Raw genomic sequence first — 141,412 nt, forward strand, 5'->3', positions numbered from 1 at the left:
TGGAAACCCGTCATCTTTGTGGAAGAATGTGGTCGGAATAAAATCTTGGGTGATGGTAAATGGCGCTTATATGCAAAAACAAAATCAGCTATGTTCAGTAATGAAAGTAAGAGCGTTTCTGCAAGCATAATGCGAACGGGACTGAAGGTGTTGGAACTAAATAATGGTGTGGCCTTAAAGAAAACACTGACTAGTGAGGCTAATCTGAAATAAAGGCTTCAATTTGCTGGGGAGTTGAAAGATTGAACACTGGAGTGATGGAACAAAGTCTTTTGGACTGATGACTTCCAGAGTGATGGGCGCATCAGGAGAGGAGGCTCATAAAGTGTTGCACCCATCAAGTCTAGTGCTATAGTGCCTACTATACAACCATGTGGAGGCAGCGCTTTAAACTGTTGCTCAGGTCTTAGTTGTGCAACATCATCTGCCCAAAGAATGAGGTCAACTGAATATCCTGAATGATCCCGGTTATTCCATCTATGAATTGCGTATTCCAAGGTGACAATGCCAGGATTTATCGGGCTCAAATAGTGCAAGAGCGGTTTAAGGAGTAAGCGACATCATTTTCACATGGGATTGCCCATCATCTCTACAAAAATGCAACTCAGGACATAAATAATTAGTGAATGGGTGCCGCAATTAAAGTCAAAGGCTGTCCAACAAAACATAGAGTATGTGACTTTTGTTTTGGATGGGCAGTGTAATAGTGGTGGTAGTCCCACAAACGTTTATCAGTCACTTTCTATTAGGTTCAGTGCTAATTTGGTAGAAACCGGGAAAAAATGACCAAAACTAGATATGTCCTCAAGATACAAACTCCTCAGCCTTGGCACAGCTTTGGCATTACAATACAGCCTGTAATGAAGAAAGACTTACGCCGTGTTGAATTTGCTACAGTACTGACTATTGTTACAACCATTTTATTGCTGTGTAAATTTGTGAAATTCCAAAATTATGAGAAATTTAAATTGATTTAATTAAGTTGTGAGTTGGGGTTGAGTGGCGATTTGCTTCCTTAAGAGCTATTCTAGTACATCTGGATAAATTCTCTATTCATACACTTGTTTATGAATAGAAAAAGGGGCGGGGGGGAGGGAGGGGGATATACTGAGAGGAAGAGGAGAACAGCGCGCGTTCAGGCGGGACAGGAGGGCGCGCAGGACATCAGCACACCGGCCGGGTCAAGGAGCTGCAAGGATGGAGATCCGACCGGATAGGTTCAAGGCGGTGGCGGGTAAAACCTTGGGGAAAATTAACAGGTATGCAATCTAGATCCATTTCGCATATTTTCATCTCAGACTCTAACTTGTGCGTTTTTGCGCGTGATTTCTGTCGAACGCAGCAACACCCTGTTCTATGTGTTTGTCCACTTGATCCATTTAATTTACAGTTTAACAAGTTTATCAAATATAACTAAAGAGAAAATGCAGTTTGCGATTTTGTATGCCAGATAAGTGTAGTTTTGTAGAGTTCTAGGACTGACAGAAGTGCATAAAAATGGGTCACCTGATAGAAACTCAAACTATGCTTTTTGCTTTGTTAGGTTTTTGGTTCTTTTTGTTTGGTTGTTTTTTGTTGTTTTTTGTTGTTTTTTTGGCTTTTTATTTACATCTGCATAGTTGTGCTGTTTCAGACCAGAAGAAATTCTGGTTACATAATACTTTCGTGCGCACGAAAGTGTCTATCTATCTATCTATCTATCTATCTATCTATCTATCTATCTATCTATCTATCTATCTATCTATCTATCTATCTATCTATCTATCTATCTATCTATCTATCTATCTATCTATCTATCTATCTATCTATCTATCTATCTATCTATCTATCTATCTATCTATCTATCTATCTATCTATCTATCTAAGCGTTTCTTGTTATAGCAAAAACAAATGTATAAATGAAAATATTAAAAATGATAAATTACAAAACATAAATTCATTATGAAATAGTTTGTGAAAAAGAAAGAAGGCAGAAAAAAAATTGACTTCACACTGTGAATGTACGTTAATTTATGCAAAGGATTTACCTCAGAGAGTTAGTTTATGCATAATTATAATGTCCTATTTTAATATTTATTATGACAGAAAATAGCAGCTAACAAAATGATTTTTGGCATTTACCTGAACAAAACATTTTTGCATTTTGACATCTAAATAATGTTTCTGTTGCAACCAAGAAAAAAACAGTATATTTCCTATAAATAAAAATATTTCTTTGAAGGTGATGTTAAACAGAATACATAATCTACAGCCTCTAAATGATGCATTCAGATCCCTCTACAGTTTCTACAGAAACAGACCTTTAATTTTTTTTTATTGTCAAATTTTAAATATCTAAATAAGAATGCATATAGTGTGAAACTGTAGCTGTATTTGCAGAAAGTAAGTGAAGTGTTGCAAATATGTTTCATATAATATCAGTCCAGGAGTTGCATCAAGAACTGGTCTACTGAAAATATGTCATTGGAAAAAAGAGAGGTTAAAGACACTTATAGAACCTCATGCAATAACCACTGCTTAAAGCTTCCGCTCTCTCAGGATTTGAGGTAGCAACCAAACGTACAAATCCCGTCCTGAAATAGCCTGTTTTTCAGTCCAGATGTTGAGCCATGCAAATCCCTGAACTCTCCCCTCCTACTCGCTCCATCCTGGCTCCATGTCATTTCCTCTTACCGTTGTCTCCTCCTCTTCCTCATCACACATCCATTGAACAACCATCCCAGGCAACTCTTCAGCCTGCTGAGGCTCACCCGGTTTAAACAACATTAAAGATCCCAGGCTCAGTTTTAGATGAATTTTACTTAAGGTTTTTGTGACTTTTGGTATCAAACTGATTAATGTTTCCCTTTAAAACTATGAATCTGTGGTCATATACATGTTGAAAACGTGTTCAAACACAGGGCATTTCTGATGTGTTGTACTAGCTGAATGCAATCTCTCCTCTGCACCGACAAAACCGTGATCTCCCCAGATGAAAGCAGTCAGGAGTTAATCTATTATTTAAACATTCTCTCCTTCAGAATGCAACTACTGTTTCTATATTAAACTGCACTAGGTAAGCACAAACTTCAGCACTGTACGGTCAAGTTTCCACAGCAGCTAAATTTTCCATGTGCCAGGGAAACTACCCAAAAATATAATAATGCAGAGGTTAGGTGTGTTTTCAGAAAAAAAGGGTTACTAAAAGAAACTTTAAAAAATGACAACTGAATGCATCTACACCATTGCTTGAAAGCTTATGGTTCTCACTACATACCAGGCAATACAGAAAATAACTGGTAATCCATATTTAATCCACTTGACTTGGAGCGGAGTGCATTTTTCTGTTACTACCTTTCATTTTTCATTGTAGAAGTGACTAGGATGAAATATTCAAACGAGAGCAAGATGAACAGTGCAAATAATTTTATCCACTCCTGTTTGGATATCAGCAATTGTTTTTTTTTTTTTTGTAGATGCATGTGACTATTCTTAGTCATTTCGGCACAGTTACGTGGATCATTCTTGCATTTAATGATGTGTGTGGAAGTGTTTAAGTAAAAAGGTTTTTGCAATATAGATGAGCAGTTCGAAGAGTCAGCTGCATCCACCCAGCACGCTGTATTTATTTGGCTGCAATGTTTTTTATGCATGCATGCATAATGCCAGTCCAGCACCACTGTATTGTTCAGTGGACTGCTTTGATTGTGTTTTAACCACAGCCCACATCAACAATTGATAGTTATTGTTAAGGTACCTTGAAGACAATATGTCTATGAAGGTCACACGTGTAGGTATTTAAACTCTGGGTGTGTTTGAGTGTGTGAGCATGAGTCTGCAGGAGAGTGGGGGGAAAAAGTGCTGTGACAGGATGGGGAGGAGGGTGTCTCCCTGGGTGACACAGTCCCACCGAGACCCAATCTGTTCACTTCAGGGAGAGTGAGCAGCTCACAAAGGAAGGGCGAAAAACTCCACTTTCAAAATTACTAACAAAACACATGCCTTTAGAATATATTTGCTGTAAATTCTCAAAATGTTGATATCAGGGAACAAGGAGGATCAATTTCTTAACATAAATGTGAATAGAAGCTGTCCAGAGCACGTACCGTTACATAATATTTTGACCTCCCTCGATAGCTTTCGCTCTATCTCTGTCATCCTCATAAGAGAGGATTATGCAGAACACAGTGAAATGGTGAATTTGATGGACAAACACAAGACCTTAGTCACTGTGGAGGTATGCCCAGGCATTGTTATCAAATTATTGCTCAAACTCAAAATATAAAATCAATTTCAATCACAAATTTCAAATCTAAACAACAAAATACCGGTAAATCTGGTAAATCTTACATTGTAACTTATTTAGTATATATATTTAGTGGCAAATGGTTAAAATATCACTTTTTATCTCTGTGCTCCTACAGGGGAAGCAGGCGCAATGCCTTGTAGTATTCACTTCATTGTATTTTACTGGGATTTTTTGTGATTGACCTGCACAAAGTAATCCAACATTGTAAAATGGAAAGAAAGGATGCACGGTTTTCCTTTTTTGTGCAAGTAAAAAACTTAAAAGTGTGGTCTGCAACTGTATTCTGCTCCCAGGAGTCAATACTTTGTAGAACCATCTTTTGTTACAGCGCAAGTTTTTTGGGGGCATTTCTCTACCAGCTTTTTAAAGGTAGAGACTGACTTGAGAATAGCAAACACCGTTTTTTATGTGTGAGGCTTCTGCTTTTAGTGTGGCCTTAACATAAAATGACCCTCTTTTTAACTTGAACTGCCATGCAAAATAAGGGCACTCTAAAGATTTTTTATACTTTATCTTTCATACAGGGTCTCTGTTCTGTGGAAATGGTTTTAAAGAATGTAAGAAGGCTTGAGGTCAGTATACCTTCTCTGTGAGAAAACAACAATTATCCAGCAGCTCTTCCAGGTTCATTGTCTTTAGGACTTTCTATGGCTTCCTTTCAACATAGCCTTCTACTTGCTACTCTTCCAAAAAAGGCCAGATTAGACCTGTCTGGTGTTTTGATGTTCATCTTCTCAAACCTCTGTTCTGCCCTCAAAGAACAGCGACATTTATGAGGATTTAAATTGCACATCTGGGGACTCTGATTGCTGAAGGCAGTTGGTTTTACTGGATTTTATTTTGCGGTTTTACAGTAAAGGTGAGACAAATTAAATTACAGGATTTAAAGTGTTTAAAGTTTATGAATAAATCAGTGTAAATACATCTAGAGTCCATATGGGCTCAGTTCTGATTCCTGAGGTCCATCATCAGATCAGCTGCAGATATGAGCCTTTACCGAGCTCGTTCCTGTTCTAATTATGATATTTCAGAAAGCCTGAGGTCACGGGGCTTCTGCCTGCTCATGCTCTCCTGCTCATTAATTGTTGCCAGCTGAGATCAGCCAGGTTCTTTTTACGCTACGCTGATGGGAGTAGCTGAGAGGAAGTTCAGCTGATGGAGTTTCCTACTCCATTGTATTAGCAAGCCTCAAATAAGGGCAAAATAACCCGGGAGACCTGCTTTCTCTGTGTCTCTAACCTTTTATTTTCACAAACTTGCACAGGTGCAGAAATGTTCCCTGAAATGTTGCTGCCTGTGGACCCTGATCTGCTCTGTTATGTTGGGACACTTCAACACTCAAAGGGCAGAGCTAGAGTGGCCTTTGGTGGGAGACACACGTAATTAACAACCATTTTTCCTGTGGGCTGCCCTCGTTAGTTAGCAACATATGCGTGAATGTCAAGCTGCAATCTGTTTTTGATGTTTAATGAGGATCCTCCTGCAGCTTCCACTAACTGTAAAGGAAAATCAGCTTGGACTCCACTCAGGGGTGTCGAGTCAGCACATTTGTTTAGCGCACAGAGGATCATGGTGTGAGAGCAGCCAACTGGCTCAACCCAAAATATGTAAACAACTTAGCAGAGTGACCTCAGTTTGCAGGGGTTTAAAGAATACAATTTATTTCTAAACAGTTTGAAAAGGTCAAAGTGAGGAATTTTATTTAAGTATTTTCTAGGTCGGAATAAGCATGGAAAAAAGAAAACAGTGAGCAAATATTTGTATTAACAAATTTTACTGTTTGCATCCATCTCCATCAGTCTGATCAATGTAGAAATATCTTCCCTGATTTCATGTCGAAGTTTTTGTATTTAGACTTAAGTTAAAATGGTTAAAAGGGCTGTGATTTTGGGAGTTTGAGACTGGAGACATGTATTTTGACATAAAAATATGTAGGATTAACAGTAGTGGCTTTATTAGTTTTTATTGTACATGTTAATACACGTCCTGTAGCTAGTTCAAACAAACTACCTGCTTTAGCTCCTGTCGTCATAACTACAGACATCTAATTGCCACATTAGTTTCCATTGTAAGGCAGGCAAAATCTCAATAATTTGCTCAACTGTACACGTTTACTTCAACAAATGTACAATATGAGATTGAGTTTAAACTACATTTATCTTTACAAAATGTCAGAAACAGATGAATCATGTGTCAGCACCGCCTCAAATATTTATCGTGCCAAAGGTAGAACATGCTGAAGCATGTCCACTGCCTGCCTGTCTCTCTATATTCATTTCCGGAAGTAAATCATTTTTGTAATCCTAATCTGAATGTGGTGACAGATTAAGAGAGAGAGAGAGAGAGACTGCATCCGCTCTAATCTTTGCCAGAGTCAACACAAATGCTGCTTTACAAATTATTTCTTTTACGTTTTCAATTATTTTTAACGAATACAATCAAAGATTTTAAGTTGAATTTCTCAGTCTACTGCAGTGGGTTGTGTATATGTGTGTTCTGAATGTGTTCTGTACAAATATACTGGTTTGCATGGACGGGCAAGGAGATTACAGAGTATGAAAAGAGAGTGCAATCTGCAAGGATAACTAAGAAATATAAACACACCATGGTAGAAACCGACTGTACATTCAAAGAACCACAAGCCGATGGATGGATGGATGGATGGATGGATGGATGGATGGATGGATGGATGGATGGATGGATGGATAGATGGATAGATGGATAGATAGATAGATAGATAGATAGATAGATAGATAGATAGATAGATAGATAGATAGATAGATAGATAGATAGATAGATAGATAGATAGATAGATAGATAGATAGATAGATAGATAGATAGATAGATAGATAGATAGATAGATAGATAGATAGATAGTGGCAGATTATGGTATAAAATAGTTATGCAACTCAAAAACATATTAATAATTAACTAGCACCATATTCAGTTTTCCCCTCTGTTAGAGTTTGTGTAGAGGTTTTGCTGGAGTTTAATCAGGCTGAAGACGTTTTGTTATTGCAGCCCAGACACTATGGTTTCTTTTTTTTTTTAAACCAACCACTTCAACTCCAAACCTTCTGGTTGTCTTGTCTGTTGGACTAAATTATTCTCCAGCTCACTGGCTAACTGGATTTACACATTGTAACGCAGGGATCTGGCCTATGAGCGCATGTTTCTGTGAATGGAAGCATAATAAAACAAACCTACTCTCAAAGTAAAATAGAAAAATACAGAGGAAGCTGTGTTTGATTTCAGGTGGATCAGAGGTCTGCTAGCTTCGTGCTTGTCTATTAGTGGGGGGAGAACTGTAGCGAGGGGTTGACATACACAGATGGCCACTCCTCTGGCTTCTCTGTTTGAATCTTGTGGAAAAAAGTGACTCTAGAACAAGCTGTTTGGTAAAAAATAGTCCCATACATTAAACAATTCATACTAGTCTAGAGTTATGGATATTTCTTTAAAAAAAAACTAAATGTACTTGTTTTCCTGACATGAAGACATCACCTTCAGAGTAAATCTGATTAAATCTGTTTATGTGAAGGTTGGAAGCTTAAAATATATATTAAACTTTTATGCCTTTGCCTTTTTACAGATGTTTCCTTACCTCATAATTTAGAAAATACAAAATATTTCTATTTGAGGATTTGCAGTCAAATGATGCTCACAATTTTCCAAACCTGCTGATCATCAGTCAAATACTGAAAAGTCAGGGTTTTTTCCTGTCCATATGCATCAAAACTCAATCTACAGCATCAACTACCAGCATGACCTGTGTTATGAAAACTGTTTTCCTTTGCAGATTTCTTTGTTTTTGTTTTTGAAGGTCAGAAAAAAAAAATAACCAGAGTAAACACAAAAAGCAGTTTTCAAATGATAACTTCATTTATTAAGGGGGAAAAGCAATCCAAACCAGCTTGAACCTACACAAAAAGCTTATCTGATTTACTACTTACTTTGGTAAGCTATATTAAGATTTTCTAGCCACACACAGGCCTGATTAAAGCAAGACCTGTAGAATCACAAAACCTGTCTGACAACATGAAGTGGGCTGAAAAATATCAAAAGTAACACATCATGCCCCGATCTAAAGACATTCAAGAACAGATGATAAACAAGGTGACTATCAGTCTGGGAAGGTCTAAAAACCCATTTCTAAGGTTCTGTGACTTGAACCACAGTGAGGACCATAATTCACAAATGGAGAAAACATGGAATAGTGGTGAACCTTCACACAATTGGCCAGCTTACAAAAAATACTCCAAGAGTGCATTGACAACCAATCCAGTATTACACAAAATAACCCAGAACAATATCTAAAGGAAAGCAGGTCTCACTTGCCTCAGTTAAGGTCAGAGTTCATAAAGTCAATGAAAGAGGCCAGCATAGAACAGTGAGAACCAGTGAGCATCATATACTGAGGCAGGGAAGGAGAAATGGCAAGCAAACCAGAAGAGCAATTATAGGAGATGTGGAGCAGCTGTGGCAGAGGGAAGGCAGAGCAGCTGAAGGAGGGGGAGTAATTCACCAGAGCAGAGGAAAACAAGAAATACAAGAAAACCCAGAGAAAATACAGTGCCTTACGAATGTACTCGGCCACAGTGCAGTGCCTTCAACCTCTTGCCACATTTCAGGATTCAAATATAAAGACATAAAATAAAAAAGTTTTGTGAAGAATCAACAACAAGTGGGACACAATCATGAAGTGGAATGAAATTTATTGGAGGTGTCACACCTGTTTAACATATAAAAAACTGAAAAGTGGGGCGTGCAATATTATTCGGACCCTTTACTTTCAGTGCAGCAAACTCACTCCAGAAGTTCAGTGAGGATCTCTGAATGATCCAACGTTGTCCCAAATGACTGATGATGATAAATAGAATCCACCTGTGTGTAATCAAGTCTCCGTATAAATGCACCTGCTCTGTGATAGTCTCAGGGTTCTGTTCAAAGCGCAGAGAGCATCATGAAGCCCAAGGAACACACCAGGCAGGTCCAAGATACTGTTGTGGAGACGTTTAAAGCCGGATTTGGATACAAAAAGATTTCCCAAGATTTAAACATCCCAAGGAGCACTGTGCAAGCAATCATATTGAAATGGAAGGAGTATCAGACCACTGCAAATCTACCAAGACCCGGCTGTCCCTCTAAACATTCCTCTTGAACAAGGAGAAGACTGATCAGAGATGCAGCCAAGAGGCCCATGATCACTCTGGATGAACTGCAGAGATCTACAGCTGAGGTGGGAGAGTCTGTTCATAGGACAACAATCAGTCGTACACTGCACAAATCTGGCCTTTATGGAAGAGTGGCAAGAAGAAAGCAATTTCTCACAGATATCCATAAAAAGTCTTGTTTAAAGTTTGCCACAAGCCACCTGGGAGACACACCAAACATGTGGAAGAAGATGCTCTGGTCAGATGAAACCAAAATCGAACTATTTGGCCACAATGCAAAACGATATGTTTGGCGTAAAAGCAACACAGCTCATCACCCTGGACACACCATCCCCACTGTTAAACATGGTGGTGGCAGCATCATGGTTTGGGCCTGCTTTTCGTCAGCAGGGACAGGGAAGATGGTCAAAATTGATGGGAAAATGGATGGGGCCAAATACAGGACCATTCTGGAAGAAAACCTGTTGGAGTCTGCAAGAGATCTGAGACTGGGACGGAGATTTATCTTCCAACAAGACAATGATCCAAAACATAAAGCCAAATCTACAATGCAGCTGTAATTGCAGCAAATGGTGGCGCTACAAAGTATTAATGCAAGGGGGCCGAATAATATTGTTCGCCCCACTTTTCAGTTTTTTATTTGTTAAACAAGTTTGACACATCCAATAAATTTCATTCCACTTCACGATTGTGTCCCACTTGTTGTTGATTCTTCACAAAAAATTGGAATTTTATATCTTTATGTTTGAAGCCTGAAATGTGGCAAGAGGTTGACCAGTTCAAGGGGGCCGAGTACTTTCGCAAGGCACTGTATCTAACAGAAATCTAACAGAAAACAATTGGTGATTGGGGTTTTTTTATTTACTCAGGTTATCTTTGTCTGGTGTTACAGTTTGTTTAATGAGCCGAAATATTTAATATTTTAGTGACAAAAAACTATAGAGAAGAAATTTGTTATTGGGCAAATATATTTTAACAGCCCAACACCTTATTATTTTTTCAGTTCAATAAAAATCAGGTAAAGGTTAGAGATGTATATTTTGATGCATAAATATGGTTAATATTGTCATTTCCAAATTTCCTGTTGTATTTAAACTAACAAAACAACATTGTTTTATTTTATGTTATACAGTCCTTAGAAACAAAAAATGGGAATCAGTCGAAATCAGAATAAATTGATCAGATCTCAAAGAAAAACCGATTCAAAATATATAGCGTGCACATGAAATACTAATTCGTTCCTACGAAATATTAATTTGTTCCCACGAAATACCAATTTGTGTGCACAAAATACTAATTTGTTCCCACAAAGTACTTATTTGTGACCACAACATAGGTATAACGTGCACACGAAATACTAAAACATAATCTTCCTATACAGCGCACTTTCTAAACAACAAACAAAACAACAGTCCCGGCCTAGTGCCCTAGGCCAAGACTATATGTCTAAGCTACGAATATATAAAATTTTTTATCAATGCTTACAAGAACAAAGTCCGAAAAGCAGACTTAGATCGAAAGACAAAAAGAATAACTTCAAAAGAAACTCCCATATGGAGAAGAAACATTTTAGGTGATCCACACTGCACTGTGTTTGACTCACTGGAGTTTCCAATTTATTTTTGCCTGCTTGCTTTAGGCTCATTGAGAAACGACAGGCAAATGGAGAAACCATTGAGTTATCAGCTGAAGGTCGCCCAGAGCTGGTAGAGGAGAAGGAACTGCCTGTGGTGGACTGTACCTGCTTCGGCCTCCCCAGGCGGTACATCATCGCCATCCTGTGTGGTCTGGGCTTCTGCATCTCGTTTGGTATTCGCTGCAACCTGGGTGTTGCTATTGTTAGCATGGTCAATGACCATACTGTCTACAAAGGCAATAAGGAGGTGCTTGTGGTAAGTAGTGAAACATACTTTAAAGGACATACTTTGCAAATATATGATTGCTTACATTTGTTGCTGTCCTGTTTAATTAATGCTAATCTAAGGCCAGTTCTACAATCTATGGCCTTTGTTAAAATAATACCAGTTTCATAAACCATGATTTCAATTATTAAGTGAAAAACCCATCCAAAACAACTTAGCCCTAGGTGAAAATGTAATTGCCCCCAAACCCAGTAAGTGGGTGTGCCTCCATCAGGTGTTTGTTAAAACCAGTTAATGAGTCATTTAAATTGTTTGAAAAGATTTTCGACCAATCAGTGTATTGATATACATACAGCCACACTGGAGGGTTTTTAAGAATAACTAGCCTGTTTAAAAGTCATGCCTTAGCACCTCAAATGTATTTATGTCCTAAATTGGACTAGGCCACTGCAAAACCTTCTTTTTTATTTTTTGCCCCAGTTAGATGCAGACTTGCTAGTGTGTTTTAGATCACTGTCATGCTTGTTTGGGCCCTAAACTAGAGATCAGACATTCTCCTGCAGGACTTTCTAGAGAGGATAATTCATGGTTTCATAATGTATGGCAAGTCATCCTTGTCCTGAAGCAGCAGATTATCACACTACTATCACCATGTATGATTGTCGGTATTATGAACAGAGTAGCAAAAGACATGCAGTAAATATCCAGGGTCAAGAATCGAACCCAGGACAGCTGAAACAAGGACTATAGCCTCCATATATGGCATGCCTGCTGTACCACTGAGCCTTGCAGTTGCCGATGATGTTTGTTTTCTAAAAAGCTGTGCTGTCAGACAAGCTCAGTTTGAGGGATTTCTTGATTCAACAGATCTGGCTGCAATCAGGCCTGGGTTTGGCTAGTAAAATTGATCTAAAACAATGGTTAAATGGGGTGTATAATATTGTCATATGACCCAGATTGGTTTGGATAGTTTTTTTCCTTTAATAAATTACTTCATTTGAAAACTACATGTTGTATTTGCTCAAGTTATGTTTGTCTGATTTTAAAATAAGCTTGGTGCTCTAAAACAATTTAGTGGGACAATAAAAGTCAAAAGAAATCTGTTAAAGGGGGAAAAAATCATAACACTATGCATGTAAACTTTATATAGAAATCCCCTTGCCAGGCTGAGGAAACCTTCTTGCTTTGAGGCGGTTTTGAAAACTACCTATCTGTGCATCTTGGTTAAAAATGACCTTTTTAGAGATTTGACAAATATTTTGGCTCTTTTACAGCAAATACCTAGAGGTGTGTTCATAGTTCATATTTGGGCAGTAAAGCAAATACAACTGCAATTTGACACAAAAAGAGCAAACTGCTCACACCTGTACAGACAAATCATTATCGCTTTTTGCTTTGTTAATCTGACACTGAGACAGAGCAGTTAGCAGGCACAACTGATGTGCAATATTTTAAGTTAATTGTTGGTGCAGGTAGAGGAAGTAAATAAGAGTAGATGAATGAAAAGAACTGCATTTGTTATTTTTGAAACTAATACAATGTAATTCTTCCTTTCAGGCTGCCCAATTCACCTGGGACCCAGAGACAGTGGGGATGATCCATGGCTCCTTCTTCTGGGGCTACATAGTTACACAGATCCCGGGTGGCTTTATATGTCAAAAATTTGCAGCCAACAGGTTAATATTCCCACATATAGCTGATCTGCAATCTACACATAAATGTCTGCTGGTTCTTTTTGAGTTTTTGTTTTGTTTTTCATGTGATGCTGATTTTGCTGTTGACTTTTTTACCCTGCTTGTGTTTTGTGTGTTTTAAGAGTGTTTGGCTTTGCCATAGTGGCCACGTCTGTCCTCAACATGCTAATCCCATCTGCAGCTCGCTGCCATTACAGCTGCGTCATACTAGTGAGGATATGTCAAGGCCTTGTCGAGGTGCAGTATGTGTCTCTGTGCAGATCTTCACGCTGGACTTTATGCACCAGCATTTGCTGACTGTGCTTCATCCTTCAGGGTGTATCGTACCCAGCCTGCCACGGGATCTGGGCCAAGTGGGCACCTCCTCTTGAGAGAAGTCGATTAGCCACCACAGCCTTTTGTGGTAAAAGTTTTTATCGTCTTGCTGTCAAATCCCCCCTGGAAATTGTTTGAACATCTGAATTTTAGGAGGAAACTTAATGATAATTATAAAACATTAGAAGACCAAAAATATCTGTTAATTTTATAAGGGAGAAAATTATTTACGTGTTGTTTTTCTTTATATTTGCTTCCTTCTCAGGATCCTATGCAGGGGCAGTGGTGGCCATGCCCTTAGCAGGGATACTGGTGCAATACACTGGGTGGCCTTCTGTATTTTATGTCTATGGTTAGTATCCTTATACTCCTTATACAGTGTCTTGCAAAAGTATTCATATCTGTTGATTGTTTCTGCATTTTGCCACATTACAAGCAGTTACCTAAAAATGTATTTAAATGTAATTTGATTGGGGATTTTTATTGTGACAGACAAACACAGAGAAGAGCATGATTGTGAAGCTGAAGGAAAATGATTCATGGGTTTTCAGATTTTCTTGGACTTGGATTATTCTTCTTGGCAAAATATACAAGCTCAGACAGATTCGATGGGGAGCATCTAGTGCGCTTAAATTTTCAAGCTTTGCTAGAGATTTAACTCTGGACTTTGACTGGGCCATTCTTCCACATGAACATGCTTTGATCTAAATCATTCTATTGTAGCTCTAGATGTATGTTTAGGGTTGTTGTCCTGCTGGAAGGTCACCCTCAACCCCAGTCTCATGTTTTGAAGGCCTTAGTCATTTTTCTAACTGGGCTGGCCTGGCTTTATCCAACTTTCCATTAATGCTGACCAGCTTCCATGTCCCAGCTGAAAAAAGACATCCCAACAGCATGATGCTGCCACCACTATATTTCTTTATGGTGATGTTCAGTTTGTTCAGGTTTAAGTGTTCAGGTGGACTTTGTTTACTAATTGGGTGACTTATGAAATGGTGTGTGGCACTGGATATTTTTTCAGGGTATCAGAGAAACATTTTACAAAACATGTATTATTTTCCTTCCTCTTTGTAATGCTCTTCTTTTTGTTGAACATTAGAAGAAGTTGAGGTGGCTGCTTTTAAACTTCTCTTTCTTTCTTTCTTTCTTTCTTTCTTTATTTTTCTATCTCTCTCTCTCTCTCTCTCTCTCTGCTGCTCCCAATGTCTGCATCTCTTCCTCTCCCAGGCAGTTTTGGGATATTCTGGTATTTGTTCTGGATTCTAGTGTCATACGAGAGCCCTGCTGTTCATCCTACTATCACTCCAGAGGAGAGAAAATACATTGAAGATGCAATTGGGGAATCCGCAGCTTTTCTCAATCCTCTTCATGTATGCCGCTATATGACATTCAGGCATATTGATTCATAGATTTACAAACATCCCAGATTAAAACAATAAGCACATGTGAATGCTTGATGGACGGTGAATTTATTTACTCCCATTTTCCATTTGATGACAGAAATTTAAAACCCCATGGAAACATTTCTTCACTTCCATGCCAGTCTATGCCATCATTGTGGCCAATTTCTGCAGAAGCTGGACCTTCTACCTGCTGCTCATCAGCCAGCCTGCTTATTTTGAAGAAGTTTTTGGCTTTGAGATAAGCAAGGTGAGTTTATAGAATGCCTCATATTCAGTGGTGGTTTTTGATATGGGAGATATGGTTCTCTGCGTACGCTGGCAAAACGTTATATCAATTGCACAGTTGTACCACAAACGTTTTATTTTGCTTAGTTGCATGTCCAGTTAGTGGGGAACAGCCTATGGTGTTTTGCATTGTGTAAGCACTGATCTGCAGCCTCTAAGTCAGGTTATTTTACTGCTTTTAAAAAATCTGGGCCACATGTGATCATCACTTTTTTAAAATCCAAAAAACCTAAAGATATAGTAAGGTATTTATAAAAAATATGTTTTTAAAGCAAGCAACTAGTATCAAACCCCTTAACATTTTTTTAGTTCGTAATCTTTCTGATAAGTTAGATCATAAATTTTATTTTTTTCAGAATGGTTTTTATTTAGGGAGTAAGTGTTTTTTAAGGCCATTTTTACCAAAATGGGCTCTTTTGGGTGTTTTACATATTTCTTTAGCAGTCTTAACACTTTAGGAAAACTTGAATTGTGCAAATTTCTTGCCAAATGTTCAAGGATTTTATTGCACGTTCTTCTATTTAAAACCCTCCACAACATTCCATACAACCTCTGGTTATATTTGCTTTCTCTGTAAAGTGGGGTGCTCAGTTATACCTCCAGTTTAGATGAAGTTGCTCCATTGTTTCCTTAACATGAATAAAGTTTATTTTGCATGACAAGATGCAGGTTATTTAAGTTTGCAAATAAAGGTGCATTGTTCTTTGCTTGTGAAAATATCTGAATATTCCATGTAGAGGTCGCTTTATCAGACTATAAAGCAGGAAGTTCATTTATACATAGGAAATGCTTGGCGATTCATTGACAATAGTTACATTACATTTAACTTTCTGAGTTCATAGAAAATTGTCTATTCAGTTGGTTGTTATTTTTATGATAGGGTCAAGGGTCATTTTTCTTTAAGATAGCAGTTTTGACTGGAAATGTTGCATGCTCTAGTCCTGCAAAATACAAAGAGGCTGAACAGTCATGTCTGCCTTCATGATACAAGTGTATCTCAAAAAACATGATTTTTTTTTTTTTAGCAAATGTGCAAACTTTAAGTTTGATTGTTGGTGCTCCTCTTAATGATGAAAAAGGGATGTTTTTTTGTGATCTCCTGTCATGAACACCCTTTACCAGCGTTGGTTAATGATGTCCTTCACTTTTTTCATAGAATTATGAAATAATCACATTTTTGAAGAAAGAAAATACCGACACCACTCCTAGTTGCACCACATTCCATGGTATAAAAGCATTAAATTTCAATAACTCCTACGTGTTGAATACTCACACCCTTCTCTTCCCCTCTCACCCCATTTAGTCATTAATTTACATTGGTTTCTAGAGTTGGTTCAGGCTTTACCAGCTTATATCGAGAGCCACCCTGTACTCCAGTTAAAAATCGTCAATTTCCTCCCTTTTCTCTTCTCCATTATTTGGCATGGTCTGTATTAATAAAGTGGCCCTATAACATTGTATCATTTACTCTTAAAGTAAACAGTTAATACTTTTTAAAGCCTATTATTTTCAGATGCAATGACCACATACCCACCAACATTTTAAATATCTGATTCATAATGAGATGCAGTACACAAGGCAAGAACATCTGCTGTAAATATAAGCAGTTGAGAGACGTTCCTGTGCAGCTTTGGAGAAGTTTTTGTTTTAGACTGAATTTCTGTCTCATCAGGACTCTGACAAACCTTTCAACTGTCCAAACAAAAAAGAATGAAGGAGAAATAATAATCTTAGATTTTGCATTGAAAGATTAAATCAGTGTGGTATCAGTATTGCCTAAGTTTCTAGGTCATACCAACTGACTCATTCTTACTCACCTCTAAATATTTTTTTCCTTTCAGGTGGGCATTGTGTCAGCTTTGCCCCATTTGGTGATGACAATTATAGTGCCTATCGGAGGCCAACTGGCCGACTACCTGAGAACCCACAACCTGATGTCCACCACCAACGTCAGAAAGCTCATGAACTGCGGAGGTGAGATCATCAGACATGAATGGAGGATTTGCTAAAAAGCACGGGGAATGCTGAACGTGAGGGAACAAACCAGATGAAAGCAGCAGAGCAGAGAGTCTAATCAATGAAAGACAACAACACTACTGTTGAAGCTGATTTGTGATGTTATGGGGAGCTGCAAAGTTGTAAAAAATCAAAAATGTAACTTCTAAGTTCAGAAAACATGCATCTCAGAATCTAAGGACATTTAAAAAAACGAAATTAAATTAAGGAAAAAACTTGCAGAAACTTCAGATCAGTGTGATGAAAATAACATTCCCCATCTTCTGTGGTAACATGAATGCGCAATAATGTTAAATAACATAAAAAATTAACGACGTTATAAACATCGGTGACTCATTTATTAACACCAGCATCCATTAGAAGTCCTTAAAGTGCAGCAGTATGCAGAGTTAGAATCATATTAATATTTCAGCACAGCTTAAAGGTCATACCACCATGTGTTAAAAAGCACGTTTGGCATTTCAGACATATTTATGATGCTCTGCTTGTTAATCAAGAGCAGTGCTAAGAGTTTGTTAACTGTGGATTTGTTTCCCTGTTCCAGGTTTTGGGATGGAGGCCACCCTACTTCTGGTAGTTGGATTCTCTCACACAAAAGTTATTGCCATTTCCTTCCTGGTCCTCGCTGTGGGGTTCAGTGGCTTTGCAATCTCAGGTAAGAGACATGTTATACACAATGTAACCCACTCCCTTCAGAAGTCCACTAAGTTCTAAACGTCTAAACATCAGCTATTCTTTGAAGGTCTAAGGGGTTTGTTAGAGAACATGAGTAAATCAGCATAATGGAGAGCAAGGAACATAGCAGACAGGTAAGGGAGAAGGTTGTTGGGAAGTTGTTTGCTTAAGCAGAGTTAGGTCATAGAATTATACCCCAAGCTTTGAACTACAAATTACCAATACATGACCCTCCACCTATACTGCCGGCAAAGAAAAAATATTTAGAGAGGCAGCCAAGAGGCAGATGGTAACTCTGGAGGAGCTGCAGAGATCTAAAGCTCAGCTGGGTTTACGCGACAACTATTGGCTCAGCAGTTCACAGATCTGGCATTCACCGAGTGACAGGATGAAAGGCGTTGTTAAAAGAAAACTATAAAAACTCCCATGCCACAAGCTATGTTGAGGATACAGGAAACAGGTGGAAGAATATGCTCTGGTATTATAAGACTAAGTTTGACCTCTGTGCAAAATGCTTTTTGTTGAAAATTAACACTCCACATGACCTTGAACACACTGCCCATCATGCTGGGTGGATATTGTTCTTCAGCAGGATAGGCAAGCTTGTCAGAACTGATAGGGAGGTGGGTGGAGCTGAATACAGGGCAATCAAAGAAGATAACCTGATAAAGGCTGCAGATGACTTAAGACCGGGCCCAGAGGTTCACCTTCCACCTGGACAATGACTCTAAACATGAAGCCAGAGCAACAATTGAATGGTTTAGTTCAAAGCCTTTGCATGTGTTTGCATGGCCCAGTCAAAGTCTATACCTAAATACAATTGTAAATCTGTTGCAAGACATTAAAAAATAAAGTTCACAGATGCTCTTCATCTCAACTTACTGAGCTTGAGCTATTTTGTGAAGAATGTGCAGCTGTAAGGTTGTTCTACTAAGTTTTGACTCAGGAGGGCTGAACAAAAGCACATCACACTTTGCTGATTTGCAGTTTTTGGTTGTACCATGACAAAATATCAAGGGGTATGAATACTTTTAAAGTATGAAAGACCCATTCAGGTCACAGCGATCTTTAAGGGATATTTACATTAGAGAATATTGAAAGTCCCAAGTCTTTTATTGACCAACCTGTCCACCCTGGTTGTCCCTGTCACTAGGAAAGTTTATATCTATGTGACTAGTAGGTCAGTTTAGTTGTTGTACCCAAAACAGCTTATTAATCTGAAACTCCTCATTGAGAGTTGAAACATGTTTAAGCACAAATAAATCGATTTTATGTTGGGATGGGTTTGTGAGAAGACTCTTAGTAAATCTGTCCAAACAAAACCTACAGAATATCGAGCTCAGACTTGAACACTAAAAAAACACACATTTGTTCTGAAATACCATAAGCCATGTCTGCAGAATAATCTGAATGGGTTCTTACCACTGCTGCGTTTGTGAACACTATTGTTGCAAGTCATCCATTGCATCAGCCGAGAATAATAAAACACCACACCGCTGATCCAGACGCTGAAGAAACATTCTTTTGTTTGCACACCAGCTAATGCCACATGTTGATTTCTCCATCATTAGGTTCAGTAACCTAATGGGCTTCTCTTTGGGTCTATCACTGTTTTGTTAAAGTTTGTATAGGTCTATATTAAGAACTGTGGCTTCAATGGACTCATTTAAATTATTACATTTGTTTTTCTTTCTTTAATGTACTGATGGTCCATTAAGAAGAAAAAACTAAAAAAGGCAACTTCCACTGAGGCACAGTGAATAATCAGAATATAAAACAGTAGACAACGTGCTATTATACCAGTAGGAGCTAAATTCTTTCTGATGTTAACTGAAATACATGTCAGAATTTACTCTTGACAACAAATTAAAAAAGCAAACGCAAAATTGTTTTGACTTCCTACTTCCAAGGTACCATGAGATCGAGATGTGGAGAGATAACTTCCTCTCTGAACTGGGAGTTCAGTGTTCATTGCAAATCCTGACGCCACAGTAAAAAGAAGATTTTCAAACCTACTGGACACAAAGAAGTGACCAAGTAGTTTTCTTTTAGATCTGAGTTGTGACTTTCGGCATCAAAATTATCATACTTAAACAGGGATATGGTGATTTGTTTAGAATATTTTCCCTTTCGGGGTATCAACCTATGTGGAAATTAAGATTGCAAGGGTGATGAACATTGGTAGCATTTATGTGAGGAAACTGCTGGGCAGCCTACTGCCTTACTTAAAGTGCAGTCTGGACAGGTATGATGAGTCAAAAAAAGGAAAAGAAACCTTAGTCATCAATAAAATAACAAGTTTGCCTGTGGAGAACTGCAAGTTTAGTGGAACCCATATAGTTTTCTTTTTTTTTTTAGAAAGCTGCAGTTTTAGCAGAAAGTTTATATTTGATGGAGCTCCTGTGAGACACAGTCCAGCTCCAATGCAGTTGGAGTTTCTCACTGATCAGACTCCAAAAGTCAATGTGGAGAATAGTGGAAGCTTTCCATTCATAATTTATGAATTATCTAAGCCCTTAGTTCTCAAAGGCTCCGCAAGTCAGCAAACAAATGTCAATAAATATCAGTCTTATTAGGATATATCAGTCTGTTTCACACTCCGTAAGCTGTTTCTTTTTTATTTCCCTTCACTACAGTAGTGCACAGAAGCTATATTTCATCCCCTTATTCTTCCTATTTTGCTTCCAAGGGGCCAGACTTTCCTGTAGGGTTGATTTCTTGTCTGGTGAAACCTTTCTGTGTTTATTTCACCAATTTTTTTAAGATCATTATATCGTCGAAAGACCCTGTCGAAAGATTTAGATTTCAATTTTTGTAGTATTTCCATGATTTCATGATGCTATGCACACTAACAAGGTTCTCAAGGCCTTCAGTAGAGAAACAGACACACTGCATCACAGATCCTCTACTGTGCTTAAGAGTGGGCATAGGATAATTTTCTACATACTAATCCAAACCAACCTGGAAGGTATCCCTGAATAAATGTACTCAAATTAAAGGTTAGATTTTCATAAATTCTACTATGTGAGTTTATGCAACTGCAAAAAAAGACACATTTATTCTAAGGCTTTTTAAATATCCTTACCACTGTTTTGGACTTTTGAACCTAAAAAACCTTGATGTTGTGATGTTTGTTTTTGTTCTTGAAGGGTTTAATGTCAATCACTTGGATATTGCTCCTCGATATGCTAGCATACTGATGGGAATTTCCAACGGAGTGGGAACATTATCAGGAATGGTGTGTCCTCTCATCGTGGGGGCAATGACCAAACACAAGGTGACTGTTTTACTTGTATCAAGTTAACCACGATGATTTAGGTCAAATTTGGCACTGAGCTGGATGTTTTTATGATTTTAGACACGTGAGGAGTGGCAGTATGTCTTTCTCATAGCGTCCCTCGTTCACTACGGAGGAGTCGTTTTCTATGGTAGGTGTGATTCTCTGCAAGAAGTGGTCATTTGTTTCCAACTGAAAACTGACTGAACTTCCTCTCCTGCTCAGGAATCTTTGCATCCGGGGAGAAGCAGTGGTGGGCTGACATTGAAGACACAAGCGAGGAGAAATGCGGTATAATCAATGAGGATGAACTGGCCAATGAGACAGAGGAGCTCTACCATGGAGGTGGCCAGTACGGGGCCATGGGACAGCCGGTGGTTGGTTCAAATGGAGGAGGAGGTGGCGGAGGAGGCGGGGGAGCAGGATGGGTTACAGACTGGGATAAGTCTGAGGAGTATGTGCAACCACCGGGATACAACTCTTACATGTGTACTGGAGGGAAGGAGAAAGAGCTGACATAGAAGACTGGAGTGATTCAGGTTTTTAAAAATAATAAAATAAATGAGAAGATTGCTTATGGAAAGAAATTGTAGGACAGTTGTTGGGGTACTGAAAGGACATTTACAACTGCACATGTCTAGAGTCTGGATTTGCTGTGTTGCAAGTGTTAGTGTGTGTGTGCGTGTGGGGTGTGTGTGTGTGTGTGTGTGTGTGTGTGTGTGTGTAGGCATGCAGCAGCCAACACAGTGAATTTGCAGAAACAGTTTTCATTTGCAAAATCTGGACTCTTCTCCTACACTTTCTTCCTGCTCCTGAAGGTTAGGGTTAGGCATGCACTGGTAATAGTTAGGTTTACGGTTATTGTCAGGGTTAGGGCATAGAAAGGGTTGAAAATGACTGAAAATCAATGGAAGTCAATGGGAGTCAACAGATGGTCCTCACTACATATAGCAAAACAAGAGTGTGTGTGTGTGTGTGTGTGTGTTCCACTGTAAGGCCCATTTTTCCAACATACAGTTCAGACCAAACGTTTGGACACACCTTCTCATTCAAAGAGTTGTCTTTATTTTCATGACTATGAATATTGTAGCTTCACACTGAAGGCATCAAAACTATGAATTAACACATGTGGAATTATATACTGAACAAAAAAGTGTGAAACAACTGAAAATATGTCTTATATTCTAGGTTCTTCAAAGTAGACACCTTTTGCTTTGATTACTGCTACGCACATTCCTGGCATTCTGTTGATGAGCTTCAAGAGGTAGTCACCTGAAATGGTTTTCCAACAGTCTTGAAGGAGTTCCCAGAGATGCTTAGCACTTGTTGGACCTTTTGCCTTCACTCTGCGGTCCAGCTCACCCCAAACCATCTCGATTGGGTTCAGGTCCGGTGACTGTGGAGGCCAGGTCATCTGGCGCAGCACCCCATCACTCTCCTTCTTGGTCAAATAGCCCTTACACAGCCGGAGGTGTGTTTGGGGTCATTGTCCTGTTGAAAAATAAATGATGGTCTAACTAAACGCAAACCAGATGGAATAGCATGCTGCTGCAAGATGCTGTGGTAGCCATGCTGATTCAGTATGTCTTCAATTTTGAATAAATCCCCAACAGTGTCACCAGCAAAGCACCCCCACACCATCACACCTCCTTCTCCATGCTTCACGGTGGGAACCAGGCATGTAGAGTCCATCCGTTCACCTCTTCTGCGCCGCACAGACACGGTGGTTGGAACCAAAGATCTCAAACTTGGACTCATCAGACCAAAGCACATATTTCCACTGGTCTAATGTCCATTCCTTGTGTTCTTTCGCCCAAACAAGTCTCTTCTGCTTGTTGCCTGTCCTCAGCAGTGGTTTCCTAGCAGCTATTTTACCATGAAGGCCTGATTCACACAGTCTCCTCTTAACAGTTGTTCTAGGAATGTGTCTGGTGCTAGAACTCTGTGTGGCATTGACCTGTTCTCTAATCTGAGCTGCTGTTAACCTGCGATTTCTGAGGCTGGTGACTCGGATGAACTTATCGTCCGCAGCAGAGGTGACTCTTGTTCTTCCTTTCCTAGGGCGGTCCTCATGTGAGCCAGTTTCTTTGTAGCGCTTGATGGTTTTTGCGACTGCACTTGGGGACACTTTCAAAGTTTTCCCAATTGTTCGGACTGACTGACCTTCATTTCTTAAAGTAATGATGCCACTCGTTTTTCTTTACTTAGCTGTATTTTCTTGCCATAATACAAATTCTAACAGTCTATTCTGTAGGACTATCCGCTGTGTACTGTATCCATCTCCTGCACAACACAACTGATGATCCCAACCCCATTTATAAGGCTTGAAATCCCACTTATTAAACCTGACAGGGCACACCTGTGAAGTGAAAACCATTTCAGGTGACTACCTCTTGAAGATCATCAACAGAATGCCAAGAGTGTGCGGAGCAGTAATCAAAGCAAAAGGTGTCTACTTTGAAGAACCTAGAATATGAGACATATTTTCAGTTGTTTCACACTTTTTTGTTCAGTATATAATTCCACATGTGTTAATTCATAGTTTTGATGCCTTCAGTGTGAAGCTACAATATTCATAGTCATGAAAATAAAGAAAACTCTTTGAATGAGAAGGTGTGTCCAAACTGTTGGTCTGTACTGTACACTACATTGTCAAGACCCACTGTTAGAGTTTCGGACGAAAGTGTGAATTGAGTTTACGTTAGGTTAGGTGTTAGGTATGTACTGGTAATGGTTGGGCTTAGAGTTAGGGTCCGGGTTAGGCCATAGAAATGAATGGAAAATGAATGGAAGTCAATGCAAAGTCCTTGTAAAGATAGAAAGACATACTATTTGTGTATGGGTGTTTGTGTGTGCATGTGTGTGAAGGTGTAACTGGTTTTAAAAATATGCCTGTTGCGTTTAACAGTGTCTCATCTAGGTCAGGGATAACTACAAAGCACAGTTCTGCACTTAATGATGTATTTGCACTGTTCGTTTTCCAGGGTGGATGATTGTACAACAAACCACTTTAATTATTTTGAAAAATAAGAACTAAGAGCATGAATTTTAATTCACTGTGAATTTCCTCCAATCCACACATGGTGAAATTTAGACATTCAGACTCAAATGTATGCGTACAGCAGATAAAGTACTGCATATGTCCTACAACGTTTTTTTTCAATAAATATATTTTTTATATTTCTATTGACAAAACATTAACTCCAGATGTTGGAAAAGACCAGATAAGCCACACGCACAAAGATGTCACAGAAAATTTGTCCACATATGCATTACTCAGGTGTGGTTTTGGCACAGTCTCCCACACAGACTGTCTTCAAATCTTCAAAGGTTCTGGGTGTCTTTTCTATACGATCTGATCGTCTGTTCCTTCCGTAAATGTTCAGCAAATATTTTAGCTCCAGACAGTTGGGCCATTTTAGTAGTTTAACTTTCTTTTCTGAAACCAAGAGTTTCCTTGGCTGTCCGTTTGGGAGTATTGTTTTGCCAGGAAACTACACTGGTCTCATCTTCAGAGGCTTATCAAGAATGTCCCACTTTCATCCTTCCTTCAGTAATATGAAGACTGCCAGTACCAGTCAGCCTTGACCTCGATGTTCCCACGTGCAAACTTCACCTTTGGCATTGGTGTTTTTGATAGGTAGAACCATTCTTTCTCTAAACTTGGTGTGTGTAATGACATTTAAAAAGTACAACTTTGACATCATCTGACCAGAGTATATTCTCCAAGTATTTCACTGGCTTGTCCAGATCTACCACAGCAAACTTTAAACAAGTTTCAACATGCTTTTTCTTCAGCAGTGGAGTCTTGCACAGTGAGTGTGTATTGAGGCCATTGCGGCTGAATGCATTAAATATTGTTTTCATAGGAAAAACTGACCCTGCTTCTTCCAGGTCTTTCTGGAGTTCTCTGCAAGTGCTCCTTGGGTCTTTCCACAGTATAGACAGTTTAACAATGCCATGGACTGAGGGGACGCCAAACAAAAGCACAAGTTTTTCAACTTCACCTCAAGCCAACATTTAGTTGCTTGAATCTTGGACACAATTAGGCTTTCGAGCAAGACAGTAATCCCAAACAAATATCAAAAAAAGTTTTGGAAAGCATAATGTTGGCTGACATTAACCTTTTGGAATGGCAGAAACTTCAGCTCTATTGAAAAATTTGTGGAATGTGTTTAAAATTACATCCGTGCCTGGAACCAAACTAATTTAACAGAACTCTGGTGAAAGAAGTGAGCAGAATTATAATGGAAACCTACCTGATGGCAAATGTGTGGCATCTCTGCAAATTGCTAAGGGACATTTTAATTAAGTTTTTTGTTGTCTAATGACTCTACCCTGGAGAGAGATCTATTCAAATGAATAAAAAAAATTCCCAAAATATTATGACATCCACAAGAAGATGATGGGGGTATGTAAACCTCTAAGCTGAACTGCACATCAGGTCAAAAGTTTATTCCCTCACATCAGAGATTTGGCAGAGAAAAATAAAAAAATTGTGATACTGGCTTTATTGCTTCTTTGCCAGCATAGAACAGATGTAGTAAACCCTGACCTGAAGTTCAAGGGGTCGTGCCTTTCCTACTGTCTCTCTAGCTCCCTTTCTTCTGTCCTCTCCTCACCTTTCATTTCATGTCTCTGTCCTTTCTAATATATTTTTTGTCGTGTTTGTGTCGTTGGGTCAGGTGTTGCGTGTGCATGTGTGGCAGTAAGTGGGCAGTTGTGTCAGGTGCCGGTGCTGAAACATTGTGCAGTGAGCATGTTTTAATTTGCACAGTTATTTCGCAACTTTCCAGCCAGCTCTTTGGTTTTACTCATAAAGCACAACAACAAACATAGTTGATTTCAAACATGCACAGCGAGGTGCATACATGCAGAAGGAATGGCGACACACTGATTTCTATTGTAAGAGAGAACCCACAACGGCCGAATGATAGGATAAGCAAGCACCTACAGGAAAATTTGATCAGCAATTGTGTAAAATGCAGCCAATCAGATGTTTTTTTGGTTGTTTTTTTTTTTTGCACATTCTGTTATAGTATCTATCTCTGTATTGGTGCGGTGAACACTGGGTTTTTCTTGCAGAGGAGCTATTGAACTGTATAACCTGCTCAGTACATTGCATCAAATTCATAAAAAGGTGTATTTATGCAAATACACACACGTAACTCCTGATTTAATCTGATGTAACATCGTTCAAGTGAAAATAAGTAATTACGAGTCCTTTTCAGATCCCGTTTGTGATCAACAATGAATGTTAAAAGGATGTGAAGGCATAACAGTAACATGTTGTTAGCCTCTGTTGACATAGCATCAAAAGTGGGTAAATCCGATTTTGTTTTGATTGTAATGTATTTAAGACATGAATAATCATCTCCTGTGTAAAATTGTATTTCCATGTGTCGTATCAGTGTATCTTTAATGGATTTTCTTCTTTGTCAAACTTTATGGCTGTTCAAATGTTCTCTCCTCTCTTGATGAAAAGTGTGGTTGCCGGATGAGAATAGTTGTAAGAAGAGGAAAAAAAAATATCATATTTAAACTTGCAGAAATGTGGAAAATATTTTATGTATAAAAATGTACATGTGAGATAAACCTTGTGTAAAGTAAAGATTGAAGCGACGTCAGATTTCAGCACAATCGTGTCATCGGGATTCATTATTTCCACTGAAGGTCCTGTCACACTGTGACACACTGGATCAGTGTTTTACATGCAGAGCACAATTCCTCTCTCTCTCTGTCTCTATCAGGACAGATGGATCCTGGATTATTGCTGTGATTTTAGGCAAAGATTAGATCGGAGAGCAGATGCACTCAGTGGGAAGCATGAGGCAGAAACATGGACGTCAAAGACAAGGGAAGTGAGGATGATGAGGCAGAGGGCGGGGCACGCTGTGTGTGTCTATGTCTACTGCAGTGCAGCCCACTGATGGATATAAATTGGGTGTGGGACTAAGAGGAACATGTATCTACTGTTCTGTTGGGTCAAAACTGTCTTTTTTTGGGGGGGAGGGTTTGTTTGTTTTTTGTTTGTTTTTCTTAATCAATATATTCTGTTACAACCTTTTTGAGTGTGATTTAAGTTTATCTTTCTTTAAGATGGATTTCATAAAAATCCATCTTAATTAATTTCATGATTTAAGAATCAATTCTATTACTGATCAGGGTGGTCATTACTCTCATTAAACCTATTTTCTGTATCTGCCACAACTCTATTAACGTTTAGTTCTTTTTTATTACCACTAGAGGGTGCTGAAACTGCTGAACAATCTTACAAAGCTTTTGTATAAATCAGAGGTCTCCAACCTGCGGCTCCGGGGCCACATGCGGCTCATGAAGCTCTTCAGAGTGACTGTCAATACCAATATAGATATAGAACTAAGCAGTTTTTTATTTAAAAGTTATTATTAAAAGCTCATTTAGCAGGTTTTCTATGTTCATGCAATATCTACACAGAAATTCCACAAAAGAAAGACAGTAATAGTACAAGAAATCAATTTATTTGTTTAGTCTATTTTTATTATTAAACAAAACATTACATGCTTTTTTCAGTTTTGTCTATAAAGAGTGACTTTGTTCATAGTATGGTTGTTTGTGACAGATGGAATGGTCTGGGTTTTCAGACACCGCTGATCCACTGGGAATTTCACTCGCAGTCATCTTTCAGTTTTACAGCTGAGAATAAGAGAAAATATCCACTGAATGGTAGCTGTGTGGACAAAAAGGTTTTGTTGATATCAAAATCAGAGAATGGGCAGAATGGTTCAAAATGACAGAAAGGCAACACTACCTCAATTAACCACTTATTACAACCAAAGGTAACAGGAAAAACATTTCTTAACACAAAACTCTATAAACCCTGAAGCAGATAGACTCCGGCAGCAGAAAAGAACTGGATGCCATTTCTGCTGCTAAGAGCAAGAAACTGAGGCCACAGTTCAAAAAGGCTCACCAAAATTGGAAAATATTCCATGATCCGATGAGTCTCCATTTCATACGAAACGTTAAGAAGAAAGGCATCCATGCTGCTTTGTATCAAGGTTCATGCTGGTGGTGGTGTTATAATGGTGTGTGGGTACATGGCCACCCCTTCTGGAGGCTACATTCAACAGAACAATGAACCACGTCACAAAGTTCAAATCATCCCAAGCTGTTTTTTTAACAAGAGAATGTGAGTGATTACTTTCTCGTCCATATTTGTCTATACAGGTGTTTGTTTTGTGTAATGATGTAATAATGGAGTTCCAGTTATTAAGAGCAACCATCAGAGTGCAGAAAACATTCAATCATCTCAGCATACATGTTCTAAGTCAAGGGAGCCATAAGATCACGGTAAATATTCCGGGTAAAGCTTTCAAAATAAACCATTAGAAGACAGCGGCGTTTAAATACAGACATTTTAATGGTTTGAAATAGTTCATACAGTAAGTCTAAAAAGGTGTTACGCAACAAGTACTGCTCATCAGCATGTTACGTTTGTGACGCGAAATTAAAGAGAAGGATGTGCAAGAAAGGAAAACCTATCCGGGAAGCCGCGCCCCAGTGAAGATATAACTGTTGATGATTGGGGCTTTTTGCTATCTTTGGGCGGAGCTATGAACTAAAGCCTTGTTGTGATTGGACAGAAGGGACGTCATTCTTTAAAATCTTCTTTTGATTGGTTGCATTACAAGGGGATTAACGCTTAATTTACAATGAACCGCAACTGAGAAGAAGTAGGAATTACAACGTTTTCTTGCTTATAAATCTTTGTGTAAAGTCGAATATTTTTCCTCACACTTTTACGATTGTCCGGCTCGAAAACTCTTATCTTTGTCTAGTCTGGCAGATCAGTTGTCCGTTAGTGGAAGTGTTTCAACCAGTGCTTTGAATAAGGAAATGATCTCTTGCTAACGTTATGTAGCAAGCTAATCTCATTTATCTGTCGGAAATTCAACTTTCATTTCACAGTGTAACACAGCCCGACGGACAGGTAAGCACCGCTGACCGTGTTTTCTTACTTCTAGCCCTCATTCACTTCGACTCGGCGCTGATAAAACTGACTTAATTTACATAAAAGCGTCTGTATGGGGAGATAAATCTGGGTTAGACTCTTCGCCATGTCAGTTCAGGGAGGAGAGGATTGTCGCTGGGGGGGGGGGGAGGATCTGTTAATGATCACCTGATACTTTCTGGAAAAGATTATGAAATCGTGGCTTTTTAAGTTTTAACAAGAGTCGTCCACCTGTTGACTCGACTCTTTTTTTGCAGGCATGACCGAGTACAAACTTGTGGTGGTCGGTGCTGGAGGTGTGGGGAAGAGCGCTCTCACCATCCAGCTGATCCAGAACCACTTCGTGGACGAATATGATCCCACTATCGAGGTGAGAAACCGAGGAAGCTCTATATGCTCTAAAATGTCTGGGTGTGTTGAAGTTAATGGGCTTTTAAAGGCCACTGCAGTCTGATTATGTTGGCAGTGGCAAAAAGGACTGGGAAAGATGGATAGGTAAAATAATATTTATTACAAAATAAATTAGAGGAAAATGTTTCTATTATTTACTTAAAAAATGCAATTTGCCACTGAGGTTTTAATTAAAAAAAATAAATGAATCTATTCCCCTTATTTTTTGTTGATTTCAGCTTTATTTCAATGGCATGTAGGTTCACCCTTTTATAGATCATTGGCAATGATAATAATTTATAGATAAAGAGACCTAAAATAATTATATTCATGCAGATAAGGCATCTCATTATGTAAAAATATCATGGTATTTACAAACAATTCCTCCTACAGCAGCTACAATATATTAATGCAGTTGTCTAATTATATCTGTAACATTTATTTTGGTTTTGATCTATAGATAGATAAGCTAGATACTGAAATCTATAGTTGTTTTGAATTGCTTATTGTGCACATTGTACCTTTTAGTCCTGGAAATATATCAAGCTCATATTACTTGGTTAGTCAGTCAGGCTGTTTAACCAGTCTGGTGTTGTGTTGTTAACAGATGTTCTGCTCATAGCCTGCCAGCTGTACAGTGGTTGTAAAACAGCGTTACCTCAAAAAGAGCGATGGTTGAAGCGCACTTCGTTTACACAGTATGGTTGTTAGTGTTTTTGGGTTTTTTTCTCGACCAAACCTGGAAATATTCCCAAACAGCCGAATTTGTGTTTTCAGTTTGCAAAGGAGCCCTCTTTCAGCCGTCTGACCAGCAGTGTGCAGGGACAGGTTTTAGAACTGGCCTCTGCCTACTGTAGATGCTGTTGTTTTTTTTAAGTGGAGATGCTATAAAATCAAAAGTGTTAAATAGATGCAAAGGACATCACGCCTCATAATGGTGGCATAATGAAGGCAAGCCATCATTTCGCAGATGAAAACCAAATTATACAGTCTCTCCTGCTCTCCTAAAAAGAAACTTTTTAACTTGCAGCGATCACGTCTCGTAAATTAAAGTCTGCAGTTTATCTGGAAGACATCACCTGCTTCATTTACTGTCACAGATATAAATCATTAATGCCCTGTTAATACATAATGCGGCCCTTGAATAACTGATGCAACTGCAGCTAAACTAATTTTGAGGACGATGACGTTTTTGTGACGCAGGACTCGTATAGAAAACAGGTGGTGATCGACGGGGAGACATGTCTGCTGGACATCCTGGACACTGCAGGTCAGGAGGAGTACAGCGCCATGAGGGACCAGTATATGAGGACTGGAGAGGGCTTCCTCTGTGTGTTTGCCATCAACAACTACAAGTCCTTCGAGGATGTTCACCTTTACAGGTACACAATGAGTAAAAAAAAAAAAACAAAGCGACTGGAAATGCTGCATCTGCTGTAAAGTGGTACGTGAGAAAGACATCATGCTAAGACAGAAGAGTTTGAATCACAATTTACTGTTATCAAGATATCTGGTTATTGCAGGACTAAACAGTTTAGCTATGAGGGCTGTTTCCTGCCAAGCAGGAACTGAGCTCATTTATCTCAAACACAGATGCTGAGTGTGGTTAAAATTTCTGTGGCCATTTGAATCAAGACAGCTCCTCTAGCTTTGCTGCCTCCCACATTTCAAGATTAACTGCTTTTGTTTTTTTTTTTTAGAGTTTGGACTTTTCTGTCTCACCTGTTGCTGTGCAGTTTATATGCAAACAATGTGACCTCTGCAGATGACCAAGACAGGTGGCTGAAAACAGCTGTTCAACAAGGACGGCCTCAGTCTCTAAGGGCTTTTTGACATGTGTCATCTCCTCAGAGAGCAGATCAAGCGGGTGAAGGACAGTGACAGTGTTCCCATAGTGATGGTGGGGAACAAGAGCGATCTGAGCTCCCGCACGGTGGAGACGAGGCAGGCTCAGGAGCTGGCGCGGAGCTATGGAGTGCCGTTCGTAGAGACTTCTGCTAAAACCAGACAGGTGTGTGGAAACAGCAACACCTGAGGTTTATCTCAGTTAGACAATAACGGAAGAGTTAATTAATGCCAGTAATTCATCTGAAAAAGGGAAACTCGTAAATTTTATAGATTCATTACACAGAATGATTATGTTTTAAGTTTTTAACAGATTCTGTTAATATTAGGATTATGGCCCAAAAAAGACCCAAAATTCCTCTTGGCAATACCCAAAGGGGTTTAGGTCAGGCTGAATCCACCTGAATAGGTCTGTGTGTGGTAGCTCTTGAAGCACCTTATTTACACCTTGGAAGCCCTCCACAAAATTCTTCAGGCTGCAGTTATACACATGTTGCTCATGCATGTTTGTCTACTACACTTTTTCCTTCCACTGAACTTTCCATTACTATGCTTGGATACAGCCCTCTGAACAGCAGGTGCTTTAGCAATGACCTTTTGTTTGACCGAGAGACTGTCTAATGAGAAAAGTGTCAAGTCGGCAGTTTTTTGCCCATGACTGGGGAGAAGGTAAACGTGGCCAACATGGCCATAAGATTTCTTTACTAAAAATACTTTTTTTTTTTAAATGTGGAGAAACTGAATTTTGGGTTTTTGTTGCCTTTAAGCTATAATCAAAATGATCAGAAAAACAAAATGCTTAAAATATAATTATTGTATTAAATTACTGACTTTCTGAAAGTTATTCTGACTTACTAACCAACACTAATTCATGCACTAACACATTTTAAGTTCGGAAGATTCCTGCAGAAAAATCGCTGAAAGTACCAAACCAACATTTCTCACTTTCTGGTCTTGCAGGGTGTGGAGGAAGCCTTCTATTCACTAGTCCGGGAGATCAGAAGATACAAGGAGACCAACTGCAGCAGCAAAAAGAGCAAGAAGAACAATCAGAGACGTTGCATTATACTATAGCACACACACACATATGGCCACAGCCTCCCTGAGAGCACTTGTATCGTACTGCCCGCCCGCCCTGACTCGCACACTGCCCCTCACCGTGGAGGCGTCAGCGAAGCAGACGTTGCAGAATCGATTTTCATCGCTGCGACTGTCTCCACGGTCACCTTTTGTCATTTTTTAAGTGTTCATTTTAATAGAACACAACAGCAGTATATTTTGTGTCTATTGTTAGAGCAGCAGCTTCTTCTGTTTAAACCTTCAAACGGTGTTTCAGTCTCCCAGGTTCACTTACGTTCAAATATGTTCCACTTTGTTTCTTAAACAGGACGAGTTTGTGCCACTTTCAAAGTTTACTCAGGAAATGCTTTTCTTTTTAAATCAGGCACTGAGTAACCTGCTTACGGGCTTGTACACTTGCATCATATTTAACATTCTCAGTGTTTGTGGTTGCAGTTAAAATTCAGTCTGCAGTTTGTTCCAGCACTTTTCTTCGCCACCTCATCACCACAGCATGTGACTTGTGAGAACATTTATGTGGTATTACTGGCACGTGCTGAAGCCAGAGTTTGAGTTTTCTGATCATATGCGATGCTGGGTGGCTGGTTAAAAGAAAAAAAAAAGCAAGTTTTTGATCATTTGTCACTAATGGTTTTCTATTTTTGTAGAACGACTTGATGCATCCCTAGTGTAAAGCAAATACAATGCTGAATGCACAGAAAATAAAAATCACATCTTGAGTTGTATTCTTTAGAAGCCTCTTTGCTGTGTGAATTCAATCATTGTAAAGCAAGGTGTAAACTGATCTCTGGGATCATTTAACAGATCACTGTGAAAGCCAATTAAACAGATAAAAAAAACCAGTAATTAGCAGTTGACCGTTTTAACAGCTGGAGGCAGAAAGCCATGCAGCAGCGCTGGTTGTGGGACTGTTTGGCTGATGTCAGACATTCAAAAAACACCATGAAGATGCCATTAGGAGTCTGACGATGTCCAGACCTCTGTGCCTGCAGCAGCTCTGTAACAGAGCCTTCAGAGAGGGTTAGAGATGCTCCAGTGATCTCAGCTCCCCTCATCATCCACTGCAGGGCCCCCCCTTCTCGACCATGCCAGATGGAAAACATGTAAAGTTTCAATTATAAAATTATTTTTAGCTTTTACATCAATGTTTTTTTTTCTAGTAGGATAACTTATGAAATCAAGAACGTATTGCTTAAGACGATATGCTTTGCATGAACTCCAACCCTTTTTAGGTTTGCACCAAAACAAACTACAGACTCAGGGTTTTGTCTTGTCAGCTACTAAACCAGATGAGAAGCTGTGGTTTCTGAGGTCTGAGAAAGAGTGAGTTCTTACCTCTGAAAGAGTTTAGTCTGATTTCATGTTGTATTGGCAAGTTAAACACAGCTGAACATGCGGTTAAAACCGTGTTAACCCAACACCTGTGCATGATCTGAGCAAAAAAAAATTCACTCTACCCAACAACCAAAAACTAGATGTTTCACTTTATTTTACAAAAAGGCACTACAAGTAAATGTATTCATAGAAAAAAACGTTATGTAGGCATTTTTACAGGCACTAAAAGACAGAACATACAGGTAGAGGATTGAGTCCGACTTCGCCTTCAGGATATGGGTTTATCACCATCTGAATCGAGACACTAGCTTGCTCTGGTCATCCAGATCCTTCTGAACCTTCTTCCTCATGTAGAAGATTGGGCAATCGCGGCTGCAGAACAGTGGGCATCAACGGGGTTAGATTTGCACATCTAACAAAGCTAAAAGTCCCCATTATTTTTTTTATTCTGTACCTGGTGCAGAGCACATCTTCATGCAGCGAACCCTGGCAGCGCTGGCACTGAGTCCACAGACGGGAGAAACGCTCCTCCAACGCGTTCAGGTGGAAGATCTAGATGATTATTAAAAAACAAAAACAGTTACAATGGGAAAAAATTTGCTCTCCAACTACATGGGGAAAAAAATAGAAACGTTCTTGCATACCTCTTTTTGATAAAGTTCAGACTCCTTCTTTTTGCAGAAATCACACACAGCCGCTGGAAGCATACAAATATCTATTAGAAAGCTAGAGGTAGTTATGCGAAAGAAAACATTTCGTATCACTTTAACTCAGACGTCATCAATCAAAAACCAAAAAAAAAAAAAAAAAAAGACGGGGAAGCAAAAGCACACCATCAGTCTTGAGCACAGCTTTGCAGCCAATGCAGGTGCTTCTCTTCTGGGCGAATGCCATGAGGCCTCCAACCTTCGAGGTCAACACGGTCTTACAGCGAGTGTGGTCGCCCTCTAAAAAGAGAGAAAAAACAAACGACTCAGACTGCTGTCATTCAGGCCTCTTCTAGAACAGACATGGATGCAGTTTAGGTGGTTAGATATGGTTTAGATCTCTAGATTTTATTTCCTGGTTAGACTGGATTTTTGATCTGACTCAAAGAAGTATTCACATCCCTTCATACCACATTTTGTACCAAGCATAAACCTCAATGTAAAATATTTGGATTTTATGTAGTAGATTAACCCAAAGTAGTGAAGAATTGTGAAGTAGAAGGAAAAGATTTCATAGTTTCTTTTTACCCAGTTGGATAATGTGTAATTTAATGTCAGTACAAAGAAAGCTGTCCAGCATTAGTTACAGAACATTAGTGGACAATCAGTGGATGATGCTGGTGGCAGCATCATGCTGTGTGAACCACCATTCTGAAAAACATATTTCTTGTCGTACTTAGAAGGACACTCTCCGCCTTGGTCTCCCCCAGGATAGGCTCAAATATTCTCAGTAGGGGTTTGGACAGCTGCTGCTCCAGGTAGTATTGTGTGTCGATGGGGATATTGTTCTCCAGCACATAGATCGGGTCCTGAGGTTTTGGAAGAGTTAGGAATAACACCAGATGTAAACGTGTGTGAAAAGGAAAATACAACACACGTGTCAAGCAAGAAGGTCACAGAGAGAACGTTCCCCACCTCTGACTTCATGTAAGCTGCTGCTCCCTTTGCAGCCTTGATGATAACGTAGGGAACTCTGTCACCCAGGTTTGGGGCACTACCTGCATCTCTTTTCCTCATCCTGTGAAAACATCAACATGAAAAGGAGAAATTTCCCAAAAACAGTCGATTTTTCTTAACTGAAATAAGAGGTTAGTAAACAATTTGACCTTTCCGCCAGCTCCACGTGTGCCTGCTTGCCAGCGTACTCCTGGGCTGTACGCGTCAACTCTTTAGTGATGACCAGCTGACTGATGTCAATGCGATTGCACAGCAGGTCTGAGATCACTTCCTTTGCATGATCCACAGCACCTAGAGGATCCCTACAAAAAACAACAAAAAAACATCTAAAATGCAATTTGGCCGTTTTGATGCTTAAAAATAAATGCAATGGAGGTCATCTTTATTAAACTTCTATGCAGCAAGTATATGCGCACTGTACCTGTCAATGAGGATCATTTGTAGACAAGTGTTGATAAGATTGGCCACTAGAGGACAGTTGTCTCTGCGGACTGTCTCGATGCCTTTACAGTCCATCTTGTCATGCGTGTCTGGACTGGAGGAGAAATACAGGCCTGCGTAGCGCTTCTTATTGATCAGCAGGTATGGGTAATACACCTGTGGAGGTCAAAACACCGGTCTTCATTGTAAGAGACCCTTTATGCAACCATTAAAAAAAGGAAAAATATAACAGTGCTACATATTTCAACATGGATTTAAAAAAATGGTATTCTCATTATTCACTGGGTTCCTAATCCATGCCAAACCTATCAAAACTAAAATTGTCCAGGATTGTCATTCAACTATTGTCAAATATTTAAACAGTGTACAAATCAGAGTTTACAATTAATTTAGCTACAGAGGTGAGTCTTGCAAAAAAGCAAAGACTTCAGGTAAGTGGTTGGATTCACAGAGGGATGGAGGGGTGACAGGTCAGTGCATGAGTGGACTGACAGATAAATGACAATGGCTCGCTGACTAGTTTACACATACTTTATATAAAACCATTGTTAATAGGACACTTCTTTTTAAGAAACTCAGATATTTATGGATGAGAGTATATTAGGACAGGGTATCTAGTCTGGAAATGCCTCTTACCTAGTTTTTTTTTTTATACATACCCAAATCTGGAAAATATTTATGTCAGAATTTCTGTTACTTAGCAAAAACCCTTTATACAAAAAAGAAGGCAGAAAAATATTCTGTGCAAATTGAGGCATGCTTATAGTAAAACAGCTAGAAAATTAATAAAGCATGCTAGTAATGTAAGAAGCTATTTAAGATATTAATAAATGCAAACTCTTGTAGATTCTTTAGGAAGTTTGTCACGCTTTAAGCTTTATCCTGACTTAAGAGTTACTTGCATCACATTTATACGCTGTTTTGTTAAAAACAGAAGAGCAGAGGCCTGAATAATGTGAAAGCTCTCTTTTCAAAGCTTAAACATTTACTAAATCATTAGCAGTGGCACAGCTAAAATCTGTCCGATACAATCCTAGCAGGAAAATGTTCTTTAGTGTCAAGTGTTGTCTGAAAAATAACCAAAAGGAAGAAGAACTTTAGCCAAAGCAAACAGCCATTTTTTCTGAAACCATTAGAAAACAAGTGCTGCTCCTAGCTATAATGCGTTTATCTGCTACCTTCTCAAACTCTAACTTGATGGGTGGTGTAAAATGGGATGACACCCATTCAGCTGCTTTCCTCCCAATATCCATGGCTTCCTTTACGGTGGAGACACCGAGTTTGACCATGACGGAGTCTGTGTCCCCATAAACCACCTTCAGAGAGACAAGAGGAAAAAAATATATTACCCCCACAAGTTCAAATTCCACTAGATAATCATTGAAAATACAAAGACAACACAAAATGTGTTTTAGTAATGGCAGAACACAAAGATGTGTCTCACCTTGGCATCAGCTTGGTAGCCGTTAGAAATTGTATATTTGGACTCCACCAGCTGTTTGGTTTTCTCAATCATCTGTCTTCCAAAACCAGTGACACTCTTGAAGAGATAAAAGCAAGCAGGAGAAAGGGTCTTGAGCCTTGTAGCCTGTCTCAGGTGGTGGGAGGGTCAATATAGATACAATAATAAAGAGGTGGTGTGGGGCCAGTAAACGGTACTGAAGGTTTCACCATCGTTTCATTAAACAGAGACTGCAGTAGTTTAGTATTTTCCTTTCAAAGTGTCTGTGGAGTCAGATGTTTACATATGATACCAGATATTTACATACACTGTATATAAAAAGACAATACTCGGAGGTTTACACACATTTTCTTAGCATTATGTAGAATTGCCTTTTAAACAGGATAACCTGGTTTGCTGGACTTTGGTGCATTGTCCATTTGGGAGACCCATTGATACCCAGGTTTCATCTTCCTAGCTAATGACTTCAGGTGTTTCTCAAACGTTTTCAAAGAATGTTTTGTTTTCATGATGCCATTTATTATGTGAAGTGCACCAGTCCCTGCTGCAGCAGAACACCGACACAATACGGTGCTGCCACCCCCATGCTTCACAGTTAGGGTGGGGTACTCATGTTTGCGACGCTTTTATTTGTAACGGCCTCAGCCAGCATCTTCTGCTTCTGGAGTTGATACACACATTTTACACCAAGACATTTAGGACACAAAACTCATCTCCTTCCTGGAGATTATAAACATTACCATGCTGTTTATAAATGACCAGTGGTGGTCCACAATTCTCTTCCTGTTTTATTGGCTGATTTCTTTTTTATTTAATGATGTCACAGAAGGCAGCAGCGTGTTTGAGGTGTTGCCTTAAAATATTTCCACAAGTGTGTCTTGAATCAACTCAAATGCTGTAAATCAGAAACTTAAAAAAGCCATGACATCAACATCTGGGCTTTCCCAAACTGTTTAAAGGCACGTTAGCTTCAGTGCAAGCAAACTTGAAATGTTAGGTTGGGTTTAAAGTCAGACAATAAGGGGGAAAAACAAAGCTTGTGTGCTTCATGCGGAACATGTAAATATCTTGTTTCATCTGTACATCTCCATCTCCACCTGTTCTGTGGTTTCTTATCGTAACCCTCCATCTTTGTCGTTTACCGTTCCTGCTCCAACTTTACATCTGTGTACAACAATAAAAACTGGGCAACAAGCTCAAACTCCACTGAACAAAACCCACCCAAAAAACAAACTGTTCAAGGCCAAGACAGGCTACTCGCCTACAACCATTTCCTATCCGATTCGTCCCGAAATAGAAAGCGCTCACCTGTGAGATCTCCAAGCAGGGCAGTTTGCCCACCTGGGCCCCAGTGAAGCCATACACAGAATTTGCACTGATTTTCAGGGCTAGCTGACGACCATCCAGCACCTGTTTCTTGAAAGGGTCGGTTTCCTTCTTTAGCTCTGCTTTAGCCCTGCAGGGACAAATGGAAATGAACATCAGAACTTAAATATACAGGTAAGTGATAGTCACACCCAGAGGGGACATCTAATCATCTAATGCTGGCATATGTTGCATTCTTCATTTTCAAGAGCATTTCCTGTGAGACTGGGTGTCCTAAATATTCAATAACAGCTGTAGATTACTGCAAATTCTAATGGATACCCTCTGAAGTCCGACCATTAGCGCCTTTTAGTTTTAAAGTGCTTCAAACCTCTTTCGGGCAGACAGCAGGTTCTCCAGGATCTCTGGAAGAAGACCCTTTCTCACAGAGCTCTTCACAAACTGATCACCTGTAGGAGTCCTGATGAAGTCATCTGGTGACAGCCTGCAGACATACAAATGCTATTAAAATCAAATATAGGGATGAAACAATTAATTGCTTTAATCAATTGTTGAAATAATCCTCAACTAATTTAGTAATTGAATAATCGTTAACTGGAGTATACAGACTCAGAAACATGCCATTTGCTGAAAGAACAACCCACTCAGAGCACTAGCTAGGCCAAAACTGTACCAAAAATATATACTTTGTCTGTAAATATGTTCTATCCAGAACTCCTCAAGTGGTGTAGTTTTAGCTTCACCTGGTTCAAATTCTGTAAAAAAAAACATCTCTTGTTAAAGAACCTTTTGCTATCCAATTATGAATCGAAAAATTAGTCGACAGATTAACCAATTCGTAAAATAATCATTACTTGCAGCCCAAAGCAATGCCCAGTAGGCCAGGGGCCTCATGTACGAAAGAGTGCGCAGCTTTCATAGTGAAAGTTGTCGGTAGAGTGAAATTCTGAAACTTGTGGCGCACAAAAAATAATTCAATGTACGAAACTAGGCGATGACATCTCACCGCACACGTAGCCTTCATACATCCCATTTGCAGTGAATTTGGCGTAGCTGCACATGGCGCTTGGATCACACGGTCCCACCATAAATACGCAAAGTATTTATGGCCATATACCGTTCAGGACATCACATTAAAAAAAAAATAGAAAATGACTTAGAAACCAGCCAGTCTGATTGAGGTTTGCTTCCAACACAACTATTATAATTATTACATTTGCACATCACAAATAGGTAACACATTTATTGAATGACAATTCTTTCTATTCACAAAAGCATGCCGACTTACAGATTGGGCCCTTATAGCAATATGAGTGCAGTCCATAGCTCTGATGACATTCAGAAAACAGATGAGAGCCTAAGTTTAGGGGAACTTTATATATCTGAGCAACATACGAATGAGGCCGACCCATTTGGCTGGCATGGCCCGACTCAGGGATGACTGCTAAATACCCGACCTAAATACAGCTCCCTCTGAAAAGCTCTGGTTTAAAAGGACCACAGGATAGTAAGAACTTGAACCGGCGACACACAGTTCGTCCTGGTTGCCGTCTGTAACACTGAGACCAGTTCTGTGCAGAGCTCTGGTTCCTGCCAGTTCCTGCCTTGGGCAACCTAAACCATCTGATAAGCCATGCTCTGGAAAAAAATAATAAAAATTCTCCCTCTGACTTCTTCCATCGAGGATGTCTTCCAGCTGTGCCAAAGCTGCCATCGTTCCATAATTACGCACAACTTTAGCAGCTATTCATGGACATGTGTGATTGTCTCCAGCTTGTCCACCTCAGGAAACATCAAACCTGACTTCTTAGGAATTAATCTGCTGATCAGACACCGTTTTCTATTTCAGTGAGAATGTAAGTGCCCCTTAGATGATTCACATGCATTTTATGCTCCTCAGCGCACAGACCGATGCGCATTTCCATCTACAGGTGACAGAAACGGAGGAAGTTTCACAGTTTACATCCGACTAAGGTTGTTTCCATCATTTTGAGGTGTGTTACGTTATTGTATGAGGCCAAAATCTGATTGTTTCATCGCTCTGGTTTAAACCATAAATCTCAAACTCATGAAATAACATCAGGTTGGATGCTCCATGAATTAATTAAAACTGAATAGTCATATTTCAGTGTATTTAGGTGAGTGTTAGGTGTCTGTAGTTTGTTATTGTTGATTGAAAAAGGTTTCCGTGGCTTCTTCACACTTTTACGCAATGTTCATCTTTGTACATGCCGAGTTGTGCATGAAACATTAAACCACAAGGTTTTGTGCATAAGTACGCTTCGTACATGAGGCCCCTGGTCTGGAGTTATTCATGCCAATTCAGTTAATGACCCTTGTGGAAAGATGCATTAGTAAGAATTTTGTGGACAATTTCTATAAAGCTTTGACCTGTTGAATCTGATTTTTCTTTTCTAAACAAAAACATAAAACAGAAGAACATACATGAACAGCATTCAAAATATTTCTTTATAGCCTGCCTGCAGTAAGTGACCCTTAAATAATTATTTCAGAAGTAGAACAGTTGCTGTAAAACAGGTGTTTATTTTATAAAGTTTTTTTTTTACAGAAATCGAATTTTTTTTAAAACTGTCTTTAGCATCCTTTTTAGCTATTAGCATAACTAGCACTACTAGAACAGCAGTTTACGTGTGTATATTCCTGAGAATGTAATTTAACTCAAGAGTTAAAAACGGTTGCCAAGATTTTCAAATCCAGCAAGTTCCAAAACAAACATTGAGAGCTCAAAAGGATAAAACTGAGAAACCTTGTTGCATCCTTTCTGTTATCTGCTTCAAGTCTCACACTCTCCTAGCCTGAGTGAACTGCAGACATGTCACAAGGTTTTAAAAAATATTGTCCCCTTTTAAATGACTTCTTTCTTTGATTTTGTTTTAAACAATTGAGTAAAACTGGAAAGAACTAGTTTTAAGTCTGCCTTCCTCAATAAAGAACTTCCACACTGAAGAGTGTTGTTTTAATATCTTCCTGGTCGTACTAACAACAGCCAACAGCTACATTTTTGGTTTTTCATCTCTTCCTTGTGGGTTGGAGACGATACAAAAACAGAATGAAGAAGCTTACCCAAGTTTCTCAGCAGAGCCTTTCTGCAACAAGGTGGTGTAGCACAGGTTGTGAGCCATCATGATGGACGGATACAAGGAGGAAAAGTCCAGGGTGGCGATAGGAATGCTGTAGTATCTATTAAAGAAAAGAATGATGGAAACAGCTGAAAAAATAAAAAAATCTGTACCCACTGGAGATCGGGTGACATTTAGTCGCTAAATAACCAGAAGATGGACATACCCTTTCTCTGGCTCAATGACTGTTGCTCCTGTGTAGTCTTCTCCCCCCTCGGTCCTCACAACAGGCATTACCAGGTCCTGTTTCATAGCCTTGAAAGCACACACACCTACTTTTTAAGTATGTTTTAAATGCACTGACAAAGCATTTATGTACCCGTTTCACCTGTACAGTCAGGTAAAAAGATTTATTATTCATGAATGAATCCATGCAATTATGAATACCAGCATCCCTCTTTCTCCTTTTCATTGAATGGCTCATCAGGTTTTTGGTTATTAATTTATTTAGCACCATATAACCAATACCAAGTAATGTTTCAGTTTGCATTTCTTACCTGTCGCAACAGCTGAGAGACCACTTTGATCTGCTGTCCTCTTGAGAGCAGGTAAGTGAGAGGAACTCCCGTCACTCTGGCCATCTCCATGTAGTTAATCACGCACATCAGTTTCTGCAGCAGACGGAGCGGTAGGTAGGCGTCTTTCAGGCAGTACACTGCCAAACGACGCCGTGTTTGTTCATTTCCATTCTGATGTGGAAGAAAGAGGGTGGAAAACGGCAATGGCAATATTTTATATTACAATTAAAAAGAAGACCAAAAATGAAGAAAACTAGGTATTACCTGCAGATCAGTGATGATGGAGTGTTGTACATCCTCCTTCTGTTCTTGCAGAAAATGGAAACTCACGGCGTTCAGCGTATAGGAGCGCAACTTGTAATCCCTTAGAAGAACCTGTGGGAGACACACCAATCTATAATATTCGACACATTTTTACCTAATCAATAAATGTATATATTAACTGCATAAGCTACATAGCAAGTTCTGACCTGCAGCAGATCAAACTGAACTCGGCCCTCCATGTTGATGGTCTTGTTCTCCCTGCGTCCCATCTGCTTACTCTGGAAACTTGACTCTCGCAGAACTGATTGGATGCTTTGCATTCGGCCCAAGTATGGAAAATGATCCACCTGAACAAAAAAAAAATAAAAAGGTATAAAGTCGAGGAAGAAAACTGAAAAGTTTTAGTCTGACCAGAATAGAAGTTTTTCATTGGATTCTTGCAACATGTTATAGGTGTTAACATTTTATGAATTCAGATTATTTGTATCGCACCAACTCACAATAAATGTTTTCAGGATATTTTACAAGACAAAATGATTCAGTTTATCTATTGAAATATATAACCCAGGTTTCCTGCTCAGGTTGAAAATCAAAATTTCACTTTCTCAAGTCAAAATCCCAGACGTCCATGGAAATACAAAGATCATTCCAAGCTCTTTCAATCCGTGTCCAGACCTGGAAAAAAACTTGACAAAATTCCAGACTTTTCCTGTCTGCAAAACTCTGATAATCAGGGGTGCAACGATCAATCGGCCGATCGATCGATCGACCACGATTTCCTTAATTTTGGGAGAACGGTGATCAGCCGATAAATGCGACGTTTCATTTATATTTGAAAGCACCAACTTATGTGCAGTTAAAACAAGTTTGCGTTGTTTCACGGGTATTGTTCAATGTTTTTCAAGAAAATAGGATTGGAACTTTGAAGGTGTATTGTGAGCTTATAACACCTGACAGTGTTATTTAAAAAAAAGATTGAAAGGGCTTTTTAAACGGGATTCTATCTAACCTTCAAAGCAGCCGCTCTGTTGAGCAGGTAGGGAAAATCAAAGTTCTGGATATTGTATCCAGTGATGATGTCTGGGTCCACGGTCCTCAAGAACTCTGCCCAGCTCTGCTCAGAAGAGAAACAAAAATATATATTTTAAAATAAAAAAATAAATAATTAACACAGTTTGAAATCTGCTGCATGAGTTTCTTATTCTCCCTTCCTGAGACAGGCCGCTACCTGAAGAAGCTTTTTCTCCTGAGTAAAGCATAATATCTGGGAGCCAACGATGCTGGCGCAGGACTGGAGGGTGAACACTGTGCGAATGAACGGCTCGGTCTCACCCTGCCGTAGGACCATCGAGGCGATCTGAATCACTGGGTCTTTATCTGGTTCAGGGAAAATTCCTGGACAAAAAAAAAAAAGAAGATAAAAAAAATCGGCATCAACATGTATCTGACTGGGTCTTTGTCTCACGATTTAATAATGTAGAAGAAGGCCTAGAAAAAGAAATGACCTTTTCTTCCTGCACACTCTATGTCAAAGCTAAGCACCCTAAGTGGAGCGATCTTCTGCCATTCTCCCTCTGCAGGGTGACTTATGAAGTCTGTCCATCCGACATCAACTTCATACTGACACAAAGAAACCTGCCGGACAAATACAAGAGGTGGCGTAACACAGCTGTTTTACTCTGCTTACAATACAAAACCAGAAGGAAGGGAAGTGAACGACAAATCTATGAAGCAAGGAAGCAACACAGGTGGGATCAGGAGGACAGAAATGTAGATATATTGATCTAACAAAAACAACACCAACCTTGCTTGGGGTCTGAGAAACTGGGTTCACTGAGCTCTTCTCTTCACGGACGCTGTACTTGCCTTTGGGAAGTTCAATCCAGCAGCATCCCACTACATCACTGTCCACCATAAACCTGTGAAACAACAGCAGGATAGCTAGACTGCAAAAAGAAAGCTTGCCATATCATTTAGTCCCTTTACAACCACAAACAGCAATGTTTTTCATTAGGATTTTGGGAGGGTTACAACACACAGAAATGGGAAATTGCAAGGTGGATGGGAAATGATGAATGGATTTTATTTCCAACCAGTAAAATCAAAAAAATGTGCCATGCATTTGTATGTAATGCTTTATAAACTCACCGTATGCTATAGTTATGGCAAACAAATCTCAAGACTGAAATTTTTAACCATTAATTTTCATAAATTAGCTCAAGCTCAGTCAGATTGGACGGTGAGCCTCTGTAAACACTACTTTTTAGGTTATGCCCTAAATTCTCCACCCATATTAAACATGAATATGCTTTAATCTAAACCACTCTATTGTAGCTGTGCCAGTATGCTACATGGTCTGTGCTGAATTGTAAATGGGAGCTCTAAACGCCCTCTCTATACTTGGTTGTCTTATGGACAGAGTCTTCCACCTGAGCTGTGGATCACTGCAGCTCCTCCAGAGGCATCTTCTCTGATTCTCCTTACCCAGCTTGTCAGTTTAGGAAGACAGCCATGTCTTAGTAGGTTTGCATACATAAGGTATTTGGTCTGTATAATTGGGGCTCTGAATACAAAGCATGCCAGTTTATTTATTTATTTTTTTAATCAATAAGAGGAATTTTGAAAGCCATGAATCCTTTTCCGCACATCTTACAATTATGAATAACTTTGTGCTGGTCTATCACATCAATTATACTGAAGTTTTGGGTTGTAAAGGTACAAAATTTGAAAGAAAGGTGCCTTTAAATTGTTTACTCTCCTGGCTTATATAGAAATACAGAATATATTTATTTAGTTGTGATCTACAGACAATAAAAGTTTTTTATACAGCAAACCTTATTAGGAATTTTAGCTAATGAAACCTTTTAACACCTTTTCTCTCTTTTTTTTTTTTTTAAATAAAACACCTACCTGATTTCAAAATCTATGTTAGCTTCATAGGCCTGGTAGCTCTGGATGGGAAACGGTCCAAACGTAAAGCCCTGTTCAAGCAGGCGCTTTGCAGGCGCAATGAGACGAGGCATCGCCATTGTTATCCGCAAAAAATCCAGACTGCGCTGCCCATGGTAGCCATACATGCCTTTGGTTGAAAGAGAAGAGAAGCTTGGACTTACATTTGTTGTTAAAGCACATTGTTATAAAATAGAAAACAGAATACATACTACCCTGATACATGCTTATTAATTTATTATGGCGTTCATTTATTTATAAAACAGTCTGAGATCAACGATCATGATAGCTGGTGAACTTCTTTAAAAACCTAACTTCTATGTACTTACTTTCTTTGCGACAGATGTCCACAGCGAGCACTGTGACAGAGATATTGTCCTTATTGGAGCGCATGTCCTTAAGAACAACAGAGTTCAGCTCTCTTTTAAATTCACCAAGGTAATTAGATGTGAATCCTTTAAAAAAAAAATAAAGATAATAAAAGAAAATCACACACATACAGTAAAGATTTTTCAAGACCCATTAGCATCAGTCACAACACTTTGCACCTAATAAGGATAAACCACAGAGAAGTTTGACAGCTTAAGTATTATGTAGTGCATGAGATACACCTTAACATATAAACCACAGTTAAAAATAATGTCAAGGACTCACCGCTTGGTGCAGGAACATAGAAGTAAGGTGCAAAGCCGTGAACATGACAGCACACACTGTTGCCACTGTCTGTTACACCAAACATCCTAATGATTGGTACTTTTCCCTGTGACTGGCCAGGCATACCAGCTATGGAGCCACCTGCAGGAGAGAAGAAAAAAAAACTACTCAATCATTTTCATCTTACATAACTTCAACTGTCTCTACGGGTAGATCTATCAAACTTATAGGATGTCCTTGAGTTATCTAGATCTATTTTATTTTTCTTAATACTTACCCAGGTAGTAGTCGAGATCAATTTGCTGGAACACCAAGGTATCAGAGGATGGGTCCAATGAGGGGGCGTTAGGCCTCCTCCAGCGAGGGTTCTGGTCTGCTGAGAAAAGGTTACCTGACAGGACAGGACAGGTAAGGCAGCATTAAGACTAAAGGACATTAAATATTAGAGCAGTAGATATAGAGCTGTAATTAAAGAATACCTGAGGTGCCATGTGATGTTAAAGTTTTAGAAACTTATGAAAGAAATTTACAAAACCTCTGCTTGTGTGAGGCCCAACACTCACCCACGGGAATGACATCATGTCCCGCCTGTCCCTCCATGTCATCCATATCGATCTCTACGTCATCAAACATTGACAGTTCTTCCTCAAACTGGGACGGACTGTCCTCCCATTCGTCAGTCGTTTTACCACGCTTGGCCTGGGATGCACCACCCATGAGAGGGGCACCATTGCGACGTTTGAACTCCATACCTGCAAATGGTTTATTTGAAAATAAAGAGACTGTAAATTGAACCAAACTTTTTAGAAAAGAGACAAAACACACTAAACTAGCACATAAAAAAAACTAAAACTATAGATGCCTTATTGTGTGCAGATTCAGAAAAATATAACAACAAATACTTGAACTTTACTTAAAATGCAGAAACACACAGCATAGGCATGTTAGAGAGAAACAAACAAAAGGTCACCCAATAATAAATAGAGTCCATCTGTGTGTAATTTCATCCCAATATAAATCCAGCTGCTCTGTGAATGCCTTAGAGGATTGCGGGTAAGTCTAAAGACCTAGACAAATATGCCAATATGTTTAAAGAAACATCTTGCAGAGCACTGTTCCAACATAATCGGAGAACAAAAACAGTATGGCACCACTGCAATCCTACCAAAGAGAATGGCATCTATTAGCTCTAAACTCCACAAATCTGGCATTTTGTTGGGAAATGGCAAAAAGAAAGCCATAGTTGAAAGAAAGCTATAAGGAGACCTGTTTGCAGTTTGCCACAAGCCATGCAGAGCGCATACAAAAACATGTAAAAAAAAAAAAAAAAGATCAAATGAGGCCAAAGCTTAACTTCTCAGTCTACATGCAAAAAAACTAGGAATACAAAACATTCATAAGAAAACATGGCAGTGCCAGTATTATGCCAGTGGACGTGTTTCCTCAGCAGAGACAAGGAAGGTGGTCAGAACTGTTAGGAAGACACACTATAGTGCAAAAAGTATTGGGTCCCGCCCCAAGATCAGTGCATTCCGGTGTTCCAGTCATGGCTGCAGTTGTGCAAGTTTGGTGTGGAGAAACTTGATTGGCACACAGTCCTTCTTGAACAACTTTGGGATGAATTAGAGCAGAGGCCGTAATTCTGGTTTTCTCATCTAGCCATGAACATGCTCTTAAATCTTGAGAAAGATGTTTACAGAATAGTTAAAGTTGCTATTGCTGGCAATGGTGGGCCCATCAACAAATTGGACCTTATAGATGAATAGGATGGGATAAATGTTCCTGTGCATGTAAAAGCAGACAGACAAATATTTTTGGCAATATAGTGTAGATGGAGCTAAATACAGGGCAGTTCTGGGAAGACCTGTCTGAAGGTGACTACAAACTGGGGTGGAGGCATACTTCAGCAGGACATTAGCACTGCACATATAACCAGAACTACAATGGGTTAAGTTAAAGAATATTCAGTTGTAAGGTCCAGTAAAACAAATAAATAATAGAACTAAATCAAATTGAGAGTCAGTCACAAAACTTGGAAACTCAAAACTGACTGAGTCTGATCTATTTAGCAAAAATTCAGGCTCTAGATAAGCAAAACAACCCAAAAGACTTGCAGCTGAAAATGCAGCTAAAGGTGGTACTATAAAGTATTAGCCCAGGGGGCTGAATACATGTATGCCAACTGAATGCATGCCAACGCTTCAAATTATGCACTGCTTTGCATTGGTAGATCACAGAAAATTAGAAGAAAGTACATTTCAATTTTTGGTAGAAACATGACAAATTTGGAAAATTTAAAGGAGTGTGAATACTTTTTTAACGCACTGTACCAAATAATGAAGTATCGACGTTGAAAGCTTCACCCAACACATTAATGATTAATGTAAGTTATAATGTATACAAGTTAACCTCCACTGCTTTCAAAAGCCTAAGACGCAGTCGCAAATCAAGGATATGAATTTAGCATGTTAATTTAAGCACACCGAGCACAATAACTTAACAGTGGGACACGTGGTTTTTTCGTGGCAAATTCGATGGCAGCTTTTTTCCTTGTAACAAGCTATTAAACGTAGCTAGCAAACGCGGATATAAACACAGATATGATGCCTCTAAACTACGTAAATGATTACGTTCGGATAAATCTAGCAAAACAGCAAGCAGCGGCCGACGCGTTTATAATAATGGTATAAATACCTCTAAGCCGTGTTCTTCCTCCACAAGACCCTTCTGACAACAGCTCCCGCCACTCTTTAATTTGTAAGCTTTCGCCGTTGAAAGCGCGGAAAAAAATGTCCAGTAGGTGCTAGGTCTGAAACTAAAGGCATCGACAATGACGACATAAAAATGGCGGAAGTTGGAGTACCTTTATCGCCTTTGCAGAGGACGCAAAACTACACTTGTCCGTACCTTGTTCAAGAAAAACACAGTGTCTTTTTGGCAAATTTACGTCACACCTATCCTAACCCTCTCTTTTATTTGATGACATGTTAACCCCGGAAGAAGTAATAATCCAACTTTCATTCCAAATTTTCGCTCCTATCGCTAAAAACTAATATTTGGATAGATAGATAGATAGATAGATAGATAGATAGATAGATAGATAGATAGATAGATAGATAGATAGATAGATAGATAGATAGATAGATAGATAGATAGATAGATAGATAGATAGATAGATAGATAGATAGATAGTTGGTCTGAAACAGCAAAACTATGCAGATATAAATAAAAAGCCAAAAAAAAAAAAAAAAACAACAACAAAAAACAACCAAACAAAAAGAACCAAAAACCGAACAAAGCAAAAAGCATAGTTTGAGTTTCTATCAGGTGACCCATTTTTATGCACTTCTGTCAGTCCTCTACAAAACTACACTTTTGGGCATTTTGGGCTGCATCTTTTAGTCAGACATCATCCTATGTCTGATGTCTGACTAAAAGATGTATAAAAAGATGTATGAAATGTTATGTAAATATTAAAACACTGATCAAAATTGTTGCTAAGTATCCATAATAATTTTGTGTGTTTATGCATGCAACATTCTGCAGTATTACCAGCCTTGTTGGGGCAGTGAGGAGGTAGTTAACTTAGCATGGCCTTGCAACAAGATCCTTCTGTTTTAGCTCACACAACTTGTCCTACATCTTGTGCCTTTTAACTTTGATAATAAACACTCCAGCAACGGTCATGGCAAGACCTTCAGAAAGCAGATATCTGTTCTTAAAATAAATATGCTTGTACAATGGGTTTGTTTTACTTACAGAGTTAGTCGATTCGTGTTGCGCATGCTCTGTCACACTCCTCATACTCTTGATTTCCTCCCTATCTCCCCTCTGTTCCTAATATTCCTTTTTGACTGAATTATCTCCCATTACCTTTTTCCGTCATCCAATCCCAGCACTACGTTTACTGGCGGTGAGGAGCGTGACAGCGCATGCGCAACACGAATCGACTAACTCTGTGCTCCACTAACCAGCATGAGATCACGTGACACCAAGTCGCTAATGTAGATTCGTATTCTCATAGAAAAGAAATCGTATTCACAAACTGTTATAGCATATTGTATTCATAAAGAATAAACCACAACTGTAAACTTGAACTTTGTGTTTGTAATTTCTTGAAGCTGTAACATTGTATTCTTATAGAGAAAATATACAATACCTCTTTTGGATTTTACTTATGCACAACTATTGACTAATATGCACACATTTCCATCTTTACATACATATTGTTTTTGACAGTGTTCTTACCCCATAGCCGAGGTTTTGTTTCTGCCCCCTCACCATTCCTTGCTGCCCTGGGCAGTGAGCCTTATCACCTCTATTCAAATTCACCCTTTTTTGGGAGAGCTGTTTAACATTAACAAGCCAACAAACAAGGAAACATATGCATGAGTAAGTAAATAAATAAATAAATAGGATTTTATAAAAATAATAAAAAACAAATGCATTCCAGAACATCTCGTTCTGCTAGTTTTCAGTAAAAATGTAAACCTGTTTAATTTCTGCCCATTTTCTAACATGCAGTTGTAACGTTAAAAAAAAAAACTGCCAAACCCCTTTAATTTTTGCTTAGCCAATCATTTGCCTTAGTTTAGGAAAACATCCTATCATCTTCGCGTTGTGTCAAGAGACGGAAATAAAGAGCGGAACCTGGCCAATAGGGGTGAAGCTCATGAATAATGCCTCAGCAGGGACTCCACATTCGGCCCGCCTTCTTCAGCTCCCCACCGTTTTGCAGCAAACCAATGTGAGTTGCTGACATTTAACCAAAGCCGCCGCCCCCTTCTTGCCCTCACTAGTCTCTACTGTTTTCCTCCTTTCCGGACTGACCGCGACAGCTGCTGATGCTTAGTTCATCTCCGTGAAGTTGGGACACAACCGAAGGGTGAGCTGAGCGTTGTATCTTACCTTACGCCGTTATTGACGTGTTTATGAGGGTGGACGCTCTGACGGAGTCGGCCTCTCAGTGAGCTGCGCTGTAGGTGCTTCATGTCACGTTCACCCCGCTAACTCATTAAAGGAGCTCAAGCATTGGCACATTGGCATGTTGTGCAAACGGAGAGCTCTACTTACGAATTTAAAGGCATTTTAGGGCGTAATTTCCGTAATAGTCAATTTATGTTCCCTTGGGCCTTTTGGAAAATTACCACACTTACCATGAGAGGTGTCCACTTCTCTGCGAGGTCATGAAAACACAATGCTCTTCTCTTATAAACTGGTTACTTGTAGTACAAATAAAGCTAAATCCGTCAGAAACTTGTAAAAAGTGGCTGCCTGTAGAGAGCCCGAGGGGCCCTTGACAAAAGTTCAGCTCCAGCATATGGTGTTTTCTCTCAAAATACCTTCAATGATGGTGGTTAATTTATTCGCTGCTTTATGTGTACCCAGTTTCCTTTTCATTAATTCTGCAATTGCAGTGAGAAATTTAGAAGTGCATATGGTATAGGTCTATCTAGGACATTACATATCAGATTGTAAAGCTCCCCTATAGCTGCTGTGATGGTGGTCCTCTCTATAGAGGCCTATGGTTAGTTTATATTGTAAGTTCTGTATGTCATTCTGTAGTCTTAGGTCTGCATGTTATTTGTGTGTGCACAAACTGTATTGGAAATGGAAATATGAACAAGAGAAAAGCTGTGGATAGAACAAGTCCATCAGTTGGAAAAACCCTCCCCCACAATATTGTATGTTCATGTGAACACCGGCCCATTAGTGTAGTTTTCCATGTGTCTCAACTTCATGTTATTACAACATTTTATAGGGAGAACATCAGATCGTCCCAACAGATCATGTTTGAACTTGATCATTTGTGGCTGTTTTGCAACCACATCCTGTCTAACATGGTGAGGGACAATAAATTGTAATTTCACTCGTACACTTAATCAGCAAGAATGCACCTGTCTGAATCATGCACTACTACCACTGAGAAGCTGGCTGTTTTTAAATTAAAGTTAAATTTTAGCATTACAAAGCAAATGTTCAGATTGTTCGAAAACATTCATAGTATGCAATATGTATTTATCCTATATGTCAAACAAAAACATGGATATGTTCAGATTTAAGTGTATTTGCGTACGCTATAAAAATGATGTGTAAATTCACAATAGTAAACAAACCTGTTCCTATTTTCATGGATCCTTCTCAATGCTTTGCCACAGGTTTCTGTGTCAGAAGCAAAAGCCTGTGCTGAAGAGGTGACCAGAAACACAGAGCTGTTCATGTTTGTAATTCTGGGAAATAAGTCAAATATTTGAGAACTGTTAATTCTTTGTAAGAATTGAGAAAGCTTGGGGTTACATCACAGCCAGCTATGGTAATGCGTTGTTAGTCAAGAGAAAGTTGTGTTTCACATAATGTGTTAGTCACATTTGAGGTTGAAGCTTGGACTTTAAAGAAACAACTTTATTATAACTGAACTAAACTGCTTTAAATTTAAAATCGAACAAAATTTCACGGATTTTATGGCTCTTTATAACATTTTGTCTTCTCTGTCTGTATGATTTCAAAATGCTGCCTGTGGGAATGCCGGACAGTCACGTTTCATGTATACATAGTTGTAAGGTGTGTGTTGCTATATTTACCCAGCATGCCGCTGGCTCGCAGCCTGTCCGTCACGTCCCTGTCAGGACTTGAGGAATGGGACGAGGAGTTTGAGTTGGAGGATGCTGTCCTTTTTGAAATTGCTTGGGAGGTCGCCAACAAAGGCAAGTTTTCCTGCATGTTTGAGTTAAAAAATTTTAAATTCTGTTTTATTTTCTATAATTGGGAAAACTCTGACATTGGCTTGACTAATTTTGTTTGGCTTGCTTGAAGTTGGAGGCATCTACACCGTCATCCAGACCAAAGCCCGTATGACCGCAGAGGAATGGGGGGAGAACTATTTCCTTGTGGGTCCCTATGTGGAGAGCAACGTGCGCACCCAAGTGGAGCTGATCGAGCCAACCAATCCCGTGCTGAAGCGGACCATTGACAAAATGAACTCCAGTGGCTGTAAGGTACTATCATACATCCTATACGCACATGGACAGACATTTTTTGCTCTCGGTGATTATAGATGAGAACTGTCAATGCATTCTTTGAGAGTGGTCAATGAAACCTGATCTGCAATTATCTGGAGCCCCTGTTTAATGTGGGCCACTGTCTGTCTGCTAAGTCTAGTGTTCCTGACGACAACTCGAAAGCCAGTGACATTTCCCCACAAAGGTTAGATGCTGTATCGCTGTCCCACTCTCTTTCACACAGATGCACTCCAGAAATAGATGACTGATTGGAATAGTTGTAAGGTTTTCTGCTGTGTCACTCAACGCTCGCAAGGGGGCTAGGTGTCAAAACTAGAAGCTGCAGTGGTGCTATTTTTAAAGAATGAGTGCAGCTGTTTCAACAAAGCCTGTAAAACGTTGAGCTAGAATCATGCATCAGAGTATGATAAAATTGATTAAAATTAATTAATGAATTTACTTTGTTGTTTCAGTCTTGTATTGGTCTTAATAACTACTCAATTAGAGTGAGATGAAGCTATAAAATATGGTCAACCTGTTAAAGGAAAATATAATTCCTTGCAAAAGTATTCCCACACAATGTCTTGTTATATTTTAGTGTATTTAGTAGAAATTTAGGTAAGCAACACAAAATGGTGAATATTAGTGAAGATGGAAAATAATGCAAAATAAAATTCAGAAAAGTTTGGCATTTGTATTCAGTCGCCTTGAGTATATACTCTGTAATTACTGTGAAGTTCTTTAAGATATGACTCTAAAATATTTGTACATCTAAAGTTATAATTTTTTACCCATTCTTCTTTGCAAAAAAGCTTCAACCTTACTCTGACTGGATGGAGAGAATATTCAAACTCCAAGTATCCCTCCACTCTCAAGTCTTTTGCAGTCATAACATAATTTTTCTTCCAGGGTTGTTTTGTTATCAGCTCCCCTGTCTCTGCTGAAGAAATACATCCATGCAGCACAATGCTGCTACTTCTTTGGGGATGGTGTGTTCAGGGTTAGTTGTCAGCTGCATATAGTGATTTGCATGGCAGCTAAAAAGCTTAATTTTAGTCTCATCAGAAAAGAAAACCTTTTTTTTTTTTCTTTACAAATTTGCTGTATCATTCATGACTTGTGGCAAACTGCTTATGGCTTTTTTCAACAATGGCTTTCTTCTTGCCACTTGTCCCTAAAGGTTGGATATGTGGAGTTCACAACTATTAGTAGTCCTGTCTAAAGATTCTCCCACCTGAGCTGCGGTGAAAAGAAGCTCCTCCAAAGTTACCATGGGCCTCTAGGCTGCTTCTCTGATTAATGCTCTCCTTGGCTGGCATGTTTGACTAGATGACTGGCCATGTCTTTGCAGGTTTGCAGTCAAGTCATACTTTTGACTGTTTGTTACTTGGGGTTTTATTTAGGGATATCAGAATAAAGAGGGGACTGGAAAAAAATATGAACACCACGTACTGTTTTCCCTCCATTTCACAAATACGTGCTACTACGTTGATCTATCACAAATAATGTTGCTGATCGAAGAAATAAAACATAGATTTAAAACAAATTATGCTGTCAGAGCTGGAACTACTTACATTTACTGCTGTTTAGGAATAAATGTTTATTTAGGCAGAAGATAAGTTGCTGTCCTTCGAGGAATTTGTTGCTACACATTTTTAACCTTCAAACTTGATCTTTGTTTTTTTCTCAGGTCTACTTTGGCCGCTGGCTTATTGAAGGCAGTCCTTACGTAGTTCTGATAGATGTCAGCTTCACTGCCTGGTCTCTGGACCGCTGGAAGAGTGAGCTGTGGAAGCTCTGTGCCATCGGCGTGCCGTGGTTCGACCGTGAGGCCAACGATGCCGTGCTGTTTGGCTTCCTCACCGCCTGGCTCTTGGGAGAGGTCAGCATCAGGGTTTGATTGTGTGTAATGTAAAAGTTTGATCTCTAAGTCACTTGTCTTACAGTATTTGCTTAAGTCAATGAAAGGAAAAATACCATGAGGAGATACAAAGTTGTTTGTTTTAGAAATGATAAATTGTGGTTTTACTGTTTTGTGTAATTTTTTTTTTTTTAGGAAAATTATAGAAGTTTTTTTTGTTTAAACTATTTGCTACCATCTGTTGTTTTATGAACTGATGGTTAAAATGAAATTACGAAATACATTGAAATTTTAAAGTAATCATACTTAAAAAACTGTAGAAAGTTCCTAAGGAATAACTAGCTTCCTTTTAATTCATCGGAACCTAGAAAATCGGACTTGATTTCAGTTAGTGAACACATTAAATATCAAAATAAATAAATAAAACATGAAAAAAAAAAGAGTAATCCTACAACTAGGTATAGTAGCACCTTTTTCTGTTTGTTGGAAGCTGGTTGTTTTTACCTGAATCAGCATTCACTTTAAAAAAAAAAAAAAGGAGGGAAAAATCTGAAAAAAGATTGGGTTTGATGCTCATTATCACGTTTGGACTTCGAAGAGTTTTGATTTGTTTACTATCACCATTAGCTGGTCCAAATTCCAAAAATGTATAAAAACACAGAGTCCTCAAACTACATGGCAGAAAACCAGTCTGATATCCTTTCTTTTTTTAATTCACAGTTAGATATTTGCAAACATCTAAATAATGTCTCAGCATTTAAAGAGCGGAAAAATTCCTCGGAATAGAAATTGCTAATTTTGGGCGTAGAAGAAAACATGTTTGAAGAAAAAGGGATGTGAAGACTTATGAAAAGAAAATCTGCTCAGTTGTTAACCTCACTGGTAATTAGAGCCTGGTTTGGCTCGTTTTGCAGTCAAATAGTACAGGGAACATCTGACTGAAAAAGGAAATACCAGTTGGAAGTAAAGGTGATACAGACTGACTTCTTCTACAACGTAATGCTTTCAAAACAGACCTCAATATTACCAGCAAACGATCTAAAGAAGTGTGGACAACATTGGCTCTGAAAATATACGTAAATTATCTGCAGGGTCTCTGCAGGACTTCATACTTGCATGCCTTTAAAGCTGTGAGTTTTAATATTGCAGTATGCAGCTCAGTCTGAGGAGCCTCCACACATTGTGGCCCACTTCCATGAGTGGCTGGCTGGCCTGGGCTTGGTGCTGTGTAGACAGAGACAGCTTCCCGTGGCAACTATTTTCACCACCCATGCTACACTGCTGGGCCGCTACCTGTGTGCTGGAAACGTGGACTTCTACAACAACCTTGCAGAGGTAAACGTTTGTTTCTGTGTCTTTTCCAACATTTGATTAGAAATATTTGGAAATAAATCTCTTAATGTAGAAGTTAACTTTGATGTTTTGGTTTTTTTTTTTTTACATAGGGCAAAAATAAGAAAATAAAAGCCTGATTGCTTTATTGAATATGTTTTGGGGTGCTACTGAATTTTGTGTACGCTACAATCAGTTTACCACATGTGCTTCCTCTTTCCTGCTCGACTCAGTTCAATGTGGATAAAGAAGCAGGAGATCGGCAGATCTACCATCGCTACTGTCTGGAGCGGGCCGCCGCACACTGCACTCATGTCTTCACCACGGTGTCACAAATTACAGCGATTGAGGCGGAGCACCTGCTTAAAAGGAAACCTGGTATGTTGGGTTGGACTCGGCTCGCAAGAAATTGCTTCTTATGATCTTTACGGACACAGAGACATTACATCTCACTGATAATGGGTATGATGTGTTCTTCATGTTTTTCCACAGACATTGTCACTCCAAACGGGCTCAATGTGAAGAAGTTCTCTGCTATGCATGAGTTTCAAAACCTCCACGCTCAGAGCAAGAATCGCATTCAGGAGTTTGTCAGGGGTCACTTCTATGGGTCAGTATTGAAAACGTGACAAAGCAGGAGAGTCTTACTGTACTTCAGTCAATTACTGCTGAGTTAAAGACTTGGAATGCTAAACATTGGAAAATTTGTTTAATTGAATGTTTAAAATAAAAGTATGGGACTTATCAGTTTGTATTGACCACCAGGAACCTTGACTTCAACCTGGACAAGTGTCTGTTCCTCTTCATAGCTGGAAGGTATGAATTCTCCAACAAAGGAGCCGACATCTTCCTGGAGGCTTTAGCCAGACTCAACTATCTACTGAGAGTAAGTTTGTGAAGTCGTTCCTGCTGTACAGGTTCAATCTCAGGTGTAAAGAGCTGAACTACATGTCCTGCTTATCCACAGGTTAACCACAGCGATGTAACTGTTATAGCTTTCTTCATCATGCCAGCTCGGACCAATAACTTCAATGTGGAGACATTGAAGGGCCAAGCAGTCAGGAAGCAGCTCTGGTGAGGCTGGTTTTTTGGTAATGTTTTATATCTGCGTTTTGTAGTGCCATTTATGTGACTAAAGATTTTTCTTTTCTGTCGTTTCTGGTAGGGACACTGCTCAGACTGTGAAGGACCGCTTTGGAAAGAAACTTTATGAATCACTCCTAGTGTAAGTTGACCACAATTTGATGCCACTCCATGTTGAGCAATGTGTGTTTGAACCCTATAAAAAAAACAATAGAAGCAATTTTCAGTTAAAAAACCCCCAAACACGTAACTCTTTTCATTTATTTTTATTAGACCTGGATTTACAGTGCCTTGCAAAAATCCTTACACCCCTTAAATCTTATCACATTACAACCACAAATCTGACCTTTATTGAAAAGTGGCAAGAAGAAAGGCAAAACAATTAAGTCCTATCTGCAGTTTGCCACGCAGCAAACCTGTGGAAGACGATGCTCTGGTCGGATAAGAGCAAAACTGAATATTTCGGCCTGTATGCAAAACACTGTGTGAATAAAATGTACACTGCTCAGAACCATTTATATCACTGCCACATGATGGTGACAGCATCATGCTTTGGGGATACATTATTCAGCAGGGACAGGGAAGCTGGTCAGGGTTGATGGATTGACCTTCCAGCAGAACAATGACCCTAAATTTACTCTGAGTTACAATGGAATGGTTTAGACAAGAGCATTTTCATCTATTAAATGGGCTAGTCAAAGTCCAGATCTAAATCCAATAGAGAATCTGTTGGAAGACCTTGAAAGTGACTTTTACAGTTGCTCTCCATGCAGTCTGACAGAGCTTGAGCTAATTGGAAACAGCAGTGGTGAAAAACATCAGTCTCTAAATGTGCAAAGCTAGTAGAGACACACACTAAAATACTTGCAGCTGTGATTGCAGCAATAGGTGGTTCTATAAAGTTTTGACTCATGAAGCTGAAAACATTTTGAACGCCATGTAATTATTTCCTTCCATATAACAATATGTCCTACATTGTTATTGTATGAATCTATCACACAAAATCCCAACAGAAACTGTTTGTGGCTGTAACATGACAAAATCACACAACATTCAGCACAAAAGAGAAAAGCTGGAGTTTTATTTATCATAGTCTTATCAAACTATTTATACAGATTCATCTGTTCTAGGAAATGAAGAATAAAAAGTTGAGTCCGGATTATTTGTTCCACCAAAACCTAAATTAATTGCACAAACCATTTTTTGTTACTTGTGGGTTTCCAGTGGTCAGCTGCCAGACGTGTCAAAGATGCTGGACAAAGAGGACTTCACCATAATGAAGCGTGCCATCTTTGCGACTCAGAGGCAGTGCCAGCCGCCAGTCTGCACCCACAACATGCTGGAGGACAGCAGCGACCCCATCCTCAACTGTGTCCGGCGCATCGGCCTTTTCAACAGCTCCGCTGACCGAATTAAGGTACAAGGCGAGATGGGAGGCTTGGCTGAGAGATTGGTTGTCATCTTTTACGAGTGCACAGTGTCTCTAAATTATTGGATATGTATTAATGGAAATGCACCTCTTCCAATGAATTGCATGGAGGCATTGCATTGCACTGTGTCATAATACTTCTACGTAAAGACGCAGTTCACCTTTTGGGTCTTGGACAAATAAGGTGTCTCTTCACTGAGGCAGATGGCTTCATTGTTAGTTTTTAGAAAATCAGCCCTCTCAGCGGCTGGAATCTGAGAAATCTGAAAAGTTCCACGATCGAGCGCCAGACCTTGCAGCTGCTCAAGGTTCAAAAATTGTTCCTGGTAAGTTGCTCCTGCAGTTTTTTTTTTTTAGATTTTCATATTTAGAATTTTGCTTGTCTGTATGAGAGAAAGAGAGGTACTGTGTTTTCCCTCACGAACCCGCTGTCCAGAAAAGGCAGTATCACCATGGCAGCCAGGGACTCTGTTTCTCAGGTATGACCCTAACAGGAGACAGTTGAAACTACAGGTCCTTCTCAAAATATTAGCATATTGTGATAAAGTTCATTATTTTCCATAATGTCATGATAAAAATTTAACATTCATATATTTTAGATTCATTGCACACTAACTGAAATATTTCAGGTCTTTTATTGTCTTAATACGGATGATTTTGGCATACAGCTCATGAAAACCCAAAATTCCTATCTCACAAAATTAGCATATCATTTAAAGGGTCTCTAAACGAGCTATGAACCTAATCATCTGAATCAACGAGTTAACTCTAAACACCTGCAAAAGATTCCTGAGGCCTTTAAAACTCCCAGCCTGGTTCATCACTCAAAACCCCAATCATGGGTAAGACTGCCGACCTGACTGCTGTCCAGAAGGCCACTATTGACACCCTCAAGCAAGAGGGTAAGACACAGAAATAAATTTCTGAACGAATAGGCTGTTCCCAGAGTGCTGTATCAAGGCACCTCAGTGGGAAGTCTGTGGGAAGGAAAAAGTGTGGCAGAAAACGCTGCACAATGAGAAGAGGTGACCGGACCCTGAGGAAGATTGTGGAGAAGGGCCGATTCCGGACCTTGGGGGACCTGCGGAAGCAGTGGACTGAGTCTGGAGTAGAAACATCCAGAGCCACCGTGCACAGGCGTGTGCAGGAAATGGGCTACAGGTGCCGCATTCCCCAGGTCAAGCCACTTTTGAACCAGAAACAGCGGCAGAAGTGCCTGACCTGGGCTACAGAGAAGCAGCACTGGACTGTTGCTCAGTGGTCCAAAGTACTTTTTTCGGATGAAAGCAAATTCTGCATGTCATTCGGAAATCAAGGTGCCAGAGTCTGGAGGAAGACTGGGGAGAAGGAAATGCCAAAATGCCAGAAGTCCAGTGTCAAGTACCCACAGTCAGTGATGGTCTGGGGTGCCGTGTCAGCTGCTGGTGTTGGTCCACTGTGTTTTATCAAGGGCAGGGTCAATGCAGCTAGCTATCAGGAGATTTTGGAGCACTTCATGCTTCCATCTGCTGAAAAGCTTTATGGAGATGAAGATTTCATTTTTCAGTACGACCTGGCACCTGCTCACAGAGCCAAAACCACTGGTAAATGGTTTACTGACCATGGTATCACTGTGCTCAATTGGCCTGCCAACTCTCCTGACCTGAACCCCATAGAGAATCTGTGGGATATTGTGAAGAGAACGTTGAGAAACTCAAGACCCAACACTCTGGATGAGCTAAAGGCCGCTATCGAAGCATCCTGGGCCTCCATAAGACCTCAGCAGTGCCACAGGCTGATTGCCTCCATGCCACGCCGCATTGAAGCAGTCATTTCTGCCAAAGGATTCCCGACCAAGTATTGAGTGCATAACTGTACATGATTATTTGAAGGTTGACGTTTTTTGTATTAAAAACACTTTTCTTTTATTGGTCGGATGAAATTTGCTAATTTTGTGAGATAGGAATTTTGGGTTTTCATGAGCTGTATGCCAAAATCATCCATATTAAGACAATAAAAGACCTGAAATATTTCAGTTAGTGTGCAATGAATCTAAAATAAATGAATGTTAAATTTAATCATGACATTATGGAAAATAATGAACTTTATCACAATATGTTAATATTTTGAGAAGGACCTGTATAGTTTAACAGTAAAGCCAATTGATGTTCCTCTAAAAAAAAGAGTGTAACTAACGAATCCAACCATAGATGGGAGAAAAAGTAATGTTGACCTTTCAAAATAAAGCTCACAAGAAGCTTTGCCTTTCATGGTTCAGTTATTAGAAACGTCCGTTCCACATTCCACATTGGTGGGTTTGATCCCAGCTTCCTCCTGCCACCTGTTGATGTGCCCCTGGGCAAGGCATGTTGAGTGGTTAGTATAACTAGAAAAGCTCTTTATAAATTTGGTCCTTTTCCTAGTCCTAGGAGGCAATAAACCCTGCAGTTAAAGCATGTTAGGTTTTAACCAGCAATGAAAAAGGCCTTTTGGTGTTTGATCGTACACACCAAAGGACAAGCACCATGAAAGGTTCTTCAGAAATGTTTTGACTTTACAGACTTTTTTTAAATTTTCTTGTTCTGTAAGAACATTTTACACAACTAATTAATTATGACCAAGTTTACATTATGCGACTTTTAGGATGCTTTGTTATGAACAGGGACTAGTTTACTGCTTAGATTGAAACCATAAAACCTACAGTTTCCTGTTCTGGTACTGGATAGCGTTTCCTTCTCCCACAGATCATCTTCCACCCAGAGTTCCTTTCGTCCACTTCTCCTCTGCTTCCCATGGATTATGAGGAGTTTGTAAGAGGCTGCCACCTTGGTGTCTTCCCTTCTTATTATGAGCCTTGGGGTTATACACCAGGTATGACACATTGTTGCTGACATCTTTGATATGTTCCTCAAGTTATATGAACCACTTTGTAATGTTTTTGTCATCAACAGCTGAGTGCACGGTGATGGGTATTCCATCCATATCCACTAATCTGTCAGGCTTTGGATGTTTCATGGAGGAACACATAGCAGACCCCTCAGCGTATGGTGTGTATCTTTACTCACCTTCCTTCATTTTTTAACAACTGTTGCCACATTGATGAGAAAGATTCCATTTCACATTATGCCCTTATCCCTGACAGGTATTTACATCCTTGACCGGCGCTACAAGGACGTCGACGAGTCGTGCAACCAGCTCACTTCCTTCCTTTTCCAGTTCTGCAAGCAGAGCCGACGCCAGCGGATCATCCAGAGGAATCGCACAGAGCGCCTGAGTGACCTCCTGGACTGGAGATACCTTGGCAGAGTATGGCTACAAATCCTGAACATAATATTTGATACATGCATCAACTTTAACTTGACCTTTTTGCCCTTCTCCTCTGCTTTAGTATTATATAGCTGCCCGTCATATGGCCCTGGCTAAGGCCTTCCCTGACACCTACATATATGAGCCTCATGAGCCCTCTCCGGTAAGCTGATGTGTGATATTATGGCGGAGGAATTGTTAGATACAGTCTAAGCCTCCAAGTTAAAATGTCAGGTTTTCATGATGTAAAAAATGAGCCCAAGATTAATGAATTCAGAACTTTTTCCAATTGATGTGGAGAAGTCTTGAGGATCTGTCCCTAAACTGACTTTTATTTGGAGCTGTTCATATTTTCCCCCATCTTAACTTAGCCCCAGTTCCACCTGAAGTATAGACAGCCCCAAACCATGATGCTGCCACTGCCATGCTTCCACTATGGGTATGGTGATCTTTTCACAATGTGCAAGGTTGTTCTTCTGGGATGATGGCCAACAATTTCCACCTTAGTTTAATGAGTCTATATCAGTTTCCTACAGATGTTTTTATTAAATTTAGACAGGCTTGGATGCTTTTCAATGCTCACATTTAGAACACAAGTGATTTCTGAACATGCTCTACACAGGCAATACTTTCCTGAAAGTCCTGCAGCTCCTTAAAAGTGGCTGCAGGCCTCTTGGCAGCCTCCCTGACCAGTTTTCATGCCGCCTTCTCATCATTATGGGAGGAATGTCCAGATCATGTTGATGTATCTCTAAATCCTTAGAAATTGCTGGTTACCCTTCTTCTGATAGTTTCTTATTGATAATGAGATTCCTCTGAGGCTTTGAAAGGTCTCTGTGGCTCTTGCTTTGAGTTTTGACAAGGAAAACCTCATGAAAAGCCACCCAGAACCACTGAACTTTATTTGGAGTTAATCAAGGGCATTTTATATGACAGCAGATGTGTAAGGACTCCTGTTTATTGTTATGAATCTGGTGGTTCGTTCTGAGTGTGCACACTTAGGCAACCACAGTAGTTTAGTTTATGTTGCCCTCTTTCAATTAAGTGCATATAATGCATTAAAGTTGGAACCAATTCTGAAATTATCTTGGTCTATTTTCTTTTATTTTAAAACCCCATAAATTCACTATTTGAATAGACCTATTTTATCCAAAGTTTGTTCACTGTTACAGCTTTTAATTGAGCTCCCGTTTCGTTTAACAGACTTCGGGCTTCCGCTACCCCCGACCAGCCTCTGTGCCTCCATCCCCGGCTCTGTCCCGCCACTCCTCCCCACACCACAGCGAGGTCGAAGACAACGAGGAGGACGAGCGCTACGACGAGGATCTGGAGGCCGAAAAGGACAGAGCGAACATCCGCCAGCCCTACAACATGCCGGTTAAAGGCAAAGCCGTCCTCGGAGCCAACAGGAGCGGCGCAGACGAGGCGGCCGTGAAAAACTGATGCGCACACACCCGCATGCATTACAATACATGCTGAACCTCACTAGTGAATCTTTATCTGTTGCAATCATTAGTCATCCTTGCACTACAAACTTAACAAGATAGGTGCAGTTGTGTTCTTGTGTGTGATGAATTTAGTGGTGGCTTTCTGTGGCAAATAAAACGCATCACTGTCTGTATTTTCCTAACCAAGGCATACCTCAGAACCTTAAAGCTGTCAGCCAGTTTTTAAATTGCTTCAAATACACCAGCACTGCAGCCATTAGTAGGCTAGAAACATGAAAACAGGAACCAGTGAACTAAAGTAATAGCCAAGTCCTGTATTTCTGGATTTAGTAGAAAGCTAACCGTGAATAATTTAGGTCTATAGTATACGCTAACAGAATAATTAACAGAACAGTTTTATACTCGAGGGTCAAAGTGAGGAGAAAAAGAACAGCATAAACTACCCTTTTATTTCACAAACTTGTATTTATACGTTCAAAGCAAACCGACTCTCCTTTGTTGTAGCTTTCTTTAGAGAGCTCACTGACAAAACCTCTCCTCGAACTCGGCGTCACGTGTGTTTTTCATCTTGTTTTCGGTTTTTTGTTGCCCTATTGCATCAGCTTTCTGATGATTACTGATGAGCAACATTTCATATCCATTTTACTGTTGACATATGCACTTATGTGGAGATAGTTTATCTTGTTCACGGAGGTACTTATTTGTGAAAGAGAAAAGAAGGGAAGAAGAATTGTGCTTTATGGGGGATACAAAATGAAGGTTTGATGATGGTTTTACCAGGGGTGTCCTGTCACTGTCACTCCTCTGTGTGAGTTGCATCATTTGCTCCAGTGTTGCACCAGATGAACTTAATAAAATTAAAAGATCTATATCTGTTAGTATTTTACAAATGATTTCGGTCTCTTGTTTTATTCCAAGAATCCAAGGGTCGGCAAGCTTACAATGCTGAGTAACGCACTAATGTAGAGATCCATCATACATGCAGCGTATCCACCCTGAGCTCTTGGATCTGTATCTAATGTATGTGGGATTTGGTTGGGGATCTTCATCCTACATCGCAGGTAGTCCTCTATGGTTTTCATCCACTTTCAGCACAAGTAAACTCTGCTGCCGTGACCTCTGCAAACTGAGATGCAACAAAAGGTTGGACTCAAATAAAAAATAAAAGAAATGTTGCAAACTTTATTAAAGCCAGTTAGATCTCAGTAGAACGTGGTATAGTTTCATGTACAGTGCAGACCAAAAGTTTGGACACACCTTCTCATTCAAAGAGTTGTCTTTATTTTCATGACTATGAATATTGTAGCTTCACACTGAAGGCATCAAAACTATGAATTAACACATGTGGAATTATATACTGAACAAAAAAGTGTGAAACAACAGAAAATATGTCTTATATTCTAGGTTCTTCAAAGTAGCCACCTTTTGCTTTGATTACTGCTCCACACACTCTTGGCATTCTGTTGATGAGCTTCAAGAGGTAGTCACATGAAATGGTTTTCCAACAGTCTTGAAGGAGTTCCCAGAGATGCTTAGCACTTGTTGGACCTTTTGCCTTCACTCTGCGGTCCAGCTCACCCCAAACCATCTCGATTGGGTTCAGGTCCGGTGACTGTGGAGGCCAGGTCATCTGGCGCAGCACCCCATCACTCTCCTTCTTGGTCAAATAGCCCTTACACAGCCTGGAGGTGTGTTTGGGGTCATTGTCCTGTTGAAAAATAAATGATGGTCTAACTAAACGCAAACCAGATGGAATAGCATGCTGCTGCAAGATGCTGTGGTAGCCATGCTGGTTCAGTATGCCTTCAATTTTGAATAAATCCCCAACAGTGTGACCATCAAAGCACCTCCACACCATCACACCTCCTTCTCCATGCTTCACGGTGGGAACCAGGCATGTAGAGTCCATCCGTTCACCTCTTCTGTGCCGCACAAAGACACGGTGGTTGGAACCAAAGATCTCCAACTTGGACTCATCAGACCAAAGCACAGATTTCCACTGGTCTAATGTCCATTCCTTGTGTTCTTTAACCCAAACAAGTCTCTTCTGCTTGTTGCCTGTCCTCAGCAGTGGTTTCCTAGCAGCTATTTTACCATGAAGGCCTGATTCACACAGTCTCCTCTTAACAGTTGTTCTAGAGATGTGTCTGCTGCTAGAACTCTGTGGCATTGACCTGTTCTCTAATCTGTGCTGCTGTTAACCTGCGATTTCTGAGGCTAGTGACTCGGAAGAACTTAGCGTCCGCAGCAGAGGGGACTCTTGGTCTTCCTTTCCTGGGGCGGTCCTCATGTGAGCCAGTTTCTTTGTAGCGCTTGATGGTTTTTGCGACTGCACTTGGGGACACTTTCAAAGTTTTCCCAATTGTTCGGACTGACTGACCTTCATTTGTTAAAGAAATGATGGCCACTTGTTTTTCTTTACTTAGCTGCTTTTTTCTCGCCATAATACAAATTCTAACAGTCTATTCATTAGGATTATCAGCTGTGTACTGTATCTACCTCCTGCACAACACAACTGATGGTCCCAAACCCATTTATATGGCTTGAAATCCCACTTATTAAACCTGACAGGGCACACCTGTGAAGTGAAAACCATTTCAGGTGACTACCTCTTGAAGAATGCTATCAACAGAATGCCAAGAGTGTGCGGAGCAGTAATCAAAGCAAAAGGTGGCTACTTTGAAGAACCTAGAATATAAGACATATTTTCAGTTGTTTCACACTTTTTTGTTCAGTATATAATTCAACATGTGTTAATTCATAGTTTTGATGCCTTCAGTGTGAAGCTACAATATTCATAGTCATGAAAATAAAGAAAACTCTTTGAATGAGGTGTGTCCAAACTTTTGGTCTGTACTGTACGTTTATAGTGCTTTGCAAAAGTATTCCTTCCTCTAAAACATTTTTCACATTGTGTTACCTCACACCCATAAAACTCAATGGATTCTGTGTGATGGAGTAACACAAAGTAGAGAGTAATTGTAAAGGTGATGGAAAGTGATATGTAGTTTTCAAAAGCTATTTCTGATAGAAATCTGAACAGTGTGGCATTCATTTGTATTCACCCCTCTACTCTGATACCTTGAAGTACAATCCAGTCTAACAAACTGGCATCAGAAGTTGCCTAATTAGTAAAACGAGTCAATTTGTTTACAAGTCAATCAGTAAAATAGGTCTAGCTGTTCTGTGAAGTTCTCAAAGGTTTTATTGGAGATCATTAGTGAACAAACAGCATCAAGGGAAAAAGCAGACAGATCAGGGATAGATCTTTGGTCAGCAGATCGTTGGTCAAGTTTAAGCAGCGTTGGGTTATAAAACAATATCCAAACTTTGGACATCTCACAGAGCTTTTTTCAGTCCATCATCCAAAAATGGAAAGTGTATGGCACACCTGCAAATGACATGGCCTTTCACCTAAACTGACAACTGGAAAAAGAAGATTAGTCAGATAAGCAGTAAAGATGGCCCATGGTAACTATGGAGGAACTGGAGAAATTCACATCTCAGGTGGGAGAATCTTTTAACAACAGTTATTAGTTATGCACTCCTGAAATCTGGCCTTTATGGATGGCAAGAAGAAAGTCAGAAGGAGTCAGATGACACCAACATTCTACAACATGCAAAGATGCTAGGTGTGGTAGAAAACTAGCAGGAAGATTTTCTTCAAAAAGAGACAGGGAAGCTGGTCAGGGTTATGATGGAGCTAATTGAGGCCATGGTTCAAGTGTCCTAGTCAAAGTCCGGACCTTAGTCACAGGAGCTGAATACTCATGCACGCCTGCACTTTTCAGACTTATTTGTAAAAAAAAATTTAAAAACCATTATCATTTTCCTTCCACTTTAAAATTATGAAGTACATTGTGTTGGTGTGTCCCATGATGTAATAAAACTAATTGAAACTACACAACACTCACTGAGTAAGCTGTTCCAGAAGGAGTTGTATGTTGCACTGCCAGTGACAGCCCCGAGTTTGGCTGGATTCCTCCTCACCATGTGCACTAGGAAACCATCAGGCCCAGTCACCTCCACCTCCACCACATGGACGTCTTTTAGCCTGAGGCATGTAAGACATAACACCTGATTGTCCCGACTGAAATGATCAGCTGTATAAGTTTTGATATGTAAAATAAAAAGACTCACGCCGTGTCTGATACAATCTCTCCCTGAACACCTGTAAAGCCGAGCGTTTCTGCAGCCACAGCTGCTGCTGCCATGGTGTTTACATTGTTGGGAGCTAGAGGACACAAGTCTGCCACTGAGCCTCTGAACAAAACCCGCCTACCCTCTCCTTCTGTCCAGTCATTAAGGATGTCTCCTGTCAGTCTAAAACACGACGGATGCTTGGACATTCTTATGAACAAAGCCTGAGAAGATTTCAAAACATTTTTCAGGTACATTTCTGGTCAGTGTTGGAAAAATCCGCTCCTTATTCAGCGGCTCACATGCTTACGTAAGTCTTGCAAAAACACAATTAACTCCATATGTTTTGAGTTTCTTTAGGCATAACAGAACTGGGTGCAGTTAACAGTATAAGAAGCCTCTTTCTAATGCAGTTTATTACATTTTCACGTTGCAGCCCAAGGCATACCTTTAATGTCCCAGTATCGTTCATTCTTTGGATGTCCTGGCCTCCCCATAATGCACCACTGGGGATATAAAGCGTCCGTCCATGGTGTAGAGATGCCTGCCTCAACTTTTGGTTCAGATCAGGATCAGAGAGGGCAGATGGAGAGCCCACCTAAAAGGATTAACATGTTATGAAGGGTGGTGCTCATGGTTATGTGAAAAAATTAGGACACCCCATTAAAAATTCAATTCTTCAGGTGAACTTTTCAAATATAAGTGTCTAATCTTTTTTTATTTATTAGAAATATTAACCTTGTTTTACTTATTTAACAAAGATAACAACAAATTATGGTGAGCTGGTCCTGCTGCAATAAACAATCCTAAAACCATGACATCTGTGCTTCACAGTTGGTGTGAGGTTATTTTGCTGGAATGCCGGAGATGGTTTATGCAATGTCCCCCTTATGTCCTCTGCTCTGGTGCCAAAATAATTACATTTTTGACATTATTCCAGAAGTCCTGGTCTTTGTCTGTGTCCCTTTCATCTGGCCTTTGTATTTTTCTCAGAAGGTGAAGGTTTGTACTTGCACACCTCCCATAAAACTTGTGCAGTATCTTTCTGAAGCTCTTTCACGTCAACAGTAGCAAGAGTCTACTGTAAGTCCCATATTGAAATTTTAGTATCTTGCAGTCTGCTCTCGAGGTGAAATTTCTTGGACAGACCAACCTGGTTATGCTGACATTTGTTTTGAATATACTGAATTTTCTGATAAGTAGAATGTCTAATTTCAATTGTTTTGAGACCTCCTTAAATCCCTTACCAGACTCATAGGCAGCTACAATCTTCCTTCCGAAGGCCTTGGACAGGTATTTTGATCTCACCAAATCATCTTTAAACTCCAGGGTTAGTTGTGGAGTATCACAGGGTTCAGTACTTGGGCCAATTCTCTTTACTATATACACTGCTCAAAAAAATAAAGGGAACACTCAAATAACACATCCTATATCTGAATGAATGAAATATTCTCATTGAATACTTTGTTCTGTACAAAGTTGAATGTGCTGACAACAAAATCACACAAAAATCATCAATGGAAATCAAATTTATTAACCAATGGAGGCCTGGATGTGGAGTCACACACAAAATTAACGTGGAAAAACACACTACAGGTTGATCCAACTTTGATGTAATGTCCTTAAAACAAGTCAAAATGAGGCTCAGTATTGTGTGTGACCTCCACGTGGCTGTATGACCTCCCTACAACGCCTGGGCATGCTCCTGATGAGACGGTGGATGGTCTCCTGAGGGATCTCCTCCCAGACCTGGACTAAAGCATCCGCCAACTCCTGGACAGTCTGTGGTGCAACGTGATGTTGGTGGATGGAGCGAGACATGATGTCCCAGATGTGCTCAATCGGATTCAGGTCTGGGGAACGGGCGGGCCAGTCCATAACTTCAATGTCTTCATCTTGCAGGAACTGCTGACACACTCCAGCCACATGAGGTCTAGCATTGTCCTGCATTAGGAGGAACCCAGGGCCAACCGTACCAGCATATGGTCTCACAAGGGGTCTGAGGATCTCATCTTGGTACCTAATGGCAGTCAGGCTACCTCTGGCGAGCACATGGAGGGCCATGTGGGCCTCCAAGGAAATGTCACCCCACACCATTACTGACCCACTGCCAAACGAGTCATGCTGAAGGATGTTGCAGGCAGCACATCGCTCTCCACGGTGTCTCCAGACTCCATCATATCTGTCACGTGTGCTCAATGTGAACCTGCTTTCATCTGTGAAGAGCACAGGGCGCCAGTGACGAATTTGCCAATCCTGGTGTTCTCTGGCAAATGCCAAGCGTCCTGCACGGTGTTGGGCTGTGAGCTCAACCCCCATTTGTGGACATCGGGCCCTCATACCATCCTCATGGAATCAGTTTCTAACCGTTTGTGCAGACACATGCACATTTGTGGCCTGCTGGATGTCATTTTGCAGGGTTCTGGCAGTGCTCCTCCTGTTCCTCCTTGCACAAAGGCGGAGGTAGCGGTCCTGCTGCTGGGTTGTTGCCCTTCTACGGCCTCCTCCACGTCTCCTGGTGTACTGGCCTGTCTCCTGGTAGCGCCTCCAGGCTCTGGACACTACGCTGACAGACACAGCAAACCTTCTTGTCACAGCTCGCATTGATGTGCCATCCTGGATGAGCTGCACTACCTGAGCCACTTGTGTGGGTTGTAGAGTCCGTCTCATGCTACCACGAGTGTGAAAGCACCACCAACATTCAAAAGTGACCAAAACATCAGCCAGAAAGCATAGGTACTGAGAAGTGGTCTGTGGTCCCCACCTGCAGAACCACTCCTTTATTGAGTGTCTTGCTAATCACCAAAGATTTCCCCCTGTTGTCTATTCCATTTACACAACAGCATGTGAAATTGATTGTCAATCAGTGTTGCTTCCTAAGTGGACAGATTGATTTCACAGAAGTTTGATTTACTTGGAGTTATATTGTGTTGTTTAAGTGTTCCCTTTATCTTTTTGAGCAGTGTATGTGCTTCCAATAGGTAAAATTATCAGGCAGCATAGATACATTTTCACTGTTACGCTGATGATACTCAGCTTTACTTATCCATAAATCCTGATGAGCCCAACCAGTTAGATAGACTACAAGCATGTCTTGAAGACATAAAAACTTGGTTGACTTTAAATTTTCTGCTTCTAAATTCAGACAAGACAAAAATTGTCATCTTTGGACCAGAGTCTTAAAAAAGAAACTGCTTAGTCAATCACTTAACCTGGATGGCATTAAATTGACCTCTGATAATAAAGTAAAAAACCTAGATGTTATTTTTGACCAGGACATGTCATTTAAATCCCATATTAAATAGGTTTCCAGGATTTCCTTCTTTCACCTCTGGAACATTGCCAAAATTAGAAATATCTTATCCAGGAGTGACGCTGAAAAACTAGTCCATGCATTTGTTACTTCAAGGCTGGACTATTGTAATTTTTTACTATCAGGATGTCCACAAAATGCAGTTAAAAGCCTTCAGCTGATTCAAAATGCTGCAGCAAGAGTTCTGATGAAAGTTAAAAAGAGAGATCATATTTCTCCTATTTTAGTTTCCCTTCATTGGCTCCCTGTTAAGTCCAGAATAGAATTTAAAATTATCCTCCTCACATATTCAATTCAATTCAGTTTATTTATATAGCGCCAATTCACAACACATGTTGTCTCAAGGCACTTCACAACAGTCAGGTACATACATTCCAATTAATCCTAACCATTGAACAGTGCAGTCAGAGTTAGTTATTTATTCAAATTGGATAAAAAGTTTTTCTATCTAAGGAAACCCAGCAGATTGCATCCAGTCAGTGACTTGCAGTATTCCCTCCTCCTGGATGAGCATGTAGAAACATTGGACAGTCACTGGTGTTGACTTTGCAGCAATCCCTCATACTGAGCACATATAAAGCCCTTAATGATCTAGCTCCATCATACATCAGAGATCTGATTATTCCATATGTTCCTAACAGAGCACTTCGTTCTCAGACTGCAGGTTTACTGGTGGTTCTTAGAGTCTCTAGAAGTAGAATGGGAGGCAGATCCTTTAGTTATCTGGCTTCTCTCATGTGCAACCAGCTCCCAGTTTTAGTCCGTGAGGCAGACACCCTGTCTACTTTTAAGGCTAGGCTTAAAACTTTCCTTTATGATAAAGCTTATAGTTAGAGTGGCTTAGTTTATCCTGAGCTATCTCTGTAGTTATGCTGCTATAGGCTTAGGTTGCTGGAGGACGTAATGACCACTTTCACCCTCTTCGCTTCATTCTCACACTACTGTCCAATTTTGCATTATTTGCTGTTATTTCAGCTTCTACCTTTATGTTATCTCTATTTTCTCTTCCTAGAAGCTACACCTGGCCTAACTCTGTGTCTACCTGTGACACCTTTCTGGAGAGGGTCATCGTCCAAACATCTGCTGGCAACAACTTAATGCTCACCCTCTACCGATGATCCACATAGCTCTGTCTTTCAGTGTTTAACCCTTTCTCTCTCCTAGACATGGCAATTGACTGAGCTTTTACTGTAACTAATTATATGTGCTCTCTTTCAGACTCTAACCTTGAAACTGGCTCAGAGTTTATCTGTTCTTTCTTTCTAGATAAAACAACTAAAGAAGCTACATCCATTAACATGTATTTTTCCTTCCCATAGAAAATACTCCTGGATCAGTGCTTCTTTGTTCTCTTTGTGTCTCTGCTCTGTTCTCTCTAACCCCCAGACGGTCGTGGCAGATGGCCGCTCACACTGAGCCTGGTTCTGCTGGAGGTTTCTTCCTGTTAAAAGGGAGTTTTTCCTCTCCACTGTCACTACATGCATGCTCAGTATGAGGGATTGCTGCAAAGTCAACGCCAGTGACTGTCCACTGTCTCTACATGCTCATCCAGGAGGAGTGAATGCTGCAAGTCACTGACTGGATGCAATCTGCTGGGTTTCCTTAGATAGAAAAACTTTTATCCAATTTGAATAATTAACTTAATCTGACTGCACTGTTCAGTTCAATGGTTAGGATTAATTGGAATGTATGAACCTGACTTTTGTGAAGTGCCTTGAGACGACATGTGTTGTGAATTGGCGCTATATAAATAAACTGAATTGAATTGAATTGTTACTCCAACTGTCAGGAGCAACAAATGTTGGAGGTCTTCAACCTCCTTCAAAATGCTGGGTAATGGTGTTTTCATCATTAAACCTGATGTGATAACTCTGGTTACCACATTCTCCCCTTGGTTACAACATAGTAAAAACTGACAGTAAAAATTTACTGTTTAAAAATATTTTCATTTGCAAAAGACATAAACTAAAGTAAATCACCCCACTAATTTGCATTGTTTTAAAACTGTGGCAAGCTAAACGTATCTGACCAGAGGCCCTGACCAAACTAGTAAAAGGTTAGTAATTAGTAGTAACAAATAATTCTCTAATGTCACCCTGTTATACTTATGGCATCCTATAACGAACACAAAAGTAAAAAGGTATTTAATTTGCACAATAAGCAGTTCAAAACTACTATTAAACTTATACTATATTTTTGCTTTATTAGATGTTATAAAAATCAGATTAACAATAACATCGATATAGATAGCATTATCATTTCTGCACTAATCAGTATGTTATTATTGCTGTTGGAATAGTTGATGCATTTCCATTTTCAATAAAAGCAAGCAGATCATGTGATTTTGTTGTGTTTTTAATTTTTGTGACAATATAGTAATACTGGTTATCATATAAAAATGTCACGATGGCCTATGCCTAATTATGCAGTATATCCAACATTTCTGGTGAAATATGATCCTCAATGTGGGATAAGGAACAAATGCTACAAGAAAAATCAAAATTGTTAAGTATAGAACAGGTTACTTTATTTTTACAGAACAGCTTAAACTCTGATTATTTTTCTATGAACTTCTCAGCTCAGCTCTTTCCAATCTGAAGTGAAGCCTTGAATTATTGGAGTTCCCAGTTTCACATTCAGAAATAAACATCCTCCAAACCAAGGCTCTTCTTTTTGTAGCCTATTTATTAGAAAAATAATACAAAATTCCAGACTCTAGCAGAAACAACAAACAGGTCCTTCTCAAAATATTAGCATATTGTGATAAAGTTCATTATTTTCCATAATGTTATGATGAAAATTTAACATTCATATATTTTAGATTCATTGCACACTAACTGAAATATTTCAGGTCTTTTATTGTCTTAATACGGATAATTTTGGCATACAGCTCATGAAAACCCAAAATTCCTATCTCACAAAATTAGCATATTTCATCCGACCAATAAAAGAAAAGTGTTTTTAATACAAAAAATGTCAACCTTCAAATAATCATGTACAGTTATGGACTCAATACTTGGTCGGGAATCCTTTTGCAGAAATGACTGCTTCAATGCGGCGTGGCATGGAGGCAATCAGCCTGTGGCACTGCTGAGGTCTTATGGAGGCCCAGGATGCTTCGATAGCGGCCTTTAGCTCATCCAGAGTGTTGGGTCTTGAGTCTCTCAATGTTCTCTTCACAATATCCCACAGATTCTCTATGGGGTTCAGGTCAGGAGAGTTGGCAGGCCAATTGAGCACAGTGATACCATGGTCAGTAAACCATTTACCAGTGGTTTTGGCACTGTGAGCAGGTGCCAGGTCGTGCTGAAAAATGAAATCTTCATCTCCATAAAGCTTTTCAGCAGATGGAAGCATGAAGTGCTCCAAAATCTCCTGATAGCTAGCTGCATTGACCCTGCCCTTGATAAAACACAGTGGACCAACACCAGCAGCTGACACGGCACCCCAGACCATCACTGACTGTGGGTACTTGACACTGGACTTCTGACATTTTGGCATTTCCTTCTCCCCAGTCTTCCTCCAGACTCTGGCACCTTGATTTCCGAATGACATGCAGAATTTGCTTTCATCCGAAAAAAGTACTTTGGACCACTGAGCAACAGTCCAGTGCTGCTTCTCTGTAGCCCAGGTCAGGCGCTTCTGCCGCTGTTTCTGGTTCAAAAGTGGCTTGACCTGGGGAATGCGGCACCTGTAGCCCATTTCCTGCACACGCCTGTGCACGGTGGCTCTGGATGTTTCTACTCCAGACTCAGTCCACTGCTTCCGCAGGTCCCCCAAGGTCCGGAATCGGCCCTTCTCCACAATCTTCCTCAGGGTCCGGTCACCTCTTCTCGTTGTGCAGCGTTTTCTGCCACACTTTTTCCTTCCCACAGACTTCCCACTGAGGTGCCTTGATACAGCACTCTGGGAACAGCCTATTCGTTCAGAAATTTCTTTCTGTGTCTTACCCTCTTGCTTGAGGGTGTCAATAGTGGTCTTCTGGACAGCAGTCAGGTCGGCAATCTTACCCATGATTGGGGTTTTGAGTGATGAACCAGGCTGGGAGTTTTAAAGGCCTCAGGAATCTTTTGCAGGTGTTTAGAGTTAACTCGTTGATTCAGATGATTAGGTTCATAGCTCGTTTAGAGACCCTTTTAATGATATGCTAATTTTGTGAGATAGGAATTTTGGGTTTTCATGAGCTGTATGCCAAAATCATCCGTATTAAGACAATAAAAGACCTGAAATATTTCAGTTAGTGTGCGATGAATCTAAAATATATGAATGTTAAATTTTCATCATGACATTATGGAAAATAATTAACTTTATTACAATATGCTAATTTTTTGAGAAGGACGTGTATAGACTAAGCTAGGTCGGTATTTTATTATCTGTTACTGAAGAGAATCTTACCATGAAGTGGGACTTTGAGAGAAATTCGAGTCCGAAATCCCTCACGATCTGTGGGTGGCACACCTCTATAATCACATCACACCGCCTGTTAAACCATCAGCAGAACAACTATTACAAACATCTCTGAAATATACAAGAGATAATACAGTATGCTCCCATTGTTGTGTGCCTTGCAAAAGTAATTTTTCCCCTTGAGCTTTTTCACACTCTGTTACCTCACGACCACAAACTTGAATTCATTTTGGGTGATTTTAAATCAGAGTAATCAGCAGAGTAATAGTGCATAATTGTGAAGAGGAAAAGGTTCATTGTTTTTAAAATGTTTAACACATGCAAATCTGAAAAGTATTGTATGCATGTTTATTCAGAATGTTTATTTGTCATTCTTCTTAGAAAAACACTTACATTTCTGTCAGTCTGGATAAAATTAATGAACTGTTAATATACATTTTCATAAATTGCCACAGATTCTTAATTGGGTTTTGACTGGACCGTTCTGACACAGGAATATGTATTGATTTAAACCAGCCCTTTATAAGTTTTCTTCCAGGATTGCTCTGTATTTAGTACCATCCATCTCCCCATTACCTTTTACGAGCATCCCCATAGCATGACGCTACCACCATCACAATTCACTTGGTGGATAGTGTGTTTGGGATAATGTGCAGTTAGTTTTTCTGCTGCACGTAGTATTTTACAAATAGTTCAACCATTATCTCATCTGGCTAGAACACCTTCTTCCACATATATCTGTGTCCTCTACATGGCTTCTTGCAACAGCAAACAGGACTTTTTATGGCTTTCTTTCTGCCACTCTTCCATAAATGTCAGATCTGTGGAGTGCACGACTAATAGTTGCCAACCTATCTATCCAACCCTGGTTTAAAGTCCTCCACAACTTTAGTCATCATATTTATATTTAGAATATGATGTGTTCCCTGGTCGTCATGATGCTGTTGTCCACTCATATTTATGGATCAGCTGTTTTTAAACTGAGATTAAATGACACACAGTTGGAAATAGAATAAAATTCTACATCTTTTTCCTTCAACTTCACAGGTATGCACTACTTTGTGTTGTGTCCCATAAAACACATAAAATACACCGATGTTTGTGGTTGTAACATGACCAAATGTAAAAATGTTCATGACGAATGTGAGCTCCCAGCATCTTGAAGGAGATTCAAACATCCTTAAGCAAGGACCAACAGATAAATCCTTTGTTACTCATGTCTTTATTCAGCTAAATCTAACATGTGATAAATATAGTTGCTTTGTCATTTTAGTCTGATGCTTTAATTGATCTTTGTACGGATGATTTCCCCTGTACTTTCTAAGGTGATACTGATACGGACATTTTTCCAGAGCACTGTGTGTGTGCATTTAAACCTGTTTGCAAAGAACGACAGGTCATCAAGTACTAGTTCAGGGGGCACTGAACCCTTCAGCTTGTCGGGATTCCTGTTCCATACAAAACCCAGAACCAAGCCAAGACCAGGTCCAGCTTTGAGGAGTTTGTCCACCAGGAACTGCCCTAAATCACACACACATCCAACCACATGTTGTCAGACAACCAATAATAAGTCCTCCTAAGAGTGTGAATATTGGGTTCATACCTAGGTGTCCATATCCCACAACTCCAACTCTCAGAGTGGGAGAATTAGTGTCCATAATCTGTGCAGACGAAAAATGAAAATCTACATTTAATGCAATAAAACCTGCATATGTACATGTTTGTTTTAACATGAAGCTCCAACACCATTGCTCTATTAGTGGTCTCCATTACCTGATTGTCGTACACCCTCCACAGATATGCCTTCTGCTTTAAAAAGAGCAACAGCCAGCCACAACTCAAAACCAGGAATCATGGGAAAACACAGGTCAAAGTTTGACTCTGAGTGGCTTCAGTTAATGATTGTTTGCCCTGGACAGTGTTAGACAGAGAGCTCTTCCTCTAAGCACCCGTATTTCAGTTTCAGATCCGTAATCCAGGCTACAAAAACCATAAAAACGTTAGCAAGGATAGAAGATTGAATGACAGAAACAGTACTGGCTTATTAGAATACAAGGGGGACATTAAAGGTCAAGAACTTCTGTCACCCTTTGCATGACTTGTCACAGACAAATTCTGAAACACTATATCGGGTTTCTAAACAATATTCCATTAGACTCTACAGCTTCATTGATGAACTTTCTCTAATTTCAGTTTTTGGGAGAACCAATATACTTTGAATAGTCTCTTTGTTTATTAAAAAATATACACACCAAACGTCCGATGTTCTTATCTGATGTCAAAAATCTGTCTTCTTACCATACTGCACGTTTAAATTCCCAGCTACTACACGTTGTTTGACTTTGTCCCCGTTTGCCGATGTCACCAACATATTACTGCTGGAAAGGTGAAAGGTCAGCTATTTATCCATGAGAACTTGAAACGAGGAGAACATTGATTATCAAAGTGCAATCAGACAGGAAGGACGGGTCTAAAGTTCATGTTCCAGTTGGCTGTAAGGAACAGCACAGATTCAAGGTGAGGGACCCAGGACAACATCTGAGGACTGCATCCTGGTGTTTAAGGCAGAACTGCTATAAATGAATGAAAACTGAGCCGACAGGGTGAAGATGGACATCCTTGAGACAGATTCCTATGACAAGCGCCAACGGAGAAATATGGTACTCTTTACTCTTAATGTACTGGTTTTTTTGTAACTTAATACTTCTATAGGAATACTGAATTAACTTAATTGCTTAAAGTGATCAGTTAAATTTACTACGTGAAACAAAATGTGACAAATCTTCTTTCTATCCATTTCTCTGTATCTTTCTGCCAGTCTTGTGCCCTTCTTTTCTCTCTTTTGCCTTTCTTTTTGTCCTCTGCCTTATACTTTTACTTTTGGACTCCTGATTTGGTTCCATCAGTAGTATCTGCAGGTGTCAAATCAGCCCCGACTCTCCTGTTGGCCGTGGTGGTCTTGAGCTGGAACGGAGGTCAGAGTGTCCTTGGTGTGGCAGGGGGACTAATCTTCTCTGCTGTTGGGGACTGCTGCTTGGTATGGCCTGAGCTTTTCATTCATGGTAAGAGCTTTGCTTGCACAGGAGAGAGCAGATGCAAATGACTTCAGTTTTCAAATGTGCCGGTTAAATCTAAATTATCAGCGCAATTCCCTCTGCAGACAGATATCTAAACTGTTACTGTAGGTCAAACCTGCAGACAATTGTTGTTTTAATCATAAGCAGATGATATTCATTTGTAATGTTGCAAACCAACCATCTGTTTCAGGAATGGGTGCCTTCGCTGTGGCTCATCTGCTCTACTCCGTTACCTTCCTATCCAGTCGTTATGCAACATACTCTGCCTCCTCTTTGAACCATTTCCTGTACCTGATCCTCCTTATCGTGGGAGGAGCTTTCTACATCTATCTTTTTCCATTCCTGCAGAAGGCCCCAAACTCTGATCTACTGACTCCAGGTGTGGGGATCTACTTCATCCTAATAACTATAATGGCTGCATTAGCCATCCGAACCCGCCATGCAGCTACGTTATTGGGGAGTTTGTCCTTCATGGTGTCTGATGCTTCATTAGCTCTGCAGGTTTTCAAAGTTTTGCCGCCAATAGAGCACGGTCAGATTTATGTTATGGTGACATATTATTTGGCGCAGCTGCTGATCACCGTGGGTGATATAAAAGCAGTGGACAACAAGGATGACTTTTTGAAGTGGAAGCGGTCCTAAACTGGATCTCTGAGGAATCTTTTCTCTTTTGACTAAACCCATTAAAAATGAGCTATTTTGTTGATCAGATAAAGTTCAAAGCTTAGTGTGAAACAAGCACTGATCAAGAGAGGAACACAGTTTAATACTCTCATTTCTGTTTAAAATGACAGACGTGAAGAAACATGACTGAAAAACACTGAGGATATCAGTGTGGAGCATTTCTAGTAGTTTTCAAAAGTTTTCATACCCTTGACCTGCTTTGCAATCTGTTACAACTACAAACTTCAATGTATTTTATTGTGATTTCTTGGAAATTTTTTACCATTCTTTGCAAAAAAAACCATTCCATTGAAGCTCTGGCTGTACGTTTAGTCATTGTCCTGCTGGATAGTGAATCTGCACCCAGTTTAACCCTTTTGCTGTCTCTAACACATTTCTTTCCATGATTGCCCTGTATATAGCTCTATCCATCTATGAATCAGCTGTGACCAGCTACTCCACAGCATAATGCTGCCACCACTGTGTTCCATCAGGGGATATAGTGTTTTCAGGGTGATGTTCAGCGTTAATTTTCTGACACCAATAAGATTTTGGATGTAAGCTAGAAATTTAGCTTTGGTTCAGATTTTTATTTGTAAGCAAGTTTGAAAACCATGAATCATTTTACCTCTTTTGCAAATTTATTCCACTTAGTGTAGTTCTGTCACATAAAATCCCAATAAAATACATTGAAGTTTATGGTTTTACGGTAACAATATGTACGTTTCAAGGGGGTTGAATACTTTTGTAAGGCACTGTAATTCTGATTTATTGTTATATATTTTTGACATTCATGTTGATGTGTAGATTGTGATGCCATAATGCAACCTGCCTATTGAATGTATATGAATAGCAATACTTTATTTACAATAAATATTTCCGATAATTACTGAAATTAATTCTTTGCTTCTAACTTTATAACAAATTAAATGTTGACACATGTCCAAAAATAACAGTTGTTTATGTACAGTAAAAAAAAAAAATACTTATAGGAATGTTTGGTGTTGTATAAAAGATTAAAAGAAGCGCAAACACACGGGTGAAGTAGCAGCTGAGTCGGACAGAAACTTTATAAAGAACCGTTATTTACACAGTAAAATCCAACTGGATTACATGCAAAATATCAACATCAAATGTCGTAACAGACATAAATGTTGCTCCGCATCCACAAGTCAGCTCATGAATGTCCTGTTATATTTTTCTTTTTGTACTTTAGCCAAAACAGGTAAGGTTTAACAAAAATAAATAATAATGACTGCCTCAGCGATCCATCCCAACATCATCTGTCTGCTGCCTGTTGAAGCACAAAACTCTCAAACGTTCACAGAAGTCAAGCTCCTCCTGTTAATGAAAAATATATACAGACTTTAGAAGGCAGAAATAATCCAGGATTAAACCTCATCTAACTATTTATTTTAAATTCCAGATATAAATGTCACTGCTTCTAAATTTATCGTTTTAAAAAGGCAAAAAAAGCATATTTGCCTGAAACTTTAATTAGTGTGTAAAAAGTTGATTCCAACTTCTTCAGACTTTCTTCTTCCATAAAAGGTAAGATTTGCGGAGTGCATGGCTAATAACTATTTAGACGATATTTTGGATTTTATTTGGTAATCTCAGAGTAAATCCCTGAAAACCATTTTCCTCCTACTTCACTATTACACACTACTGTGTTGGTCTATCACATAAATCCCTCTAAAATACGTTTAAGTTTGTGGTTGTAACGTGACAAAATGTAAAAAACTTAAATACTTCTCCAAGGCCCCCTTAACCTATGATGGAAGTTTTTATTTACCTGACTTTCTTCTTTTCCTTGGAGCTGTTTTGTTCGCTGCTTCAGTAATTCCTCCAGACCCAAAGCCGGGTTCCTGCAGTCTTCAAGCCCCTGCGTAAAGTCCTCCACCAAACTAAACAAACACCAAACAAGGTTGAACATGAGTACCTAATAGGGACCATAACTTCTAAACCCTGGGATCATTCACTCATATACTTCTGCAAACTGCAACCCCAATGAAACATCTTAGCTACTGCTGGCCTGAAAGTTAGCAAATGTTTCTTACCAGCACAGAGCACCAAGCACATGCTCATGGAAAGGGGAATGTGGTGTGCGGAGAACAGAAACTAGCTGCTGCACCATCCCCATCGACACAACTGTTTCTGTTAAAGGAGGAATATAACGAAAATTAGAAAACAACCATGAAAAATACATTACCCTTAACAAAAGCCTCAAAGCCTCTCAAGAAGTTTAGATTACTATAAAATTTGGAAATGCACAGCAGCTGTAGGAAGGATGCATCTATAAGCAGCAGCAAATATTTACACTCTTCTCTGCTGGTCTGTGCAGACGAGGCTCCGTGATTTAAACACAGTGGTTGTGATCCCACGGTAGTCGTTCAGTGGATGGGATTTACTACTTTTTCACTTGACAATGTTACATAATTTAGAAAGAGACCTGTCAGCTTTAAAAATCATGTCAGTAGTTATTTCATAGTCATGTGTAGCAGGACACTATCAATTTATATTATCTGCCAGCCATACCATCAAAGTGGTACGTTAGATACAAGGTGATTGGTCTGCAGCTGAACTTCTATAGCAGTAGTGATGAAAGGTTCAAAATCATCTAGTTGAAAGTGCTGTCCACTGTCTCTACATGCTCATCCAGGAGGAGGGAATGCTGCAAGTCACTGACTGGATGCAATCTGCTGGGTTTCCTTAAATAGAAAAACTTTTTATCCAATTTGAATAAATAACTGAATCTGACTGCACTGTTCAATGGTTAAGATTAATAGGAATGTATGTACCCGACTGTTGTGAAGTGCCTTGAGACAACATGTGTTGTGAATTGGCGCTATATAAATAAACTGAATTGAATTGAATTGCTCCCGGGCCACAAATATATGATTTTTCTTTTTATATTAATAGCTGCGCAATTGCTTATTGTTTTGCTGCTCAGCAATAGGGAAAACGTGCAATGTTTAAGGTAAACAAATAAAGTTACTTTGTATACAATTTGTGTACAATTCTTGATTTGTGGTTAGGGGCCACACAAAATCAGTCCAGGGGTTTCAAATGGCCCCTGGGCGGCAGTTTGGTAACCTCTGCTGTACAGGTTAATCAATCATATTTTAGGGGTCTATTTAAGGAATCACACTGTCAGTTTAAATTACTTCATAATAGACTATTGCCTGGAAAATATTAAATTATTTGATAAATACTATAAACAATACATAGGATTTTAAAAGATAAGAAATTTTTTTATACGTTTAATATTTCATTGTTAAATGTGTAAAAAAAAAAAAAATGTAATATTTAATATTTCATTGTTAGGCTGCACGGTGGCGCAGTTGGTAGCACTGTTGCCTTGCAGCAAGAAGGTCCTGGGTTCAATTTCTGGCCTGGGGTCTTTCTGCATGGAGGCGACTGTGGCTCAGTAGGAAGAGTAGTCGTCTTGCAATCAGAAGGTTGTGGGTTTGATTCCAGCTTCCTCCTGCCATATGGGCAAGGCACTTAACCTCAAGTTGTCTACCGATCTGCGTATCGGTGTATGAATGTGTGAGTGTTAGTGAGTGCAATTGGGTGAATGTAGCTCTAGTGTAAAGCGCTTTGAGCGGTCTGTATGACTGGAAAAGCGCTATATAAGTTCAGTCCATTTAGTTTGGATGTTCTCCCTGTGCATGCGTTCTCACCGGGTACTCCAGCTTCCTCCCACAGTCCAAAGACATGTCTGTTAGGTTAATTGGTAACTCTAAATTGCCCTTAGGTGTATGAATGAGTGTGTGCATGGTTGTTTGTGTGTTGCCCTGTGATGGACTGGCGACCTGTCCAGGGTGTACCCCGCCTCTCGCCCATAGACTGCTGGAGATAGGCACCAGCTCCCCCGCGACCCACTATGGAATAAGCGGTAGAAAATGACTGACTGACTATTTCATTGTTTATTTAATGCATTACTGACACATTTCTATAAATATTGATTATTTCCTAAAGTAATATATTTATTACAGTATTTCAACAAGTACTACATATTTAAATATTAATGTGAGAAATGATTCAGTCGATGGTTTTTGGTTGTTGTGGTCCCTGACAGATATCAAACGAAATCCACCAAACTGTACCAGAAATGATTAAACGATAACATGAGCGTTGGCATAGTTCTGCTGAGTCTCTCCTTCATACCTTTATGTTCTGGGTTTGAGGTCAGCAGATTGAGCAGAAGGAAAGCAGATTTGGTCCTGACTTTCTCATTTTCAGACTGCATGGCTCTCATCAGCACTGAGAAACCATCATGAGACACAAACGCCTGTAGTCCAGCTTCCTGCTCTCGGACCAAACCTACAGTGAAGACAGCATACAGATTTGTCCATGGAACATCTCATGGGTACCAACACTTCATAAATTTGGCATCAAGTTGTAAAGCCTCAGGGACGTACATGAGACGGCATACAGGGCTTTCACTCTGACAGAGGGATTGGTGTCTGAATCTGTCAGCTGTAGCAGCTTTGGCAGGACGTCAACTTTAAGCAGGTGTTCCTGGACCTGGGGCATGTTCTGAGCGCAGGAGGCAAGGAGCTGGGCGGCCCGCCACCTCAGTCCGCTCTGGACGTGATTAAGATACCTGGAGACACACAAATCCAGTCCACCAAGAGTCATCAGATCTGGAAAGAGCATAAATAGGATGAAGTTTAAAATATATACATACATATAACTGGCTTTCATGTAATAACGAATTATTATCCCAGCTTTCACAAACCTCTAGCATTGTCCAGGTTCTCACACAACTCAGACAACATCTCAAAGGCCAATTCCCGCTCATCCTCTTCATTTTCTTCTCTGTCTTCTTCTCCATCTTGCTCCTTTTCATTTGTCTCGTCTTTCTGCAGGACAGCCAAGCTCTGCTTCATCTGCTCCACTTCATCCATCTGACCTTTACAGATATCTGACAGAGCTTCTCCCAGCCAGGTCTTCCTCTAAAGGAATGAACGTTTTGTCACGCTGAATGAAAAACCATGGATAGAACGTGTTTGCAAAAAAAATATCTGAAATGTTTTACTTTACAAACATGAATTTAAACCATTTTATTGGGATTTTATGTGTTTGTGATTATTTCGATTCAGTCTCTGGAATTTCAAGCAAGCTCTAGTATTAGAGTATACATTTATTTTATATTCGACATGACGTGTTACAACATTCAAACTACTTAATGACTCGTTAATGAAGGTACTGATAATACTTCCCTACTTCCTCAAGACAAAAGTATAGAGGTGTATGGTTCATCGTAATAATGAAGCTGTAGGGATGCACTTACCTCCTCTGACATTGGTTCTGGAGGGTCTGGACCCTCAACTGCTGATCCAGCCTCCACTGCCAGCTGCAGAACCCCTTGAAGGTTCTGGGGATATCTCCTGTTCTGTCTGTTATCTGACATGACTTACACAGCTGTACAGAGAAATAAGACAAGTCAGAAAGATACATTTACACAGGACCTTATACAGGATAATTACACTATATAACAAAAACCCGAGAAAAATTCTAAAATGTAAAGACTGTATTTCTAATGAGTTACTTTTACAAGGAAAAAAGCCCAAGTTTGTAACATGAAGAACTACACAAAATCCTCATCGCGACTTGAAAATGGCCAAAAATACGCATCATCAGCTTACCTTGGAAAAATCCTGGTGCTCCGTGTTGTGAAAAGGACAAACTGTTTCTCTGTACACCTCCAGCAGATGAACGTGTCTGTCGTTATAAACACAGACATGTGAAAGCGCTAGAACATTCTAGCTAGCTGAGCTAACGAGGGGAGGGCAGGCCGCCACGCTTTACCGTAATATAGAAACACAAAGGGCAAGCAACAATTGTGAGTGGTACTCTTCGGTCACTTCTAAAAAAAACTGTCCTTACTTTAAAACTGTTTCTGTATCTGCGTGGTTTAAGTAATTTTTCCTATTCGTAATTACAAGATACAAGCTTCATATTGAAAAGCCGCAAAAATAATGGCCACCATTTTACTATAATTAAGGTAAGTGAGTCAGTGGCGCTTACAAAGACAAACAGCACAGTTTAAAGTCAATCCCCCGCTTTTAACCATAGCCTGCTCATACGTAACATATATTATAGTATATTATATTATTTACGTTTTTAACATGCGATATTTTGTTTCATTTAAAATGTATATTATTGCAATTATTTACTGCATTTCACAAATACTTAATTATCATAATAGAACTAAAAACACAAAAAATTGTAAATATTTAAGCCTTTTTTATAATGTTTAATTCCAATAAAGTTGGAAAGGTAGTAAAGGGTAAAGTTAAAATCATTAAATCAGGCTTTGTTAGCAGGGTCAGCTACAGAAATACACCGACAAGCCCAATATGGCGAAAAAATCTAAACAATATAATATAATCTAAAAGCACAATTTCAGAAATAGAGAGAGACTGAAAATGTTATCCTCATAAAAGATAAAGTATAATATATAGATAAAGTAAAGGGGAATATGCTCACGGCGACAGCCTTTGGGCGGGTCAGAGTATCCTCTTGATATTTCCGTCATCTTTGGTTTGTCTAACTGTCCAAGATGGCGGCGCTTGTGGGGCTGCGTGCTTGTTTCTCCGGTAAAAATATTTGTATCGTTTTACTTTGTGGTTCGTTATGGCTGTATTATAGCTAATTGAGACACAGAAACATCATTTATTTTCCGATTAACACCCTACGTTGTTTGGATGAGGATAAATGTGAGCAATAAAGACAGGTGATGCAGTCTCTTCCGATAGCGCAGCAAGGTCACGTTACCAGGGTGAGGGTTAGCTAACGATACAAAATAATACGGATAAAGTGCTGTTAAAAACAGCAAATGAAAGACATTTATGTGCACATATCTACAGTTTACCAGAAGAATAGTTTTGTGTAGAGGGCAGAGTTGACTCAGATGGTTTGTTCGCCTTTTTAGCTGCTGCAGAGCTTCCTAAAGCCTGATGTAAAGCTAAACTCTATACTTATCAGATTTGCAACCGAATAATTTGACTTTTGGTGTAGTTCAATGAAAAACTGTAACCATACAGCCATGTTGATTATTGCTTTGAAGATCTGACGTGTAGAAGAAACAAAAACGCAACAACAAAACAGATTATTACTCGATCTGTCCAGATATAAGCGTTTGGCAGATTTTATTGCTAGAAATAAAGGAGGTTAGTGGAAATCAAACAGGAAATGCTTTCCATTATCATTTAAAACGTAAATTCAATCTCGTGTACATGTGAATCGTCCTGAAATGAATTTAACATTTAAATCAGTGGTTTGCATTGCAGCACTGAAAGGACTATGCTCAGATTTCTTCAATAATTTAGTTACAGCTCATCTGCAACTTACAGAAAATCCTGCAATATAAAATACATGTTTTTTTTAGTTGAGCAGTAGGGATGGAGTTTGAGTGAAAACAAAATGGGTTCACTGCATTTATACAACATGATACAGAAATGTATAACATCTTCAAAAAACACTTGTCAAGAACTCAGAATAGTATACAGACTGATCAACAGATACCTAAAAGAGTATTGATAGGATTGGGAATTCAATATTGTGCAATTGAATCATTTTCCCATAAAAACTGGCCATGGCAGAGGGAAGGTTGGCATGTTCTCAGCTGGAATAGAAATCCCTTCACTAACCGCAGTAATAATCTGTAGGATCTAAACATATTTGAGCATTTTCGTGTCTTCTGCCCTCAGCCCTTCAGCTTACTTCACCAGGCCTCTTGCAAAGCTCCTTCAAACTTGTAAGCAGACGGACAATTTATTATTTTCAGGCCGTTCAGTGTCGATGTTTGTGTTTGAGTCCTCGTTTGTCTTTTCCATGTAGTGCGCTGTGCCGCTGAGTCGGCGGAGCTTCGCAGCCGAGGCTAAGAAGACGTACAGCAGAGAGAAGCCTCACGTGAACGTCGGAACCATCGGACACGTCGATCATGGCAAAACCACCCTGACTGCGGCCATCACAAAAGGTAGAACCCCTGACATTTAAAACCATGTGACAGCCTGTTAGTTTTTCCCTTTATGATCTCAGTATTTTTACCTCCTTTCTTGCAGTGCTTGCTGATGCTGGTGGTGCGAACTACAAAAAATACGAGGACATTGACAATGCTCCTGAGGAAAAGGCCAGAGGAATTACAATCAACGCCTCTCATGTGGAGTACACCACAGCCAACAGACATTACGCCCACACAGACTGCCCTGGCCATGCTGATTATGTCAAGGTAATCTGCTTTCCTTCTACCTGCACACAGCCTGATTTGTAGACTTAACAGAGGTCCAACGCTGTCTGGAATTTGATTCTAGTGTTCTACAGCATCCAGACATTTAAGAAAAAGGAGAAATGTTTGTATTTCCAGATTATTTTCACTGTCCCACTGTTGTCCTAATGTTCCATTCATTTGCCCATTCGTCTGTCCATCATGTCTATCTATCTGTTCATCCATCCATCTCTCTATCCTTTCATCTATCTGTTTGTCAGTCTATCCTTTTATCCATCCAGAACTTTTTTATTTATACCTAAATGAGTAAAAAAAAAAATCATCGGGTCATTTGAGCCTGGAAACGTACAGATTTTGGCCATAAACGGTGTGTAGGAACTGAGGATAAGATCTCATTACAGCCTGATCCCTGCGCTTCTTTTTCAGAACATGATCACGGGCACGGCTCAAATGGACGGCTGCATCCTGGTGGTGGCGGCCACCGACGGTCAGATGCCTCAGACACGGGAGCACCTCCTGTTGGCCAGGCAGATCGGCGTTGAGCATGTGGTGGTTTTCATCAACAAGGCCGACGCCGTGGAGGACAAAGAGATGTTGGACCTGGTGGAGATAGAGATCCGCGAGTTGCTCACAGAGTACGGTTACGATGGTGAGAACACTCCCGTTGTGATCGGCTCTGCCCTCTGCGCCCTGGAGGTAGGGGGAAATAAAGGCACCAATTCATTTTTGGACATACTTTATTTTTTACTGATTTATTAATCATGACCAGAATCATGAAACTAAAGAATTCCAGTTATTTAATATTGATGTTTTTGCTCCATCTTAGAACAAGCAGCCTGAGCTGGGAGTAAATGCGGTGATGAAACTGCTGGAGATTGTGGATTCTTATGTTCCTCTGCCCAAAAGAGAGCTGGAGAAACCTTTCCTGCTGCCCATCGAAGGTGTTTATTCAATCCCAGGTAAGCTCCTCTCATACATTCAGATATTCTGTTTTTGCACATAAAGCGCAATATCTCAAGGAGTATCTGTAATACTGAACAGATTGGTAGTAGTTTATTATAAAAATAAGGAGAGTTTTGTGTTTTTCATGTAGGCAGAGGGACCGTTGTGACCGGTACATTGGAGAGAGGCCTGATAAAGAAAGGAGACGACTGTGAGTTTGTGGGTCACAACCGTAGCTCCAAATCGGTGGTTACAGGTGAGCGACTGCATCTAATGTGCACTTGAGACCAATTAAAACATGCACGATGTCCGAGAAGTTAATAGCAGATTTTAGGGTGCAAATATGGTGCCTTGCAGTGCTATTCATACCTGTTTTCTAATTTTGTCATGTTGCCACCACAAACTTTGATTGGGTTATTCAAATCTGAAAAGTGTGGCATGCATTTGTTATCAGCCCTTTTCACTTTGATACCCCTAAAGAAAATCCAGTCCATGCATATTATCCTAATATGGAAAGAGTGAGCCGAAACTGCAAACCTACCAAGACTTGGTCATCCAACTAAACTATCAGGAGAGTATTAATGAGAGACCCATGGTAACTCTGGAGGAGCTGTGGAGATCCATAGCCCAGATGGGAGAATCTGTTGACAGCTATTAGTCGGACCTTTATGGAGGAATGTCAAGATAAAAAAAGCTGTAACTGCAGTAAAATGTGATTTTGCAAAGTATCGACTCAGAGGCTGATGCCACATGCATGCCACACTTTTCAGATTGTTATTTAAAAATGTTTTGAAAGTTAGACATCATTTTCCCTCCATTTTATAATTCCACTACTTTGTGTTGACCTTTTATAATATTCCAATAAACATTGAAGTTTGTCGTTGTAATGGGACAAACTGTGAAAGCAGTTTAAGGAGTGGACACTGTTTACATTATCAAAGCACCGGACCTGCAGGAACATGTGGAGATGTTCACAGAACTTTGATCCTTAACCTGTAAAATGTTGACCGATTACTGGACCCTTCTCTTGGTCTTCGGTTCAGGAATAGAGATGTTCCACAAGTCTCTGGACCGGGCCGAGGCAGGCGATAACCTGGGCGCTTTGGTTCGAGGCCTGAAGAGGGAAGACATGAGGAGAGGGATGGTGATGTGCAAGCCAGGATCCATCATGCCCCACCAGAAAGTCAAAGCACAGGTGTTAAAGCAGAAACAATTGTCATATTTTTATTTATTGTTATTTATTTATTACAGAAAACCTCAAATTCTGATTTCAGGAAGTCAGTTTTTCCTACAACTATCAGATATTAAACCTAATTTTGTGTGTTTGGGGTTATGTGAAGTGCTTTCTAATTCATTCCTGGTGCACACTCACCCTGGAGATGCCAAACGATGATCAGGTCAAGGCCCCTAAGATAGCAAACTTTTTGTATGAGGAAAAAATTAATAATAATACTAGTAGCTTAAGTCAAAGACCACTGTTGACCACATTGCAGTGTTATTATTGCCTGTCAAGTTATTCCTGTTAATATTACGTGTCATGATAAAAAACACCTTTTCTAACAAAGAAATAAACAATTCTGTTTAAGCATTTCCTGTAACACAAACTTGAATTGATGATGTTGTAATTTACTTATTAATTAAATATGAAAGCAAGTTCTTTAAGATGCCTTCTGACCTATAATCGCTTGTTTTTCTGGGGGTGTTTCACCTGATTACCCAAACCCTTTCCCTTGCTAAAACCACCTAGATTTTACAGGAAACGCCACATTCATGTTTTAAAGCCACATTTTATTCATATTTTTAATGGAGCCTCAGTAAAAGTTCAACTTTTGGATTTTTTAAATAAATATATTGCAACATGTGTGGCTGGATCTCTTCCTTCTTCAGAATATTTCATACAGGAATTAGTTTTTTTTATGCTGTCAGTTTGAAATGAGGGTTAAAAACCAGCACGATTTACCATGAGTTTAATATTTTCCAGGTTTATGTTCTGAGTAAGGAGGAGGGAGGCAGACACAAGCCGTTCGTCACCAACTTCATGCCCGTCATGTTTTCTCTCACCTGGGACATGGCCTGTAGGGTCACTCTGCCTGAAAGCAAGGTGTGCATGTTTCTGTTTTACATGTTGGCAGCTTCTGCTGACCTGTGTAATTAGGCTCAAAATTGTTAATCAAGTTCTTGCAGGATCATGACTGCGTTGTTTTTGTCCTGTTTAAGGAAATGGTGATGCCAGGAGAGGACACGTCGTTGACACTTACGCTTCGCCAGCCCATGGTGCTGGAGAAAGGCCAGAGGTTCACTCTGAGAGACGGAAACAGAACCATCGGCACCGGCCTGGTCACAGATATCCTGACGCTGACAGATGAAGATCAGTGCAACTGGGGCTGAAGGGAAAATCTGTAGATAAGGCCAGACTGGGCTGTGGATAAGAGCACCACAGGATACCACGAGGGTCAGTGAGAGGGCCGACTGGGAGTCTATCAAATCAGATGAATCTATTCAGAATTCAGTTTTCTGTATTTCTGAATCTATTCAGAAATACAGAAAACTGAAATAAAAGCAGAGGTGAGGTAGAAACTCAAGCCTCTGTTGAGCAGTCCCACTCAACCAAAATACCTGTAAACATTCAACTTTATGTTGGTCAAAACTGTCCATTATGTAATAAAATGTATTTAATAATAAAACTGCATTCTTTGTTTTGTGGTGCTTCCTTTCTCCAGGTGAGTATTTTTCTATGAAACTCAAGAAAACGTTTTAAACAAAGAACAAAATGTTATAAATTGCCAACAAATGCTAAAAAATGTTGCGCAAGTAAGAAGTCTTGAGGTACAATATACAGGTCCTTCTCAAAATATTAGAATATTGTGATAAAGTTCATTATTTTCCATAATGTCATGATGAAAATTTAACATTCATATATTTTAGATTCATTGCACACTAACTGAAATATTTCAGGTCTTTTATTGTCTTAATACGGATGATTTTGGCATACAGCTCATGAAAACCCAAAATTCCTATCTCACAAAATTAGCATATCATTAAAAGGGTCTCTAAACGAGCTATGAACCTAATCATCTGAATCAATGAGTTAACTCTAAACACCTGCAAAAGATTCCTGAGGCCTTTAAAACTCCCAGCCTGGTTCATCACTCAAAACCCCAATCATGGGTAAGACTGCCGACCTGACTGCTGTCCAGAAGGCCACTATTGACACCCTCAAGCAAGAGGGTAAGACACAGAAATACATTTCTGAACGAATAGGCTGTTCCCAGAGTGCTGTATCAAGGCACCTCAGTGGGAAGTCTGTGGGAAGGAAAAAGTGTGGCAGAAAACGCTGCACAACGAGAAGAGGTGACCGGACCCTGAGGAAGATTGTGGAGAAGGGCCGATTCCAGACCTTGGGGGACCTGCAGAAGCAGTGGACTGAGTCTGGAGTAGAAACATCCAGAGCCACCGTGCACAGGCGTGTGCAGGAAATGGGCTACAGGTGCCGCATTCCCCAGACCTGGGCTACAGAGAAGCAGCACTGGACTGTTGCTCAGTGGTCCAAAGTACTTTTTTCGGATGAAAGCAAATTCTGCATGTCATTTGGAAATCAAGGTGCCAGAGTCTGGAGGAAGACTGGGGAGAAGGAAATGCCAAAATGCCAGAAGTCCAGTGTCAAGTACCCACAGTCAGTGATGGTCTGGGGTGCCGTGTCAGCTGCTGGTGTTGGTCCACTGTGTTTTATCAAGGGCACGGTCAATGCAGCTAGATATCAGGAGATTTTGGAGCACTTCATGCTTCCATCTGCTGAAAAGCTTTATGGAGATGAAGATTTCATTTTTCAGCACGACCTGGCACCTGCTCACAGTGCCAAAACCACTGGTAAATGGTTTACTGACCGTGGTATCACTGTGCTCAATTGGCCTGCCAACTCTCCTGACCTGAACCCCATAGAGAATCTGTGGGATATTATGAAGAGAACGTTGAGAGACTCAAGACCCAACACTCTGGATGAGCTAAAGGCCGCTATCGAAGCATCCTGGGCCTCCATAAGACCTCAGCAGGGCCACAGGCTGATTGCCTCCATGCCACGCCGCATTGAAGCAGTCATTTCTGCCAAAGGATTCCCGACCAAGTATTGAGTGCATAACTGTACATGATTATTTGAAGGTTGACGTTTTTTGTATTAAAAACACTTTTCTTTTATTGGTCGGATGAAATATGCTAATTTTGTGAGATAGGAATTTTGGGTTTTCATGAGCTGTATGCCAAAATCATCCGTATTAAGACAATAAAAGACCTGAAATATTTCAGTTAGTGTGCAATGAATCTAAAATAAATGAATGTTAAATTTTCATCATTACATTATGGAAAATAATGAACTTTATCACAATATGCTAATATTTTGAGAAGGACCTGTATGTTATGTAAAAGAGCACACCTTTACATGCTATTTGGTTGTTGTGCCACAAGAGGGCAGCAGAGGTACCTCAAACAAGGAACGTTCTGTTTTTAGTGGTTCTGGTTTCAATGTTTTAGAAACCGAACAAACAAGATAAGGAATATTTTTAAATGTACCGAACTACTCTGAAAATAGGCCAAATATAATAAAAGTGCAGATTGTAACTTTCCACTGTAATCAACCTTTATACCATAAAGCATTAATAAATGGACAGGAAAGGCATGTTTTTGGAAAAAAAGACAAGTAGCAGAAAATTATTGAAATATTTAAAATCCCAAGACCATTAAATGCAGTTTTATAAATGTAAACATCAAATGCATGTAGCATGTATGTAGGGATGCACCAATATGAAACTTTGAGCTGAAATCGATGTCTGATATTAATATTGCTGTTGTGACTGATAACCAACATTCTTATATATTTATTTCCCAACCCTTTCAACAATGTGACAAAATGACCACAGCACTGACATTGCTACTTGGTTTTAGCTAAACACCCCACTGTCCTGATCTGCATCACTATCACTGCTTCATCCCCAAACAAACATCAAGCCCATTAAATTGATTTGTTCTCTCTTATATATCAGCCGTCTATAGGCCGGCACATAAATGAAAATAAATGAATGCCAACATAATATAAATGTATACTAACCGATCATTTTGAAAAGTATACTATTAAAATATTACTTAAACTCCCAAGGAAGTGTACTTTTTGAAGGATTTCATTGCAATATAATTAGGATGAGCTGGATAGGAAGAAGATAACTACTCATATACAGTGCCTTGCAAGATATTCACACCCCTTGAATATTTCTACATTTTGTCACAACCATAAACTTCTAACTGCTGTATGTGAGAGACCAACACGTGTGGATGTTTAGGGTCGTCCTGCTGGAAGGTCAACCTCTGCCCCGGTATTAACTCTTTCACAGCTTCAAACAGATTTTCTTCCAGGGTTGTTCTGTATGTAGCTCCATTCTTCTTCCAATCTGTTCTGACCCGCTTCAATGTTCCTGCTGACAAAAAGCATCCTCACAGCATGATTCTGCCACCACCTTGTTTGACTGTGTGTTTTGTGTGTTCATGATTATAAGTAGCATTAGTTTTCTGCCATACCTAGGGTTTTGTATGTGGGCCAAAAAGTTTAATTGTGGTCTCCCCTGACCAAAGCACCTTCTTACACATGTTTGCTAAATCTTCTGCATGGCTTTTGGTTAACTGCAAACTTAAACTTAGCTGTGGATCTCCGCAGCTCCTCCAGGGTTCCAATAGACCTGTTGGCTGCTTCTCTGATTAATGGTCTCCTTGCCTGTCCTGTGTGTTTATGTGGATCCTCATGCGGTGTGCCGTTTTTCCATACTTTGGTATTGCTTTATAACCTAACCCTGCTTTAGACCTCTTCACAACTTTACCCCTGACCTGTCTGCTGTGTCCCTTGATCTTAATGATGCTGTTTGTTCACTAATGTTTGCTAACAAGCATCCAATGTCTTCAAAGAGTAGCCAGAAGGTATATGAGAATAAACACCTCAAGAGTAGACTCTTTAGGAGGGCTTAATACAAATGCATGCCGCACTATCTAGTTTATTCTTTATAAAACCTTAAATTCTGTTGCTCGTGCTTCACATTTTGTAACACTGTAATATTAGTGTGTAAAATATGTTGTTGTACTCAGATTGTACCTCGACTGTCTGAGGTCTCGTGAAGAGCAGTCATTGGTGTTCCCTCTGCTCATTGGACTTTCTTCAGTTGGCGTGTTTGCTGTCGGCATTTGAGTCAGAGTCTCCTGTAATCCAATCAGCTTCCTTCTGTAATCAAATACTGAACGTCTGCAGCAGTCATGGGCCAGGAGCAGAAAGGACCTTTGAGTGATGTGCTCAGCTGGAGGACCAATGTTTCCAGGAGCCAAATAACTCTGAAGATCAGACAGTAGAATGTCATATGTTTCAACAGCAGTTGGAGTACATTAAACCCGATTCAATCCACTGTTTAGTTTTTTGTTTTTTTTTCTTAATTGTAAGGATTGCACATTTTCTAGATACACAGTAACCTCTGATGATTTTTACACACTAAATACTGTAGGCTAAACATGAACAACTATTCAGTTCAGCTTTAATTTGGAACTTGGCAGCTTTTTTATTTTTTTAGATATTGAAATATCATTGCTTCAATGTGTCAACGGTTTATCAGATGTTTGGCCTATCAAGCTCAAGGAAGGGTTATGTTTTTGTTCCATTTCCAGATAAACAATTAAAACAGTTCAAATGGTTTTCCGATACTACATAAAAAATTCTCAGTGTTCTAGTTTTTTGGAAACAAGACCAAAAGTAATACAAGTCATTTCGGAGCAGTTAGATAACAGTTCATCCCGATCTAATCAGCCCTATAGCTGGTTTCCTTTGTTAGCTTTTCCCATCCAGGGTGTTGTTTTCTTCCATCCTCAAGTTCACGCTTTTAACCTTTAAGCTGCTCACGCCTGCAGAAAGAATAACATAATGCCACCCAAACCTTTTGATTCTGATGGTACTGGAAAAAGGACTTGCAATGAAATATCAAGAAAATGCTAAGAGTGGGTTTCTTTGACGTGACACGTCTTGATTATATCTCGACTCTTTGAGCCAAGAACAGCTTTAATATCTTGTTGCATTCATAAAAAAATAATTTCGAAGCATGTCAACCATATACAGTGACCACAATGTCTCACATAAGAGTGTCAATGAGTTGTTGTTTTTGATTAAGCAAGTTAAAAAAGCATTAAAAGAAGCTTTGTCATAAAAGATTACATATGTTCATCTCCAGCATGAGTCAGAATAATTTCCAGCTTAGTTAATTGAACCATTCTTTTTCAAAGGTGGAATGATTATACAACAAAGAACTTTAGCTATTTTAAAAAAAAACTAGAATTAGGTGCACAAGTCATTTTTTAAATTTAATGTAACATTGTTAAAATTATACATAAAGGCTCAAACACATAAGTCCACCCCCACTATTAGCATTATCTTTAGTAGCCATTAATTCTGACTGGATATTTGGCTTCTCTTCTCTGTAAAGCAGGTAGATCTCATTGACTCACTGGTTTCCTGCCACACACGCAGTTTTTAAACTTAGGGTGTGTAAATTACCGTAAATATGTGGAGAAGCAACCAAAGCCAAAATAAAACGTTGAACAGTCTTCACAAAGGCTAAAGATCTGTTGATCAAGACCACTTAAAAGATAAGAAAGTTACTGTGCTTGGAAGAAAAGATTAATAAAAAAATAAGGTGGTTCAAATTTTTTACATAGTACTGTCAATTATTGAGATAAAATAATTACTGTAAACATATTTTCTCTGAGAGTATTGAGATCAGATTTTAAGACTTAACATCTTAATTTCTGACAGTAATTACTAATTTGACAGCACCTCATTAGCAATAAAAATCTGATCTTGTGCTGAAGCGTCCAGACTTCTTTCTTGAGAGAAAGGAACTGCAGCTGTTAGTGTAGCATCATGTTACTCTTCCTTTCTACCCTCCACCTCTCTCTGGCAGCTGAAGGAAACTACAGAGCTGTCGCAATTAAGGCTGAATGGCAATTAAGGCTTTTAGCAACCCACTCTGCGTGCTCGAAGACTGACCCCACATGGCTTGTCATCCGCCAACACTGCAGAGTGGGTGGGAAACATCTCATCACGCTGCTCATCTCGGAGGATGCAGCTCCAAGGAAGTGACAAATTATGATCTCATTTAGTGGCAGAAAAAGACAGATTTACTCTGCAACTTGTTGCCTCTTTGGCTTCACATATGTCAGGTCATGTATAACTGATATGATTTCTGAAGGCAGCACCAGGATATGAACGTATGTTTAATATTTCCTTCCTGGATACACAGAAAAAAATTCCTAATTTGATGTAATCATCATCACAATATCAGTGTGCACAATATTAATACCGTAAAGAACCTCTTGGAAATATAATAAGTATTGTTTAATCATACTGATGTCCCTTTACTCACGATCAGGGTCCTGCAATTGAAATAAAACCAAAGCAGACTGACATTAACACTGTAGACTGAAATATTTATCGCAAATCATATTGACGTTGTGATGTTTCCCAACAATATTGTATCACCTTGAAAACACCATTTCCCAGTTGTGGCTGTATCATGGAGTGGGGGGGCTTTTTTTTCTGCAAGGCTAGTCAGAGTTGATGGTGAAGACAGGTGGAACCGAATGCAGAACATTACTAAAAGAAAACTTGTTTGGGGGCTGCCAGATTTCAGAGTAGGGAAGAGATTGATGATCTGAACATGCAGCCAGAGCTTCAGTCTAAGAGTTTATTTCAGTGGTGTCCAAACTTTTGTTGTGTTTGTGTTCCAACTTACTATGAAATTAGAGTGAAGGATAAAAGTGACTAATAAACAGATATTTTATGTTGTAACTATTTATTTCCATGTTAAGAAGATTTCTATCTGTCAGTAAAAATCTTACCCTAAACAATTAAAAAATGTGGTCTTTTGCATCAAACTCCTGTGCCGGCGGGCCAAATTTATACTGTTCTTGAATCGTGATTAGGAGCTGCAATAAATCAGGGCCACAATGGTCCTCAGGCAGTACTTTGGACACCCCTGGTTTAGATCCACACAGATGCCTGTGTTAGAATGACCCAGTCAAAGTGCAGACCTAAATCCAACTGAGAAGACTTGAAAACTGCTATTCAGAGCTGCCCTCCATCTAGTCAGACTGAGCTTAAGCTATTTTGCAAAGAAGATTGAGGCAGAGATTTCAGACTCTGGGTGTACAAAGAAATTAGATTTCTTCATGATCGTGACTGGGTGCTTCTGTGCATGTGGTCTGTTTCCAGAGGTCAGGGTTACAGCGCGGTGTAATGTAGAAGAACAGCCAAGTCTTCTCTATGTACAGTCAAAGGCGTGCCTGATGGGTTGTGTAAGAGTGAAAGCAGAGACCTGTGTCCCCCAGCCAGAGAGGGTTCAGCAACTCACAACTGTAAACTACAACTTGTTCAGTCCCCCACCTGCTGATCTTATGCGTTAAAACTCTACAAAGACTTTACCTAGAAGGTCCCTGTGGTGTCTGTGTCTGACTGTAAGGAACAAAAGGCAAAAAGGGTTGGCTTCGTCGTCATTTATTGTAGTAATCTGGAGATTTTATTTATACTCTGTCCATTTCCAAACTCAAAGAAAACAAGGAAAAATCAAGATAAAATCAGTTCAGATACATTCAGTGGAAGACAGCAAGAACAATTTAATCATCTTTGAACATTATTTTAATCTCTTAAGTAAAACAAAAATATTATTACGTAATTTTTTCTATCCATATCTTTCTTTTGTTATTCCTAATAACCTTGAAATCGAAAAGGAAGAAACTAAAGCGAACTATTTACAAAACATGATTCAGACAGCTGTACAGATTTAAACATCTCTCCATCACAAAGCTCTGGGTTTAATGATTCTGTTTATGGGGCAGGACCAAAACGTAACTTTGTAAATGATCTGCAGCAACGTCAGCAGATCAGATGATTCCAGGAGTCTACCAGTCTTCCAGTCAGTCAGTCAACCTAAAAGTCATGTTTTTTGGAATGCGGGAGGAAGCCGGAGTACCCAGAAAGAACCCATGCACGTACAGGAAGAACATGCAAACTCCATGCAGAAAGACCCCCGGCTGGGAGTCGAACGCAGCCGACTGGCATGTATTATCTTCCATTGAAGCATTAATGAGTTCTGAAGGTTTACAAGGATATCAAGTGGTGTGAATCATCAGTGTGGTATATGCACCTGTTTGCACAATTTTTAATGTACATTTAAAGCACAAATCTGTCAGGACTGATGACTGATTTCAGATCACTTTATTTAGACTTCCTTATTGCCTGTGGGGGTGTTACAGAAACCAGTTTGCATTACTTTTCCTATTTTTCTTTGTTTTCTCCTCATCCTGCTTTTTCTGCATGGAGTTTGCATGTTCTCCTCGTTCACATGGAGCTTTCTCCCAGTGCTCAGCTTTCTCCCACAGTCCAACAATATGAATGTTAGGTTAACTGGTCTCCAAATTGTCCTTAGGGATGAATTTGTCTGTGATGCACTTGCAACCTTTCCAGGGTGTGACCCGCTTTTTGCCCAAAAACCGCTGGAGATACGCACCAGCTGCCCAAGATGCAGGAAACGACTGATCAAAATTTAAAAGCTGAAAGGAGATAAAGACATGGATTCTGGGTATAACTGTTCATATCTAATGTCAACGTACAAAATGAAGCTGCATTGGTTTTATTGTTTATCATACAAAGATAAAGCAAAAATGGAAGAGTAAAAAAAAAAGAAAGTATGTGGCAAACCGAAGAAACCCTGGTTATGTAAACACTACATGTAGCCTCATTTCTTTTTTACCATGTCGGCATCTGTCCTTAAACTACCAGCAGGTGTATTTTCAACATTCTTAATTATTTTCATAAAGTCAGACGAGCCCGACTCTAGCTAAATCTGCAGCAGGATGCGATTTCTCTGGGAAGTCAGATCTGGTAATGAAATCATTCCCAGTTTAATCCCCTTACAAGCCAGAACACCAATGGGAGTAGCTTATTGTTTTGATGCTAACCACTATTAGCTATCTCTCCCCAACTTTCTCCCTGCTAATTTTACTATGTACTGTATGCAATTTGTTGCATTCATATTGAATATGGAGTTTTGGACTGCTTGAAGAACTCTGACTTTAAGAGTCAAAAATCTAACATCAGGGGTATTTTATGTAGTATTTACATCTGTGAACTTGACTGAGAACTCTGAAAGTCTGATTTCCAAGTACAAATATTGATACAGATATAGGAGGAACTCAACACAAATGTCTGAACAGTTTTGATGTTAAACCCCAGAAATAAAGGCTGAGTACAATGTTTTGTTTCACTTGTCCCTCATCACAAACCTTATAAAATAAGCAATATGTTTTGTTACATCCTTCTATATAAAAGTGTTAATTACATAGCACCAATTTACATCAAAAACCAAGCTCTGTATATTTCATCACATAATAGTGACTTTTGATCACCACAATGATTTATGAAACAACTGGGGACATGTTTTTGCTAAGAATTTGCATGCTGCTTCTTTTTGAAATTCTATAATTTATCATTTCTCTATTTTTTAACATTTCTTGTACTTTTGTGTAGTTTTAATTTTAAGTGCATGACCAGATGTTTCTTCCCCTCTTCACTACTTCATCTTTAAAAAGGAAAAAGGTGAAAAGAAAAAGCTTGATTTTAATGTGAAAAGCTGCCCTGATTTCTATGAAGGCCTGACTCCCACACTAGAAAAAACCCTCATCAGCAGCAAACACCGCTGCGACCACCTGTATGTTGCCTACAGCAGAGATTCTCCACCTCCTCAGCAGCAGGGTCCCTTGTGTAATTTTTCTGAAAGCGATGCTGAAAGCTGTTATATCAGAGGCCAGCATTTTTGGCACCATCCTTCACTTCGCTGGGTTAGTTTATATTTCAGGGACCCTGACAACAATAGGGTGGGATAATTTTTCCTGATTTATTTTAAAAAAACTACAACATGCTACAAATACAAAATAGTACATAAATAACTATTTTAAAAAAATAAAACATTAATCCTTTTGGTATTTACTGTTACAGTCACTTGCCTTGCTCTGAGCAGTTTGCCATGGGCTCTCCAACACATTTAACAAGTACCTGACCTTCAGGCTTTTCCAGCTAATTTAAACCCAAAATAAATCAGAGCCATTGTTTTGAGAGCAAACAAATCTGTCCTCACTGTTTGAATAAACTGCTTTATATGGCGCACAATCTGCCAGCATGGAACAACAATAACCAGCAGAATTAAGGTAAGTGGACTTATAAAAGTATTCATACCCACATTTCCCATATTTTATCATGATATACTCAAACCTTCAATGTGTTTTACTGGGATTTTATGATAAAATGACTCAATGTTGAGCATAATGGTGAGGTGGGAGCAAAATGACACACACTGTTTGCAAATTTGTTTATGAATAAATATCTGTGTGATATACATTTAGCTTTAGCCCTGCTGAATCAATACTTTGTAGAAGCACATTTCACCTCAGTTAGAGCTGCATATCATTTGGGATGTTCCTCCATTATATTTGCACAACTGGAGACTAAAGTTTCCCTACTCTTGCATGCAAGATATCTCGAGCTTAGTCAGACTGGTTTGGAGAGCGTCAGTAAGCATCAGTTTCCAGGTCTGGCAACAGATTCTCAGTTAAATTTAGGTCTAATATGCTTTAATCTAAACCATTCTATTGTAGCTATGGCTGTGTGTTAAAGGTTTATGTTTGCCCCAATTAAGTCTTTTTCATCCCTTTCTGGTTTTGTACTAGGATTGCCCTGTTTTTAGCTTCATCCATCTTTCCGTTAGTCCTGACCAGTGTTAGTTTTCCAACAAGCATAGCTTTTTGCATGAAGCAAAAGTTCAGATTTCAAATCAGCTATATTTATATTGAGAAATTAAGATGTGTATTAACTTAGAGTAAGAATTGTTTTGGTAAATAATCTAGCAGTTACAATTTCTCCCCCTTTATATGACAGATTATCTAACCCTACCTGATGTTTCCATAGGGTCTGTCATCTGTATGTGTTTCCTTGTGCAGCTGTCAAAGTTAGTCTTGCAGATGATGCTGAGATGAAAATCTGTTTTCAACAGGAGAAGCCCAGTGGAATATTCTACAAATTTAGTTTACTAAATAATAAGCTTCACTGCAAACTACACATTGTCCCATTGAAGGAATGGGATTTTTCTCAGAATACACATGTATAAAACCATGTTAATTGCATGCACTTCTGAATTAGGATCCTCTGCTGTGAAACATTACAGTTTTCATTTGCATCTAATAAAGCTCAAGAACCATCTGGAAAGGAAGAAAATGTGTGCTTCTTGTAAAATTTTGACAGTAATCCTTGTGTGGCAAACAGAGAGTACCACTGGTCTTCAAACTGTAACCAAGATGTCCTCATTGGTGTCCGTGTGTCAACAGAATGACATTCACAAGATGACCCACTTTAGCCACCACAACCCCTCTGTCGGCAGAAAAAGGTTAAAGTGCTGATTCTCTTCGAGAAGATGGTTGATTGCGTTCGGTTGGGGTTAGCTCAGACGAACACCTCTTCTCTTTTTCGTTATCCGTGGCTCCATCCACATCCTCATCCCGACTGATGAAGGCCAGCTCATTCTCATAGCAGAAAGAATTGGCGCCAGACGTTGGGAATTTCCTCTCCTCCATATCTTTGGCGCTGCACCTGGGGGTGGACGGCACCTCAAATGTTTTGTGAAAGTAGGCATAATCAATCCTGTACTGGCTCCTCTCCTCGAAAATGACGGGCTCGAAGCGGTGGCCCCACAGGATCTCAGAGGGCAGGTAAGAGCAGCGCGCTTGTGTTGTCATGGCTGTTGCCTCCACCAATCCTTCCAGTATGATCACGATCTCAAAGTCAGATGTTTCCAGATCTTGCTTGCTGATGCCAAAGAGAGGACTTTCTTCATCGATCTCATGGATGACAGTGAGCGGGGAAACCAAAAACAGACGGTCCGTGCCTTTATCATAACCAACATTCATGTCGATCTGATCCAGGGGAATGTACTCGCCCTCTTCTGTGTAGCGGGGCTTCACCATCTGAGCCCGAACATGAGCCTCCACAATGTGGCTCTTCCTCAGGTTAGCAACCCTGAACATGAGGCACAGCTTCCCATCCCGCATGGCGATTACTGCATTGTGGCTGAACAGCAGAGTCTCAGCACGCTTTTTGGGCCGTGCCATCTTGGCCATGATGGCACCAATCATGAAGGCATCAATGATGCAGCCTATGATGGACTGAAAGACCACCATGAAGACAGCCGCTGGGCATTCCTCCGTCACAAAGCGAGCTCCGTAACCAATTGTCGTCTGGGTCTCAATGGAGAATAAAAAGGCACTCACGAAGGTGTTAACCTTGGAGACACAGGGAATAAAACTATCATCCTTATTTTCCATGTCACCATGCAGGAGGCCAATGACCCAGAAGGCCAACCCGAATGTCAGCCAGGACACCACAAACACTAGGCTGAACAGCAGGAACATGTATCGCCAGCGGATGTCCACGCAAGTGGTGAAAATGTCTGACATGTACCTTTGGGACTTTTCGTCCATGTTCGCGAAGTGGATGTTGCACTGGCCAGTTTTGCTGACAAACCGGCTGTGACCTTTGCGTCTCGTGTGGATCTTGCCATTGCCAAAGCTGCCCACGGCTGGCATGGTGCTCAGTCTGAGTCCTTCTTCCTCACAGGACAGAAAGCTACGGTGGTGGTGGGCCCTTCCTACGCTCATGCCGCAGTGAAACACAGCCAGGGGGGCTTCACACAACCAGCCTGGCTCATGCAAAACTGAGCCAGCTCACAGAGGTGTCCAGCTCGGTTCGGCAAAACTTTGTATCAGTTGTCAACTCCTGCAAAGGAAGGACAGGCAGAATGTTACCACCAAGTGCAAAGATGAAACAGGAAAACAAGACTAAAAATCAAGAGTATGATGGCTAATATTTTCTTAGCCAAAGTTTAAAAGTAATCATTTTAATATTTCCTTTCTGTCTCAAATGCAATGTTTATTCATTATTGTCTGCATAATTGCGACAAGGATTTAAGTTAAATGTACTGATTTTCTCAGTTAGAAATCTTACCTTTTATTTTGGCCCGCAGACACTAGGTAACCAACAAAATCCCCTTTCAACAACAACCACTCAAGGCATTGATTTGGATTTGTCTTCCTTGCTTTTCCTCTAGCATGATTGGAAATACTCTGGTTCATACTATGCACATTTCACAGATCATCAAGGTACAGAAATAGCCATCTAATTCAATGCCCTGCCATTTTATGTGACGTATCTTGTTTTTCCTCCAGCTGGCACAACTATTAGAGGCACTGGAGTACTGCGATGAAGCTGTGTGATTCCCTTGCGAGGCTGAAGTGGAACGTAATAAGGGCTAAAAAAAGATGGAGCAGAAAACTGGGTATCGAAACAGAGGTCACTTCAAATACAAAAGGTTCTATTGCGATGCTTAAAGTGGTCACCAAGGAAATGTCATGAAAAAACTGCTTAGAATAGCACCAGGTCAATATTATGCTTTTTTTAAATTATTAACCTGATTTATCTTTAAAGTTTTAGATATCTAATTAACATTTTTTGTAACTTTTGAATGATGTAGCCACACCAAGTTTTCTGTAAATTCAATGAGAACCCTTGAGATGATCCATTTTGAAGCTAAAACCTTCCGATTCTTGCAGACTGCTGTGTGGGGACCTTATGATTTTACATATTTTTGCATCTAGATGGCACGTTAGATATGCTAACTTGTGAATGATGCCCTGACCGATATATTTTAAAGTTTAGAATAAATATGATAAATGAAAGACAACTAGTTAATGCTGGAGCTGAGAATTTAGTTCATAATGTTTAGGCGGTGAACTATGAACATGAATAGATTAGTTTTACTGAGGATGAACTGAATTAAGAACCGGTTCTTGTTAAGGATAAACATTTTGCAGTTGTACCAAACGTTTTCCGTTTATGGACTGAGAAATAAACAATCCTCTGTGAGATGCTCAAAGCTTGCAATATTGCTTTAAAGTATAACCCTGTCTTAATTTAGGCTGACTATGGCTCAGTGGTAAGAGTTGTCTTGCAATCTGAAGGTTGCGGGTTCAATTCCACCTTCTTTCTGCCACGTGTTGATTTATCCATGGCAAAGAACTTAATGCCAAGTGTTGTGAAATTAGCGTATCATGTATGAATGTGTGCATGTTTGTGAGTGCAGTTGGGTGGATGTGGCTCAGTCAACTTTTTGACAATTTTCTCCCTGGCCTGTCTGCTGTGTTCCTTGTTCCTTATGATGCTGATTGTTCTCTTCTCCAACAAATCTCTGAGACCTTCACAGAACAACTTGAGATGAAATAACACACAGGTGGGCATTTTTCACAAGAAGCTAAATGGTTTTGTACCTTTTAGAAAAAGTGAGAGCAATCTGAACTGTTTTTGTCTGATAAGATCCTATTTGTCTGTATATGCTGCTAAAATATATTTGCATGCTTTAATTTTGTCTTTCTTATTGTGTATCATTTTAAAATCCATGAAAGGTTTAACATCTTAAGCGTTAATATCTTTATACCTCGGTCTTTTAAACAAATTGTCTTTTAAACATGTTATTACCTTTGCCCCTGTGGTGGATATTAAAATGATTTCAAAGCCACCCACAGCAGGAGTCATAACAAGGACAGCTGTAATCAGATACTTCAGTTCAGTAAGATGCAAAACATAATTTGGATAAACTGGTATTAGTTCGCCACCAGTAATCAGACAATTGACTTTAGAGCTTTTACATCTCAGGTGAAAAATGGCTGAAATGGAGGCAAATACGTGAACACCGAAACTTGTTCAGCTTAACCTACTCGGCAAGTTTTATGTAACACTATTTGAAAAACATTTAACACATTTTTTTTTTTTCTCACTGAAGTCTTATTTTAGTGTTAGTTTTAAATAGTAGTTTTAAAGGTTAGTTCTTAAAGCCTAGGCCTGCAAGTTAGCCTTATGCTAAATGGCCATAGACAGGGTTTAATTGTTTTCTGTCTTGTTCCTGATCAAATACATTTGAAATAAATAATTAAATGTTTTTTAATTAAGTGACTGCTGAAAACAACTGATTTCATTTGTTTTATTTAGGTGAATCTGAAAGAGGCAGAGAGAAGTTTAATAAAGGCACAATAAACCTTTTAGTTTTTAATTTAAAACTTTAAAATTCACTGCTATTTTGTGTTGATCTGTCCCCCAAAAACATTCAGTAAAATATATTATAGTTTGTGATTGTAACATGAAAAAATGTGGAAATGTTCAAGCAGTATGAATACTTTTTTAGGTACTAAAGAGTAAAACACGGTTTAGATGACTAGACGTTGACAGATACAGTTTTTAATCTTAACACAACTAGTAAAGAAAAGTAGGCCACACTTTCCTGGTTCCACCACCTGGGATGTCATCATTTACTTGAGTTTGGGTTGTAGCTCAATACTTTGAGCTGTCACATTCATTTCTTTGGCATTTGTAATGTTCATACAGCACATTTCCCTATTTCTGAGTATGTGGGATATGATATGATATTAAGTGCAGATCAGCAATTTCTAATGCATTTTGCGAAACAAATTGACAATCTACTGTTTTGCAAAGTAAAAGAGCTGCCAGGTTTTTTCTGTAATTCATCAAGAACCACAGAAAAATAACTTGTTATAAGTGCAGAATTAATTTTCTAAAGGTGTTCAGAGGGGCTAAAATTGATAATCCTGGGACAGCGAACCAAAAACAGAAGGCAAGGACATCAACATACATTTGGGAGCTATAGTGGTGAACTAAGAAGGACACAACATTGACATAAGGAAAAACAAAAAAATAAATTATTGCAATTTTAAAAAGTCAAATTTTCCAAAAGATAAGAATCTGCATATAGGGCTGTGTCTCTATGCAGAACTGGCCAAGTATCCTATCTAATAATGACATTTAGCTTAAAACATAATGTGTTTTGAATGGAAACTGATCCACAAGATTCAGGAGCATTAGAAAAGAAAAAAAAAACAGTTTTGCTTTCTCTGACATTTTTCAGTTTAATAATAAAGTAATCAAATATTCTCAAATAAATATAATGTGTTTGCAATAATACAATTTCACATTTTTATTTGTTTTAATAAAGCTTCTGGAGTCCTGTAATCTACCCAACCAGTGTTCCCATCATGGATCTTGGATAACTCCCTGTTTACACCCTTCATTTAACAGGTTCGTGTAATGAAAAGTAGGACAGGGACAAATTCACTACGCAGGGACTAGGAGTGGAAGTACTCTTCAAACTACAACAGCTAATAGTAAATTTTATGCTTTTTTGCATGCTTACATTTTTATTTTAAACAATCATTTGTGTTCATCATCTAGTTGCTAGGGAGCAGAATGTGAGTTTCTGAGGGATATTGTTTTAAAATTTTTATGTGCTAAAGCTCCTCCGTTTCTCACAAATCACACTCTGCTTGCTGTGCTGTTATATTAACACTAAAGAGATGGTGAGGGTTTTTCCTGCTGTGAATTGTTTCTACTGAAAATATATTTGAGCTGAAAGATGAGCAACAATCCGATATAAAATCCAGCTCCATCGCGGTGTGTTATTGTGTCTAAAAAAAAAAAAAACAACATACCTTGATAATAGTAGATTTTTTGTTATTCTTCTTTTCCAGGTTTCTTTTTAACCAAATTGCTGCATGATTTTCTTCAGGCTCCTTTCACTTCTTCTCCTCAGTTAGGGGTAGAACCACTCTATCATCCCAAGAAAGGAAAGTAGAAATCCAGTGAATATCTTCATGTTTCTGTCTGATTTAAATATATCTATTTCACCACCAAATCTGGAGAGGATCCCAATCTTTCCTGCTCAGCTTGATGTCCAAGGGTTCAGAAACAGACCAGAAATCACAGAATGACTTCGGTCATAATTTTCACTCTCAAAATAGAACAGCAGTCTAATCAAATGAATTTAGGGCCTGCTGATCCGGTCCAATCAACAATTCGATTCTTCACAGCTTCTCCTCACAGCAGCAGTGGTCAGCAGTCTCTCCTTTTCCACGTGTCTCTTACTTTCTTAGTATACCTGCCATCTGATCTTGTTCTGCTGCATATCCCACTCTGTATCCCACATCTAGTGAACTATTGCTCACAGCTCAGCTCTGGTCCTCCCCCTCCCTCTCATGGTGTCACTGTAGATACTTGGCATTTGGAAATGACTACATGCTCTTCCACTATGAAGTGTTGATGGTCAGCTGATGAAGGGACCAACTGGTTCCATCAGGATTACCGTGTGCATGCATGGCCTAAACATGAGGACGACGTACAGGGACTGGACAATGAAACTGAAACACCTGGTTTTAGACCACAATAATTTATTAGTATGGTGTAGGGCCTCCTTTTGCAGCCAATACAGCGTCAATTCATCTTGGGAATGACGTATACAAGTCCTGCACAGTGGTCAGAGGGATTCTAAGCCATTCTTCTTGCAGGATAGTGGCCAGGTCACTACGTGATACTGGTGGAGGAAAACGTTTCCTGACTCGCTCCTCCAAAACACCCCAAAGTGGCTCAATAATATTTAGATCTGGTGACTGTGCAGGCCATGGGAGATGTTCAACTTCACTTTCATGTTCATCAAACCAATCTTTCACCAGTCTTGCTGTGTGTATTGGTGCATTGTCATCCTGATACACGGCACCGCCTTCAGGATACAATGTTTGAACCATTGGATGCACATGGTCCTCAAGAATGGTTCGGTAGTCCTTGGCAGTGACGCGCCCATCTAGGACAAGTATTGGGCCAAGGGAATGCTATGATATGGCAGCCCAAACCATCACTGATCCACCCCCATGCTTCACTCTGGGCATGGAACAGTCTGGGTGGTACGCTTCTTTGGGGCTTCTCCACACCCTAACTCTCCCGGATGTGGGGAAAACAGTAAAGGTGGACTCATCAAAGAACAATACATGTTTCACATTGTCCACAGCTCAAGATTTGTGCTCCTTGCACCATTGAAACCGACGTTTGGCATTGGCATGAGTGACCAAAGGTTTGGCTATAGCAGCCCAGCCGTGTATATTGATCCTGTGGAGCTCCCGACGGACAGTTCTGGTGGAAACAGGAGAGTTGAGGTGCACATTTAATTCTGCCGTGATTTGGGCAGCCGTGGTTTTATGATTTTTGGATACAATCTGGGTTAGCACCCGAACATCCCTTTCAGACAGCTTCCTCTTGCGTCCACAGTTAATCCTGTTGGATGTGGTTCGTCCTTCTTGGTGGTATGCTGACATTACCCTGGATACCGTGGCTCTTGATACATCACAAAGACTTGCTGTCTTGGTCACAGATGCGCCAGCAAGACGTGCACCAACAATTTATCCTCTTTTGAACTCTGGTATGTCACCCATAATGTTGTGTGCATTTCAATATTTTGAGCAAAACTGTGCTCTTACCCTGCTAATTGAACCTTCACACTCTGCTCTTACTGGTCCAATGTGCAATCAATGAAGACTGGCTACCAGGCTGGTCCAATTTAGCCATGAAACCTCCCACACTAAAATGACAGGTGTTTCAGTTTCATTATCCAACGCCTGTATATTCAGATCAAGGGGTGAAATTCACCAGTTTACTGTTCTCAGAAGGATGCAGTCAGCACATTCAATACCTCTGTAGTATTATATTTGATTAAGGAATATACTTTTAGAATGAATAATTTTGTTTCCATTTAGACTAATTTGGATAAGGAAATGTTCTTGTTACACATGCATATAAGTGCTTTCTCACTTAAGTTTAGTATTTTACATAATACGTTCACATGTTCACAGGCAGTTATGGTAGGTTTTTGACGTATTAGACAAGTCTGTTAGGGTAGAAACTGTGAAAGATAATAAATCAATAAACAGGTTGCATTAGTCTGCACACCTTTACACTAACACTTTGTTAAAACACCTTTTGATTCATATACAGCACCTGTCTATTTGAATTCTCACCTGCCGTCAATTATATGAATCCCGATAAACCTACCGGTCAAATGTTTTAGAAACACGTTCTCATTTAATGGTTTTCTCTATGTTTATGACTATTTACATTGTACATAGATTCTCACGGAAGGCATCAACAATGTGAATGAACACATATGCAAGTATGTAGCGAACAAAAAATTGTCAAAGAACTTTAAATATGTTTTATATTTTAGATTTCTTAAAGTAGCCGTCCTTTGCAGAATTGACTGAAATATTAACCTTTGGCCATCTCTCAATGAACGTCTGGGAAGTTCTTTCAAGATTCTTTGGAAAACCATTTCAGGTGACCTCCTCATGAAGCTCAGGGAGAGAATACCAAGAGAGCAAAGCAGTCATCAAAGCAAAGGATGGCTATTTTGAAGAGTCTAAAATATAAAAATGTTATTTTAAACATTATGTTTACTGTATAATTCCATGTATGTTCATACATAGTTTTTTTGCCTTTGGTAAGAATCTACAATATAAATAATCATGAGAATACAGAGACCTATTAAGTGAGAAAGTGTATCTAAAACTTTTGACTGGTAATATATGTGGAGACAAAACAGGACTTTTCTCCAAAATAGCTGAAAAGTAAATTACAAACTCTTCAGGGAGGCTTTAAATAGGTCGTCAACAACACTGAAGACACCAGACACCACACAAGCAAAACGTTCTGCCCAGATAATGTGTCGAAAATGAGCCCAAGAACAGCCCTGGTCTGGGAACATTTCGTTATTTCACCTCTGGTAAAGAGAAAAAATTTTTTAATTCTTGCATGGTTAGGATTTACGAAGTTTTGAGCTTTTCTTCCAAATAAAATCTTGTGGGACAATGTGGACTTATAAAACCAAACAGTTTGGTCTGCAATTCCTAAAGAGATGTCTTTGACACAAAGACATTGCTAAAGATCACCAAAACAACGCCATTCCCACTGTACATGGTGGCGGCAGCATCATGCCGTGGGGTTATGTTTCTCTAGATTGAGTTGGGATTTCTGATAGAAAGCATCAATGTGAGTTCAAATATACATAAAAGAAGACCTTCACCAGAAGAAAAGTAAAGTTTTAGAAAAGTCCCACTAGAGTCCATAACTAAACCTGACAGGAATGCTGAGGGGTCTCCTTGACAAGACATGCTCTCACAATTTCGTTGTACTTGTGACAATGAAAATAAAGGATAGTCTAAATCTGGAGTTGGAGAACTTTCTTAAGGTAAAGTGGGCAAATATTGTTAAGACATGGGAGACTGAATGCTGAAACTGAGTCAAAAGATTGCTTTAACCATGGCTTCCCCCCTGCAAAGGTTTTTTGATTAAACACAGAAAAAGTTGACCTCCTTCTGAACAATGTGAAAATGTAATTGAAAGTGAAAAGACATTAACCTAACGACATTTAGAGGTCTAAACGAGATTGACACGTGTTTGGGGTTGATCTAACAGACCCTGGTTCACCTCACAAACTACTTCCATGAGTTTGTCAAATATCTGGAGACCTGGCGCAGTTCTCAACATATAACTCAGGAGTTTTTCTGCAGTCGCACAGAGCAGAAGTAAATTCCTCTGAAGAACAAATTAACATTTTTAGACAATATGCTTGAAAACTAATATGAAGATTGTTGCTTCATGTGCAGAGGTCCACTGTGCTTTGTAACATTACTGTCAGAACTGTAAATGGGTTACAGGTTCAGTTAGGAAATGGCCGACCAGATGGGGATGATGATGTAAAGTGTGCCACCGGGACAGTGTAAACCCGAAGCCTTGTTGTTGTACTGAGTGAGTTATTTAAAGGCCTCCTTACTGCAGCAGCACAAAGTGGGCCAGGTTCAGCCGTTTCCAGTGGTCGGTCACACTTGATCACCTTTCAGATAACCAGGACACGACTGGGTTATGTTTATCCATTTCAGAGCTTTACTCTTTTAAGAGTTTTACTCTTATGTTTGTCAGATGTGAGAAAAAAAAGATTTGTTTCACTGTCACCGACTCTACTGATGTCAATCCTCATACTTATGTGAGTTTTTACATTTTGCAATTGAGTTCAGTTTTAAAATGATGCCTTCATTTAATTTGTAGATTTTCATTAATTTTGGGAATGTCGTTAATTTTCAGGCTAAAATTAAAACATCTCACGTTATTATTAGAACACGTGTTTCCTGATTATTTAGTTGCTAGGAAGCAGAATGTGAGTTTCTTAGGTCACACAGGTTCATCCCTCTCCCAGATCTTCATATTTGAATATTTAGCTTTTTGCTCATGATTCTATTGGATATTTGGTCTCAGTGGCTACTAAGGAAAAAATAGGAATTCATTCAACAAAACAACACAAAATGATTACTGCTTATTTTTTGTCATGTTTACATCGGTAAGTAGAATTGTAAAAAAAAAAAAGCACCTACAGTTACCCTGTTTTAGTTTTTTCAATGACAACAGCTCGATTTTAATGGGAAACCATGCAAAAATAATTGCAGGTGTGTTTTTCTTTATTCCATATGTTTTTCAGATAAATGTGCAGAACATCTGCACCTTCACCCTCAGTAATGATGTGTAAAAATCCTTCAAATATGCTATTGTAGCAGCACAATCTCATGCTGGAAAAACTTACAATATTTACTTTAAGAAGATTTATGTTTTAAGGAGATTGGCATTCCTGATGTTAATATTTTGTGAAACCCATTTTGTCGGTGACCAGCTCTAGAAATTTGCACACGATCAGACAGATGAAAGACCAAGTTGGAGCAAACAGCTAGAGGGAACTCTGATACGCATTCATACACCGATATGCAGATCGGTAGGCAACTTGGGGTTAAGTGCCTTGCCCAGGGGCACATCAATAAGTCACAGGAGGAGGCTGGAATCAAACCCACAACTTTTGTGTTGCTCTACCCACTAATCCACAATCGCCCATGAAGCCAGCTCCTCTAACCTATGAAAATCAGCACACATTTGACTAACTTGAATGAAAACTGGAACGTTATAGGTTTCTGAGCTGTTCTCCCAGGTTCCTGTTGTACTTGGTGAAGCTGCTGCACACTTCCCTGATCAACAAGTACTAAGACCTTATGTAATGATGCTGCACACAACGAAAGACAATAGGTGAATCCAGGTCTTATCTTCCTGTTGATTCAGTATGATTTTGTATTTTGAGAAATAGGGTTCTTAGCATCTTCCACATTATAAGCTATATGATCTTTGTGGTGCATCATATTTATCCTATTACATTCAGGGTCAAAAAAGGCTTTAAACATAGACAGAAATGATCTTAATTTTTTGACAAACCAATTGTTCACAGTTTGTTCCTGAGAGTTTACTGGAAAATAAGTTGACTGTATAACAGTTAGTTCTTCAAACATCAATCAGGCGCATCATCCTCCAGGCAGAGGCTGGTGTTTCCAGCCAGGTGCCAAATTTATATTTGTCCTAAGTGAGCAATGTGGGATTTATCCATTGTCATGGAAACACTGATAAATCTAAGTTTGAGCAAACAAGTTGCATGTAGGCCACACTCCTCTGGACCTGATTTATTTAGACATTTTCTTTTTTTTAACAGGCTCTTAAATCAAACCACTGCAATAAAGAAAAGAAAAACATTTCCCTGAGCGTTTTACCCACAGTATCACACGTGAAGGCAAAAATTACCGTCACTGAGATCCTGTCAGCTGCAGAGTAAACACAACAGAGGAGGATGGTTCTGGAAACAGGCTGTACTCACAGATCTGAGGCAGCCTCTACACTGGTTGCAATAATTGATCTCTGCTTGACTAAATGGGGCGCTTATTTTTACAGCTCGAGCAGGTGCACCTGTGTACCGGAGTTTTTACATCAGCCGCTGATCAGTCATGAGGACCTGGTTTGCAGGGCAGCTTGACTCAGAAAAACCCTGCAGGTGCTCATAACACACACACACACACACACACACACACACACACACACACACACACACACACACACACACACACACAAACACTCCTTCCCACATGTAGGAATGCAGAAACAAGCTGAAGCAAATTCATATTTGTACGATGGTTTCTGGTTTTGTTCAGCATGTGGTGCTGCATTAATTTATTTACTAAGATCGAACTAGAATGCATGTAACTGAATATAAATCTATCTATATGAGTGGACTGTACAGAACTGATTTGATTATATATTTCTGTTTGTCTTGTACAGTGCCTGGAGATGACATTTGTTGTAAATTTGTGGTGTATAAATAGACCAAATTGGATTCTGAATATTATACCCCACTGTGGCTTATGTACAATTATTTCTCAGCTGACCTGTTGAGAGGTACCCACCTGATTTAGTGGAAGGACGATTTTAGGGAAGAAATAATTTGACTGCAACAGAAAAAAAAGTATTCAGAACCGTTTTCCAACCATAAACTGGGGTTCTTAGGATTTTATGTGTTTGACCAACACAAAGTAGTACATAATTGTGAAGTGGATAGGACATATATATATTTATATGTTTTTTATTAAAAGTCTGAAAAGTGTGGCACACATCTGTGGCTATCATGCCCTTTTAGCTGCAAATTGTTGCTCATTCCTCTTTGCAGAAGAGCTGAAACTCAAGTGAGATTGGATAGAGAGAACAGCAATGTTCAGGTTTTTTTTCCATCAACTCTGACCAGCTTCCCTGTCCCAGCTAAAGAAAAGCATTCCCGCAGTATAATCCTGCCACCACTGTGTCTCAGGGTGGAGATACAGTGCTAAGAGTGATGTTCTGTTTTGCTTTTTTGCTCTACATAGAGGTTGGAAAGAGACCAAGAAGTTCGGTTTTGGTTTCACCTGACCAAAGCATCGTTCTCCACATGTTTGCCGTTTCCCCAATGTGGCTAAAGGCAAATACCATGTTTTATGGTTAAACAGCTCATTTGTGGAGCACACGGCCAATAGTTGTCCTGTCAACAGGTTACCCTACCTGAGCTTTGGTTCTCTGCAGCTCCCCCAGAGTTGTCATAAGCCTACTTGCTCCTTCTCTGATTATTGAAGGCTGAATACAAATGTGCAGCACAGAACGTTTGTCTGTAAAAAAACGGTAAATACCTGATATCAATTATCTTCCACCTTACAGGCATACATTATTTTGTGTCGGTCCATTCAATAAAATAAGCTCTGCTTCCATACATATGCAGATTTCTTTTCCACCTGTGGACAACTTTCAGTCCCTTAATGAAAACAACATGCGACTATATTTTTCTTCTCAATCCAGGTTTGTATTTTTAAATTGCCATAAGATAGAAATGTTTATCTGACTGGTAGGAAAGTTCAGGAATGGTGTTTGTGGCTTTTCAGCTTTTCTACACCCAATCCCACCAGTTCACCATTCTGCTCGCAGGTGCAGAAGTGTGGAGCGCCTTAAGAGTAGGTACGTTCTCAGAGTATCAGCTCACATGACTTGAGTTTTTCCGCAGTGGGGGTCTAGGAGAAAGAAGGGTGAGTGTTGAGTTTAAACGAGGTGCAATATTCCTCTGAAGCAACATGACTCTAGGGAACCGACATGCGTCCTCTGAACAGCTTCTGACGCATGTGATTCATATGATTCACATCATATCTTCTTCATTTATTTCCCAGTCTTTTTGGACTAGAGAAGAAACCTCAAGTGCAAAATTAAAGCTCACCTTAAACCCCTGTGGTAGTTTTATTGTTAAATAAACAAATGTTTTCTGAGGCATTTTGTATAATATTCCATAAAGACAAACATAATGTCATCAGCAGTCTTAGAGAAGTTTGGTGTTCAGCACGCCAGTTATTCAGAAGAGTTCAGACCTGTGGGACATGTCTGCCTTGAGGCCACACAGAAACTCTCAGAGTTAGTTATGCAGGGGGAAGATTTCCTCCGTGTCTTTGGTGGCACTGAAACTTCAGACTGTCTCGCTGCAAATGCTACAGGAGTGCAACTGTGAGTCTCCAAATTTACATACTATTTTACTAATAAAATATTAAAGCTGTCATGAGTTATGTGGAAATGCCTTTTAGCCACACTTAAGCAGATACACAGAATCACTAAATCTATATAGGAGATAATTACAGCTATATCTAAAAACATTAAAATATACTGAAAAACTTCAATATTTTGTCACTCATTTCTGAAAGTGAAACTGATATAGGTGAACTGATAAGGAAATTTTTTAAGCCTTTATTTATGTAATTTTGTTGAGTATGGCTTACTGATAATGAACACCCACAGTTCAGTGTCTCAGAAAATTAGAATATTGAATGGTAAATTGAATGAACTTATATAGTGCCTTTCCAGTCATACTGACCACTCGCTTTACACTAGAGCCACATTCACCCAGACACACTCACTAATGCACACACAGATACGCAGATCGGTAGGCAATTTAAGGTTCACTGCCTTGCCTAGGGGCACATCGACATGTGGCATGAAGAAACTGGAATTGAACCAACAACCCTCAAATTGCAAGTCAACCACTCTTCTCACTGTGCCTCAGTCGCCTCGACGGTGGCTGAAAAATTTAAATATTGAAAAATCATGGTGTCACACCCTAATTGGTTAATTAACTAAAAACTCCTGCAAAGGTTTTCTGATTATCTAAATTGTTTCTCAGTCTGGGTTAGTAGGCTACACAATCATGGGGAAGACTGCTGACTGGTCACATGTCCAGAAGACAGTCACTGACACCCTTCACATGGAAGGTAAACCATCAAAAAGTCATGGCTAAAGAGCTGGTTGTTCCCAGAGTACTGTATTCAAGCATATTCATAAAACGTTAAGTGAAAGGAAAATGCGTGGTACAAAAAGGTAAAAGTAAAGTTTACATTTCATTTTAAAATCAAAGCCCCAGACTTTGAGGAAGAGTGGAGAGGCACAGAATCCACATTGTTTGAAGTCCATCATGAATCTTCTACAGTCAGTGATGATTTGGTGTGCCATGTCATCTCCTGGTGTTGGGCCACTGTCCAGCAAACAGTCCTGATCTGAACCCAGTAAAGAATCTATGTGGTTTTGTAAAGAGAGGAAGATGAGAGAGACCAACAACGAAGATGACCTTAAGGCTGCAATCAAAGCAACCTGGGCTTCCGTTAACACCTCAGCAGAGCCACAGGTTGATTGCCTCCATGCCACGCTGCACTGATGCAGTAATTCATGTCAAAGGGAGGCCCAACCAAGTATTGACTAAATAGAAATGAACATTCTTTTTAGAAGCCTGACATATCTGTTAAAAATGTTATTTTTTATTGATCTTATGTAATATTGTTATTTTCTGAGACCCATAATTTAGGGTTTTCATTATCTGTAAGCCATAATCCTCAAAACTGATTATTTATACATTAAAAATCCAAGAAAAGACAGAGGGAGTTATTTCTTTTTACCATGACTGCACTTTATTGGCTATGAGACAAAATTGTGGAACCTTGGCTTTTAAGCACTCTGCTGCACTGAATCATTTAATTAACTTTTATTTTATCTAATTTACAGTAAAGTTTTCCACTTTGCAGAGGTTTGGCTTTTTGCTTGTTTTTTTTTATTTCACTGCTAATGTGCATTTTGTAAAGATTTTTAAACATACATTTATACTTGTTTTTTAACATTAAAGTATAAAATGCTGTAATACATAAAATAATGTAATAGCTATTTTAACCTCAATTAATTTTTTTCCCCAATCAAGCAAGCATTTGATCTGCTTCCCTGCAAGCATTATAGGCTGTAATATACAACATAAATGTCTCGTATTGCTTTTAGTCTTCAATATATATTAGTGGTTTCAGCATTGACAGTGCCTTGGACACCAACAAGTATACTGTTTTTGTTTTTATAGCACTCCTGTTCTTTATGATGCAGCATGGTGAAAACTCTGTGGAAATGAAACAAATGAGGCTTTTAAAATCAAAATAAAGGTGGCTACATTTATCATATTTTGTTGTTTTTGTTTATCATGGTAGGGATTTGAGATTAAATGACATTATTTATCATTTTAGTTCACTTAGGCGGTTTAGATGGTGGTTACAGCACAGCGGCTGGATTTACGATGATCTGATTTTGTCAATAACCCAAAACAACAACCGCAATAAACAATTTTAATGTAAACATCAGCGCTAAGACTATAATTTACAAAATCCATGTGAAATATAAGAAACCAATATATATACAGTACAATTTTCACCTGACAGAGCATATGTTTACCAGCACTGCATCTTCATCAAAAAAAGCCTGTTTCTTGCTCCCTCTAGTGGTCACACCTTTAAGTCAAACTCCAAACCACAACAAATCAAAGTTAAACATAACATACATGTCCACTGAAGACCAACACAAATGTCTCTTTGTACACAAACACCCAAACATTACACAGATTTCCTGTGACGTCAGGTCACCTCCTGTAAATTTAGGATGACTCAAACAACTTCTTCCTCTCTTGGGTAGAAAGGCCGTCTTTTAAACTCTGAAAAATATAAAAAGAAGAAACAAAAAGAATTCACAAGAGAGCTGAAAGAGAGAAAATGACTAAATTCATAACTGGTCCAAGTAAAACTGTTTTTGAAGACCCTCTACAAAGCAGGAAAAGCATACTAATCATTAATAGACGAAAACAAGATATTCCAGGATTTCTTTGTAATACAGCAGCCACACTAACACAAAGTCTTAGCTCTGTTCAGCTGTGCATTACTTAAGCTCATAGTAGATGTTCACGGCAAATAAAATTATTTCTATCAATTAAAATTTCTGCTTCTACATGTTTCTACATGTTTAACTTCAACCAAATCAGAAGATACCGATAGTCCCTTTGCCTCCACCTTCCACCTGTGTGTCTCAAGAAGTCATGTGAAGCGACAACTGGAAAGACTGAACCGGAATAAGGCTGCAGGTCCAGATCGTGTCAGCCCTAGAGTCCTGAAGGCCTGTGCAGAGCAGCTCTGTGGGATTCTGCAGCACCTCTTCAACCTTAGCCTGGCCCAGAAGAAGGTTCTAGTGTTGTGGAAGACCTTGTGTCTTGTTCCGATACCAAAGAAAACTCACCCATCAGTCCACTTTTTCTATCATGGGAGAAGAAGTAGAGGTGGTGTAGGAGTATAAATAGTTTGGTGTTCACCTGGAGAACAGACTGTAGTGGAGATGCAACTGTGAAGCCATCTACAAGAAGGGACAGAGCCGACTGTACTTCTTGAGGAAGCTTAGGTCTTACAGTGTATGCAGCAAGATGCTGCATATCTTTAATAAGCCTGTTGTGGAGAATGTGATCTCTTCTGTCATCATCTGCTGGGGTAGCAGAATCACAGCCAGGGACTTAAATATCCTGCCCACAGCCATCAGCATCTAATACAGCTCTTTGAAGAAACCTGTATAATATGAGCTACAACAACGTTTCATTTCCCTTCAGGATTAATAAAGTGTTTGTAAACTTAAACTAAACTATTAAAATAAAGTTCATAGAATGCTCTTCCATCCTGGTAACTAGACCATCCATCTCTTGAGGTTGATGTAACTAAACAAAACCTGATCTTTAACCACATTTCCTAAACGAGCTGCAGACGCGAACAATAGCTGAATAGTTACGTGGAAAAAATATGGATTCTATGTTGGTGAGCTGGCCAGGTCGTGATGCTGCAGAGCACCCCCACAAACCATGACATTCCTACCACTAAGCTTCACAGTTGGTATGAGGTTCCTTTCCTGGAATGATGTATTCAGTGTATGCCAAATATGTCTTCTGTTCTGGTGTCAAAATAAGAGTCATCTAAACAATAGCAAGAGCCTGTTGTAGGCCCCGTGATGACATTTTAGGGTTTTTGAGACCTCTTTTAGCATCTTGTGGTCTGCTTTAAGGGTGAATTTGCTTGGCTGTTTTAAATATCAACTTAAAGACTATTTTGTGTACGATGAAATTACCGACTTCCTCCATGGTCAGAAATGACCATGGTGATCATTCTGACATCAATAGTCAGGAGCAAACTAAACTGACATTTAGGCAGGACAAACCTCCTTCCACAATATGAGTAAGGACGATCATCTTACCAGTGAAACCAGTAGAACATTTCCCAGCGACTGTGGGAAATAATTTTTCATTACTGGACAAATGTAAAGTAAAACACAAAATACTATTGTTGACTATTACAATAACCTTAACTATTAATAAACTGTACTTTTCTGGGTGTTTTCCATCATTTGAATGCCCCCATCACTCTCTCTGTGCTTTAGCATCCTAGCTACCAAAATCCATCAAGAGCAGTAAAGGTCCATCAAAGAGCCAGGATATATTTCTATAGTGTTTCTGAATGGAAAGAGCATTTATATGCACAGCCAAATGTAAAAAAGAAATCTAATATATAGCAAAAATGTTGGTGCTGATTTTTACCCTTGATCTGAACCCCCGTATTTGACGCAAGAAGGATGATTTCTCTTTCTTTTTGATAGCTGGGTTGTGTGTCACAGAATCCTCTGTAAACAAAGACAGAGCAGGGGAACAAACAATGTAAAACCACTTTAATAATGTTTTTGTAAATAAAACCATAGTTTCCTTTTTTTCTCACCAACACGGTGCCCTGAAGTATCTCTGCTTGGAGACCAAGTGGCAAACTTGGCTTCATTGTAGTTGTTTGTATGGAGGGCCTTCAGTTTATTCTCAGCATAAACTTTGTCCTATAATACACAAAGATGGTTAGATTGTAACTGTCGGTTGAATATATTTATTGTGCGTTTTTTCAGAATTCATATAGCAACTTCAGTCAGGGCCATAAGAAAGATGATTCCTGATAATAAATGATAAATTTACAAGATTGTTTTACCATTCGAGCAAGCTCCAAGTCCCCCCTGAGAGAGAGAGCTTCCTCTCTGAGATGCTGCATCTCTGCCTCCTTTGCCCTCAGAGTCATCTGTTACAATGGAAATACATCAGTTTCACAAGGTATCACAGTATCACAATTTGACAAAAAGCTGATGTTGTTTTTATGAGATCCATGTTGAAATTTTACAGACACCTACTTCCATCTGGTAGAAGTTATCGACCTGAGCTGGGTTTCCTGGAAGCCGAGTCACTTCTTCTGGCTCTCTCTTAAAAGGAAATAAAAATACATAAGACATTTAGTAAAATAATATTAAGTCTACCGACACATAAACAGTGGAAGTTTCCACCTTCTGTTTGAGTTCCTGGTTTTCTCTCTGGTACTGCATCACTGATTCCCTCTCATTCTGCAGCTCTTGGCTCAGCTGAGAGTTTTCCAGGCATTTCTTCGTGTGCTGATCTGACAGCACCTCCAGCTCCCTCTGCAATAATTGGATCTCCTTCCTGTGATGAAAAAGCAGAGGCACGGAGGATGTTGGACAGTTAAGTGAGTTTTGGAGGAAATTGCATTAGAAAGTAGCAGTTATGTGACTGATGAGCCACAAACAGAAAGTAACAGAGCCATAATGAGCAGCTCTGGGAAAATGATTTTGCACTGGAAAAATAAAGAGAAACAGAGAATGAATTATTTAGATTTCTTCTTTAAACAAAATAACAGCAAGAGCATAGAGCAAGAACATTTCAGGTCCTAAACAACCATCTCTGGTGACTCACTCATATTCCACATGGAGCTCAGTGATGTCTCCACTCTCCCTGATCTGCTGAGTTTGTCTGCTTCTCTCTAGCTCCTTTTTATGGGCTCGCCGCAATGCTACGATGGCTGCAAAAAGTAGAATCCATATAAAAATTTCAATTCCTGGAAATTCAAGGTTATTTTTTGTCTTTTTCTGAATCAATTCTCACATTAAACGTTCAAAAATTACAATTCCCAATGCACAAATGTCTCTAAGAAGAAGAAACTGACAAAATGTTAAAACTGTATTTACCCGACATAGTAGCAGCTGTCTCCTCCTGCAGGAGCTGGTCTTTCTCCTTCAGGAGTTCAGCCACCTGCTTTTGATGCTCCTGCTGAAGGTCCTTTATAACCTTCTTGTGCATTCCTTCCATTGCAGCAAACTCAAGATCACATGAAGCCTGTAGTAAAATGAGTCAACTAGTAACAAAGACCATTTAAGCAGACAGTTCTGTCATTGCTAAAATAGAAAATAAAATTAAAAACAAAAATACTAATTTGGTCATCATTAGGTCTTTAACCTCAGAAGAAGAACAGATGTCAAAATCTTTCCTCTTTCACGACCATGCTTGACAACAGGTATAAAGTATTTGTGCTGATGCCTTTGTTTTTCTGCCAGATGTGAGGTTTTGCAACATGAACTAAATTCTCCAAGTAGATTTCTTCTCTGCAGGGGTGGCCCAAGGTTGTATGGGGTCTTAAGCAGAATTTGATTTTGGGCCCCATTTCCTGTTAAGACCATCACCACCACTAACAGAGTTTCAATACGGATTTGGTGGATTCTGGGAGAGGAAGCCAAGTTTAATTGGCTTTGCTTAATAGCAAACATGGACATTTATTAATTATTCGTTGAGACATATTTGTGGACAAACCAAGCTTAAACAAGAAGAAAAGATGAATCTCATAACATCAGATTGTAACGATGTTAACACAACTATCTAACTGTGGAGATTATTCTTTGCGGTTTCACAAATAACATTTCTCAGTTCCTTTACATCTTAAATTAAAATTTTAAACAATTGCATTTCTTTATTTATGTATGCTGAATCCGTCAAATCAAATGTAACAGTATTCTCATTCTCAATAAACAAATGTACAAATTTTACATCTAAGGTTTGGCTTAAAATTCAAGCATTTATGGGTGAGACCTGATGATTTGGGGGCTATAAGTAGTGGCTTCGTTGCTTTTGCCTTGGGCCTGCTCTGCTTCTCTGCAAAGCACCAGGGTTTGTCCTGCTACTCTGCAAGCCAAAGCTTTCAGGTTCTGTCTCCCACAATAAAAATGCATTCTCTCAGCAGCTTAAACAAGGTAAGCATTTCCAATAGTGCAGTTAGAAGAATACGTCCGTATGTAGGTATTACATTTTTTGTTCTATTTGATTTCAAAATCATCCAAACTCAGAAGAAAAAAATAAAAATGTTCCCACTTTCTTGCATTAGAATAATAGATCAGGAAATGTTCTCACTAACAACTTCAGATTCATGAGCAGCCACGACTGTTTCTCTCAGATCACTGTTTAAACCTCATTCTGATACCTCTTAGTAAATCCAGTGCAGCCAGTTTCTTTCAGAAGTCATATAATTAGTAAATAACATCTATGTGTGTAATTTAAACTAAGTATAACTGCAGATGTTCTGTGAAGACCTCAGAGATTCTGCTGGGGAACATTAGTGAACAAACAGCTTGCTTGGATGTAATATTTTGATAGGATCTTACATTCTAAGTGCAATACATGCAAAGTCTACATGCCAATAATATATTTGGTCTGTTGGACAGACGAAGCTTTGCTTCACAGCAGGACGACGCTAAACATACAGCCAGAGCTACAACAGAATGGCTTAGATCAAAGCATATTCATATGTTAAGACAGCCTAGTCAAAGTCTATATATAGAATAGGTAAAATGTTATTAGCTTTGCAAGCTGGTCAAGACATAGCTAAAAAGACATATGGCAGTAGTTTTACTAAATATTGACGCAGGGGCGCTGAAACCAACTGCAAATCATTTGTTTTATATGATAATGTTTTGAAAACCGTCATTTTTCATCCACCTCACTGTTATGTGTTGTTAGTGTGGTTTATCACATGAAATCCAAATAAATCACATTGAGGTTTGTATTTGTTGACTAAATGTGATAAAGTTCAAGGGGTGTGAATGCTTTTGCAAGGCATTGTAGACACACTGTGTTTAACAACCACCATTTTTTACTCAGCCATTAAAGACACAATAGAAACAACATTTCAAAACAGTTTCTGAGAAATGACTTGAGAAGCACCTAGAGCTGTCCTATATTCAACAGAGGAGAAAATAAGCAGTAAATGATTTAAAAATCAATATAAATCTCATAAAAAAATCTTTTTATTACCTGCAGCTTTTCCAGATCTTTCAGGTAAGCTTCTCTCACAGTGACTCCATCGGCTTCTATGGTTTTGAACTCCTTTACGTTACTCTCTGAGACAGCCTGGTCAGGCACAGAGGAGGTACCTCCTGTTAAAGGAGGAACCTCCTCTGTGCAGAATTGGTTCTGTCTTTCTTTACAAACACCAGATTTGGAGTAGTAGCCATGCAACTGCTTCATTTCCTCCTCATGGATCTGTTGCAGTTCCTTTATCTTCTCTTGAAACTCTGCTTCCAGTTTCTGTCTCTGTTCCTTGTGATAATCCTCAATTTTCTGCATGTCTTCCAGGAGTCTTTGGTTTCCAATATCCACTGACATTATCTTCTGCGTAGCTCGCTCCAATTCCTCTCTCAGTACACTGTTGTCCTCCTGAAGCTGGTTTAAGGCATCGTTTAACACCTCCTGCTCATGCATCAAGCAGCTGAGCTCCTGCTCTTTGCAAAGATCTTGGGGATTGTTCTGTGATGCCTTGCTTTGCTGAAACTCTTGATTTATGTCTGAATAAAGCCTGTCAGATAAATAAATCAACTTCACCTGCTCCTGGAAAAACATCAGATCAGCTTCAGAAACATTGTCCCCACTGTGGTTTATACCTTCTTGGACCTGTGTGTGGTTATCTGAAAGCTCCTGGCAAACCTGGCTTAAGAATTTAGCTCGCTTTTGCAGCCGAGACACAATTCGCTCTAACAAACCTCTTTCTCTCGCTTCCCCCAACTTTTTTACAGCTTCGTCTGAACCTTTAACTTGCTCCTCATAAGAAGACAACTCAGAGGGGCTGATATCTGCCAGGCCTTCCCTTTGATCATGACCGTTCACTTGAGTCACGCTCTGTTGCTGAAGTTTTAAAGCAGCGTAAATGAGCTCAGCTTCAGCACAGAACCTTCCAATCACGCTCTCTAGAAGCTGATCGCTGTCGCATTCGGTTCTCCTAGACTCCATCCTTTCTTCAGCTTTTAGGCTCAAGATTTGAGAGATGAAGTTTTTGTAACTATGAACCACATCACCTTTATCCTCTTTTTTCACTGCAGATAACTCACAAATCCCATTTTGATTCTGCAAGACAGAAACCATTTTCTCTACAACAAACAGCTCCTTGATCAAATACTTCCCAACATCTGACATATCATGTGAGGGTTGGGTGTTGGTAAATTTAGAAACAATGTCTCTTTCAACTCCAGCTAATTTCTCATCATTGAGGATCTTGCCCTCTTCTTTGCTTGCACTGCGTGATTCCTGCTGAAGTCTCTCTGCCTCTTTCTCCCCTTTTTGAAGGCAGACAGCGACCCCGGCCAGATGCCTCTCGATGTCGGGGATGTTGACGGGAGTGGCCTGAAGTCTCTCCATGCAGGCCTGGACCACGTTCAGAGCCACCTGAAACCTTCCGACTAGCATCCTGCAGCAGCACTCTGTCTCCTGGGCGAAGCGCTGGTTCTGCTTGGCCTGACTGTGGAGTAGCAGGCTGAGGTGCTGGGCCGCAGCGCGGCTCTGGGTCAGCTGGGACCACAGGTGGGGGTCCTGGCAGCTGACGTGACCCTGGTGCTCCTCCAGTCTCTGAGTGATGTCTCTCAGTTTTTCCTCGGTGATGAACAGCTTAGTTTCAAGCAGCTGGATTACAGTCATGAATCTTTCTGGATCATCTCCGGCAGCGGTAATGTATTGGCACGATGCATCCACTGAGCGAGAACGGGTTCTTGCATGTTCCAGAGAATTGCTGTCGTTTCCTTGGAAGACCTTCATCAACAGAGAGCTTGGAGGCTCAAGTGTTGGTTGTCTGTCTTTATCCTTCAGCTTAGGAGAAGAACAGGTGCAAACTCTCATCACTTCGCTCAATTTCACTTCTGTCTCCTCTAAGCTGTTACCCAAGACCTCCATTTTCAGCAGCACCTCACTCAGTTCCTGCTCCTTCCTGTCCAGCAGTCTTTCATAGCCTTCCCGAATGTCCTGTGTTTCAGACTCCCTCTGCTGCACCTTGCCCAGTGCCACCTGCAGCTCCTCACAGACTTTCTCATATGAGTGCTCCAGGTTGTAGTAGTGTGTCTCTTCTGTTTTCAGCCGATCCTGCAGCCTGCCCACCTCCCTGTCAGCCTCTGACAGCTGGCTCTGCAGCTCCTGACAGCGATGGTCTAACTGCTCCCGTTCTTTCTGCAGGCGCTGCATGGCTGATACTGTACATGCCAACTCCTGCTGCAGTTGCTGTTGCGCCTCTTCGATTTGCCTGGTCCACATCTTAGTCTTGGTTTGGCTCTCCAGCTGCTGCTCGGCCCTTTCCAGTTTGTTCCGCAGGTCCTGGGAATGTCCCTCAGCCTGAGCCAGGCTGGCAGCCAGGCTCCTTCTTTCTCTCTCCTGACTCGCCTGGAGGAGCAAGAGGTGTTTCTGCAACCGGGCCTCTTTCTCCGCCTGAGCATCCTCATAAGTACGAAGCTGAGCTGACATCTCTTGGAGGTGTTTCTGCAGCTGTTCGGCCTCCTGTTGGAGGCTCTGTTGGCCCTGCAGCTCCTGCTGCAGCTGGACCACCTGGGATTGTGTCTCCCTCCTCTTCTCTTCACTGATGTTCAACTGGTCCTCCAGGGAGGCCACACGGTGCTCCCACTCCTGCTGCTGCTCCAGGAACCGCTGCCGATCCTGATCCAGATGCATTTGAGCGAGCGCCGTGGCGTCCCCTGTAACCAGCAGCTGTGCTTGCTGGGCCAAGAGGTCGACTCTACGTCGAAGCTCTGCCTCCCTGGCCTCCTCCTGACTCCTCTTCAGTTCCTCAATCTCCATGCAGAGATTGTGATTTATTCTCTGCAATTGCTGGAAAGTTAAGGCTTGCTTTGGAGATGAGTTGATGTCCTTTTGCAGAAAATATTAGGAAAAAAAAAAAGATTATCTAATAAATTGGCACAATAGAGACCTCTAACTTCATAACAGTCAGCTTCTCCATCACATCTTTACCAGGGATGCCCGTTAATTTGGCTGCACTTTAAATATGGTTTTAGATCTTTAGATGCTTTTAATATTGATTTACCTGTGCACAAAGAAGTTTCCCTGAATTATTCTCTCTTTCTTGTTGTAGCTCGTCCTGCAGATTCTTGTTTATTTGTTGAATTCGTGATAGTTCTCTTTGTGTTTGTTGTAGCTTTGGAAAAATAGAACCAAACCTTTACACAAAATCCTAATTTTTTAATGTACAATCTACTAAAAAACATTCAATCTATTTTTTGTTAGTCCTGTTGGATTTTTTAAAAGAACTGCAGTTTGCAGCAGTTATATGGGTGTTTTCTTTTTTTCTCTTTCTCACCTGTATAGCAGTGAAATTGCAGTTTTCATCTCACCTCTTTGACAAGTTGCCCTGTTTGTAGTGCTTCCTGGTCCTTTGCACACATGGGATTCACCGATACCTGTTGCTCTTCCTTCTGCGGCTTAGTTTCACATTCCTGTGAACTCGGTTGCTCAGCTGCCGTCTCGGTATCTGTATGTTCCTTGAAATCTTCACCATCTGACAGCACCACCGTGGAAGAAGAGATGTCACTCTGGAATCCTTCAAAAGATATGGATGCGTCTATCACACCTGCTGTACAAAAGCAAAGGAAGTAAATAATAAAGAACAGACCTTCATGTTTACACGTCTTTCCTTTTTAGTTTGTGGAGAAATATAGTGGGGAAGGTGAGTAATTTAACACATCGACATTTTCTCAGCAAATATATTTCCAACGAGGCTTTTGACATGAAATTCACACACAATTCCAGCCTGGCCCCACGTGAAAAAGTACTAACCTGACATAATAATCATGGAGTTACCGCGATGAACATCACTCTTTTGAAAAGCTGAGTTCAGTATATATTCTACAGGTCTGACCCTAATCAGGTGATTAGGGTCAGACTTGTAGAAGCAAGAAATTCTTTAAATGGAGCCAAACTTTGAAAAAGCAACACATCTCACCCCAGTCTAAGAAAGTTCAAGAGCAGAAACAAAGTCATTGACATCTATAAGTCTGGAAAAGGTTGCAATCCCATTTTAGTGAACCACAGTGAAAACATGGAAAAGTGGTGAATCTTCCAAGGAGTGGCTGGCCTACCCCAGAAGCACACTGACAACTGATCCGGGAGGTCACAAAGGAACCCTGAACAACATCTAAAGCACTACATGCTTCACTTGCCAGCATTAAGGTCAGTGTTTATGATTCAACAATAAGAAAGAGGCTGGGCAAAGTTGCATTAGTGGACCTAAAAGGACCTGTCTTTAGGACCTGGACTTTCCAGAGCCACGAATTCTGCTCTCTACCAGAAACTCCTGATGGAGAATGCCAAGCCATCAGTTCAAAACCTTATGCCCAAGTGCAATTGGGTTTTTGAGCAAACACGCCTGCAAGTCATCTCTGAATGACTCAAAGGAAGTTTTTTAGGGGGTTTAGTAAAAGATCAGACCTAAATCAGCATGAGATGGTGTGGCATGACAAGTCATGATCAATGGTGTTAATGCCAAGGGTGGAATAACCAGTTAGCCTGTCAAGGGAGCAATAACATCTCCTTACAGGGCCAGGCTTGTTTGAATAGCTTTTGTTTTTAATGAATGAAATCGTTCGTTCGTCGTCTTCCGCTTATCCAGGACCGGGTCGCGGGGGCAGCAGACTCAGCAGAGACGCCCAGACGTCCCTCTCTCCAGACACCTCCTCCAGCTCCTCCAGGGGGAGCCCAAGGCGTTTCCAGGCCAGCCGAGAGACAAAGTCCCTCCAGCGTGTCCTGGGCCGTCCCCTGGGCCTCCTCCCGGTGGGACGTGCCTGGAACACCTCCCGAGGAAGGCGTCCAAGAGGCATCCGGTATAGATGCCCGAGCCACCTCAACTGGCTCCTCTCGATGTGGAGGAGCAGCGGCTCTACTCCGAGCTCCTCCCGGATGGCCGAGCTCCTCACCCTATCTCTAAGGGAGTGCCCGGCCACCCTACGGAGGAAGCTCATTTCAGCCGCTTGTATCCGTGATCTCGTTCTTTCGGTCATGACCCAAAGTTCATGGCCATAGGTGAGGGTAGGAACGTAGACCGACCAGTAAATTGAGAGCTTTGCTTTTCGGCTCAGCTCTCTCTTCACCACAATGGACCGGCACAGCGCCCCCATTACTGTGGCAGCCGCACCGATCCGTCTGTCGATCTCCCGCTCCATTCTTCCCTCACTCGTGAACAAGACCCCGAGATACTTAAACTCCTCCACTTGAGGCAGGAACTCCCCTCCAACCTGAAGAGGACAAGCCACCCTTTTCCGGTCGAGTTCCATGACCTCGGACTTGGAGGAGCTGATCCTCATCCCAGCCGCTTCACACTCGGCTGCGAACCGCCACAGCGCATGCTGTAGGTCTTGGCTAGAGGGGGCCAGCAGGACCACGTCATCCGCAAAAAGAAGAGACGAAATCCACTGGTCCCCAAACCAGACCCCCTCCGGCCCTTGGCTGCGTCTAGAAATCCTGTCCATAAAAGTTATGAACAGGACCGGCGACAAAGGGCAGCCCTGCCGGAGTCCAACATGCACTGGGAACAGGTCCGACTTAGTGCCGGCAATGCGGACCAAACTCTTGCTCCACTCGTACAGGGACCAGATGGCCCCTAATAAAGGGCCCCCGATTCCATACTTCTGGAGCACCCCCTACAGGGCATCACGAGGGACACAGTCGAATGCCTTCTCCAGGTCCACAAACACATGTGAACCGGTTGGGCAAACTCCCATGAACCCTCGAGCACCCTGTAGAGGGTATAGAGCTGGTCCAGTGTTCCACGGCTGGGACGAAAACCACACTGTTCCTCCTGAAGCCGAGGTTCGACTATCGGTCGGACTCTCCTCTCCAATACCCTGGCATAGGCCTTACCAGGGAGGCTGAGGAGTGTGATCCCCTTGTAGTTGGAACACACCCTCCGGTCCCCCTTCTTATAAAGGGGGACCACCACCCCAGTCTGCCAGTCCAGAGGCACTGTCCCCGACCGCCACGCAATGTTGAAGAGGCGTGTCAACCATGACAGCCCAACAACATCCAGAGATTTGAGGTACTCAGGGCGGATCTCATCCACCCCCGAAGCCTTGCCACCTCGGTGAGTTCAGCCTGGGTGATGAAAGAGTCCAACCCTGAGTCCCCAGCCTCTGTTTCCACCACGGAATACGTGATGGCAGGATTGAGGAGATCCTCGAAGTACTCCTTCCACCGCCTGATAATGTCCTGAGTCGAGGTCAGCAGCATCCCACCCCCACTATAAACAGTGTTGGCGAAGCACTGCTTCCCCCTCCTGAGGCACCGGACGGTTTGCCAGAATCGCTTCGAGGCCAACCGGTAGTCCTTCTCCATGGCCTCACCGAACTCCTCCCAGGCCCGAGTTTTTGCCTCTGCCACAGCCCGGGCCGCAGCACGCTTGGCCTCACGGTACCCAACAGCCGCCTCAGGAGTCCCACAAGCCAACCACAGCCGATAGGACTCCTTCTTCAGCTTAACAGCATCCCTTATTGCCGGTGTCCACCACCGGGTTCTGGGATTGCCGCCACGACAGGCACCGCAGACCTTACGGCCGCAGCTATGGGCAACAGCATCGACAATAGATGCAGAGAACATGGTCCACTCGGACTCTATGTCTCCAACATCCCCCGGGATCTGGTCGAAGCTCTCCCGGAGGTGGGAGTTGAATACATCCCTGGCCGAGGGCTCCGCCAGGCGTTCCCAGCAGACCCTCACTATGCGCTTGGGCCTGCCAAGTCTGTCTGGCTTTCTCCTCCTCCAGCGGATCCAACTCACCACCAGGTGATGATCAGTGGACAGCTCAGCCCTTCTCTTCACCCGAGTGTCCAAAACATGCGGCCGAAGGTCTGATGATACGACAACAAAGTCGATCATCGACCTCCTGCCTAGGGTGTCCTGGTGCCAAGTGCACTGATGGACACCCTTATGTTTGAACATGGTGTTCGTTATGGACAATCCGTGACTAGCACAGAAGTCCAATAACAAAACATCACTCGGATTCAGATCGGGGAGGCCATTCCTCCCGATCACGCCTCTCCAGGTGTCACTGTCGTTCCCCACGTGGGCGTTGAAGTCCCCCAGCAGAATAATGGAGTCCCCGGGAGGGGCACTATCCAGCACCCCCGACAGGGACGCCAAGAAGGCAGGGTACTCTGCACTACCACTCGGCCCGTAGGCTGATGATAGTCAGAGACCTCTCCCCAACCCGAAGGCGCAGGGATACAACCCTCTCATCCACTGGGGTAAACCCCAACACGAGACGGCTGAGCTGGGGGGCAACAAGCAAACCCACACCAGCCCGCCACCTCTCCCCGTGGGCCACTCCAGAGTAGAAGAGAGTCCAACCCCTCTCAAGGAGATGGGTTCCAGAGCCCACGCTGTGCGTGGAGGCGAGCCCGATTATTTCTAGTCGATATCTCTCGACCTCCCGCACAAGCTCAAGCTCCTTCCCCCCCAGCGAGGTGACATTCCACGTCCCTAGAGCCAGCCTAAGCATCCGGGGATCGGGCCGCTGAGGTCTCCACCTTCGTCCGCCACCCAATCCTCTTTGCACCGGTCCCTCACGGTTCCCCCTGCAGGTGGTGGGCCCACTGGGGGATGGCCTCGCGTCTCTCGTTCGGGCTTGGCAACCCCACACCATATCAAGGCACGTGACGTCGCCCGGTACGGCGGAGCTGGGGTCCCACCCTGGAGCCAGGCCTGGGGTCGGGACTCGTCGGAGAGCGCCTGGTGGCCGGGTTGCTCCTCGCGGGACCCGGCCGGGCCAAGCCCGAATGAATGAAATCATCATTTAAAAATGCATTTTCCATTGACTTAACGTGTCTAATCCCATAACGTGTTGATGACCTTAAATATTTAAGCGTGGCAAAATAACAAAAGCAGAAGAACCTTGTGAGGGAGCAAATACTTTTTGCAGCACTGTATGTGTAATAAAGTGGAACAACACAGAGAATAAGTATTGCACACATGAAGAAAAGACATTCACAACCTTATTGTTGCAAAACATACATATGGTATTAGTTATAGTCGTATTTCTTAATATCTTAATGTTCCAGTGGGCACCAATGGGCCTTTAATCCACAGGTTAAAAACATTTTGTCATCAACCAGCCATCATCTGGTGCTCCAGGGAAGATAGAGAAGTCAAAAGGAACTAATCAGAGAAGTTGTCCTAGAGTCTATGAGAACTTGCAGAGAGCTTCAGAAAGGCCTAAAATTAGGTGAAGTTGTTTCAAAGAAATAACCTCAGCCACTATGGCAACTCTGCATGCTCTGTTCAAAGGTATGTTGGAGCGTGTCAACATCTGGACAAAGAAATACCAGGAGATTATAGTCTGGTTAGATGAGACCAAAACTGAACACTCTAAATGTCAATGCACACAACATATTTGGAGGAGGAATGGCTCTGCACATCAGTGCGGTAACACTACACCAACGGAGAGGTTTGGGGGTGGGAGCATCATGGTGTGGGGTTGTCTTTCAGCATATGGTACTAGCAGAGATTCTTGATGAGGATCTGAAGATGAGACAAGGGTGGATTTAAAAAAAAAACAAGGGTGCCGAATACAAAGGCATGAAAACGCAACTGATTTCAGAGGGAAGAAAATAAAGCTGCTAGTCAATCCGGCTGAAACTCTATGCAAGTAATTGAACATCAGAGTGAATAGAACCCCAGAAGCTTCAAGATTTGAAGACAGTTTGAAGAATGGGTCCAAACCACACCTAAGAAATGTATGTCACTAGTTTCTCCTTCCAGTAGAAGTCTTGAAGCTGTAATTCCTTCGTATGTGTGGATTATTCGGGTCGTTAACGACATCTGGTGTGAATTTCATGTCAGTATTCCCTTTAGAAATAGATTTACTAAGAAAAATGTTTGTCGTGTTAAATACTAAAGAATAAATATTCCACACATTATCAGTTTATTACACTAATACAACCAGCATGGATCTTACACTTCACTACTGTCTAAGTCAAACATCACAGTTTTGTCTGAGTTGGTGACATAACTCACCAGTCTTGGTGGTTTCCACAGTCTGAGCTTCATCAGTCTCCTCCACCTGCTGTGGAAGATTTGCAGGTGTTGGCACATGTGGAGGAGAGGGTGAAACAGGTGGACGAGAGGATGACGAGTCTAAATCAGCCAGGCTTTGTGCTCCTTCTATATGCTGTGGGGACGTCAGTTCTTGCTGGCATTCGCGTGACTCTTCACAGTCTTCCAGATCATCTTCTTTACTTTCTGCAAGGGAGCTGGGAGGAAGAATGACATTCCTTCACACAAAGGGTTAAATGTCAACACAGATTAGGATTACAGTACTTTATAACGTAATTCACAACAGCCTCCACTTCTGAGATGAAAGGAAAATACTGTACTGAAAGAATTGACAAAAGCAATTAGTTACTTATGGGAATAACACCAAGTCTACCTTGCGTCGCGTTGTGTATGATTGAGCTGCACATTTTTAAAAACAGCTTGAACCCAGTTGCGTTTCACCCCAGCGGTCATTGCACACAGTGTGTACACCCCATCTTTGATCTGTGGGAAAAGAAATAGACACTTATTTCCAGCATCTTCTAGTGACTGACCTACAGTGCTTCTTAAATGTGTATACAACCCTGTTAAAAGGAACATTTTTTATGTCTAAAATAAAAAGGAGACCATGATGAATCAATCAATACCCTTTTCCACACACAGTAAGATGCAACATTTTTATCTGCTAGTCATCTCAAAAGCAAACTAAACTCTTGAACAAAAATTATTTTTAAAAAAGGCAATAATTGGGTGCATACCCTCAAAATAGTTGAAGCAATCAGTTTTCTTTGGTAGGAGTCTATCGGTATCCAACATATTTCTCCACTCTACCTTGCAAAGGGTCTCCAAATCTATTAGATTGTGAAAACATCCCTTTTCAGGTCATTGCACAGATTTTCTGTCATATTTAGTTCTGGACTCTGGCCAACCTTAATTTCCCTTTCATAAGGTCATTCCTTTCTGGATTTGGACGTATGCTTGGAATCACTGTGATGCTAAAAGATAAAATTCTATTTGTCTTAAACTGTCTGCCAGATACCTGAAGGTTTTGGTTCAAAACATTTTAGGAACTGTTCATGTTTCCTCCACCGTGACCAAAGGTCCGGTTTCATCAGAGGGAAAGTAACCCAGAGCATGATGCGGTCACCACCATGTTTCACTGTAGGTATGCTGTTCTTGTCTTGCCATCTTACTTTCTGGAATTATGACCCAAAAGTTCCAGTTTGGTTTCATTAGACCACTACACATTCTGACTAAAGGTTTTAGAAGATTTTATTCATATCTGGAAGAAGACGCTTTTGTTTTTTTCAACCCTACTTCCTAGACCAGGCACCTATAGATTAAAGGAGATAGAACACAACTAGTGTTTGCTAGATATTCCTGCAGTTACTTCAGTGTTTTCTGCATCACTATTTTCAGGAAATTATCAGTTTTTGAAATGCCCATGCGGTGAAATACTCTCTTCTTGAGTGCTACCTTTGTAAAACCACATTGAGTCTGGAAAAAAAGCTATGAATATATCTATATATTTTCCAGTATTATTTTGAACTTAAAGAACTATGGTTAATTTTATAATGTATTATTGAGGAGGGAGAAAAATGCACGTTCTTGAATAAATTGAAACTAGTTGAGTTCCTTACATATATAAGGAAGATTTCCCACATTAAAAAGTGGCTTAAAAACACAAAAGGACTTATCAAGAAGTAAAAACATTCTTTGTAGGCTACCATTAGTTTGAGACAGTTGTGGAGATATTCAGAAAAAGGACTGCTAAAATTTAATTTTACTATTACCTTTATAAAATACTTGTTCAGTTATTCATTTGGGAGAGTCACTGTAAAGCCACGAAAGGGTCACATATAACGCCAGAGCTGCAGGTTGCAGACACCTAATCCAGATGATCATGCATTTCTAATATAACCCCACAAATTAGACCAAAGTGTTTGCAAACCAATCATTGAAACCTGATATTTTAAGAGAAACACAAGATTTAAGTCATTTCAAACTGCAGTTGAAATGGAAATGAAGACATATAATGTACCTGCTTCTTTTCTTTGGTGGTCTGAGGATGACATATAGCAGTGGAGACCACAGAGGAGGAAGGTGGTTGCAGCTGAGTGAAGCTGCTGTCCAATGTTAAGAATGGTAGAAACGATTAAATCAGCAACACGGGAAAATTATGCATTTCACAGAGAAAACACCAAAAGAAAACCCTCAAAATACAATGCATAAATTTTAACCTTATTCTCTCCACGGAAGATAACAGCTTGCTAGAATCCAGTGTTGTCCTCCCTGGACCTTGTCCTTTTCTTACTTGTGAACTTGCGTTAGTGTTGTATGTATTTTCTGCAGAACCAGAAAGCCGCTCAGATAAATATCAAAGCATCTCAAATAAATTTTCTTTTTTCTGAAAGTTATTATAATGCATGCATACAAATGCTCATGGTAGTTCAAATGAACTCAGGAGTTGGTAAACAGAGTATTTACCAGCGGATTTTTTATCAAGTCGGCTGAGTGAGCGGCTGCTTCTCATGAACGGAGTGGCGGTGAAAGAAGAGGCTTGGAGCGAGGAAAAGCTGCGGCTGCTCCGCAGGCGGAGAGCTGGTTTTGCTGGCTGCGATGATGGTCTGGTAGCCTGGTGGCTGACCCTGCCTCTGTTACCAACAACTTTACCACCAGCTGTCGAGTCACATCCTTTGCTGCTCTTCCCACTGGATTTAGGGGCGCTGCTGGAGTTCTGTTTACCTCCAACACACGCTCTAACCTCCTTTCAGAGAAAAAAAGAAAATACTTTTCTCAAAAACTATGTCAAATATATTTATGTCTCCTCAGTTGAAATGTCAAACACCACACCACATGCTCATCCCCAACCCAGCTTCAGTTTTTTTGACACATACAATCCAATAAACCTCAGGGAGAAGCTTTTAATCCTGACGAGAGCTCTTAATTTACTTAAGTACCATCTGCACTGAGGCCACAGACAGAAACAGGCACACACACACACTTTAGAGTTAATCACACTTGACCATCTGAGTGCCAACACACATAGGCAGTCAACTCCAGTGTCTGGAGATGCAACCTCAACAACTGCAGAGGTAATGAATCTGTGGCTGAAGCACAAGCAAGAGAAATCAATGGGAAGAAGGCTGAGGAGGCCTGACTTAGCAATTTGTGCAGACTGTAAATACACCAAGCAGATCTTTAGCCATTTACAGCAGCATAAATCTGTCAAAACACATGCAGATCTCACGTTATACAACTGGAGAAATTGTGCTCATATTAAAAAGCACTTTTATATCCACAGATGGTTAGCCTGTTTAAGATATTTATAAATAAATAAAAAAAACAGAACTATTTATCCCTGGTATAAAGTAAAAATGGGATGCTTTATGTGTTAGATACATAATATTCATATAGATGAATACAGCATATTCCTGGTTGCTGGATGACTAATATGTCTGGTCTGGATAGTTCAACAGTCCTAGTCTAAATAGATAATTGCTTAAAAACCATTTAGTGTTTTTATGGGGACCCCTTTATCACCAGCTGGATCTTTATGTATTAAAACTTACATTTTCTCGGTCCTTCTGCACAGGTTTGTTAGTCTTCGTGGTTACCAGTGCCTCGTTCCACCTGCTATAGAAACAGACTGCAGATAATCATGTCATATCATGGAAACCTTCACAATATTTGTGTAACCTTGTTTTTCTACAATATCCGCCTTACAATCTTTTATACAAAGATGCAATATTTGACTGACTTTACATCATGTAATAAATCATATCTTAATGCCTGCTGACTTACCTTTGCTTTTTGGATGCCATTTTTAGCTACAAAATTAATAAAAAGCTTTTAAAGAACCAAAAAATGCAAAGTATTATTTACCAATTTATTCCGTGCTAAGAAAAAACGTTAGTCTGTCTGGCAGAAACTGTGGAATAAATCACAGACAGGTGAACACAAAGACTCCCAGAGAAACCCACACAAAGACTCACCCACACCTAATCCTACACAGACTTGACACACTCCATTAGAGTTTTGTAGGATTAGCCCAACACCTCGATAGGATTACCACGCTGTGATTTTAGACAACTTGATGCACCAACCTTCTCTACCGTGCAAAATTCTCCAAGTCTATCAGATTTTGAATACACCTCTTGTCCACAGCCCTCTTAAGGTCATTGCACAGACTTTATAAGATTTAGAGATGGTTTTGGTTTGGGCATTTTAAAACTTTCATTTTCCTCACAAGAGGCCATTCCTTTTTATATTTGAATATGTGTGCAACCTTATTCCTCATTTCAGTCATATAGAGAATCTAAGAAATGACTGTCTTCATTGTGCCATAGAATATGTATAATACTGGGATTTTTATTGTTTTTATTAGTTCTTTTGGCAAACTGTGGCTTAGGCTAAAGAATGTAAATGAACAAATATCAGGGAAATCCTAAGTTATGTTATTTTATCTTTGTATAATATTGATTTATATAGGTAATTTCGTTGAGATGTCTTGTCTTTTTGATCCAATAGATACAACATAATTTATTCATCATTTAAGTGAAAACACATGACAAAAGCAACACTACAGTACAGAAATTGAAATAAAGTTTCTTAATTTATTTTGTTGCCTATTAAGTGAAAGACCAGACAAGCCAACCATACCCCCAATAATGTGTGTGCCCTTTGACACACTGTACATAATGGGCTGTTTGATGCAGTAGTTCTCAAAGATACTCATGCAAACGCTCAGATGTGCTGAAAAACCGGGACCCGGCCTGTCACTAAAAACAAAGGGATGGTGCATTGTGACAGCCATAGTTGTACAGTCTATTTTTTAAATATGATGCCTGAGGGAAAATCTTATTTCATCACTTTTAGTATCAATAATTTGACCTGCAATGCATTTATGTATCCATACTAATCACACCTCCCAGTTAAGCTTAAAAATGAAAGGTAAAAGCAGTACTAATGCATTACAATACTACTGTGGTGAGCAGAGCCAAACGGTTCGTATCATTCTCGGAAGTCCCACCGCTGTGACATCTCCGCACCTGATTGGCTGATCGTCACTGGACCTCACAGCTGATTCGGTCGAACCGAGTGTTTTCATCCAAACCGTTCATCATCATCATCTTCATCGTTCATGTAGCCATATCTGGTTTGCAGAGAAAGCCCAACAGATCTGCGAAAATGGCTCAGGCCAATGTGTTTGAGGCGAACAGCTCTCAGATTCAGGTGGAACACGATAAAAAGCGTCGGCAGTTTGTCATAAGGCTGAACGGTAGGCTGAAGGCTGGAACAGGGTGCTAGCTTTGTGACGTTAGCTTCCTGCTCTGCTAACATTGTTGTCGTGCCCCCCTCTGATGAAGGACTCCAGCTGCCATTTCATGCACAGCTGCCTTGTTCTGCTCAGTGGGAAAGAGGTCTGAGCCATGGCAGTAGAGCTTCACAAAAGCTGGTGCATCGATTGGCTTTTGTATAAAATAAACTCTTTCAATTATAACTCCTATCAATAACTTAGGTCGGACATATTTCTTCTTAAAATCGGAGGCTCTACAGGCTTTTTAACTCTCCTAGGTGTAGGAGATGTCTGGTTTATTCCTTTTTTAGAATTGTTTTACGTTTTAACCTAACTGCTTTTGCTTGCTAGTTTAAATGCCGCATTTTTTCTGAATGTTGATGTGTAGCCTCTATATGTGCTGCTTGGTTTCATGTCGAACTTGCTTGGCATGTAGAGCTATGTGACGTGTGTTCCAAAGATGTTACTCAATCCATTGTTTCCCTTGTTGTGAACGATGATCTGTATCCCACTCGCATTGTTCAGCACCAGCAGGACTATTTTTCAGGAGCCCATAATGATACCTGGTTAGCACAGGTATCATTTATTGATATGGGACATATGGGCAGTTGCCCAGGGCAGCATTAGCAATGCGGGCGCACTAGCACCATATGAAAATATAACGTATTTATCAGTTGCGCCCTGAACAAATGTCTGCTTTTAGTCATGTACAGTCAGTGGGGAGCTGGGACCACCTGCTTGATGCTGAGAATAGATTCAAGAGTCTTCATTGTCATTATGTCACCGTTATGTAATTTCGCTGAGACACCGGCTTAAAAAATACACATGTAGGACACAGGCATGAATTAAAAACACTTATAGAAAAATGAAGAGCGTTAGGAAGATAATGGTTGAGTTCCTTGTGCAGAATTGCACTAAATTTTATCCTTCCCCAGAATCTCATTGAGTTCCTTTGTTTTGACTAGCAGATGGAGGCTCGCCCAGAGTGCCATTTATGCAAGAACCGGCACTGATTACTCACATTTTGTCTCATTGTGTTCTAGCCTTAAACATTAATTCCTGTTTACTTTGGGGGTTTATGTTGAGTTTTAAAACTGTTACCTCATGTAGTTTGTCTAATCTGATTTGCTAGGGCGTAGTCCTCAAAACAATCACCACACAAATATGTGTGTTCTCAGGATCCCATGATCGAGCAGTCCTCCTGTACGAATATGTTGGGAAGAAGACGGTGGATTTACAACACACAGAGGTCCCAGATGCTTACAGAGGGAGAGGAATTGCCAAACACCTGGCAAAGGTTAAAATTGTAGATTATTTTTTACTTTCATTCAATTTTTTGTGTTTTACAACCAAAGGTATTTCCAGACGAACAGATTTGTCTTTCCTGTGAGCAACAGATAATTGAAGTACCCAGCATGATGCAGCAACTGGTCGGGGAGGGGCACTTTTGCATTGCTATCAGCTATCCCAAGCCTAGTTGGAGCGTACAGCGAGAGGGACATTTGAACATTCCTCTTTGCACAATCTCTTTATATCATCCAGAGTTATGGGGATTCTGCTATGCCCTCTTCTTGACAGCTCAATCCACAGATTTTCTATGGAATTTAGCTCTGGGGACTGGAAGAAGGTTGATTTTGTGTCTGGTCATTCTTTGGTTGATTTAGCAAAATGTTATAGACTATTATTCTGCTTAAAGACCCAATGATGAGCCATTTACAGTTTTCTAGGAAAAGACACCTGATTCTCATTTGAAATCTCTTGTTATTTCAAAGAGTAAATGATGCCCTTCCCTCCAAATAGGTTCCCTGGGCTTTTGCAAAGTAGAAACGCAGCATCACAGATCATCCACCATACTTAGCATTGAGCATGAGGTGTTTTTCCACATATTCAGCCTTTTTTATACAAGGACTACCCAAATTGCTTTTTGCCAACAAGCTCAAGTTTACAGGTCCTTCTCAAAATATTAGCATATTGTGATAAAGTTAATTATTTTCCATAATGTCATGATGAAAATTTAACATTCATATATTTTAGGATTCATTGCACACTAACTGAAATATTTCAGGTCTTTATTGTCTTAATACGGATGATTTGGCATACAGCTCATGAAAACCCCAAAATTCCTATCTCACAAATTAGCATATCATTAAAAGGGTCTCTAAACGAGCTATGAACCTAATCATCTGAATCACGAGTTAACTCTAAACACCTGCAAAAGATTCCTGAGGCCTTTAAAACTCCCAGCCTGGTTCATCACTCAAAACCCCAATCATGGGTAAGACTGCCGACCTGACTGCTGTCCAGAAGGCCACTATGACACCCTCAAGCAAGAGGGTAAGACACAGAAAGACATTTCTGAACGAATAGGCTGTTCCAGAGTGCTGTATCAAGGCACCTCAGTGGGAAGTCTGTGGGAAGGAAAAAGTGTGACAGAAAACGCTGCACAACGAGAAGAGGTGACCGGACCCTGAGGAAGATTGTGGAGAAGGGCCGATTCCAGACCTTGGGGGACCTGCGGAAGCAGTGGACTGAGTCTGGAGTAGAAACATCCAGAGCCACCGTGCACAGGCGTGTGGCAGGAAAATGGGCTACAGGTGCCGCATTCCCCAGGTCAAGCCACTTTTGAACCAGAAACAGCGGCAGAAGCGCCTGACCTGGGCTACAGAGAAGCAGCACTGGACTGTTGCTCAGTGGTCCAAAGTACTTTTTTCGGATGAAAGCAAATTCTGCATGTCATTCGGAAATCAAGGTGCCAGAGTTTGGAGGAAGACTGGTGAGAAGGAAATGCCAAAATGCCAGGAAGTCCAGTGTCAAGTACCCACAGTCAGTGATGGTCTGGGGTGCCGTGTCAGCTGCTGGTGTTGGTCCACTGTGTTTTATCAAGGGCAGGGTCAATGCAGCTAGCTATCAGGAGATTTTTGGAGCACTTCATGCTTCCATCTGCTGAAAAGCTTTATGGAGATGAAGATTTCATTTTTCAGCACGACCTGGCACCTGCTCACAGTGCCAAAACCACTGGTAAATGGTTTACTGACCATGGTATCACTGTGCTCAATTGGCTTGCCAACTCTCCATGACCTGAAACCATAGAGAATCTGTGGGATATTGTGAAGAGAACGTTGAGAGACTCAAGACCCAACACTCTGGATGAGCTAAAGGCCGCTATCGAAGCATCCTGGGCCTCCATAAGACCTCAGCAGTGCCCACAGGCTGATTGCCTCCATGCCACGCCGCATTGAAGCAGTCATTCTGCCAAAGGATTCCCGACCAAGTATTGAGTGCATAACTGTACATGATTATTTGAAGGTTGACGTTTTTGTATTAAAAACACTTTTCTTTTATTGGTCGGATGAAATATGCTATATTGTGATATAGGAATTTTGGGTTTTCATGAGCTGTATGCCAAAATCATCCGTATTAAGACAATAAAAGATCTGAAATATTTCAGTTAGTGTGCAATGAATCTAAAATATATGAATGTTAAATTTTCATCATGACATTATGGAAAATAATGAACTTTATCACAATATGCTAATATTTTGAGAAGGACCTGTAGTCTTACCTGATCAACAAAATGGTGTCAGTTTAGGTCCTTTGGACATTTAGCAAACTCAACATGTTTATGTTTGTGATGAAAATATATTCAAACGTTCCTGTCATTGTTTACTTTCAGGCAGCCATGGATTTCGTGGTGGAGGAGGACCTGAAAGCTCATTTGACCTGCTGGTACATCCAGAAATACGTCAAAGAAAACCCTCAGCCTAAGTACTTTGAACACATCTATCAATGACCCTACATGGCTCCAAAAAGACTCGAAGACAGCGACTGTGTGGCAACATGTTTTGGGTGGGAGGTTTTTAGGATGCAACACAACAAACCTCCCAA

General features: G+C 40.2%; 11 protein-coding genes and 1 long non-coding RNA gene across 19 annotated transcripts in view; 6 read left to right on the forward strand and 6 right to left on the reverse strand.

Moving 5' to 3' along the window:
• The first annotated feature begins 1,127 nt into the window (after positions 1 to 1,127).
• On the forward strand, positions 1,128 to 22,106 carry LOC124863656 (vesicular glutamate transporter 1-like). Its single transcript, XM_047358071.1, has 13 exons — positions 1,128 to 1,259; positions 11,102 to 11,354; positions 12,882 to 13,000; positions 13,141 to 13,255; positions 13,334 to 13,421; positions 13,599 to 13,685; positions 14,561 to 14,703; positions 14,834 to 14,983; positions 16,863 to 16,995; positions 17,582 to 17,692; positions 20,862 to 20,989; positions 21,071 to 21,140; positions 21,215 to 22,106. The coding sequence occupies exons 1-13, from the start codon at positions 1,198 to 1,200 to the stop codon at positions 21,508 to 21,510; spliced, it is 1,755 nt and encodes a 584-aa protein (XP_047214027.1). The 5' UTR covers positions 1,128 to 1,197; the 3' UTR covers positions 21,511 to 22,106.
• Positions 22,107 to 27,467: 5,361 nt separating this feature from the next.
• Positions 27,468 to 28,082, reverse strand: LOC124864337. The gene is made up of 2 exons (XR_007037292.1): positions 27,942 to 28,082; positions 27,468 to 27,698 (listed from the first exon to the last, which is right to left on the reverse strand). It is a non-coding gene; the product is annotated as an uncharacterized LOC124864337 (long non-coding RNA).
• Positions 27,988 to 33,022, forward strand: LOC124864335 (GTPase HRas-like). Of its 2 annotated transcripts, none has more exons than XM_047359092.1 (5): positions 27,988 to 28,160; positions 29,240 to 29,352; positions 30,576 to 30,754; positions 31,224 to 31,383; positions 32,178 to 33,022. In XM_047359092.1, exons 1-5 carry the CDS (start codon positions 28,106 to 28,108, stop codon positions 32,289 to 32,291), a joined length of 621 nt encoding a protein of 206 aa, XP_047215048.1. In that variant the 5' UTR covers positions 27,988 to 28,105; the 3' UTR covers positions 32,292 to 33,022. The 2 variants fall into 2 exon arrangements, with proteins under 2 accessions (XP_047215048.1, XP_047215049.1); XM_047359093.1 differs by lacking the exon at positions 27,988 to 28,160 and adding an exon at positions 28,387 to 28,961.
• An 842-nt stretch (positions 33,023 to 33,864) lies between these two features.
• Positions 33,865 to 48,890, reverse strand: LOC124864334 (DNA polymerase delta catalytic subunit-like). Its single transcript, XM_047359091.1, is given in 28 exon segments — positions 33,865 to 34,004; positions 34,087 to 34,184; positions 34,277 to 34,329; positions 34,466 to 34,579; positions 35,016 to 35,148; positions 35,255 to 35,357; positions 35,446 to 35,598; positions 35,718 to 35,893; positions 36,916 to 37,053; positions 37,182 to 37,277; positions 38,508 to 38,655; positions 38,896 to 39,009; positions 41,610 to 41,726; positions 41,832 to 41,920; positions 42,163 to 42,354; positions 42,448 to 42,558; positions 42,654 to 42,794; positions 43,457 to 43,561; positions 43,676 to 43,842; positions 43,953 to 44,082; positions 44,252 to 44,366; positions 45,358 to 45,526; positions 45,726 to 45,851; positions 46,051 to 46,191; positions 46,328 to 46,441; positions 46,614 to 46,802; positions 48,745 to 48,838; positions 48,840 to 48,890. Coding segments are annotated over 28 exon segments (3,465 nt in total). The 3' UTR covers positions 33,865 to 33,916.
• Positions 48,891 to 50,778: 1,888 nt separating this feature from the next.
• LOC124864053 (glycogen [starch] synthase, muscle-like) lies at positions 50,779 to 64,379 on the forward strand. The gene is made up of 16 exons (XM_047358665.1): positions 50,779 to 50,935; positions 52,636 to 52,754; positions 52,864 to 53,045; positions 54,739 to 54,930; positions 56,059 to 56,244; positions 56,475 to 56,619; positions 56,734 to 56,851; positions 57,007 to 57,127; positions 57,209 to 57,315; positions 57,407 to 57,466; positions 58,549 to 58,741; positions 61,477 to 61,603; positions 61,684 to 61,779; positions 61,875 to 62,038; positions 62,121 to 62,201; positions 63,242 to 64,379. The coding sequence occupies exons 2-16, from the start codon at positions 52,637 to 52,639 to the stop codon at positions 63,479 to 63,481; spliced, it is 2,130 nt and encodes a 709-aa protein (XP_047214621.1). The 5' UTR covers positions 50,779 to 50,935; position 52,636; the 3' UTR covers positions 63,482 to 64,379.
• Positions 63,917 to 77,773, reverse strand: LOC124864056 (putative L-aspartate dehydrogenase). Of its 2 annotated transcripts, none has more exons than XM_047358669.1 (9): positions 77,645 to 77,773; positions 77,120 to 77,326; positions 76,950 to 77,007; positions 76,723 to 76,867; positions 75,335 to 75,419; positions 68,075 to 68,224; positions 67,627 to 67,850; positions 67,401 to 67,540; positions 63,917 to 64,612 (listed from the first exon to the last, which is right to left on the reverse strand). In XM_047358669.1, the coding sequence occupies exons 3-9, from the start codon at positions 77,002 to 77,004 to the stop codon at positions 64,575 to 64,577; spliced, it is 837 nt and encodes a 278-aa protein (XP_047214625.1). In that variant the 5' UTR covers positions 77,005 to 77,007; positions 77,120 to 77,326; positions 77,645 to 77,773; the 3' UTR covers positions 63,917 to 64,574. The 2 variants fall into 2 exon arrangements, with proteins under 2 accessions (XP_047214625.1, XP_047214624.1); XM_047358668.1 differs by having other exon boundaries at positions 77,120 to 77,155; positions 77,645 to 77,669.
• A 41-nt stretch (positions 77,774 to 77,814) lies between these two features.
• Positions 77,815 to 79,981, forward strand: tmem86b (transmembrane protein 86B). Its single transcript, XM_047358670.1, has 3 exons — positions 77,815 to 78,006; positions 78,165 to 78,408; positions 78,614 to 79,981. Exons 1-3 carry the CDS (start codon positions 77,956 to 77,958, stop codon positions 79,063 to 79,065), a joined length of 747 nt encoding a protein of 248 aa, XP_047214626.1. The 5' UTR covers positions 77,815 to 77,955; the 3' UTR covers positions 79,066 to 79,981.
• Positions 79,982 to 80,126: 145 nt separating this feature from the next.
• On the reverse strand, positions 80,127 to 84,903 carry LOC124864055 (hsp70-binding protein 1-like). Its single transcript, XM_047358667.1, has 8 exons — positions 84,744 to 84,903; positions 84,389 to 84,519; positions 83,834 to 84,050; positions 83,514 to 83,738; positions 83,260 to 83,415; positions 81,147 to 81,243; positions 80,882 to 80,993; positions 80,127 to 80,427 (listed from the first exon to the last, which is right to left on the reverse strand). The coding sequence occupies exons 2-8, from the start codon at positions 84,506 to 84,508 to the stop codon at positions 80,347 to 80,349; spliced, it is 1,008 nt and encodes a 335-aa protein (XP_047214623.1). The 5' UTR covers positions 84,509 to 84,519; positions 84,744 to 84,903; the 3' UTR covers positions 80,127 to 80,346.
• Positions 84,904 to 85,584: 681 nt separating this feature from the next.
• Positions 85,585 to 90,868, forward strand: LOC124864054 (elongation factor Tu, mitochondrial-like). The gene is made up of 10 exons (XM_047358666.1): positions 85,585 to 85,697; positions 86,811 to 86,857; positions 86,941 to 87,079; positions 87,165 to 87,331; positions 87,755 to 88,024; positions 88,155 to 88,287; positions 88,422 to 88,526; positions 89,314 to 89,465; positions 90,252 to 90,371; positions 90,488 to 90,868. The coding sequence occupies exons 1-10, from the start codon at positions 85,661 to 85,663 to the stop codon at positions 90,656 to 90,658; spliced, it is 1,341 nt and encodes a 446-aa protein (XP_047214622.1). The 5' UTR covers positions 85,585 to 85,660; the 3' UTR covers positions 90,659 to 90,868.
• Positions 90,869 to 97,819: 6,951 nt separating this feature from the next.
• LOC124863810 (ATP-sensitive inward rectifier potassium channel 12-like) lies at positions 97,820 to 107,370 on the reverse strand. Its single transcript, XM_047358307.1, has 2 exons — positions 106,937 to 107,370; positions 97,820 to 103,160 (listed from the first exon to the last, which is right to left on the reverse strand). Exon 2 carries the CDS (start codon positions 103,040 to 103,042, stop codon positions 101,777 to 101,779), a length of 1,266 nt encoding a protein of 421 aa, XP_047214263.1. The 5' UTR covers positions 103,043 to 103,160; positions 106,937 to 107,370; the 3' UTR covers positions 97,820 to 101,776.
• Positions 107,371 to 117,323: 9,953 nt separating this feature from the next.
• On the reverse strand, positions 117,324 to 137,370 carry LOC124863711 (putative leucine-rich repeat-containing protein DDB_G0290503). Of its 6 annotated transcripts, none has more exons than XM_047358155.1 (18): positions 137,280 to 137,370; positions 135,801 to 135,864; positions 134,716 to 134,995; positions 134,469 to 134,574; positions 134,270 to 134,351; positions 132,623 to 132,732; positions 132,211 to 132,446; positions 126,543 to 126,781; positions 126,236 to 126,346; positions 123,196 to 126,060; positions 121,083 to 121,230; positions 120,811 to 120,916; positions 120,387 to 120,540; positions 120,237 to 120,305; positions 120,041 to 120,127; positions 119,786 to 119,894; positions 119,611 to 119,693; positions 117,324 to 117,699 (listed from the first exon to the last, which is right to left on the reverse strand). In XM_047358155.1, exons 1-18 carry the CDS (start codon positions 137,336 to 137,338, stop codon positions 117,643 to 117,645), a joined length of 4,965 nt encoding a protein of 1,654 aa, XP_047214111.1. In that variant the 5' UTR covers positions 137,339 to 137,370; the 3' UTR covers positions 117,324 to 117,642. The 6 variants fall into 6 exon arrangements, with proteins under 6 accessions (XP_047214111.1, XP_047214113.1, XP_047214112.1 ...); XM_047358157.1 differs by having other exon boundaries at positions 126,543 to 126,748; positions 134,270 to 134,354; XM_047358156.1 differs by having other exon boundaries at positions 126,543 to 126,778; positions 134,270 to 134,354.
• LOC124864863 (protein NATD1-like) overlaps positions 137,341 to 141,412 on the forward strand; it is a gene marked incomplete at its 5' end in the record, with an annotated part of 4,350 nt that continues 278 nt past the window's right edge. Inside the window, 3 exons of the mRNA XM_047359825.1 lie at positions 137,341 to 137,509; positions 138,706 to 138,824; positions 141,201 to 141,412. The exon at positions 141,201 to 141,412 is cut by the window's right edge and continues 278 nt beyond it. Coding sequence (XP_047215781.1) covers positions 137,341 to 137,509; positions 138,706 to 138,824; positions 141,201 to 141,317 — 405 coding nt within the window. The remainder of the gene's footprint in view (positions 137,510 to 138,705; positions 138,825 to 141,200) is intronic.

This window comes from Girardinichthys multiradiatus, chromosome Y (assembly GCF_021462225.1).
Source record: "Girardinichthys multiradiatus isolate DD_20200921_A chromosome Y, DD_fGirMul_XY1, whole genome shotgun sequence".
Classification (NCBI taxonomy): domain Eukaryota; kingdom Metazoa; phylum Chordata; class Actinopteri; order Cyprinodontiformes; family Goodeidae; genus Girardinichthys; species Girardinichthys multiradiatus.

Bases quoted from the DNA above. Each gene is read 5' to 3' on its own strand.
- LOC124864054 (XM_047358666.1), top strand. From the start codon at position 85,661: ATGGCGGCGCTTGTGGGGCTGCGTGCTTGTTTCTCCG. The intron at 88,025-88,154 runs GTAGGGGGAAAT...GCTCCATCTTAG, and splicing joins CTGCCCTCTGCGCCCTGGAG to AACAAGCAGCCTGAGCTGGG. The intron at 89,466-90,251 runs GTGTTAAAGCAG...AATATTTTCCAG, and splicing joins ACCAGAAAGTCAAAGCACAG to GTTTATGTTCTGAGTAAGGA.
- tmem86b (XM_047358670.1), top strand. From the start codon at position 77,956: ATGGACATCCTTGAGACAGATTCCTATGACAAGCGCCAACGGAGAAAT. The intron at 78,007-78,164 runs GTACTCTTTACT...TCTTTCTGCCAG, and splicing joins AGCGCCAACGGAGAAATATG to TCTTGTGCCCTTCTTTTCTC. The intron at 78,409-78,613 runs GTAAGAGCTTTG...CATCTGTTTCAG, and splicing joins GCCTGAGCTTTTCATTCATG to GAATGGGTGCCTTCGCTGTG.
- LOC124864055 (XM_047358667.1), bottom strand. From the start codon at position 84,508: ATGTCAGATAACAGACAGAACAGGAGATATCCCCAGAACCTTCAAGGG. The intron at 84,051-84,388 runs GTAAGTGCATCC...TCATTCCTTTAG, and splicing joins CAGAACCAATGTCAGAGGAG to AGGAAGACCTGGCTGGGAGA. The intron at 83,739-83,833 runs GTTTGTGAAAGC...TGCTCTTTCCAG, and splicing joins GAACCTGGACAATGCTAGAG to ATCTGATGACTCTTGGTGGA.
- LOC124864056 (XM_047358668.1), bottom strand. The intron at 77,008-77,119 runs GTAATGGAGACC...TCGTCTGCACAG, and splicing joins GGAGGGTGTACGACAATCAG to ATTATGGACACTAATTCTCC. The intron at 68,225-75,334 runs GTAAGATTCTCT...TAATCCTTTTAG, and splicing joins TCTCAAAGTCCCACTTCATG to GTGGGCTCTCCATCTGCCCT.
- LOC124863656 (XM_047358071.1), top strand. From the start codon at position 1,198: ATGGAGATCCGACCGGATAGGTTCAAGGCGGTGGCGGGTAAAACCTTG. The intron at 13,686-14,560 runs GTTAGTATCCTT...TTCCTCTCCCAG, and splicing joins TTCTGTATTTTATGTCTATG to GCAGTTTTGGGATATTCTGG. The intron at 21,141-21,214 runs GTAGGTGTGATT...TCTCCTGCTCAG, and splicing joins CGGAGGAGTCGTTTTCTATG to GAATCTTTGCATCCGGGGAG.
- LOC124863810 (XM_047358307.1), bottom strand. From the start codon at position 103,042: ATGAGCGTAGGAAGGGCCCACCACCACCGTAGCTTTCTGTCCTGTGAG.
- LOC124864053 (XM_047358665.1), top strand. From the start codon at position 52,637: ATGCCGCTGGCTCGCAGCCTGTCCGTCACGTCCCTGTCAGGACTTGAG. The intron at 56,852-57,006 runs GTCAGTATTGAA...ATTGACCACCAG, and splicing joins GTCAGGGGTCACTTCTATGG to GAACCTTGACTTCAACCTGG. The intron at 57,316-57,406 runs GTGAGGCTGGTT...CGTTTCTGGTAG, and splicing joins GCAGTCAGGAAGCAGCTCTG to GGACACTGCTCAGACTGTGA.
- LOC124864335 (XM_047359092.1), top strand. From the start codon at position 28,106: ATGAACCACGTCACAAAGTTCAAATCATCCCAAGCTGTTTTTTTAACA. The intron at 29,353-30,575 runs GTGAGAAACCGA...TTTGTGACGCAG, and splicing joins AATATGATCCCACTATCGAG to GACTCGTATAGAAAACAGGT. The intron at 31,384-32,177 runs GTGTGTGGAAAC...CTGGTCTTGCAG, and splicing joins CTTCTGCTAAAACCAGACAG to GGTGTGGAGGAAGCCTTCTA.
- LOC124863711 (XM_047358152.1), bottom strand. From the start codon at position 137,338: ATGAAAACACTCGGTTCGACCGAATCAGCTGTGAGGTCCAGTGACGAT. The intron at 126,061-126,235 runs GTAAATCAATAT...TTTCTGCAAAAG, and splicing joins GGAAACTTCTTTGTGCACAG to GACATCAACTCATCTCCAAA. The intron at 120,306-120,386 runs GTGGAAACTTCC...TTTCCTTTTAAG, and splicing joins ACCAGGAACTCAAACAGAAG to AGAGAGCCAGAAGAAGTGAC.